General features: G+C 41.8%; 3 protein-coding genes across 6 annotated transcripts; 1 reads left to right on the forward strand and 2 right to left on the reverse strand.

Moving 5' to 3' along the window:
- Positions 1–2,859: 2,859 nt before the first annotated feature.
- On the reverse strand, positions 2,860–61,481 carry NOL10 (nucleolar protein 10). Of its 3 annotated transcripts, XR_012586346.1 has the most exons (23): positions 61,340–61,481; positions 60,818–60,863; positions 59,958–60,056; positions 59,061–59,138; positions 57,197–57,234; positions 52,726–52,862; positions 51,918–51,983; positions 50,391–50,451; positions 49,786–49,871; positions 49,349–49,427; positions 48,027–48,176; positions 45,619–45,685; positions 40,112–40,164; positions 22,494–22,620; positions 20,746–20,825; positions 20,469–20,567; positions 19,725–19,814; positions 17,781–17,954; positions 17,133–17,380; positions 11,695–11,797; positions 7,845–8,355; positions 3,955–4,039; positions 2,860–3,342 (listed from the first exon to the last, which is right to left on the reverse strand). XR_012586346.1 is itself a non-coding variant. In XM_074581846.1 (21 exons), exons 1-21 carry the CDS (start codon positions 61,403–61,405, stop codon positions 8,236–8,238), a joined length of 2,067 nt encoding a protein of 688 aa, XP_074437947.1. In that variant the 5' UTR covers positions 61,406–61,481; the 3' UTR covers positions 7,208–8,235. The 3 variants fall into 3 exon arrangements, 1 of the variants encoding a protein (XP_074437947.1); XR_012586347.1 differs by lacking the exon at positions 3,955–4,039; XM_074581846.1 differs by lacking the exons at positions 2,860–3,342; positions 3,955–4,039 and having other exon boundaries at positions 7,208–8,355.
- A 5,226-nt stretch (positions 61,482–66,707) lies between these two features.
- ATP6V1C2 (ATPase H+ transporting V1 subunit C2) lies at positions 66,708–89,710 on the forward strand. Of its 2 annotated transcripts, XM_074581848.1 has the most exons (14): positions 66,708–66,798; positions 67,530–67,688; positions 69,247–69,314; positions 76,143–76,228; positions 77,373–77,402; positions 80,831–80,925; positions 81,942–82,033; positions 84,382–84,480; positions 85,577–85,645; positions 86,575–86,667; positions 87,094–87,187; positions 87,488–87,585; positions 87,993–88,122; positions 89,306–89,710. In XM_074581848.1, the coding sequence occupies exons 2-14, from the start codon at positions 67,560–67,562 to the stop codon at positions 89,399–89,401; spliced, it is 1,179 nt and encodes a 392-aa protein (XP_074437949.1). In that variant the 5' UTR covers positions 66,708–66,798; positions 67,530–67,559; the 3' UTR covers positions 89,402–89,710. The 2 variants fall into 2 exon arrangements, with proteins under 2 accessions (XP_074437949.1, XP_074437950.1); XM_074581849.1 differs by lacking the exon at positions 77,373–77,402.
- Positions 89,711–90,737: 1,027 nt separating this feature from the next.
- On the reverse strand, positions 90,738–105,610 carry PDIA6 (protein disulfide isomerase family A member 6). The gene is made up of 13 exons (XM_074581847.1): positions 105,494–105,610; positions 102,522–102,663; positions 101,287–101,344; positions 100,360–100,486; positions 99,761–99,867; positions 98,186–98,319; positions 97,657–97,771; positions 96,576–96,716; positions 95,410–95,494; positions 95,244–95,316; positions 94,014–94,172; positions 91,962–92,058; positions 90,738–91,227 (listed from the first exon to the last, which is right to left on the reverse strand). Exons 1-13 carry the CDS (start codon positions 105,525–105,527, stop codon positions 91,159–91,161), a joined length of 1,341 nt encoding a protein of 446 aa, XP_074437948.1. The 5' UTR covers positions 105,528–105,610; the 3' UTR covers positions 90,738–91,158.
- Between the last annotated feature and the right edge of the window lie 38,569 nt (positions 105,611–144,179).

A 144,179-nucleotide genomic window follows, 5' to 3' on the forward strand; every position in this document is an offset into this window, starting at 1 on the left:
TACTAGTCCCCACCAACATGCACATGCGGGATATTACACACAATGTTCTTGCTTCTGTCCATACTCGTAAACTGAACAGCGTCAGGCCCCGTCCTAAACACCGGGGCGTGATCATCTGTGCTCTGCTTCTAGTAATATTTAAAATGCAGCAACGTAGTTACCATAGCATTGTGCAAAAGTGATTTGTTGTAACCTGTCTAAAATATCTCAGATAGAGGATATATATTTGCTGGGGAGATCTGTTTAAAATATTGCCCCATATTTTCAGTACAACAGTGTCATAGTCCCGTTGGGCAATCTCTCATTTACATCCAGGAAAGGAGAAAAACACAGTAGCTATGATGGGAGTGTTGCAAACTTCCTTTTGATTCAGTTTACAAGAATATCAGCAAAATCCTAATGGACAAGATAATTGCTTTTCACAACATTCTCATTTGCATAAGATGATTAAATCCTTACAGGTAACTCAACCACATCCTGGGCTGCATCGAAAGAAGCGTGGCCAGCAGGTTGAGGGAGGTGATTCTGCCCCTCTGCTCTGCTCTTGTGAGACCCCACCTGGAGTACCGGGTCCAGCTCTGGAGCCCTCAGCACAGAAAAGACATGGACCTGCTGGAGTGAGTCCAGAGGAGGGTCACAAAGATGATCAGAGGGCTGGAGCACCTCTGCTATGAGGACAGGCTGAGAGAGTTGGGGTTGTTCAGCCTGGAGAAGAGAAGGCTCCGGGAAGACCTTATAGCCCCTTCCAGTACTTAAAGAGGGCCTACAGCAAAAATGGGGACAAACTTTTCAGTAGGGCCCGTTGTGATAGGACAACAGGTGATGGTTTTAAACAGAGAGGGGAGATTTAGACTAGATATAAGGAAGAAATTTTTTTACAATGAAGGTGGTGAGACACTGGAAGAGGTTGCTCAGAGAGGTGGTAGGTGCCCCATCCCTTGTAACATTCAAGGTCAGGCTGGATGGGGCTCTGAGCAACCTGATCTAGCGGAAGATGTCCCTGCTCAGTGCAGGGGGGTTGGACTCGATGACCTTTAAAGTCCCCTTCCAACGCAACACATTCTATGATTCTAAACATGTGGTCTTTATGACCCCTACTGTATGCACTTCACTTGTGATATGAAGTTCCAATATTACAAAGGTTAAAATACATAAGAAAATCCATTTACAGAAGTAGTGCTGGTAAATGGAATGGACATAATATTAATTACTGAAGTCAGATGATAAATAATTTGAATGCTTTTGAATGTTGAACCTTTTGTGCTATTGTATACAATGTAATGTAATTGTGCATGTATGTAACTATACACTGGAATTGTACTAACACAGTAGTAAAAGTCTTGAAAAAATTATAAAACACAACAACTCCAGCCAAAACACCCAGACCCTTACTGAAGCAGAGCTAGTACAGGGGTACAGATGCACACAGAGCGGTAGGAATAGAATTTTGGGCGGTTAAAGCAACATTCCCCCCTGCCTATCACTAACGATATGCACAGGAACACGTGCCAGCTCTCCGAATCCCCCCCATGCACTTTGATGTCACAGCTCCCCACATCTCCAAGTTTATACAAATCCTTTCTGCTCAAGATGTGCCTAGACACGACCTGACTACTGTTACCATTAGTGCTCATTCTCAAATCTGTGCTATATCTGTACAAATTTGTACTATAGATCCTGATATTAATAGAAAAACTGGAGCATAAGGATAGGCACTCCACAAGAAATAGCCAGATGTTAAAACAAGAGATAATAAGGAGACAGAGCAGCTTTGGCAGAAACCGCTGTAGGGAAGGGAAGGGTGGTTCCAGGAATTGGGAGTATAAATTTTGATTAGGGCTGGGCTGGTATTTCCCACTTCAACTGCCTAGTTTTCTCTTTAATGAGGAAACGGGATTTTCACTTTTGCCCCACTCAATGAAGAATTAAATGGGAACAAGGGCTTGCCTTCATAGGTAAGCTGACCCAAACGTCACTTGTAAAGCATGACCACACTGGGAACGGTAGTGTTTTAAACTCATACCTGGTCTTGCTGTAAAATTATTGTACTTAAACTCTAATTGAATGTAGCTGTCAAAGGAAATGCAGTACTTATCTCTGCAATTATTTTTTTCAAACAGTAAGAGGAAAATTAGTACTTTCTGAACATGCCGAGGGTTGATCTTCACTCCTTGTACGTGCACCACCATCTGAAACACTGAGCAAACAAAGATCAGAGGATGAGATCCTGAAAAACACGGTCAGCAACTGACACGCATTTCTGAATTTATACTAGTATGGATGATTTACAGTCATCGCTGTTTTCAGAAATCAGTTTAATTTACCTTGGCTGATGTGTGAGCGTGCAAACTAGTCTGCAGCACAGGATGCCCAGAAGTATTTTGTACAGAAATGCCACTTACTGTAGAAACACAGGGTCACGTGTGATACTATCCATAGAAATTTGCCACTAGGCCCCATGTGGATCAAGGATGTGAGCCAAATTAAAAAACAAAGGAGGAAGGAAGTGATAGTAAAACACAGTTAACACAAGCAGAGCCATCAGAGAGAGGAAGGGGGCAGAGAGAAAATGCCTAAATTATAGGCGGGGGAATGGGTGTGGAAATTAGCAATACCCAGTTTTACAGACAGAATGATTTATAAACCGCGTCGCAAGGTTTACAGTTACCCATCGACAGAGCCTTTAAAATGCGGTAATTCTTTTTCCTCCAGTTGTGTAAACTACAAGCTCTGCTAAACCTGATTATTTTCTGCAGGCTGTGCTATAAATTGTTCATTTTGGTAACAGACTAAGACCACTTCTTCACGTTCATCACAAACAGTCAGTTGTTGAGTAAAATCAGCTTTGAAACACAGAGATAACGATCAAGAGCTGAAGTTTATTAATAGATTTATGTGCTTTCATTCAGCTTAAAAACCCCATACTTCCCAAGATCAGACAAAATATATTAGCTATGGAGACAAGCCAAAAAAAGTATTTAATCTTTATGAAAGAGATAAAAAGATAAAACTAGTGAGTGATTCAGTTGAAGGACGGGACAAAGAGGGAAAAATGACTCCAGTCAATTAATGCTGCATGCCTCTTCCTTATGCCCTACAACCATTCATGGAGTCATTGGGCTGGAGAGGTCCTCTAAAGTTCATTAATCCATTCCTCCTCCTCAAGGCAGGCTCCACTCTACCTGTGGGGTTCCTGCAGAGCTTTAATCTGACATTGCAAGTCTTTCGGCGGACACTGCACAACCTCCCCAGGTCAGCTGCTGTACTGCTTCGCTGTCCCTTCTGCATCTGGAAGTTGGTCCTTTCTTCCTGGAATTCAAGTCTATTTACTCGTTCTGCCGTCTGGAAGGAGAACACAAATATAAAAGGCAGCCGCAAAGCAAGATGGAGTAATTTGAAAACGTGTTACACCCTCCCTCACAACTCTTCCCGAAGCTGGTAATCTCAAGCTCCGTATATAAATGAACCCCATGAGTATAAAAATGTGTATATATATTTTTCACACACTTGCTATTTATGCAGACGAATGTTTTAAATCATATTTCACTGTTTTGTTCAGAGATTAAGAACCAGCAGTGTGGTAAATTCTTTCATTGTTTTGTATAAACTGATGGATGCTCTCTTTTTCAGACAATTATACCAGTCACAGGAACACAGCACGCTGCTTGGCTTGGTAACAGCATTTTGGAAAGAACATTACACAAATAGTTTTGGTCCAACGTTTGTTCAATGACTAATAGCCCATCTGAAGTAAACTATATTACTTGTGGAGTAAAAAAGTATTGACTCATCAGATCCAGGTCTTTTCTTTATCTCACTAGGATTTCACTCACATTTAACCACTACCTGTAAATTTTTTTATAAGGAGTTTTTAAACTAATTCTCACCACTAAATTCTCACACGTATGAAACAATCAGGGTTTCCACAAGGCTACAGCATCTGATCACTCTTACCGTAGGGTATGAACCTTAAATGTCAAAAAGGACCCCAGCAGCTGCTCAGCTTGTAGGAATGGCAATACTGGATCAATACTGGTTTCTGCAGTATGGAAAATAAGTACCGTTGAATGCAAAACGGTTGATGTAATCAGGCTGATACCCAAGAAATGCCTGCTTTTGTTGCATTAAGTTAATTGGTTGCAATGATGTTGCATTAACGCGTCAGCTTCTGATGAAACTCGCAAATCTTCCCCCAGATATCTGTTCAAGGACATTAACCTGCTTTATCAAACTCAAGAATCTAAACATGCTTCATGTCGGGTCCCTATGTAGGACTTTAGGGCTCCGCTACCCCTCCCCCACCTTGCCAAGGGTTTGGCTGTCTGTGCTGCAAGCCAGCTCTGGGAACAGTATGGGCAAACAACCGGGGACCAGACTGCTATGAGAAGAGATGTGGGAGAAAGACCCCTGAGCAGCCTTGCTTTGCTGGGGAGCCGCATCACCCTTAGTCCTCACCTGAGCTATGTGTGCCCATGCCTGCCCAAGCACCTCGCGGATCCCGACCTGCTCACTTGACCTTGGACATCTCTCTTTGGTCTGTTGGTTGAACCTCATTGCCGTCACCCTACTATCTTGCTTTTAGATAACGCAGGACCCCCAGCCTGCCTTCGCTCATAGGGCTGCCCTCCTGCTGCTCCCCAATACCTCAAAAACAAAGCTTGCAAGGAATCTTCATCCCTATTTCACCGAAAAGCTCTTGGGCTCAAATGCGTGCCAGGTGACTCGGCACAGCCTACCAACTATAGCTCCCCTGCGTTCCAGAGTTCCAGCACTGGACACCCTGAAGAGCCATGCCTCACTGTTAGCAAAATGCAAACATCCAACACTTCTGACCAACGTGAGCAATACCTACAGACCACCACCCTCTTTCAAACATTTAATAGTCAGATCAAGGTTAGGAAATTGACTTTTCTGGGTACTGCTGATTCTAACCACCTGCTGGTTCATGGGAAAAAGTAGCGGGAGAGTAAATATTAGTTCAATTAATTTATGAATTTTAAAATTATATGCTATCTTCCTGCTTTAGAGACATGCTGGGTTTCCCTCTGCCTGTGTTAGAATCATATGTCCTTCCTTTGGGAATACGGCTGCAACAGGAAAACACTTTTGGCACTACAGACCTGTTTTTTGGTTAATTCTCTCTGGTCTTTCAAATTCTACACGAGCCACTAGTTATCCAGTAGAGCACGAATTCAGTCATAGCTGCGACAGAGACTGCGCAGAGCTTTACTTCTTCTTCACCTTACACGAATGCCCTATTCCACCACGTTCTCAACCAAGCCCAGCGCACAAAGGAATAAACTGGCCAATGATGAAACATCGCCAGGGCAGGCGTTCCTGGGCAAAGACAAGCAGACGAATTTACGACGCAGTACAGTCTTCCTCCTTGGAAGGGCACCTCACAACCGGTTGTTACATCTGTCGTTCACAAGTATTAAGATTCTTGAGCCAACTCTAATATTCTCATTAACAAATGCTATCTGCGACCTCCAGTTTTCTAGGATTGTTCTCCAGAATAGCTGGTACCTATTACTCACACTTCTATCCTTAATTAGCCTTATTATAGCAAGATCATATACAGCATATACATACACATAGTAGCTAAAATACAGCATACTTACAGGCAAAGCCTGCAGTGCTTTGGGAACCCCAAACAGTAGGGACAATTGTAGAGCATTTGCTAAACAACATAAGCTACTATAAGTGCATCAAGCCCATCTTCCAGTTCCCACATTGGCTTTTTATAATATGCAAACCACAGTCACAGTCCTATCTTTCCAGGCATCTCACTGGTTATGCCTAGTATATTTAAACACCATTGAAAGTGTATCCCAAATATCCTTTATGTGAAATAAACGGTGTGCTAAGCAAAGTTTACGCGTGCTTTTTCTCTAACAGTATGAAGTATGTTCTTTTAATCATACAGGCTCCAACCTAAATACATGGCCAATATTATCATAACGAGGTACTCTAAGTGCATGACAAACAAAACATACACTGACCTAAACCGGTGCCAGTCAGGAGAATCTCAAAACAGAAGAAATACAGCTTTTTTTTTTTTGAAGCTGAAAGTTAACTGCTTCAAACTCAGTTCATTACTACCCTGCAGATCAACCATCTATTTTTTTTTACTGCTCTTGACAGCCAATAAAATCATTGCTGAAATACAGATGCCTGAAACCACAAATGCACCTCTAGCTCTTGATCAAACATCATGGGATTTAGGCCTACCATGAGAAGGAGCAAAGTCCTCCGAACCCCTGTTCTTACAGAGCCAGTTCTGTCCACCTAATCCCCAATTCTCCCTGTTTCAACCAGAATGGTGGCAAGTTTCCACTGTTAATCTTTCCACGTTCAGGACAGCCATGTACATGAAGCGAACACACCTGAATTGCACAAAGATAATTTCCAAGAGATAAAACAACACTCCAGGGGAAGATGCTGCACTAGTACAAACTTTAACTTGTCACTGCACTTGGATTTCAAAGGCTTGAATGTTATCAAAAGACAAGGCTCCAAAAAGGGGGACATACCCTGGAGCAACTGCAACTGCGTTACATTTTCTCAGTGGCTAAGGCAAAGTAATAATGGTACTTCTTGATATACAGCATGGGTGAGACTGACATTGGAATACCAGATAGTTCTGTGTTAAATAGAAAGCAGGAGAAGCTTGTGGGCAATGCAGAAATTTGACTGTTAAGAGGTAAAAAACAGGTATGGAGAGACTCATCCTTTAGTTGGAATGCAACGACAGAAAGGTGATGATTATAATGTATGTTTTAAACTGAAAATACCAGGTGCAAAAGGCATTTTTAAATTAAAGGAAACAATATAATTAAAAACAGAAGCACCAAGGAATTAAAGCAAGTAAAATTAAACCAGGGAGAAGAAAATAAATTTAACCATGTGACTGATTAGTCTACCATCCTAAAAAATAATAATAAAAAGCATCAGGCTGCGAGAAACCAAGGTTTTTACTGAAATAACTGCAAAAATTCTACGGTAAATACTGTCCAGGAGACCTGATCAGATTAATAACCTCTCTGGCTTATAAAGCAAAACACTTAAGAACCTCCAAGTCTCTTAATAAGATTTACAGTGATGGGGAGAATCACTGATTCTTGTTGGATTCAAAGTTCACAGTTTCTTGGCTTTAGCAAAAAGACAATTTCTAAAGTCCTTTGAAAAGCAATAAACAAAGCGCCTTTAGAATCAAAGGTAAAAATTAATTTATTTGCTTAAATAGTGAACTGCTTATGTAAATGATGGGTTTGCAAGATAAAAAAATCAAGAAGAGATGTTGTATCCTGGTTAGCAACAAGCATTCTGTTTGGAATCAAAAAGACAACATAGAAAAGAATCAATCGTTTCCTTAACATAGGTTCTAGTTTCTTAAGTTATTTAACTAAATTAACTTTTTGAATAATAGGACTCTGCTGTCATGGCCTTAATGTGCTTATTATGTGAACATGTACCACTTGATCTATGTAGAACCACGGCTGGCTTACCAAAACGTATTAAACCTGGTCCTAAGGATTCTGAGTAAGGGCCATACTTACCAAATTTAACTTAGTAAGACTATCCTTCCGAGATTCCCCTTTGTACATCGGTGTGGCAAGAGAAGTTTCCTTATGGAGTGATTTAGAGGAACCTACATCAGGCATTCTATTCTCAGTTGCCCTCAGGACAACCATTTGTAGCTCCTTCTGGCTACTAAGGCAACCCAAGAATACAAAGCCACAGTCAGTTTTTAAAAAAGACAATTGTGCATCATCCTTCAAGAACCATGAAAGGAAAATTTGTTGTGCCCTTGTAAAGTTAAATTTTTAGACAAAATAACTTACCCTTGATCTTCTATCTAAAGAGTCACAAAGCCTTCAGAAAGCAAAAACCCACAGCTCTTAAGTTAAATAAAAGACAGGCAGCCTTGTTGTATATATAAAATCTTATATAGAAAACATCCAGGGTTACACAAAAACCAGTTGCGCGTGATTTCTGCACGAATCAGTTCACACTGGAGTTTATAACACACCATATTTGTAGTGTCCTTTGGTCAATACTTTACTTTCATAAGCTTTTCAGTAATTAACACGGGGTTTAGCAAGTTCTGTTTTTTGTGTTCACCAATGAATCAAAATACAAACACATTGGTACTGTGTCCCAATTTGAAAAAGTCCCTTTTTCAAATGAAAAATGAGATAAAAGAAGTTTCTTAAAAAAATAATATAAAATAAATCAATGAAACGGTCGTCCTCTTCCACGTTTGCTCTTGAGATGACTAGCAGAACGCCGAAGAGTTTTCCTCTCTTGACGATGCTGTTTCTCAGCTTCCTGCTGTTTCTTTTGCTGCTCTGACTGGAATGTTAGAACAAAAACAGACTCAAGCTCTTGTAAACTTACACATCACCTCATTGTTCAAGCATCTATATATCAAGTCAGAATTCTACTAAGGAAATCTGGAAGCGTTACTTTAAATGGTCCCATGCTACCTTGTCTTATACCATACCTGTTGATTCTGGGTACTCCAGGCATTATCATTCTAAGTAATTCACAGCACACATTTAAGGCAAAGATATCGAAAAACATGAAAAAAGTGAAAAAAAATAATGTATTTCAGATGAAAACCAGTGTCTAACAATAGACTGTAAAATTACACTCCGGAAATTATGTTTTAATGCCCTTAAGGTAGAGCACAATTTGAGGATATTTAGTATCTCCTTTGGGTAACTAGTTACGCATACATTTAATATTTGCACAAATGCATTTTAAAAGACAGAAAAATTAGTTAAATTTGCTGAAACGTACAGGTTTTCTACAAAGTGTTCTTACAAGTTCTTGAAAGAGTTTGATATGCTGTATGCAATTCTACAAAGACTTTCCACATGAAAATAATTTAAAATCTCTGCTCCTGTGGCACATGCTCTCTTAATGTTTTTCCTCTTCATCAAGAACATGCTGAAAGGGTTTCATTTACATACCACATAGATGAAATGACTCTTACAGCCATAAACTACTATTTTCTTTGGAAGACTAAGGCTTGTCTTCGAACTAATCATAAATTTGAACTAGCAGACTTGAACTAGCCAAGCTCAGGCAACTGTCCATGCTATAAAAAACTCTAAATATGCTATAATATACTCTAAATAAAATTAGAACAATTTCAACAGCATCACAGGAACAGTGTGACAGAGTTACTGGTCATGCAACTGTATCCCCACTGCATCTAATCCGTAATCAGCAGCACTTATATGTCAGCCCACCTCTCCCTGAGTTTCCCATTAAAGTACCATTTAAACCTGAGTTAGAGATTTGCACGCATAGACAACATTTTGGCTGAGGTGAGATATGAACCAATCTACCAAATGTAGCAATAAGCCCATACCAGTATCACGGTAATAAAAGCTAGTGGGCTTTAGACGTCACCGAAATTTATTGACTCCTGTTTCCACTGCAAGTAGGGAAACAAGAAGCCCGCTATGTGAAAATGTAAGTAGTTTCTCTCTGTCTCCAGACTTTGTCTGAAACGGTCTGGAGAAATCTTACTTAATTTAATGTTGACTGTTACCTCTAGTGTACTGCATGATCTTGATTTGCATTTGAAGCTTTGTGGATTTTTTTTAAAAATGTCCTCTATACCTCCCTAGTAGTGTAAGTACTTAGGCATTTTAGAAACCCTGCTGTTTTGTCATAGCTATTTGCTATCATAAAGCACGCTGAAATTGAAAAACAGGATGCCACACTGTAGGAACCATACTAAAAATCCCCTGAAAACTAAAGTGTGAAATATCAATGCCAAACAATTTCCTCACTGGATCCGTCAGTACTTGCTGGTCATTTGGGAGGCTGCCAACATATCACAACTGTAGCAGCAAAGTTCAGTCTCAATTCCACCGATCTATAAGGTCGAGTGATACCAATCCCAGAGAAGCACAATTCTCTCCTCCACTAAATCTTTCTACCTACTCCCAAATACACTTGCACTTTAAGGAAAGGGCGTCACAAAGCAGAAGTCGATGATCAGAGTAACACTAAAATCCCTTTTTCGATTTGCCAACTTCATCTCTTCATCCTCTGAAAAGGAGCGTCAAGACACAGCATACTGCATAGCGTGAGCTCTTCCTAGCTCTCCCTGCTCCATTCCCTGTGACTTCAGAATATATACAGGGCGTCTGTTTATTTGAGAGAAGACTTGTAAGTCTTATTTTGCTATTCTGTTGACAGGAGGAAAGGTCTCTGTAGATGCATTATTTCTCTTTTAATTAGACTTCCAAAAATATTTTTAATGCAAACGAGCACAACGTACGTATTTCAATAAAGCAACATCAGTTAACAGTTAGCAGCAACATAATTAAGAAAAATAAATCAAAACTATAGCATATCTGATAGAATCAAGTAAAATAGCATTCTGAACCACTGCTGTATCTCTCTTCTTCCACCTTACTCCCAAATTTTCACAAAACTGTTAGCAAAAGGTGATCATTTATTGTTCAACACCAATTGCAAGAAACCTTCTGGCTCTGCGCTTTCTAATTTAAGGCTACTATAAAAAAGACCGTGCTTCCAAAGCCCTGCAAAGACCATTTAATTAGCTGCAAGACACTAAACATATCAGTTACAGCAGTTGGTAAAATCCCTGGAATGGTTATCCTACACAGCACTGCAGAGGAATCTGTGACTTATTCCACAGTCACCACATTTTAAATTCCAGCAATACAACAATCAAAAACAGATGAAAAAGAACATCTGCAAACAGACAATAAATGGGTAAAACAAGTAAGGCAGAAATAGTCCAATAAATTTGGTTATTTAGAATTTTTTAAGGCATACTTGATGTGACAATCTTGGCCATTCTTATGACAGCAGTTTACCAGCGAGAACAATATTTGACCACTGGTAAGGAGATATGTACTATAGCAAAGTGGCTTACTGAGGAAAACCAGTTTAACTGAAGTACGTTTTGTCAGCTCAAGTATGAATCAATATGGGTTTTCAGCTTTTATAACGTGTCCTTTCATCAGTTCTAAAGCCATTTTCTAGCAAAAAATCCTTAAGTGTTCTACAGCAGCAGTAGATGCACGCATGCATTTAACTCTGCCCACACTATGAAGTAATCCCGTCTGCAATCTACAAATTTCCTTAGGATGGGAAACCAAAACCCTTTGGGAAAGTTAGATAGGCAGCAGTTAACTACACGCTTCAAAAGGAATTTGGCAAGCAGAACAGGACCAGAGCTCATTCTTGCAATCTGTGTTACACAAGTTCAATGACAAGGTCGTTAGGAGCTCTGTTTTGATCATGCTGAGACCTAGCGATGTGACCAACCAAGAGCAAGCCAGTCACATACAGCATCCTGATTGCATTTGGACCTGCAGACCAAGATCTGACCAGTCCTGGCACTGAAGTCAGGTAAAGTCACAAGCTTCTGATGGTATGTCTGCAAATAAACTATCAAAAGATGGAAGGCAGTATTTTCCACCGGAATATAAGATTTTATGAGCGCTGTCTGAGTTATAAGGGTATAAACACACAGTGTACTACCGGAGGCTTTCATTCTCTTGGCAAGAAGCAGAAGAGTTGGCAGCTTATAAAGAAATGAAGAGGGACATTTGTTTGACGGTTTCAAAGTTCCTGTTCTTTCATGCAAAAACTAAAGTTACTTGTGTATTATCTTAAAAAATTATATATATAGCTCACCTTCTTTAATTTGAATGTTGCCTGTTTGCTGCCTACTGTGGTATCACACACATTGAGCGTGCCAAGTTTTTCTTCAAGCTTTAAACGATCTCCAAGAGTTTTCCTGTGGAGAATAATTAATGTTAGTCCATATTCTTGCCATCTTTTTACTACAATAAAGGCTGATAATGCAGTCAAAACTAATCTCAATTTCTCTGAAAGCCTGAAATGCCATGAGTCTAAAAAATAAACATTCAGTAAACAGAAAAGACAAGTTCAAATCATTCCCTCCAGATACTGCTTTCAGTAGAGAAACACTTTTAAAATTTATGTAAAGTTCATTGTTTTTTCTGCTAAAAAGCAACAGGACTCTAGTTGAGAAAGAAACCACACCCTTCTATTGCTATATTTTTCTACAAAATGTCAGAAAAAGTCAGGAATATTCAGTTGCAGTAATAGATACATTCACAAATAAAAAACCAATAAGGCTGGATATATACAGCCTTCTTGAAATCTTGTAATTTCTGAATTGGAAACACTTTTGAGGGAAAGGAAATAGTCTCGACTACACATCAGAATGAATTCGCCACCAAGCGAACCACTTCACTGACAGAGACAAGCTACTTAGTGCAAACACAAATGACTGCTCGGACACTGCGCCTGTAACAGTCTTAATGCAAACAGTTTTCTAAATTAAAGAACGATGCAAACAAGCGAATGTGTTAAGACAGACAGACCCTGACCCCAGAGAGGAGCTCCAACGTGAGCATTCGCCTTCAAGCGCACGGTACTCATCAGTTAGTTTCTGTGAGCAAGCTGGTGTCAAGCCTCTCCCCTTGGGCACTGAACTCCAGCATTTCTACGGAGCAGGTAGCTGTTGTGGTCAAAACTGACAGTGTTTTCAGCTCTCCCCCCACTGGAAGTTAGCGCCCCTACAAAAGCAAGACACGCCGATGTGCCCCGGCTGCTCCAGGTTGCGAGCTGATATTTAATATCCCCCTTGCTGACTTCAGTAAGCTGGGTTGTAAAGTGGAAGAGCCGAGGAGTGGAAATACACCTTGATCCTGCGTAGCCTCCAGCACAGGGATGCGGCAGGCAGGCAAGGACGCTGCTGGCTTCAGCCACCCCCCTACAGGCACCTGTGAGCCCTGGCACGGCTAGTCCTTCCTCTGTAATGTGGGCCCTACGAGTATAGATAGTGCCACCTGAGAATACGACATGTGTGATCAAACTCACTCTGTTTGGAAAACATTCGCCTAACTGTAAATGAAATTAGTTCTGCAATTTGAGATGCTGCTGTTAGTGTCTTATTAGATCTCTCTGAAGAAGGCTAAGAGACGTTTTTTTTGTACAGGTTTTAAAGTGGAAAATAAGTCATCATAAAAATACAGGTGATTACAGCCTGTAATCAGCCACCACAAAAAATACAGCCACCACCGTCAATGGCATTTCTATGGACGAAGGGCTCGTGGATTGTGGCCTACGTACCAAGTCTCTGAAGTCCGCTGAATTTTGGTTAATGAGCCATTTTATGTAACAAAGACTTTTCAGATTAGCAATTGAAAATTACTGTCAAGAATTACTTTATTTCTCATGACTAGGTACTTTGATTGTATTTTTTTTCTTCCCTGTAGTATATTTTTCAGTGAGTACATGTAAAAACTTGTTCCATCTGTGCGAATCGGGAAGACAAGCTAAGCCTTAGAGCTAACTATGGCAGAAGATCAGTCACCGACATTGTGGTGGGATTTCTACATTCAAGTGAAGTCCCATTTTTTCTCCCCTTTGAAAGCAAACTGGAGAAATATGGCTACTACCCAGCAATTATTTAGCATGACTGCCTAGATACTGCTTCAGTCAGGAGAAAAATTAAAATGAGGAGATACTAGCAAAATGCTGTGGGCTTGCCATTTTACTGAATAATTGCAGGTACGGCTGTTATTTATCTGAAAATGCACACACCTCAAATGATAGTGAATTGCACGCACTGATACACAAACACAACAGCTGGGTTGTTTGGGTTTGGTTTTGTTTTGTTTTTTTAAATCATCCTCAACAAATTGATTCAAGGGATATGCTAACAGTGTTATTAAAAGCAACTTCCCCTGCCTTACAGTAAAAAACAAACAAACAAAAAATTGCCTAGGCACTTCTTTTTTTGGGGTTATAAAGTTTTTCAGGACTTTTCCTGCTGTTTTACTTTAGCGATACCTAAGAATGTCAACGGTGCTTTTGTTGGCTTTTGTCAACTTTCTTGGCCATCTCTGAAGATATGACCACTGTACTTTTTAATTTTGCCATGCTCTAACTTCAATAACAAACCTTTTAAAGGGACATCAAGAAAATCGAAAGAGCTTTTAGCACACATCATGATAAAAACCCTTTCCCTTTATGGGTCCTTTTAATACTATGTAAGGAACTTATGCAGTAAGTAAACAAAGCAAAGTTCTGCATCTTTGCTAATACGTTCAGCAGGCTTTCACGTGTAAGCATAAGAGTGCAAAAGGGGAAAATCAAATGCAGACTGATTTGAGACAAGGTGGTTTTTTACAACCAGGAGTAAATTTTGCAGCTTTCCTGCACAAAGAAATGCGTAGACTGTTGGTCTATGAAGAAATGTACAGTACGCACCACTGCTTTAGAAGTTGGGCTTGGAGCCGAGCTGAGTCAGGAACATGTCAAAAGAAACACCCAGTTTTATATAAGCCGTAAACCGTTTCCTCAGGTAGAACATTATACGATTAGAGAAAAAAAAAGAACACCTAACCATTAAATGCATAGTGAAGGTATTAAGGTACTTAATTATATTGGTCACAGACCATCATTCCATAACTTGGATAAATCAAATCAAAGACAAACATGCCAGCCTCACCGGATTGTACATGCCACTACAGTCTTTCCAATTTTCAGTACACTACTTGAATTAATTATTTTCATGCTGACTACTTATCACTGAATAAAGCCAGCAGAAGACATATTTAGGTATTTTCTTCATTAAATTCTATTATGTAAAAATGCTTATTAACCAAACAACTTAGCTCACAACACAGACTAAGTCACTATGATTACAGAATCATATCAGCTATATGTTATAAGAAATGGATACCAGCTGTTAATTTTTAAATTTCCTTTAAGAATTAGAGGGATATCAAACTCCACACTCGGAACAATACCTGGATAAGCACAAATTGGATCACTGAGTATAGAGCTAATTGCTTGGCCAAAAATAAAAATGGAAAGACAAGTCAATGAAGCAATACAGAAAGTCACAAAGGATGTAATGCTGTCACATCCATTTTTTTGTCATCCTATTCTAGCCTCAATTTTTTCTCCTCTTCTTTTTGTTTTTTAAACATTTTACATTACGTCTCATCTGTGCATTTACCACATAGAGGGTAACTAACCCAAGCCAGCCTAATTATGCACCACACCTTGCAAAATATTCTGCAGCAGTGAATCTTAAAACAGATTCTCTCTGCCCTAAAAGTAGTCATTTAGAAGTCATTCCGTGGTTTATATCATCACTGATATTCCTCCATCCACTGGACAGATCTGTGGTATTTGGTTTCAGTTTTCCTGAACCGAAGCAATAATTTTTCTCCCTCTGTAAACCAGATGAAAGAATTTATTTTGTCCTGCGTCACACTATTTTAGTTTTTTCTAAATGTTTCTCTTCCTTACACCTGTCCGGCCTTATTTACTTAACTTTCAGTATCCCTGTTCACATTTAAGCCTTCAATGTTTTGAATGAAATAAAATCTTAATACTTCAAATTGAGTGTCCTTGAGAATTTCCTTTAGAAGTGCGCAGCTGAATTTGCGTAAAAGAACAGTACGTGAGTAGGCTGCAGCCGTGCTGCCTTTTAGGGAAGTATTTCAATGGCAATGAGAATACAGTGCCATTTGACCACTCTCTCAGGGCCCTTTTCAAATCACTTGCTAACATGACGATAAATCCAAGTACAATGTAAAAAATATCCTTAACCTACAATGCTCTGTCAGAGTGTCCAGAATGGATTTTCTCCTGGACAATGAAAAAAAAAAAAAACCTGACAGAAGTAAAAATTTGCTTCACCTTCTGGAAGAAAGAAAGAAAAATAATCAGAAGAAAGTTGATGGAGAAATCTAAGAATCTTAAGAGTCCAAAATGAGTGGGTATATTCAGTATAAAGAACAAAGAAGAATCCCTGTGTGTAAACACTTGCTGATAAAAAATAGCTAAGGAAAACATGGGAAGCGGTTCTGCGGAACTGCTGCAGAACAAATCCCGATTTATAAAACCCACTATGTCTATTTAAAGAGGTCTTGCAGGCACAGCATGGAAATCATAGACTACTAGACTACTGTAGAAACACTGGCTCAGTAGGAGTTGAAGACCATTTTACATGATAAATTCCAGTTAAAAACTTGCACATTAAAGGGACAGGCTGAATTTTTATCAAATGTTTCTTTCACATGCCTCCACCAAACTTTCATCGTGAAACAACTAGGTTGTAGAGTCAGTCATTAGTGACATAGAGAAACAGTCCCATTATATGTATTATTCACTTTCTTTTCTCTGACTGTATCATTTCATTCTAAGTAAAAACATAATGGCTATTACAAGATCCATCTAGCCCAGCAACTTGTTTCCAACATTAGTCAAAATTCTGCTCTGCAACCAGTGTGCTGCAAGAACTTTGAAGCTATTGTCTTTCAAGGTTTTAATATTAGTGTCTGCGCTCCAAATAATAAAAGAGTATTAAAGCTCATCTTCTGAAGAGCTCAACTCACCTCTGGAAAAAATAATATCAATGAGATTTGCAGGTATTAAGCACCTCAAAGCCAAAGCTTTGGTTTGACGTGCTCTTTACACAGTACCCAATTACCCGATCATCAATTTAAGGAAATCCACACTTTAAAAAAAGTCTGAATGTTTGTATTGCAAAAAGAAAAACAGAGATAGTGAGACCTGCCAAAGTAAGGATAGCATAGTTTTCTTAAAGTTTCTAGATGCCATAAAAATACCCAGATAGAACAATTTTTGTTTACCACCTTGATCCTACCTCCAAAATACTGACTATGCAGTATTCTATATCCTTTTAGAGGGTCAGATGAAAAACATCCAGACTGTAAACCTCAAACTGACGCCAGTGGAGAAATATAACCACTCTTATAGACACCAGTGTTGTTAATTGTGAGAGCAACAGTTCACCAACACTGAGTAATGGATCCCCAAATTGCACTCAGAATATTAATATCTCATTTGTGTTGTCTCTCTGCCATACTTTAAACATTGTATTTGTTCAACTACAAAACAAAGCCTTCAACAACTATGTCACTTTAAGTTATATTCCTGAGTCGCCAGATGTGGCTTTACTAGTAAGTGCTTCCAAGCCAAAATGCCACTGGCCTGCATTGTAAGAGAAATACTTGAGAATCGTCCACCCCCAGCTATTAAAATAGGAACATTAGTCTTACTTCATTAATTTTTGTTTTTTGGCAGAGTCTTTGAAGCTTCTGAATTCCTCTCCTTCTTTAATCTCAAAAAACTGAGGTTTCAGTGATGTTTGCTGATCCTCCTTGAACCTTTCCTGCCGCTTTACTTTTTCCTCTTGGCGTAGAAGCTTGCGCTGTTTCCTGACCTCTTCAACCCAGCCTTTTTCATCATCTGAACTCTCAGAACTTTCTGCATCGCTTGCTTTTCCTTCTGGTTCTTCCTCCTCTTCCTGAAGACGAAAATAGTATAAAAATAAGAAATCATCCACTAATTTGCTTTTCAAACTATTCCTGCAATTACAGTATGTGACAGCTTTTACACAATACAGTTGAAGAGAACTGAAATTTCAACAAAAGCAGTAGCAGCAAATGAAGCAGAAGATGTATTATAAAATTGTTTCCACCTACATATTTTATGTTTTTCAAAGCTATATTCATGTAGACGCAATATAGTTCATATATAAAAACTAGGATAACATCACGCATCAAACTTAATTACTCTAGTTAATAAGACGTTCTTGCATTGCCCCCATCTTTCCTTCTTTCTAGGGTGAAAATTCTGAATGCTTGAAACAAAGGAAAAAACCCAAACCTATGGGTTTTTCTTAATCCAAGTGCAAAATATTTTACCTGTTCTTGTGCTTCCAGTTCCTCTAAGAGCTTTAGTTTCCTCTTTCTTTTCTCACTTATTTTAGAAACAAGTGGGTTAAGTAGCCTAAATTCTTCACTCTGCTCATCCACCTGGAAATCTGGATTCTCAAACATGACCTTAAAACGATCATCTTTGAGAAGGCTAGGCAGATTCTGGAAAAGAAGCAAAGCATGAGCGAGTTATAAAATTCTGAAACAGACATGAGTAAAATAAGTAACAACTTTTTAATTAAACAAAACTCAAAACCGGTATGTGAAACGCCAGTTGCTTTATCCTTCCAGGTCATGTAAAATCAAGATTTATGCTTACTAAATTTTATTACTTTCACAAAGATCAAATAAATATCACTCTAAGGTACCTGTAAGCAAGACAGGACTTTTTATGCACGCTATGGGCACCTTAAATACACAGTTACTAGTATTTTTGAATTAATGCCTCTCATACATTCTGCCAGCTAGTCTGGAAACGTGTTGATATCTATTGGCTAATCAGCAGTACCTCCAAGGCAAATACCCTGTCTGACAGGGATGATTCTACAACATGTACAACAAGTTATCAGGGTAAACACGTCTTTATGCAATGCTACTACTGTTTTACTGTAAATACATAAGTGTTTCTATACATCTTATAACACTTTTTCTTCACTGCCCACACATACAGAATGGAAAAGACAGTTTCATTCATGTTAAAGTAAAACGATCTCAGTGTAAATTATGCTACTGTTGAATTAGGAACAGTTCAAGCTACAGTTTCAGCTTAGGTGAATACCTGTTGTCATACTTTTAAAATTCATGAATACATAGCTTTTTATTATAAAAAGCTGATCTTTCAACATTGCCAAACTTATACCAGCACATTCATCCCACCCCAGTATTAAATTTCCATTGTTACCTATGAAGTGGGGGGAAAAAAAAAAATACAGAAAACAATAAGTGTAAAATTCAAGCACAGAAACTGTTACAAATATGCGACTTGCAGTCACACACCAAAAAAATTAAATCCCAAAGCCAAAAATAAATTGCTTTTCATAAGACTCTAATGTCATTTCAGGAAAATAACCAGAACATGTATTTTTATGTATACTCTTTCTAGTCCACTTCATAACGCAACCTGTATGTACTCCTAGACAAATCAGCCCTCATTTATTGAGCTCATGTTTCCATCATAACACTGGCTTCGACAGGCTGCATTTAAGGTTTTGCCACCACCTACTTTTTCAGTAGTTCATTCATCCTTTTAACTGCAACACACGGGATTTCATTAGATGCCACACGAAGCTAATGCCTGCCTTCCATGAATTCTATAGTCCTCTTGAGAATGAGCACCTATGAAGTGCTACCTATAGAAAGACTCCCTCTCACCAGCTACTAAACATTAACTCATTTTTTCCCCTTAGACTCCGCTTAGGATAAAAATGGATTATTTTCGACATCCGGAAGAATTCCTGTTGCGTAAGAGCAAACCATTTTGGCCATTTTACAAAATGTAGTTAACTGTGTACACAAAGAAAGGCAATTCTGTCTTCAGTTTTACGGAAAACACCTATCTTGTGGTGGTCGCCACCAAAATACCAACAAATGCAAACAACAGGTCTCTCTAGAACAACTTTGGTATTGACTCTGCATTTAGCTAACTTCTGGAGTCCTAAAAAGTCCGTATCACTTTCACAGTGAGTATGTCATCATTTTAAGGTCTAAGTTACTACATGGCCTTTTTGGTGCTGCGGCTACAGCAAAGTTCACCTTAAAGCCACTTATTAGTTATTTATGAGAAACAGAAACAATGGAATTTTTAATCTGTTTGTCCAGATAACACACACAAATAAAAAAGAAAACAAAATCCAACAACAACAAAAAAATAATACTTCAAGCATTACTATTTCTGCATTCCCAGTTAGAAAAGTCTCCAAAACAAAAGCTCACCTTCTGTTTCCTTTTTCTAGTAACCTGTTGCTCTTCTCCTTCTTCTTCAATCAGTTTGAGTGCAAGCTCTTTATTGACTTTCGGAAGTTTCTAAAGAGAGGAAAGCAATTAATCAGTAAATTACGCTTTTGCACATGCAAAAATTGACATGCTTTACATTCATAGATGTGGTGAAGAGAGAACTCTTATTCATTCTTGTAACTTTTGCTGAAAAGCTCCTTGTATGGTTCCAAATATTTCTAGGTACTAGTAAAGCTAAAGCACTTGGAGAAAATTTAAGCAGAACTTTTGTATCGTTTCTTCCTTGCAATACATCAGCTTTAGTACTTTAAAAGCAATTATTTCTCCTTGTATGTTGAGAAAATTCAATCTAGAAAGCTACTTATTATAAACACAATACTATTTTTATACATCTCTCTCCAGAGTATTACGTTTTAATGGCTTAAGTCATTTAGTTTGATGACAAAAGTAGAAACTGCAAGTTTTACCGGTGGGTTACCCATTCAGGTGGCAAATGTAATGAGAGCTGCTCGTTTACAGTTTGGTATCAGTCCTTCTCATCTGTGGTAATCACACGCAGGGGAATTTTACGGTTCCATTCAAAAAGTTCTATAAATTACTTTGTGTCTCTGATGATAAACAGAATCAAATCCTAAATCATTACATCTCTGAGATACACTTAAGAATATATTACTCTCTATGAATAGTTTGCCCAGAAGTATACTCATTGTTTACAGCATTTACCTTTATTTGAACTCTCTGTGCACGTGTTTCTTCTATCTTCTGCCTTATTTTCTCTCTTCTGTATTCTTCGTAGGCAAAGGGGTTGGCCATCATTTTTGCCTTTGAACAAGCAGGAGGAAGTAAAAGGAAAACAACATCAATACAGGACGCAGTCCATATTTTGGAGGAAAAAAAAACAACCCCAAAACACAAAAAAAACAGAAAAAAAGCCAACAAAAGCCCAACACGCATAGTTTATTGTTAAGAATAAAAATTGACGAGGGTCGGTGTCATTTACCTTATGATAAAGTCTTATGTCCATGAAAAAGCCATGCATATATGCTCTGAGCAATGACGATCCAATGAGATGAGCAAGGCCTGGGAAAAAAGTTACAGAGGATTTCAAAGAGCTTTCATATATGAAGAACTCCTATTCCAAGCTAGCCACTTCACTTACCCGATTCAAGACAAACAAGCACTGCCAACGCATCAATCTAACAGTCACATCCATTACATCAAGACTAAGTAAAACCGCAAAAAAAAAAAAAAAAACAACAAACCAGTTTGGCCAGCAAGAAATTTGAGCTGCTTCAGAGCAACAAAATCCATTTTTCTTGTCATAATACATGTTACTGTGCACTTTTTAAAAGTGCCCACAAGCACTATGCTCCATAAAAGTTTACTAAGAAAAATTCAAGAGGATTTTTTTTTAAACTCCATAGATGTTTGACAGTCACTTTTTTAGTGTGGTATAGAGATGTTTTTAATTAAAGAGTTTTGCCTTGGGTCACTGTCTTTGAAGAATCAACATGTTGAAAAAAAATACAGTACCACATCAGGTCATAAAACTGTCACCCTAGGCCCTAACCTAAGTAAGAATGAAAATACTTAAGAGTTCTCCGATTTTCCTTCCATGTATCTTCACAAATTCCAAGACTGAGAAGATGAAAAGCTTTTTATAGAAAAATATCCTCTACAGACCCCAAATCTTTAGAAATTAAGAATTAACAAGCAACTTCTAGAACTAAATGGCAAAAAAAAGTGAGAAACCACCGTGCATCTCAGAAAGCAGAGTTGTGTCTCAAAATTTTTTTAACTGTTTCCAGGAAACAGTCTTCCTGTGTATTCCAAAATGAGAGTACTCCAGCTAGTAATACAAAGAAACCCTGACGAATGAAATACAAAATAACCCCTAAACTGGTTCTTCATTTGAAAACTTGCATTTATGGGGAAATTAAGTTGACTAAGTTCTAGTGAATTTAAAGTACAATAACTATTCCCAGTCAAATCTCTGTGTAGATAATACTACATTGGCTTACATCCCCTTACAACCAGGACAGGGCTCTGCAGGATACATTCAGACCGTCTAGAACTAGAACACTGAAGATGCAGGTGCTTTGGATGACCTCCTCCTTGTATGGCCTCCTGCCAGGCCAAACCCAACTCCCATATTCAGAAGTAAATTAATTAAATTAAACTGGAGCAAAACATTGCAATCAAAACACGTAACAGACAGAAAAAGGACTAACTACCTTGGGAGAAGCATGATTGCCTTCTCTGCTATATAATTTTCAGCATTCCAATTCCTTGAAACTGTGTTTCTATTAGCCCTAGAATGATTTGTATTCTCTGGAAATTACGACATTCAAACAGGGTAGCCTTTGGCAGATTTTGCTGTAAGTTCCAACATACTATTTGAGCACCTCAAAAATATTTTGAAAACTAAACCAACTTCTCTTCCTATGTCTTCCATTTAGCGTCTGAAAGCACACATGAGATTCCTAGACATATTAAATCAGCAAATATCAATCATCTTCTTGGGATAAAAATCCAAGAAACACAAATATCTCGTGTTGCACAGGTTGGGAACCAAAGAACATAAAGCCATCAGTCTGGTATATTAATAACCAAGACGACTGGAGTAAACTACTGCCAGTGAATTTCTATCAGTCCTCATATGTCACATGGGAATTACAAAACTCACACGTGTAAATGATCAAAAACTGAACAAAGAAGTTAGCTAAAGAGGATATTTAGCTGTTTTACCTAAATTTTCAAGGTCTTGTCTGGTAACGAATTTGTAATCATCATAAACTGTGGTCTCTGGATTCTCTTCCAGTTCTTCAGTCAAGTTGTCCAAGAAGGAACACCATTTTGGGGCAGGTCCTAAAACCTGTGGACATTATAGAAAGTTATAACATTATATATTCTTACAAAAAAACCCTACAGTTAGGCTCTCAGCTACTGTGCCATAATGGAATAACAAATTAATCCCTCTGAGATCAAACAGACTTTAAGAGCAACAGCAATTACAAAGCACAATTAAACCTGTTGCTTGCCTTACCAATAAGGAGTACTATAGATTTTGTAAGCGTTATTTTAATTTACGTCATTTATTTGAGACCAACAACCTAGAGCTTTCCAGTTTAACTGTTTCAAGTGGTCCCAGTCTGATTGATTTATTAAAAGCAGAGAGCCAAACATTATTGATGAAATTATGAACCAATGGCACCAGACAGCAACTAATCTCTACAGCACTGCTGCATCCTGAACTCATTGGGCTCACTATGCAATCATGTTAAGTCCTATTCTGCCCTATTTATTTTAATTAAAACACCACAGGTATATTTCATATATTTTTATTCAAGGATAAACCCAGACTGTCTAAACAGATAAAGGGGAATACTAAAAAACTTGCATATTTCCACCATGAGGCAAAGGATTTATTTGAACAATATTATGGTGCACTATCAATGTACTTTTCCATATAAACTTCCTCCAATTTCCCAAGTTAACAATTAGCTCTCTTCGCTTTTCCCTCCCGCTGTTCTGATTGAAATTCCTCTCTACCCTGATGCACGCAGCCATACTCAACTGTTCCAATGCTGTTAATTTAGTAGGTGAGCTAGCTGAATGGAAAAATCCAACGCTACATTTTTCTCTCCAGAGCAAATCAGCTGACATTTGAGAACGTAAAGTGGCCAGTTAACTCCTAGAGTGGGACTTCTGACGAGGCTTCTGATTTGTTTGCTAAAAATGTATGTTAAAACCTCCGACGTCAACATGACCGTAGGAATGTTTGTGATTCAACAACATTTAAGATCCTATTTGATTATGGAAACAAGTAGAAGTCATTTTATATACAGAAAATACACACAGTTTGTTTTAACATGATAGTGTGGTAATAGTATGAGATAATGCCGTTTATTTAAAAGAAGTGTGTTACTACTCATTCAGAAGTCCTCTTTTGCAGACAACTAGATACGAAACATTGTAGAATTGTATCCTAGACCATAATATTCTACTAATATTCTAGTCCCTAACACTCCAAACAATAATATTGTATTCTAGACCACAATTGTCTCTGTATCAAGTATGATCTACCTTTGTAAGACTCCAGCCCTAGCTGAGAACCGTAACATGCCAAATGAAAAATTTAACTTTTTTTACTGTGCTGCATATTTTATTCCATTTAGTAAGAGCTTCCAAGGAAAAGACCTAACATGTCATTAACAGGAAAGACTCTACCTACTTAATGAATTAACCAAACTCCTATGCCTGATCCAGTAAGACTCAGCTTAAACACTATATAACACTCAGACTGATTTCCTGCCAACATTTAAGAAGCTGTTGTGTCCATCTTGTCTTCATCCGGATTTTACTCTTTTCAGTTGCTTCCCCCAAACCCACTTCTTCAAATCTAAACACCAAACTTTAATATTAATAAGAAAGCGGTCTAGATATATTAAACTGGTTCTCATGCCATTCAAGCAATCAATTATCTCTGCTTCATTACCATCAAAGCATGACTGAGGTGGAGGAATATTCTCTAAAGTTTATCTATAGTTTTGTTTTGGATTAAACCGTCTGTCATTCTTACACAATCCAAGTTGCTTACTAACTAAAATTTCATTACAAGAGAAGTTTTGTTAAATTCAAGTTTCTCTGCTGAAGATTATTAGAAATGAGATTAGAGAATCCTTGACTCGCGTCCATTTCTATTAAATAAAAAGTTCCCCTTCGTTCCATCTTGCTGACTCATCATGTAAAGATCTCTATCACTTCAATAAACCTTTTTCACCACTTCCATGCCTGCGACACTACCTGCTCAAGCCTTACAAAGTGCACGTTACTCATTTTGAACTCAGGCCACTCCAGCCACTTACGGTAATCCCCCAATGGGATCTTGAACGAATAACCAATGCAGAAGTCTCACAAATGAGGAAAAACAGTTTATTTGCTCTTTAGCTGTGGCTCCGCTCACTGTTACAAGTATCCCTGTGCTCAAACCCTGATATTGAGAGTAAAACCTTTCATGGCACGTGATCTGTGACATGAAACACACAAAGCCAAAAGACCTGATTATTCATTATCATCTGTGAAGCGAGTTGGACGATCAGATCATAGAAAACAAGGGAGGGGAAATGAGATAATTAACGGAAAAAAGCAGTGGCAGAATACCAGGAAAAAATAGAAAGTCCAACCATTATTCAAATTTCACATGTAATCTGACAAAAAGGAAAACCCTACAGAGATGTCTGCGTATGTTTTATTGCCTATTTCCCCCTCTTCCACCCTCATGAAACCACTTGCCTACCTATTCTAGGTCACTTCAGGAGCTTTGCTTTGTATGCTAAAATGGAACATATTTTAAATCTTAGGAAGAAATTTAAAAATAGAGAAGGCAAACTATACCAGCCACAATCACAAAAACATAAACTGGAAGTGTCCTTCTCTTGCAATAGGGATTCTTCACAGAATTTAATTGCCACTGCAGACTTTAATGCTCTGTTATCCGCTATCAACCAACAGACTTGGCAGGATGGTGCCGAGAGCACTCTGAAACAGCCGGCTCTGCCACTCCTGTGCCCAAGTACAAATGCAATCGTTCAGAGGGCTGGTCTGCGCTGGGCCACCAAGGATGAAACCTGTCTGTCCTCCCCATTCACGGGTCTCCATACAGTGGGCATGCAGCAGAACAGTGGGAACACCTCAGAGCTCGTGCCACCACCGCAGCCTGGTGTCCAGTCCGTGCCAAACCCAGCAAAGCAGCCACGACGCTGTGGAGTTTGGGGAGGCTAATTAATACACTTGTCAATTAGATTGGGAACGTACAATTCTGCCATACTGAAGGGAGAAAAAAATGCACGGGAATTCACAGCAAGGTAATCGCACGCAACTAAACTGACAGATCTCATTTTTATGGTATTCATACAATACCACATTCATATATGTTGCTTCTCTGCAAGTTTTAGAAAAGCTGCACACAGCTAATGGGAAAACCATTACTAAATGAGTGCACATCTACACTCAGCTTTTACTCTAAGATAGGAAAACCAGGCATCATCACCAACAGTGATGGAACCAATATTTTTGCTATTTTCATTATTATTCCATTTTCAGGAGGATGACCACTTCTTGAGACAATTTCTGACAATTGCTGGTGAAAGAAGATTGCCTTTGAAAATACTTTTGCCCATCAACAGAGAAGCCTCCCCTGCAGGCTAGGGGAGCTGCTCCCTGCTCCCCTCCTTAACCAACTGGGAAAAGCACCCAGGAGGAGACCAAAACATGGTTATCCCACAGCGTGTCCCACCACCGCGCTGCAAGGCAGAGTGGCGGCTGGGTCACGCTGGGCAGGGGACAAGGAGAGCAGCCCTCTCCTCCCCACAGGTGAGCCACGCGGCCGGACTTACTATGGGGGGCTTCCCACTGCCATACACGGGTAACGCAGACATCTCACCACTGCCTTCCGTGTCATATACCAAGCCACAAGAAGCAAAGATGTGGACTTTATAATTATTAGCATCATGCCATCCAATGGAATTTTTTTTTCAGACACATTAGAATCTTCTTTTTAAAAAGTTTAGACACAGAAAAAACAAAACATCATGAGTAATCTGGCATGTAACTGAGTGGAGATGACAAGTGTAAAGCCAAACTGTTCAAGTAAAGGGAGAGAAAAATGTTGCCAGAAAAATATTTGTAAAAATTGTAAAATAACTTCAAGAAACACACTTCTTTGTATTCTATTTTACAAGATGTTTAACTTAGTAATTTTGTAGCACCACAAATCTTACGTGGGACAGCTCTGCAATGTCCCGTTCTTATGACCATGCCTAATTGTGTCGAAAATATCACCCTGTCATCAGTCTGTAATTCCCCTAAAATTAATGAACCCTAGAACAGAGCAGGTATTATTCCCAACCCACAACAGATGTTCCTTATCTCCAATCTGGAACACCAGACAGCACTTGTACACTTTTAAATGCCACTCAACAATCTGGCAGCCAGCTCCGCAGAGCCCTTAGAGCCCCAGAAAAACGGGGTCTAATCCTAACTAGTATTAAACATGCTCAACAACTTAAAAGAAGCAAGGATGAGCGGCAGCTTCCAGAGTCAGATGTCACGAGATTTAAGTTAGACGGCTTTGAATGCACATACAGACGAGTATTGTTAAGTATCTGTCTGAAGGTTTCAGGGACCAATTCTACACGAGTGAACTGAACAGTTGCTCTTTCCTTGTCAAGGAGTCAAAACAGGTTCCAAAATCTATTTTTCAAGATGTTAAATAGCAAGTCCCTGGAAGATTTCATACAAGGCAGTGATAAACTCTTTGGCTGTAAATAAGATGTCAAAATATATTAAGACTCAACCGCAGCAGAAACTCCTCCCAACCTTCACTGATGTATTTTAGCAATCAGAAATACGCAAAATGTTCACAGACAGCATAAATCAGACTTGAAAATAATTAACCAGAATTTGCAAAGTTTACACTGACTGAATTCCCTCTAGAAGACTAACTTAGTGTATGTGGATATCATTCAACAAAACACTTCCAGAGGCTTTGGAAAGCAGAAGTGTTAGCTGCCGTGGCTGTAAAAAACAGCAACGCACAGTTTCACCGAAACTTCAGAGTTTCATGAAAATTAACACTGTAATGCTGTATCATGTCATACCACAATAAGATAGTTAATAACAGACAAGTATGAAAATACATCATATCACTGCTCAAAAATCTTCAAATTATTTATTGTCATACCTTCTATGGATTTTAAATTAGGCTGTAAGACCTTTACCAGGTAGCAAAACCTGTACTAGTTTATTCAAATAGTATGGCAGTGAATAATTTATGTTAATTACAACAAAAATAGCATATTTTTAAGGCCTTTGACAGAGCCCTGGGTACAGTGTATTGTGTAAAATTACTAAGATAAGAATTTTAATAACTGCAAGGCAAGACAGGAACTTACTAACGAGAAACAGTTTATGCTGAAAGGGGTGCTACTGCCCAGAGAGCAGGTTACAAGTAAAGCTCCAGGGGCTATCCTATTAAATATTTTCAGTAATGACTGCCACATATAGTAGGAAAATGCCAATAAAATCTGCTGGTGGCAAAGTGTCACTCAAGAAGGGTCAAAACCTCTCGGGGGGGGGGGGGGGGAAGCTACCTTGAAAACTAAGATGCTGGAAATCGGATGAACTATGGAATCACAGAATCATTTAGGTTGGAAAAGACTTTTAAGATCATTGAGTCCAACCGTTAACCTAACACTGCCAAATCCACCACTAAACCATGTCCCTCCGCACCACGTCTACATGTCTTTTAAATGCCTCCAGGGATGGTGCCTCAAGCACTTCCCTGGGCAGCCTGTTCCAATGCTTGACAACCCTTTCAGTGAAGAAATTTTTCTTAATATCCAATCTAAACCTCCCCATACATAGCCAAATCACTATCAGCTGTAAAGAACAGAATAGGAAAAATGATACCAACTGATCACAAGACAGTAAAATAGTCATATAAAATCATTGTACTCGTATAGGATAGGAATAATGACTCAGCGGAGGCATCTCGTACAACTCCAGGCAATAATGTTCAGGATATGTGAATGCAAACTGTAGCAAGTACAGCGAAAGGCTGCTAGGATGATTTCTGAAACAATAATGCTTGCACAAGAACTAATGCATGCAAAGCTATCACAGCGACACTGTAAATCAGAAAAGTTAGCTAAGCATCAGAGGACTGTGACTCTTCAACAGCCTTTTAATGGAGATAACGAGGAAGAAACAAACAATTAATTTGCAGATTAAATCTGACGTTCATGGAAAAGATTATACAGTCTCATTGCCTGTGATAAGATGGGACTGGACTCCATGACCCAAGGAAGCTCCTCCATTTCTCTGTTCCCATTTGAAAAAAACCAACCCAAACTTAAAGCACTTTAACAAAGAGTGATAATCTTTTCTAGACTAGAATTTCTGTAAATTACATTTTACACATACGACTCAATGACTTCACATACATATTTACCTGTAGGAGACAAAAATAACTTTTGGGGGGAGACAAAGAATAGTAATAAAATCTTAATTTTGGTGTTCGGGGTTTTTAATAAAATGGTACAATAAAAAACATTTTAAACTTTTGACAGGAGACAGTTACTGGAGAAAGCAAATGCACATCTAAACGTGCATATTCTCAGCTTCAACAATGCCATTTAACAGGAGAAGGGAGATTACAGAAGGCCTAATGAGGGAGGAGAAAAAAATAGGTGATCCCCAGGGTGTGGGCAGTGATTGAAATGTGCAATTGCGTTTTAAACATAATTAGCTCTCTAATTGCATAGCCAAGTTTAATTAATGCAATTACATGAGTAATTAATTACTATCCATTTTAAGAGTACTGCTTTCAATGTTTTGTTCTCTAATTTTAAGAATTAGACAGATCTCAATATGTAATAACTTTGAAAAGTTTCCATCTATAAGCATTGAAAAGGCAAAAGAAGAAAGAACACCTGGTTGTACCTCGTTAACAGTCAAGGTTACATCAATTGCAATTGGTTACACTCAAAAATCAGATGGATTATTTGTAGCTTGTAGACATGAAAAGCTGTGGCTCTCCATCCTTGTTTCTCTGCTTTCGGGCCTCAGTCATACCCAGCCCAAGAGCTTCAGAGAGCCCAGGAGATTACCTCACGTTAGAAAGGACCCTTGCAAACACCTTGCCTTGTTACGTTTCTATCCACTATGTTTCCATATACAGTGTTTCCCTTAGTAACCAACAAGCTCTGAACAATTTGTGATTTTGAGTTTTATTCTGCCATTCCTTTCCAATCTTTCTCCCTATGAATGCTTTACAATCAACTCCAATTGCGCCCTGTTAATCTAACGAGTAATTCCATTTAATGTACTGACTAAAACTCTTTAATTCTCTAAATTAAATGGGTTTTGGCAATAAACTCAGAACAAATCTCCCATATATTTTCATTTTCCATAATTTCATGCTTTCATTCACCCTACATTATATGGCATAGATTTGATGCTTTTACAGCCATCAAGTAGCTCACTGGAGTACAGCTATGACCGAGAGAGACTGAATAGCACATTTTTCCTTTTCGGCATATTACTGACAACAGCACTGCGTTTGGTTTTAAGCCCACGCAATCATAAATTTCACTGAACTATACAACGAATTGGCTCTTTCTCTCATCCTAACTCCAGCACATCCAGACATTTTTGGCAGATTCACTAATCAGAGAGGTTGGTTTTCCTACCTTTCAGTACGCTATGGAAGCTGCCAAATCAACAATTTGGAGGTTTTACTCCTTAGAGAGCATGTTAAAGGAAATGTTGCTTTTAAGATCTTCCCAGTGTTAAACAAAAACTGCTGCAGGAACATGCACGCATCTTCTAGGAATGAGATACTAAATCTTTCTGCCCTGGTAGTTATCAGATAGTAAGTACTTCTTTTTCTAATCCTAAGTAGTCTCTCTTAATAGTGTCGGTGTTTTGTTTGTTGGGTTTTTTTTTAAATCTCACATTCTCTGATACGACAGGTATTACAGTCAGTTAACCAGTCACAGGTCTGCTCTCACTGTGAGTGCCTTCTTGGTGAAGCCACCATCTTTTGAAGGAGTCCTCTTGCTCATAATGTTGGGAAAAAAAATGCCCTCCAACATAGGAGCAGCAAATAATTTTTCAGCAAACAAAGTTACTCCATAAAATTGTAAATAACATCAGCAGAATAGTTCTTTTCCTCACAAAACAGGAAGAAAAAGGGATACTTCTCACAATTCACCTGTGACTTACCAGCCATGGGCATTAAGACTAAGGAGACGGACGCTTTCACCAACGTCCCTCTCATGTTCTGACATGCTGACATACATAAACACTCGACACTATTGCTATGGATCTTTGTATTTATCAGACTCCCTACACATTTTAGGTCTTTAGACAATTGGAGCTCAGACAATTTGAGGTCAGAAAAAGAGGTAGAAATTTGAAGTACAAGAACCTGCTACTTCCACATTAAGTCAACTCATCAAATGAGATAAGAGAGTCTGTTCTTATTCTAATGTAGCAACTTCTATAGCATTTCTCCTGTAATAATAGAGGCATAAGTTACTTAAATACTGAGCAGTAAGTTCAGCTGAGACTCACTTCACAAGATTTATTTACCTGTGAACATCCACTGATGGTCTGTTTCTTTATCCATAATAAAAAAAAGGTGCAGATCAGGTATGATCAGCTGTTCTAATGCCTTGCTGACAATAAAAGGCAGCAACCACGTTTTGTCTTTTATTTATATCCACACCTCCCATTCCCTACTGCATCTGGCTATGTGCTCTTACCGATTCCTTTGCAAAGGTTCTGGGATTCATTAGACCCTTCATGAAGCCAATTTACCGTTCAGTGACTCAACGTCAGTGAACCAGCACAACTCCCCTCACAAACACATCTCCACATTTTATAAGAAGTCTGAACAAAAAAAACACCCACCCTATCACAATTCTCCTTGAAGAATAAATCCCTCATAATGCTCTCCACCTGCATTTGCAATTTTGACTGCAGGGGAGGCAGACAAGGCAATTACAAGTGGGAGACTTCATAACTGCCTTGGCCTTTTTCTTACACAAGGAGAAAATTTCTACACAGGTTCTACCTGGTCCAACACAGTCAGAAGTATGTTTCTCAAAATTTAACAGCATTTCTTGCAATACTAAGGGCATGGGCCATCAATGGACAAAATTTCCACTACTAATCGAGATGAGAGTAACATGTGCATTGATTTTAGTATGCACGTAATAGCCTCTTATCGCCATCTAAATTAACAAGTTAAGAACCAAGAATAAGCCAGAAATGCAAAATCTCAGCAACTCTCCTTCTCCACTTCTCTGTTGGGACAGCAAAATCCCCGACTGTCATACAGTGTGTGGGGGGACTTGCCCCTCGTGCTTTTAAGTGGCTGGGGACAACAGGGCTCTCACAGTACAAGCCAGATGCCAAGGAACGGTACAGCACAAATACCTTTACAGCCATGAAAACAAAACTTACCGTACTGGCGTTGAAAGCATGACCTGCATTATAGGGAAATTTGAGGGATGCTACAGACATAAAGGTAACGGCAAATCCAGCTGTACGTCTACCTTACATAACCGACAAACTACTGGAAATCTAGGAACGCGTGAGCTTCTAATTACTCCCTACCATGGCAGCTTAATTGCTCTTTGCAAACCTGGGAAGACGACTGCTCTGTGAGTTCATACAACTACTGCCAGGCAACACAAAGGGAAGGAAAGGCAACTACCTGTTGGGAATATGCTACTCCTCCAGACAGATAATGAAGATAACCTCAGCATAAACCAACATGCTTTTTACAGAGCATAATGCTAGGAAGAAGAAATTTTATAAAACTTCTGCAATAATTTTCTTTGAGTAGGAAACATCTTTCAAATACATATTTGAAAGCTTTCATATATTTGATGGGTTTATTTATCTCTCAGGTTTGTGTGATAGAAATCTTAAATCCTCACAACTCTTGTTACTATTTTTCTATAAAACAGTCATAACTCACAACACATTTGGTTCACTGAATGCAGCACAAAAGATGACAATACAGATAAGCCACAAGAGTCACTTGCCTCTGCTTTCTAATACAATGAAATAAAGACTTAGTTGAAATTATCACATAGAGAAAATTCTCACGTGCTTTGCCTTCTCTGATCCAAAAGCTAAAAAAGACACTAATACTTATTACATGCTGACAGACCATAGTATAGTACAAACTTTGTTTTCAGCAATCACATTTTTTTATTATCTGTGACTGCTTCTCTCTTCACTGACTGAAGTTGAGCAGCAGCTGCATCTCTAAATTTTAAGAAACCAGGTGAAGAACAGATGGTCCAAAGGAAGGAATGAGTGCAACTTAATAAATAAAAAATATCTTTCAGATACTTACGGCTTACATTTTCTACCACTTAAAAAGGGGAGCACACTCCCCCCTCAAAACCCGTTTTCTTAAAACAGGAACTCAAGAACAGAGGGTCCCATACTACCAGTTGCTTAAGAAACAGTCACAACATGAAAACACGTGTGAGTCTATCAACTGGCAGAGCAATCACCTGGTATAATTTAGTATAACTTCTGCTTTTAAGAGTTTTCTCCTTTGCTCTAGGAAGGCTACGATGTAAACTATAAGGAAGTATGGACTGAACAGTCAGCATGCTACTACCTACTAAAAAAATAATAAAGAAGTGCTGCCTATCATACTATCATTCACAACTGCAGCATGCAGGGATCATACACCTTCATAATCCATACATGATGTTGAACTACTTCTTCATCACCACCAAAAAACATCCAAAACAAGTTTTACCGGAAGATCAGAAATTGTTTCCTGATTATCGCATGTTGGTGTTTTCCTTCTATATATGTGTGATAAGTGGTACAGTGTCTCTCAGCCAGCGCATGGGAAATGGAGGATATCCTTTGTTGGGAATAAGCCCAGCATGTTATTTTTCAGTTTGAACCTGTTTAGGTTAAAAGTAGGAAGCTCACATTTCTGTTTGTGAAGATAAACAACATTTTTCCTATGCTTGTAAATATTGCGAGATAGGTAATGTATCATTCACCAGACATTCTTTTTATATTGTTTGCACAATTTTCCGTGTAAAGGATTGTACTGTTCTGGATGGAAAACACAGTTCTAAAAGAATGATATACCAAAACTCAGAATTAACTTAAAGGCCAAAGATGCACTCAAGTGTCTATATTAATGGAAAGTTTTTTCTTTTAACACTTGGCAGCCCCAAAGCATGACTGTAATATGCTACTTCGTAACAACCCTGCCTCCCAGTCATTTCACAGTTCTCAAAATAAGCGAACTAAGGCTAAGACCAACACGTCCCATTCTATGTCATAACTACTGTATTTTTATTTTACAACATTTTTTCCAAGAGAATGAAATGTTTTTCTACACTATATATTGTTTCAGGATAAAAAAAGAAATCTCTTAGCACAATTCAGTTTCATGGCTGCTTTCTACTTTACCTAAAATTTCTTAGGTAAGGGTTGTATTGAAGGAGACGAACAACTGTCTTCTAAAAAGTACAGCCTCATCATACGATCTTCCAGAAGAGAACTGAGGCAGCGTTAATCCAGAACAACCTCATACTGCCAACCAGAAGACATGAAAACATCCTAAAAGAAATCAAAATCTCACACTCCAGCCCTAATCTGTTCTATTAGCGTCAAAATGCCAGTCATAAATATAAAAAGAATTGCATCATTTGCTTCATAGCTTTTACCATGCAGAAGCCAAAAATCAGTTCAGTTCTTGCTGTAACTCTAACAGCACCCATAAACCATTTTAATGACAGCTGACTATACAGAACATTGGTCTTAAGGGCATGAAGTACAAGGTGTGGATCAGTGTTTTTCTCTAATTGTATCCCCACCATATAAAGACCCAAGAGAGGAAAAAAAAGACAATAAGTAGATGAGAGAAAGGATGAGAACATTACGTCTTCTGAAAGGCTATGACCATAGAGGTAAGCGTGAAACGTGCTACACATGAGAAACCTCCCACATCTTTTAAAGTGAAAAATGGCAGACTGTAAGGATAGATAGCTGATGATTATAACCCCTCGCACACAACTAGTGAGACCAGACTGACAGAAAATACTACCCTATTTCAGATAAATGCTTCTTCTGTCGGTAAATGAACTGAACACAACTCTCTGGTCAATCCAGTCACAAGTAGGTTTAGAAGCAGCTGACCTGGAAGCCTACAATCAAAGCATGTTCATCCTTAATTCACAATCCAGAACTGTTCCAAACTAGTATCAAGGAAAAAAAAAAAAAAAGTGGTGAACTAAGGTATTAAAAAACTGCCTTCACTTGTATTTCCTTCAGTAAAAGGTCTTTGCAGATTTTTTTCATCAAATAGCCAGTGCATTAAATGAAAACATATAAGCTAGTAGAATCTGGTGCCTTAGTCTGTGATTATGCTATTTCAGGGTTAATTACTAAGGAAAACCTAGCTTTTTCTACAGTTTTGCTAAAACTATTTTTTCTAAATCTAAGTAAAAAGAACTTTTTCTTTTTTTTAAGAATAAGCATATTCGAGGTATATTCAAAACAAAAAGATGATGATAAAGAGTAATTAAACCAGGCAAAAAACCTAAAAAAAAGGAGAAATGAAATAATTTAAAATAGCATGTATGAAAAGAAAGAAGTACCAGCAATGGCTGGTTTAGCTGAAAAGCCACCCAATCTGAAGGGGATAAAATTCATAAATATTTCTAGCAATAAAGAGATCCACATATCCAAAGTGGGTATTGTGTTAGAAACCAGACCCATTATAAGATATTCTTGGAGAAACTGAATCATTGAATAGGCAAGAAATACTTGTCCTTGAAACATTTCCAGTTTATAACTCCAACAACTCTGAACTAGGGGAGTGCTAAGATATCAAATGATTTTCCAAAACCACCTGAAAAGAAGCCAGAGACGCTCCAGGATTTATTTTTTCTTAAAGAGCTTAATATCTTCTCTACACCAAAAGTACATTGCTTCTAGCCTCAACAGGGAGTTTTCTGCCAAGACTGCAGGAAAGTAAAAAAAATAATACCCAGAACACAGAATATTACACTCAATTAATTACATGCTTAATTGCTCTCTTCTTTTAACAGCCTAATGAACAGAGCAAGTTTCAGTTTCAGTATGTATATGTAGCCCAAAGTTTCAAGTCCAATAAAGGAGACAGGACTGATTTGAAACGTCTGTGCTAAGATCAGACATGTTCATGTAACCAGTAGTAAACACCTATGCCCCTTGCCTTCCACCCAGAGCATCCGGGAGCTAACACGCAGGGCTTTTTTCTGCACAACCTGAAAAGAGAACATTATGTATCGTGGAAGCTGACAGCCTCAATTAAACTTAAGAGAATCCAGCTCATCTCAGATCCCAGGCCAGTGGACCACCATGTGTTGGTGGAGTTTCTTCCTCCCTTTGCTTCGTTGGCCAGGACCTGGTTGCACTATTGACTCAACTTACGTTTCTGAGTCAGTAGTCTGAAAAGTATCCCAAGGCACACACATCTTTCATTTCAACCTTCCCGAGGCACACATCAAAGCGATATACCAGGAAGCCAGCTGGCAAGAAGTACGTTTCAAATGTTTGCATAAACTGCAAGTTAACTATTAAGCTATTGGCAAACAGCCCAATTCCAGTCAGAGGCACTTGCCCTCATTAAAGCCCAACAAAATAAAACAAAAACAAAGTCTCTAAGCTAGATGTTACCTATGTAAAACAAATATTTCATTTTAATGGCCAGTGAAGGTACAGAGTTACTTCTCGTTCTCGAACTGTATGAATTTAACCAGATTCGGTTTGGCTTTTACTCCCTCCCTGCAACTGTGTACCTGTATAAGGCATCTTCCTGCCATTTAAAAGCAAACCTGCCTGTCCTTTCTAGTAAACCAAAAATCATCATCTTTTCCCTCTACTAACAGCTTTGCACACAAAAGAAACAAGTGTGGCAATTATTTCTTTTTTTTTTTTTTTAAGAGAAGCATAGTTCTCTCAGACATTCCTAGTCTCAAATGTCATTGCTATATTGTTGAAAATTCTGCAGGAAAAGCTGATGCATGCTATTTCATTTACAGACAATATTATGATACCCGTTGTCAACTCTTTTATAATCCTGAAGTTCAAGAGACAGTCATTTTTTTGGTTCTGCAGTGGAAATTTAGCTTTGGCATTAACAATGGAGAGAATGGGCACATGTACACAGATAATTCAGTCAGACATGAGCTCAGTCAGACCATACTCCAAGCTGGCCGGACAGGAGCCAGCTCTGGTTCACAAGCGATGGAGCTGTGTTAGCTCAGCGCTGTGCCCACACTAATAAAACCTGCTGAGAGGCTGGGTATATTGGGCTGGGCACAGTCCTGCGCTGTCTGGCCAACTTCAATCAAGGACCGAGGACGCTGGGTCTGGCTGCACCCATCCGCGTACACATACACTCCTGCTCTGCAAGACTCCGACCCCTGCGCATCTCTTCTTCTTCTTCTTCTGCACTTTTTTATTTCTTATGTTGTAAACTAGAAGGCTAGAGCACAGCACCATCCATTCAACATGTTAAGTATCCTCCTTGACCATGACCATGGTAATTCCTTGTAGCTGTTCCAGTGAAGATTTAAAAAGAGAATAGTTACTAGCACTACAGGGCAATGAGCAGGCTAGGGCAATCGAATGGATTCTATTTGCACAAAAGTACTTCCAAGAGCTCTGAAACACAGCTGTCCTTTATAGTAGTAGCATTTCCCCCAGGCATTTATTCTGTTGTGGAATTCAAGAATTCTAACTCAGTTCTTGTCAACATCTCAAAAAACAGATGACGCATTTTAAGTAGTATTCATGTCTATCTCAAAGTAAACAAACAAACAGAAAATTAAGCTATTCACTGGAAAAACAGTGAACCCTAGCTCTTGGAAAAAACCAGAAAACTAGACTATGGAAAGAGATCAGGTAATACAGCAAATCACTACTTCTTTAAAGTTTTGCTCCAAACACACATGCAACCAAACTCTTCTTTGCCTGTGCAAGGAAACTACTCAGTGTTCCAAGGATGGAAAAAAAACCCATGTCTTAATAATTTACTGACATAGAAACCAAAGGACAGGTGTGCATCTCTGAGCTCAAATAACTAGCCCAAAAGATCAAGGAATAAAACTGTAACATGCACACGTTAATAACATTGAGCTTTCCTTAATAACAAATGCCCTGGAGCACCTTAAGGCTGACACGACTTCTCCATTTTTTATTTTCTTCATTTAAAAAGGAGATTAAAAAAGAAAAACCAAACCCAAAACAGCCAACCAAAACAGATTTACTGAGCTACATACTTGATTTTTAGGAAATGCAGTAAGAAATCCTTCAATTATACAACGCTATGCGCCAGTCCCTTCAGTCTTGCTTGTGAAAAGGCAGACAGGGTAAAAAAGCCAATTACTTAAGCGTGAGACCCCTGTCTCTATTTCAGAGGAACAACTTCTCATTACCTTTAACTTGTCTATTGTCTAAAATAAGCATTCTGTCTTTTGAAATGAACTACAGCTTGTTGACTAAAAAAAAAGTCATGCCAGTATTTAAGATACCTTCAGCAGCCTTCAAACTCAAAGCCATTGACGTGAACTGGAGAAGTTTACCTTATTCAAAAAGCGAATTTAATCTGGGCAGTAGCCTTTGAATAAAATTTTAAATTTTCTTATTAAAAAATAGAACTCATATTTATTTTTATGCATTAATGTTCATAATTTGGATCCATTTGTATACTCGTGTCACTGTGAATGTAAAACCCATAAAAAGGTATGATCCAAACAAGTTCAGGCAGATTCAGGTACCGCTAATCAGAGAATGGTGACAAAAGAAGATGGTTTAAGGAAAGATTTGTGTTAATTTTCATTGGAATAGCCTGCACGCTGCAAAAATACTAGATAGTATTAGTCAATATTTTGGTTTGCAATAATGTCTGCTAAGTATTACATTTCTTAGCTAAAAATTACTTATCTGACTTCAGAAACATGAATTCAGTATTCACAGAGGATTCTGCAAGAGTAAGATTTCTGAGAGAGTAAAAAATAAGTATTTTGCATTTTGATTTACAATACATGCAAGAATACTCAAAATAATACTGGCTAGAACAAGTTCTAACAAACATTCATTGCTGGTGACAATCAAGGCAATGAAATAGTTTTTTGGCTAAACGGCAATGTTGGATATACACCTCTAATATACTATAGCTGTGAAGTTCATACATCATGCACACCTGCATAAAAAAAAAAAATCTCAGTGCAGAATTTTCAGAGAGAAGCTGAACCTTGCCCTTAGTGACAGAAGGAATGCTTTTTCCATCTGAATTACTTAAATTGAGTAACCAGTCCATTCAAGTTTTAAGAACACATCAGACTGAAAATACAGGAGTTTGTCCTCCCCAATCCATTAATTAAAAAGATGATAGATAAAAAAATGCTTGGAGAGTTACTCTCTAAACCTTACAAAGGACAAGGTAAACAGAAACAATGCGTTCTGCTTCTACTACAGCTAATATTTGTCTTAAATACAAAAGTATTTGTTGCCCCCCCGCCCTTTGTTATCCAAAGCATGGAACAGCTCCAGTTCACAAAATATAAGTTGGTTAGAGCTGAATTAGAGAAACAGATAATTTATATCTAAAGAACAGCAATGACACACAAAATATAAAATTTTACTTTTCTGTAAATGCAAAAAATCTAATAATAAAAGCAAATATAACCAGACTACAGAATTGTTTAGAGGGGTATACTGTTGTGTTTAGACATGTCCATACAACAGCTATATTGTACCTATTCCACAAAGAAAAATGTCGACCGATGAACCTCCATCTTAAATGTAATCAAGATCATATGAGGAAGGAAGGAGACGACCCAGAAATAAACTAAAGAAATTTAAATTAAAATTAATTTAAAATTTATTATCTGAATTCAGACTTCTTGGCCGATTTAAAAAAAACAGTTAAAAATATATTTCAAACTTAAGAAATTTTACAGTTTGCCCAGAATGTGAATAAAATTAATGAAGATTTATAGTCTGGTCAGCTATTCTGCTTGTAACATTGGCGTATACATCCTACTATCTATCTGCAACGGCACCAAAAACGCCCTAGTGCATGCAGTGCAGAATCAGAACCAAAACAAGAGTGAACGGCAGGTGTAGCCTTCCGCACCATTCCCTAACAGCAGAAGGCTTGCTGTTGAGTCTCCCTAAAACCAACCTGCAGAGACGTAACGTACCGTTAACCTACAGTTAAGCCTTTCAAGTGAAGAGCTTCTCATGTGAAAAGCTGCAATTCAAGCAGGGCACTGAGCAGAAACTACAGCCACGAGCCATACTTGAAGGCACACAATAACATTTCTGGGTCAGAACAGAGAATAACATTTATTGCCATGACTACGTCACTATACACCACATATTAAAGATAATAATGAAACATTTCGCAACAAAGCAAAATTATTATCCTGAAAGTAAGGTATACAGTCCCTACTTAGGAATTATTTTCTGATTAGCTATCAAAAACTACTTTTTCTGGCAAAGCTCCACTTGAATTTCCTACTGCCACCAGCCAGTTTTGGAACTGGTAGCAAAAGACAAATTACAGGCTGTTTTTTTTAGTAATTCAATGAGTTACATTAATAAATTATAATTAGCTTAAATTTACATTATCATCAGAAGTCAGAGAACGTAGACATGAATTTGCAGAAGTAATTTTCCAACATGAATACCTGAATGGCACCAAACAACTGACTTTTAAAAGAGCAATATCAGCAAGAATTTGTATTACTTACTGGTATATAATAGATATTCATTTTAGGGGCTTCATTGGCAGTCATTAGCATTCCTAAAAAGAGATTTCCGCATTAAAAATATTGGTCACAAGAGGATAACACTACTTTTTTAAAAAAATATATATATATACTTGACGCATTTAATTCACATGAAGTAGATTTGTACAGAGAACTTAAAATATCTTTCCAGAGAAAAAAATGGAAAAAATGGAAAATTTGCTGGCACAAAAAAAATGTTAAATAATTAGAATGGCAACCTGAGTATTTGTAGGGAAATAATCCTTCCTGGGTTAGGGGAGGAGGGGTGAAATCACATTACCCGCAGCTCATACACTACATAGTCTGGGCCGGCAATGGAACAGCTAATCGGGACCCATAATAAATTGTTGTGTCAAACGCTAAGGAAAAAAAGTCTGATAGCAGCACAACTAATGAAGCTTTGTTTCCTACATATTCATCCCCTTTTGTTCTCTCTCTTAACAAGTGTTCAGCACCACTCCAAGCAACACCAAGTCCTGACAACTGCGGGCTGCCAATTCTCATAACAAATTTAAATAGTTCATGCCATAATAATATTTAGAACAAATCCAGTTAGTACTGCACTTAAAAACTACCTTGGCCATAAACTTGTATTATTAATACAAGGGGGGTTGTTTATTTGGTTTGCATTTAAACACATCTATAGTCTAAACGAAGTCATAAATCGTAACGTGGTTTACACCTTTATTCATATTTCATCTTGGGAAATCAACGCAACAGTAGCCTGTCAACAGAAAATGAGAGACACGATATTGTGGCTTCAAATGCAGTAATATTAGTGATATCAGCCAACTGGGGCAAATGTAAAATTTGAAATATCTACGAATATACCTAAGAAACACCACGAATAAGGGTTGCAAATACTCTGAATATAAAAAACTCCTGCGGAAATATTAAAATCCATGGAAAATCTCCAACTGCTACAAGACTTCATGAAGTTCAAAATGAGAAATGCTATCAATTTCCTTCTACAATAACAGACAAATAAGAAGGTTGGGCATATACTTTCACATTTATCTCAATTTTGTCTTCCAACGTAGCCGATCACCAGGTAATACAAGAGATGGAACATGAAGAAGAAAAGAACAATCACGTTAGATAACATTCAGATCTGAAAGTATTGTAAGATACGCCACTGAGACTATGAATAACTGGGTCAATTACTACACACCCAGAGGGTAGAAATATAATTTACACCCAACTAGAGGAACGCAATTAACATGGGTGGAGTAATCCTTCCTACCTAATCCTTTTATTAAAAACACACAATGCAGCTTATAATGTCAGCAAACAGGGGGCTTGCTTTCCTGGCAAAGCAAGAAATTTGTGAAAGCTTAGTCAGCAAACTGAGGCTAAAAACCATACCTGGAAAGGTTTGCAGGCAGTTTAAGGAAAAAGCAAGAATTTATAGCATATACACAAATATACAGACGCACACACACACTCTTGTGCTATATGCATATATTATAGAATAGTATATAGATGACACGGTCCTTTAACTTATCACCATGCTCACTACTGTTTCAGGAGACAAAACTTTTCTCCATTGACTGAATATGAATCAGTAGAGATAAAAGGATAGAAATTAATTCTGCAGGTGCTACCAAGATGACAGTAAAAGGAAAACCTCCTCTTTCAGATTCTTCCACCAATAACTAAAGGAGGGAAAAACGGTCTTTGGAACAGTACATGGGCATATATTACAAGGGAAATAAAAGAGTAAAAAAAAAAGGAGCAATTCTGTGAAAAGAGAAGTCTACTGCGCACATTTTCATTGTTTCAGCTTGTTAGTTTTAAGCAATTTTTATGAGAAGAGAGACCACACCCTAGCAAACTACCCAGCAGCCTAGTTTGATCACTTTAAAAGAGAAATAAATGAGAACTCTCTTTTTCAGAGAAGTTTTAATAAGACCATCTTTGGAAAGTGGTCTGCTATACAGTACCATCAATTTAAAGCAAAGAAAATATGAGTATGAAGCAACAGTAAATGGGAGAAACCGTTTCAGAAAATGCAAATTTGTAGCTTCAAAACTTTTTTTTACAATAATTGAAACAAATGAGGCACAGATTTCTATACGCTGAAGATGCTGTTACGTTTCATTTATATTTTACAACTTAACTGAAGCTGAGTCAAGGCTACTCAGTAAGTGGTAAACCTTTTTTCCCCAGCCCCACTCTGTGCATGTGTGATCAGAGAAAAAGAAATTCATAACTAGTTTAAGAGATCCAGTGGGTTTTTTTATCACCATGTAGTTTGGTCAAAGATACACAAGGGTTTGCTTCCCATGAAAGGCAGTAGTACTGAAGCTGCTGATAAAATAAATAAAACACCCAACTACAACAAAAAATACTGTTGAAAAAGAGTAATTCACATTATACTGAAAAGAGTAATTCACATTATACTGATCAACAGTTTACCATAAATATTTCAGAATGTTTTACGTTACAATGTAATTTCACTTTTCCAATTATTTTTTTAGGTTTTTTTTAAATAATTGTGACAATACACTGTTAAAACTATTTCATTACGGCACATGCAGCAGACATTTTGAGGTAAAAAAGGGCGGCAACTAATCCAAAGTAGCAGCTACCTTCTGTGGTTTTAAAACAAAATTTGATTATTACAACTACTGTAATAAAATCATAAATAAAAAATGGAAAAGTAGAATGTGTAGACATACTAGATATCAATTTTCCCTAAACAAAAGCATTCTAAATACAGATTCAATGACTTCTGGTTTGTGGCATTTCTGAAATTGTTCTCTTCAATTTGAAATAAAACATGAAAGTGTTTCTAATGAAACAAATTCTGAATTTTGATCCACATCAGTGAAATAAAACATGGAAGCGTTTTGTGCTTTGCAATGATGAACTGCAAAGCTGTTTTAAGTGAACGTAAGAGCACGAGGGTGAGATTAGGGCATGGTCTTTCTGAGCAGCAGTTTTGTAGAAGGTGTTAAAACACAAGCTAGGCAAATATCTCTTGAGCTTCCTGTGCCTCCACCAACACCCATCCAGCGGTGCTCTGAGAATGCTGGGGCACCAATGAGAGCACTCAGCCACAGCCATCCTGGTACCTAATTGATATTGTACGTCCATCTTTCTACAACTGCAAGTTCGTATCACTGAAAGTACTTCTTTCTTTTCAGATATTCAATCATTATTATTCTTTAAATTCTAAATGAGCATGAGGTCATGCTAAGCACCTTAAATTCTGGAGCAACAGTATTTATGACAAAGACGTAATGCACCACCTCTTACCTTAAGTCTCTTAATTTTCACTGCAACAAGTTCTAGTTTTCCCTCCTCTGCCTCCATATGATTATAAAATACAACCTAGTTTTCATCCCACGACAGTTCTTACCAAAAGACATCAACCTGCTCCGCTACAGACACTACAGACATGCTCGAAGCAAGAACAATAAGAAAAGCAGAACTGACTTAGGGAGGAGACATGGGACACAGGACTGGAATGCACAGTCTTGATCACTGACTTGGATCCAGATCAGACACATGAAAAAGTAATGTCCAATAAGCAACATTAGGGAGATATGTGCATTCAATTCTTTGTGCTACAAAATTCTTCCGGCAGAGCCTTATGAAAATCAGTTCTGCAGAAGCACCTGAGGCATGTCTACATACCACAGCGGCTACAGAGCGTCCATAGCTGAGTAACATCCATCCTTGTAGGCATTCAAACTTGACTGGTTATGACCTGAGCAACCTGATCAGATTTGAAGTTAGGTCTAACTTGAAGTTTTTCGTTGCTTTGAGCAGGAAATGTATGACCCCCAGAGGTCCCTTCCAACCTAAATTACACTAAGATTTTACACTGTCAAATAACTTGGTTTACTCCCTGTCTTGAGCCCTTCATTATGAACGCTGCATGGATGTTAATTCATTCCTGGGTTCTCTTTTGGATAAAATCAGTGAACTCAAAGGTGAAACCTGGATGAAATGCAAAAGATAATTCATTCCAATGACCTCTCTCCATAGTCACTACTGGATGAGAGACGACCAGGTTCTTCTACTTCCATGTTGCACGGTCCACACTTTTACCACACAGTTATTCTCAAATACACCCAAATGAACTCATACATACAACCAGGGCACACGAGATGTACCCTCAGCACCATGCCATAAAGTCCCTGTGTTGGCAGGCTTACATTACATTCTTTGCTTACATTATTTCTGGCACTTGGATCTGGGAAAAACGAATACATGGAACGCAAATAAAAATTATATTAATGCCTTTTTGAGGGCTCAGAAAAACCTAGCCCAATTCCTAAGTAGTGAAACACCACTCTGTTTCAGAGGGGTCTAAACCTGAGCACCATGGAAGCAAGTTAATATTTTCATCAGCAAGGTCCTGCAGACCATTACATTTCTGCCGCCGCATAAGGTCAAAAATGCCCACCCTCTCAGCATGGATCAGTACTTAAGTGCTCATCTTACAAAAAAAAAAAAAACCCAAACCACATTCTCAACTGAAGTTGGCAGAAAAGACAAGATAAGTTTTAACTCGCTAGAAATCTCAAACTCACTTATCTACAATCTTGAATTTGAGCTGCTAGTATGAATCAAAGTCCAAGTCGCTCTGTCTTTGCTGCTACCTCTCTCTAAAATTAAGGTAATAGCAGAGTTTGCAACACAGGCATTCTCTGGATCAAGAATTTTGTCCTCTGCCATCCTAGTGGCCCTAATTTTTATTTCATCTTTTTCAGTACTTTCTAAAAAGGAAGTAGGTGTCACATAGTAGATAAGAACTAAGCAACTCAGATCAAACAGGGAAAATTAAGGCCAGTTGCAATCTGAGGTACAACCAAGACACATGTGCACGTACAATCAGCATTTTGTAAAGTACTTTTACTCATAAGGTAGGATATGGATACTTTGGTTAAAAGGGACCCTCAGTCTTGACCTCTAACATAATGTTATGAGACACAGCAATTCTGAGAAGAGTCACAAAAAGCATGCAAATCTATGCACTAATGAATCTACACTTAAAACCAAAGAAATAATTTTCAGGGAGGGCACAATAAGCACAATATCTAAAATGAAGAAAGATCAAATAGTTGTAAACGCTTGTAAAAATTTGTAAACTTGCTGTAAAGAGATTTTTCCTAGCTCTAGAAAGCAAGCTCTGACTTATCTGTGACTTAGCCGAGACAAAAAGCCAAAATTCCTATTCTTATGAAACAAAACACTTCAGATATTTGAAAGGGCAAAAGAGGTCAATCACCCAATAGACAGCACAGCAGCTCCTAGCTGCAAATAGGCTCCGATTTAAATACAGAAGCAGAGGAAACAATGACACAAACTGACAAGTAACTATTTTTTCCTAACTGTGTCATAAGGAGGAAAAGTGGACCTAATTCATATCACCTCAACAGAAAAAAAGACCGCAGCTTGGGTTAACACAAGCTTTCCCTTTTGAACTTATGAAGACACTGATATATCTAACATACCTGAATTTGGATACAGGCAGACATCATTGATACCATATTCTGGCTCCATTGAAGTAAATATCTTCCCCTGGAATTGTATAAGAAAATAGATTATAAAGAATTCCAAACAATATAAATAAATTTAGTAAATCTAAATATGAAGAATAGGCATTACAGAAGCTAAGAAATGTGACAGAATAAAGATGGAACAGATTTTGCAAAAGAATAAAATGTTATTAAAGTATCTGAACATAACACAAGGAACTCAGTATTGTATTTTGTCTCTGATCCGATCTCCTACAAGGAAGCGTAGCCTACTGGTTATTGAAGACACAGCAACATACAGTGGCACCTTGAATTTCTCAGCTCACACTTCCGTGTTGAAAATATGTGTGTCAGATCTGCTTTATTTTACTTTATGCACAAGGGGGGCGGTGAGGTCCATAAGTTCCTGGCACATTGCCAGCGCAACCCTCCTTTTGTTCAAGTCTGAAAGGGGTTGTTTTAAATAATTTTATTTTAGTATCATGAGCTGAAATGATGGACTTGGAGTGGAATTCAATTCTGGAGCTTGGTTCCTCCACCCTGCTCATGCCTACGTAAATGAAATATAGTTCAGCACTTTATCTGTAATTTATAAACTCAGTATTAAAAAAAGGTCTAAATACAAAATAAAAGTAGTAAAAGCATCCTGTGACATCTAGCTTAGATCAGATTTGAAGTTATAAAGGTTATTTAAGAAAAAGGTAAAAGCAGGAAACAACATTCTCCAAAAAAAATAAGAATTGGAACAGAGTCTGAAAAACCCAGACAAAATACAGGTGCTCTTATAAGCCAACACACAAGACAGCCAGCAAAGGAAGAGTCTCTAAGAACTGGGCCGCAGAATCCGAAGCATGAGAGTACATGCCCACATGGTTCTAAATGAGGGACAGGAACAGAGCAAATTTTGATCCTATTCCTCTTTTTTCTTTCCCTGCAGCAATCCCACCTACCTTTCTGGGCCCTTCCTTTCCCTCCCAGTTACATGCTGTTACCCCACCCACCTCTGGTCTCTCCCCGATGATTAATAGGAGTCCTCCCCCACCCCGGCTCTTAGCAGACAAAAGCCTCACGCTCCCCACCCCAAGGCACGTCTCAGCATGGGGCTATTCTGGTATCAAAGCCATATGCTCTCCACCCCACAGTCTGCCTCTGCAGTTGGTTCCCAGCCAGAGATAGTCAGGAACCAACATCTGGGAGAGGTGGAGCCAGCTGGAACATACTCTAGGAAAGAGTCCAAAGCTATCTTTGCCTTCCAGCAGTAAGAAACCCTCCCTTTTCCCACTGCGGAGGCCACCTGACAAACCTCACAGTCTTTCATGCTCAATGAGGGAAATGTATATACCTAGAAAAAATGGAGAGAGGCCGCTGCAGATGTTTTAAATAATAACCAATAATTTATTTGCTCTTTTAAACAATAAAAAGTAACTGCAGAGGAGCTTCCCAAAAACTGTTTGCGATCACAGAAAAAAAAATGAAATGAGGCTGTTGAAAGTTCATGAAGAAGCACAACAATAGAGAAATGACTGCCTGAAATAGTCAGGAAAAAGAGCCTCTAAACTACTGTAACAGCTCTTGGTATGTTTCATTCTAAAGCTGGAAAAGCATAGATGGAGCGTGTTTTTTAGAAGGAATACAATGACTAAACATAGCCCCTCAAATCAAACCAAGTTACAGTAGTGTTCCTATGAATCTATGGAGTAACATACTTTGTGCAAGCTGCATTGACAGAAAGATAAGAAAAAGAACAGCACGATATAATGAAAGCAAGTCTTGTGAAAATTAGAGATTTCAACTTCACTTAGGGTGCAAAAGGCAGGGATAAAGATGCTGCCTATTGCAACGCAGTCCATTAACACAGCATAGTACACATTGGTATTTGGATCCACGCATTGTATCTGCTTCAGTATACAAATAGCTTTCTGTGAAAATAAGCCTTATCCGATTTTAATACATCATAAACTAACTGGTCTACCTCTGAAGTTAGCCCTTCTTTGAGCAAGGAGGTGGAATGACCATGTTTTCTCTCATGAAAAACCATAACTGGATGCGTTCAAGCACACTGTGAGAAATAGACAAAGCAAGGCCATGGCTAAGATACTATTTTTTATGTTTAAATCCTTCTACTGAAAGAAGCATCTACTGAAGAGGCATAGGCAGACATGTACAAACAGCTAAAAAAATACCTAAAACTGTATCTTTATACCTGACAGGCTGTTGAATACCTTCCCAGATGTTGGTTTATTTAGTCAGACAGGACAAAATGCTATGTAAATTAGGATACATTAAAAACACAACTTCCTACACTGAATTTCAGCCTTATTATTCAAGCTGCATGAAAAAAAAAAAATTAAACATTTTGAAGGCAGCAACATAAAAACACTTACCGTATCTTTGTTCCACATTTTTATGATTCGACAATCTGCAGAGATAATTAAATCCAACTGATGCTGAAACTGAATTGACTTAATAGGCAAGCCATAGTGGTGATCTTTGACTATTAATGGATTACTAGACCGGAGATCATATAATAAAACCTTGAAGAATAAGAGACACATTAAACTTACAATATTGAAAGATCACGAGGAAGTCACGCACACCAGATCTTCACTAAAGGTTAAACTAAACTTAAGATTTTTTTTTTTACTTAAATACATGGACAGGATTTATGTAAAATAAATCAGTTTAAATTCTGAAAACAGCTTATTAAATGAGCCCAGTTTATTCTGACAATATATTTTAACCTCAGAATGCTTCAGTCTAGAAAAATTAAGAGAAAATTTAAGAGCTCACCATCTTTCTAAAGTCTTTTTAATTTCCATTGAAAAAACGAACCATTTTCAAGGCTTTTAGTATTTCTTAATTACTAATATTTCACTTTCAGATTCTTGTGCTGTTCTCACAAGATTTAAATTTTCAGACTCCCTTCCACATTCAGTGAGTATCACTTTCACTCAGTGGAACATCAAGAGAATGTAATTTTTTATTCTAAGGAAAGTAGAGAGTACAGGCCCTGTCTCCAAAGTTTCCTATGGAACTTGAAAAAGACCTTAAATCTTTCATACGCAAAGTTATGAATAGTAATAATTTTGAGAAAAAAATATTATCGGTTTAATAAAAAATATAATCTCCAATAAAACTTGCTTGACATGTATACTGACATTATCATAAATACAACTCTAACATACCTATCTGCTCTTGAATAAGCTACAGTTTTCTAAATCCAACAAAAGAATGATGAAGGCAGAAAAAAATCCCCATACTCCACTTAACAAATATTATGGTAACAATGAAAAAATGAATCTAAATGATCCCTTATAGAAAGATAACGCAGTAAGAACAATAGTTGAGAGACAATCGCTTCTGCTTTGTTAGCCACCATCAAGATATGGGATACCATATATGTTGCATCGAGATAGTACTGATTCAGTCTCAAAAAACAACAACTTCCCCACATACTTGACTCTTTGAAGTTATACGTATGTAGGTTGTGATGATTTTCAGTGGTCCCTACAGTATTCTGAAGAGCATGACCATTTGAGAAAATTAATTTGTAGCTTAAATCTATACATGTAATTTATGCTCTTATAAATGCTTTTATTAATGTATATTGACATTACAATAAGCGCACTCAATGTATAATAGACCTGGACTGGCAACTGCAAGAACAGGATCTCCTAAGAACTGCTGTAGATGCAGTTAAGTCTACCTGCCCAGTAGATGTTCCAACAGCCATATTCAAAGCTCCATCAAATTTCAGTGCCGAAACGGATGGTAAACCATCTATCCTGCAAAGCACAATGCTTATAGTTAGACAGTCTTTCAATAAAGGCTGCAAATATTTTTTTCAATCTTAAAAATAGGTAAGATAATGAATGTAAATTAATTTACAGATATGACACAGAAATTCTACTTCAAAAAGCTGTATTGTTTACATTCACAACTTATGGTTGTATAGAAAATTAGCCACTACTACTCATATCAATAACTAAGAGACTCCATTTATGTCTAAGAGAACTCTTTATTCACACTAGCAATGAGAAGACCACGGGCAGCTCATTTTCATACAAAGTGGGATTTGTTTCGAAAAGCAAAACTTCTGAAAAAAACAGAACACCACACTTTGGAAAGGTAGCCTTTACTCACTCTGTGTCTGCTGTCACACTGCTTAAAGCACAGTCCAACAGCCCAACGCGATTTCTAGTTCTCGGATCCCAGCATTCCACTTTACCCTAAACAATTTAGAAAATACATTTCAAGCTTATGCAACATATGTCTGGTATTCTGAAAATGTTTAAATAAAATTATGAATTACTTAGTCTATGAATAATTAATCAAATTTCCTAGGTTGACATGAGTTGTTCTAATAATAGCATACAAGCGCCACACATCCGATTTATAGTTTTAAAAAACGTGATCTGAATCAAAACCATTAACACGAAATTTCTGAAGATTAATGGGGTTCACGTGCTAGTTAATCTCTACAGATGGCTATACTGTAAAGCAACATAACATTATGTTCTCTCCTATTTCCAAAATCTCAAGCATCTCAGCAACCAAGGTAGCTCAGAAATTATCTGCACTATGCTCTAAAAAGTCATTTTGTTTAACAGATCTATACTTAATATAGCAAATGAGATCAAATTAATTAATGAGGTTCCTGTCATGATTTCGTCTTATCCTCATGCAAACTTACATAAAAAAGAAACAAACACTGCTGCCCTTTTTATAAAAGGAATGCAAACATTTACCTCAGCCGTTCCCATAGCAAACAAGAAGTGTACAGGATTTATGTCACAGGCATTACTCTCTCTAAAACAGAAAAAGGAGCAAGTTTAATGACCTCAGAATAATTTAACACATGAAAAAGATTCACAAAAGATTTCTGTAATCATGTACACTATTGCTCAGCTGGGAAAAGCAAAAGCTGGAGGGAGGGAGGGATGGATGGCCAACTAACAACAGCTTCCCATACTTAAGAGGAGCTTACCAAGAATTTGGAGTCATCAGAGACAGTGCTGATTACTTGAAACAGGTAAGGTTCCAACTGTATGCAAGGATAATATTTTTACACTATGAGGATAATTAAGCACTAGAACGGGTTGCCCATAGAGGCTGTGGAATTTCCATCCTTGGAGTTTTCAAAACCCTCTGGGAAAATTCATCTGAATTCAGTGTGACCATGCCTTCAGCAGGAGGCTGGGCTCTGAGGTTCTTTCCAACCTGAATGATTCCGTGTTTCTCTGCCCATATCCGCCACCTACCACCACGCCCTGCCATATCGCTCTGCTCCACTATATTCTTAAGCCACTCAATTATGCAAAAATGTCTTCCCAATTACTTACGTTCTGAAGCTTACATCTCCAGCATATTCTGATGAATGGCCTGTCTTCCCTTCCCTCACCCAAGTACTTTATTTCTCAACAGGGCATCCAAGAGCCCTGTATTTCTCCAACAATTCTTCCAAAGTACAAATACTTCTCTTTACACCATTCATCCCAGCACTTTCCAACTTCTTCCATGCAAATCCCCCCATCTCTAACTCTGTAACTCATCCAACTCCCCCACTTCACAACCTTCCCACAACTTCAAGTCTCATCTCTCTAATTCAGATTTTACACTACACCCTTAGGTCTCCTACTCCAGGATTTTCCCACTTTTTTTTTTTTTTTAATGCTGCTCGGTTTCTGTATTGTGCCTTCCCAAATATTGCTTCGTCCATTAAGCTATCCTACCCACTGAACACCAGCTGTTGCCCACCAACTAGCCACTTTATCTAGCCAAGTCTGTTCTTCTCATCTGCCTCTCCCCACATGAAAGGAGCCCAGCTCCTGCTCTGGTAGGCTTTTCAAAAGAATCAGACACATGCTGGAGATACAAAAATTCTCTTTGGGCTACTCCAAGAGCAGAAGGACAAAGACATGTCTGGGAAAGTACATACCCTGTGGGTAGATCTCTATATGATGGCTAAATTGAGCAATAATGGCAAAGTTTTAATGAAATGCTCTTAAGATCAAGTTATATAATACCTATTACAAGTCTATATTAAGCAATTTTAGAATATCCACAAAAGAAAACTCAATTAAAGCACAAAAACTAGAACAAAGAATTACAGAACATAAAATAAAATGAGGCTCACACTCAGCATATGTTCCTTTTCAACTCTACAATGCGTTTGGGCAGTATTCAGATACAGTACTGATGGTGAGCATTCTAGTAGTTTGCTTCCACCTGGTGGAAAGAAGACAGATAGACACCATGCATTACAGATTACTTACGAAGCATCACTTTGCAGGGAGTTGAGAAACCTTCCTTGTTCCAGATTTAGCCTGTATACTTCAGAACTACAAAGGAAAAATCCAAAATTACTCTTCTTTTACGAATACTGAAAATACTGTCATAAGGTAGGAGGAGTTATAAAGATTCTTGCTGACAGCCTAATTTTACCAAATGCACAATTTTCAGACTTCACATTCTGAAATATAAGACACATCTATCCTTCAGTGTGAAAAATACAGAGAAAAATGTGCATGTTCACCAGAGATATTTATTACACTGCGATATCCCTTCTTTTCCCAGGGAAAAGATGCATTAATTCCTTTCTTAAAATCTTTTCATTTACTATGATTTACATTACATCTTGAATTGCTACTTATTTTATTTGAAACCCTAAAGACCTAATTTTATTTTCACTATGTCTTCTCACAAACTCAAATAATTATTTTATGTGATTTGACTCACGCTTTAACAGCAACAAAACACCAACCAGGATAGAAGTTAATTTTCCTTCCTTAGATGCTAATCGCTTTTAGGACAAGACACCAAACTGCAATTTTTATAACAAATTTGCAAATACATAATGTACCTGGTTTTAGAATCGAAGAAAAAAAGTCTTAAAACAGTACAGGAACTGAATTAATCTTAGTCTTCCCACATTTTCCACTGTTCACAAACAATCTACATTACTAACTTCTAAGGAACTGCCACTTCTTCCAACTTTTAACATTTCTGGTATTTTAATATTAATTTTATTTTTGGAAAACATTGCTAACAAAAGCGAAACAATATAATCCACTTAATCAGTACCTTGCTCCTACAAAATACAGGTCACACGATGGATAGTGATAAGAGAAATCTCTACCAAATTTTGGTATTCTTGTCTTGTAGTAATGGCCGTGTTGCGAATGAAACTCCACAAACCTACCACACTGCAAGAAGACAATCTGAAAATAAAACAGAAAGCACTGAAACAAAGAGAAGCAGATGACAATCTCCTCAACTTGTCTTACAGAATGAACTCCAGTGATTTATTTTTATTTCAAGCTCACACAGGTTTATCACAACTCATTTAAACCACTTTGATTAAAATGAGAGAATCAACTAGTGCTTCATCACTCTCACTAGCCGCAACAAAAAGCTTTATTAATAAAGATTAAATGTATATTCACGAAAGTATATGTGATACCCTGAAAGTGACTCTGCAACCAGAAGCAGCATCGTCACCTCAGTGTTATGCTGCACTAAAATTAGTATCTGTACTTCTTTCAGACACCAGAGTTAATAATTTCTTCCAGATACAATGCCATGCAGACACCAAGATGTTCACAGGTACTAAACACATCCTGACGCATGACAGTGTTCCAATAAACGACACCAACGACCTTAGTGTATTTTTTTTTGTTGTTTGCCAACTGAAGCAGCACATTGTTTCTTTCTGAAACTTGGACAAACATCTCACTCTTGGAAGAGCCCACAGGAAGGTGTTACTAGAAGGCTACATCTAGTCTAGTAAATAAAATAAGCCAGAACCTGCCCCTATAGCCCTGATGGCAAGTTAAAATGGCACAACTCACATCCATATGAAGGAATTCTCCCCATTTCAAACAGAGACAGCCTCATCCACACCATCCGTTATACTCATGCTGTACCTCAAGCCATAGCCGGGCACTGTCTGATGGAGGAACAGTTGGCCTGGCCCAAACTCGTGCCACGATTCATGCCAACAATTAAACGAGATGCACAATCACAGGCTGAGTCTTGACTCTGAGCCTCATCCCTATTTAGCTTAGATTAGAAAAGTGCTGGTTTATTTTAGAATATGTAGAGCCCATGCATCTTCTAAAAGTAGTAGATAATGACGATTTTAAATTTCCTACTGCTGGACTACATTAGCAACTCAAATAAGGATGAGAAACTGCGGAAAGGTGAGCTACAAAAGTTATTTTGAATCTGTCATCTTTACTTATATATCTGTATATTCTTCCCTTATGAGACATGGAGAAAGTACAGACCTGGGCTAGTACTTCATGCCTATTTATCATTAAGCCACCCCTTAATTATGCTTTTTCTGATATCAGAAACCCCAGTGTTTCAACTTTTATTCAGGGACTTGCTCATCTTGGTCCAAGACCGAGTAACATCTTTCAGAAGTGTAACTACAACTTTGAGATTACAGATGCAGCTGCACCGTGGTTATACAATTATGTTTTTCATATACATCCCAATCAATCCTGTGTGTGCCTAATGCCTTGATTCTTTCTACTGGAAGTTTACAACAAGCAAAGCTCTTTACTTGTCTGTTTGAAACAATGTCCGTATCAAATCTTTTCTCTGTCATCATTGCAAAAGAATAAACGTCTGCATCTTCATGCAGTACAGAAGCTACCTAAACTATGAGAAGAATACAAAATTAAACCACATTTAATTTAAAAATATCAGTATCACATTACTTTAGTTCACTACCAGCAAGCCACCAAGAACACGTTACTAGGAATAAAGAAGATGCAGTTTGCTTTCAGTGAGAAAAGTGAGTTTTCTTCTCACCAACTCTACCTCCAAAAAGATTTTAGAAAGTTTTTGATAGCTGCCAAAAGCAACCAAATATTCTGCTAATGAATGCCTTAGCTCTAATAATTTTCTATTTTAAGAAAAAAATTCTCCAAAACTGGACTGGAAGACAAGAAGTCTGGAGAGGGCCTTTTTACAAGGGCATGTAGCAACAGGACAAGGGGTAACGTCTTCAAACTAGAAGAGGGTGGATTTAGATTGACATCAGGAAGAAATTTTTCATTATGAGGGTGGTGAGACACTGGAACAGGTTGCCCAGAGAAGCTGTGGAGGCCTCTTCCCTAGAGGTGTTCGAGGCCAGGTTGGATGGCGCTTTGAATAACCTGGTCTAGAGGGAGGTGTCCCTGACCAGGGAAGGGCACTTGGAACTGGATGATCTTCCAACCTAAACCATTCTGTGATATTTGTGTTCTCTTTCATTAGCAGTGGATACAACTCCCTGTAAATCATGTTTGTCTTTCTTTTGAACTAAATTAATTTTGGTTACTACCAGAAAACTACAACTTCAGGGTAGCAAAAGCACAGCCACTGGTGTGTGGCAAAAATACTAAGCAGAAATATGTGTCTCTGCAAAAGGCCGTGGAAAAAAAGACATCACTCTCTCCTAAGCCTGAAACTTCTAAGTCTAAAATTTAGGAGAGCACCTAAGTGTAACTGGCCTTATGGATACGAATACCAATGAAAGCCAACAGCACGCTCTCATGGTAAAAATGCCAATAAGCCTCAAAAGGTGACAAGCTGAAACACAGGAAATTCCATCTCAACATGAGGAAAAAACTTCTTTACTTTAAGGGTGGCAGAGCACTGGAGCAGGCTGCCCAGAAGAGGTTATGGAATCTCCTTCTCTGGAGATATTCAAAACCCACCTGGATGTGCTCCTGTGCAGCCTGCTCTAGGTGACCCTGCTTTGGCAGGGGCGTTGGACTAGGTGATCTCCAAGGGTTCCTTCCCAGCCGTACCATTCTGCGATTCTGTGACCTTAAGAGGACAGCAGGAGCTGGGGAGAAGCTATTTTCGCTGTGCTACTAAAGCGTGCAGCAGTGTGTCTAGTGTCGGGCCCCCCAATTCAAGAGGGATGTTGAGAACATCAAGGGCTACCAAGACAGACAAGGGGCAGAACAACAAATGTACAAAGAAAGGTTGGATGAATCTCAGCTTGTTTTGTCAGGCAAACAGCACCCTGCAGGACAACCTAATAGCAGCCAGCAACTGAAGTGCAGTTACAAAAATGACAAGAGTCAAGCTCTCTGCAATAGCAACAGTGAAAACTTCAGATTTTCCTGGGCAGGTGGGACAGGAAGGAAAAATTCTTTACGATGAGGTAGTGCAGCATTGCAACAATTTATTCAGTGAATTTGTGGAACCTCCATGCTTGCAATTTTTGACAGTCCTGGTTCAAGCATTAAATGACATCTGGAGGTCCCCTTTCCAATCAACATTTTTATGCTTCTAAGCATTTCAAGTGTAATTTCTCAAATATTGTTCCCTCTTTCTAACATGTTCATAACATTATGGCAGCTACATGAAATTAATTTTCTTTCGCATGATTTGGTAAGTTTTAGGAAACTAAAACTGAAAATAAGGCTGTATTACATTGTGAAAGTAGGGCTCCATTCTGAAATTTCAGTTGAAAACACACACAAGCCTTACTGTTTGTAACCAGTCAGAAATTTATTTGTGAACACAATGTGTTTGTCAGTCTCCCAAATAACTGTTTGGTCTGTACAACCAGAAACATTCTCCCCCAGACAGACAAGTGGGAGGGTACTGTACTCCATCAGTCACCACCTTCTGCGATTTGAATTCACGCACATTCTCAGAAATTTCACAGGGGAAAAATTTTGAAAGGACTAAAGCTAGAAGGCTAGATGATAATGTCTCTGATCAAATAGAAATATTTATTCAAACAAACCTGTACCAGAAATGCTAACGTCTCTTCTCAGAAAAAAAAGTATTAAAATAAACGTTTAACTAAAAAAACCAACAACCAAGGTTTGTCCTAATGAAATGAGGAAAATTATATGCTTAAATTTCATATTTAACACCTTGATGAATCAGCAAAGCAAAGTTTACAGAAAGAGGTAACATCTATTATTACACCAACTGCTGCAGCTGAAGAAAACAGCCACGTGTTAATCAGAATTGGATGCAGTAACTGTACTGGGCCTGAAAAAGGGCTGATGGTCAGCCCAGCTGATGGAGGAAACTCAACTGTTTCCTCCATGTACAGCACTTCATAAGAAAAAATAAAATAATAAAAAAAAAAAATTACTTCTCTCCACAATTTTTGCCTCATTGATACGCTTAGAATCACCATGGCTACAACAATGCTGACAAATCAGGCTATAAAAAAAAAGGTGCATCTGTGTATCACTTAACACAAGGGACTGTGACTAAATGTTATCCTAGAAAGAATAACTAATTCCATTTTTCATATTATTTTGTTTGTAGAATAGATCATTATTTGAAGTTTTTCTGTACTACAGACAAAAGACTTTAAAAGTGGTAAGGCAAATTATAATACAAAGAGACAAAGAAAACAAACAACATTTTGAATGTACAAAAAATGTTTATCCAGTTTGCTTCTTTAAAAAAAACTTTTCTGTTCCAGAAGTTGTTTTGATTGACTGCCTGTACTATATATGAAAATGCATTTTAATATACATATTAAACGATTTTTTCATTTATACATTGAAAACATTAAACATACCTTTGAGTAATCATCTGATAAAATCTCAAACGTAACCACTAGAGGAGAGAGCAAGAGAATTTTAAGTCAACTAGGTAAGCAAACTTATTTGCAAACATTGGCATAAATCCTGAAAACATTTACATCCATGCTAACCTTTAGTCATGTAAGTATTCCCCACAGGTGTCAGTGCATAATGCAGGCATTGTGATAAAATCTTTAATTATGTAACTTTATTTGCAAAATAGTAAGTAGTTTTCTAAAACTTTAGAAACATATGAAGCATCTTGTAATCTTTTTATCATCTTGTATACTTGACACGTTCCTAAACACAACGTTCAACCATGTATTTATTGGCTCGGGGAAGGTCTAATCAAATAGTTTTCAGTGAGTGTGTGGTCCATGGATCTTTGGTAAACCGTCAAAGATGATAAAAAATGATGTGAGTTTGGACACACTACACACAAACCCGCACATGCGATCCTTATAAGGGGTCAGCACTTCCACAGAAGAAGTTTTAAGGTTCAAAAAAAAAAAAAATCACAAATTTGAAAGCTACTATCCATGATGAAAACTGCAATGTATTGAGATTTGCCTAGCTCTATATGAGATGGGTTGGGAGCATTAGGGAGTAGCTGCTTCAGCTAAATTGGTTCCATTTAAATGAGGTAGCTCATTTAAAGTTACCTGAAGCGACTCTACGATACATTTCAAATTAAACATACTTCTGCAGTCTAGCAAGATGCCAGGTCAAAAAAAACCAACCTCACTTTAAGCTCTAATTACCAGCAAGCATTTACTATTACAATGACTCCTACTCTTTTAAAGCGGGTCTCGCTCTTGCCATATCTTCCTCTCCCCAGCCTCTGAGCCCCTGCCCCTACCACCTCCCCTCCTACTATGTTGTAGCACTGTCCCTTCACCCTACATGACTCCTTGGAGTCCTGAGGCACAGAGTGAAGAAACACCACCACGTGCTACTCCCCTTCTCCTGACCTAATTCAGTAGTTGTCAATTTTTATTTTTCACATCACTTTCGCACACATCACAGACCAGTTTCATTCTTCCGTAATGATTTACGATTTCTGCCACTCTGTACTCATCCCCTCATTGCTTTGGTGACCCCTGTATCCCAGTTTTCAGCCATTGGTCTTCTAACATCCCACTCTTCTAACAAAAAACAAACCAAAAAAACCAAAGCACCATTCCCCAAATCCATGCACCCTAGAACTCAGAGCCACAGCAGCCCTGACCTCTTCCCCTAGTCTAACTGCCAGCAGATTTTCCCTTTCCCATTGTCTATGTGGCTCCTTGCTTTCCTCACCATAGTTGTTTTCCCTCCAAATTTGTAGCAAATAAGGTGTAATTAGGGCCTTGGCCATGCTACCATCCATTCCTAAGCATCTTGCTTCCAAAACAAACAAATTCACTCTTTACCCTGTAACTCACCTACTGAGCTTGGGCTCCAGAGGAGAAACTGTGGTAACACTTTTCAGTAACAATGGCAGAACCACTGTGCATTCGCCTACTGTACTGCTTCACAGAAGAAAGAAGGGAGAACTGACCACCGCCCAGCCATTGTACCCGCATCGCATTCCCCAAACAAAACACAGCCTTCAGCCACATTCACTCTCTGAGTCTCACGCTTACTGGATTCAAGGTAAATCTTACACCCTTCACACCGCTCCAAGAGAGGAAAGAACTTTGAAGAAGGAGGAGAATGTAAAACTACAGAGAGAAAGACAAGGTGATGTTTTACCCTAGATTCTCATGTTCCTCCAAAGTACATTCTGCCCCCCAGCATAGGGAGGGAAATTTCTACTTGAGTCCAACCTGAATTACGTAGGAAAGATATCTTGTACTAACAGCTACAGCTTATACTAACCTTCAGAATCTAAACATCTTTCAAATTTCTGGGATAACTGATAGGTATCAAAACAGCGGATCCTTGGCTTGTAAGTTCCTGAAAGAACAATTTAATATTTAATTAAAAAATTAAAAGATAAAAATAAAAATATTTTTAAAAGATAAAAAATATAATATTAAAGCTTGTTTTGGTTTGGTTTTTTAAATATAATGTCTTACATGCACAGGCTTTACTGTATTTCAACTATAAGCATTCTGATCTTACCAGAGTCTCTGTGACTGGAAAAACATGCCTCTTAGTAACACAACCTTATGGCCTGTTTATTGTCTTTGGTGCCTGAAAGCACCCTGCTCGTATGTAGGTTCTTCTGATTACCAGATACATTTAATAATGCCTTCCAGTAAGTCTGAAAGACCAAGTCTCCTTATGCTGTTAACACCTACTAAAGCATTCATGTTTGGATCCTGCTTTTACAGTTACAAAATGTAGCATTATCCTCCATCCTTTAAAACTATACTCAAACAACAATGTTCAGAAGTTATTTAAAGCAAATTTACATACATACAATAAAAATAATTAAGAACTTAGTTTTCAACTCCATTATAAACAGTTTAGTTTTCAATTGCATTATGAACCCTTGATGGCACGGGGGCTGGACTAGATGATCTTCAAAGGTCCCTTCCAACTCAAACCATTCTATGATTTTAAAAACACCTGAATTCTAAAAAAAAAAAAAGTGTTTCACAATACCACTACCACGACAGCCACTTCTATCTCATCTTAACAGTAAGCTTCCAAAACTCTGCTGATTTAAAAATGAACTCTTATCAATTCTACCTGAAATACTGTCATTCTGCAACCGAAATTTTCTACCACTTTCGGCCTCTTCTACAGAGAGACACTTTGTTAACTCACCAACTGCCATAATATACTGTCCATCTCTTGATACCTTAATCTTTGTGCTAACCGTGGGCATTTCAAAGTCTTGAATAAGTTCAATTCTTCTACGGATATCTATAAAGAAAAAAAAATTTTTTGTAAAGGTAGCACAATTTTATCAGTCCAAAGAACTGTAATGGTTTCTTATGCAAGCATGTTGAGTTGATTGAATATAGAGAATATCTTTTCAGACCTTTTGAAGTATAAATATCTTTTAAGTATAATTAACACTTTATAAGCAGATTAATACAACCTGTTAACCCTGAGCAGGTGACCTCCATGCACAATCAATGTCTATTCTGAGGCAACTCTGTAACAAATTATTATAAAATGTAGTAGCAAACATTTATCACACATTTTACACAACTAAGATGCATGATGTATTCTATCCTCCTTTTAACTTTGTGCATTTTTTAATTGGTTGAGTTTCTTCTACAACACTTCCTATGGTACGTAAATAGCCATTTTTATGTTGTATAACAAGTTTAGGCTAAAACAATGATGTTCCTGCACTCTTAAGACTAGCATAATACTATAGAGGAGTTTATAGTTGGACTTTATCATATGCTACACATGGTACTAATCCATCATGTTTCTGTACAATCTACAGCCCCGATGTTTAATGTCTGAAACTTCAAACAATATTGGTAATATTCTGTTCATATAGAGCTATAAAGGGTGTTGAAGTAACTATTTATAGCTTTAATTTTGCAGTTTTAAAGAGATAAACTAGGCATGACTTCCATCTATCAGATAGTAAAGTGTCTCCTTTGGGACTTGCATGTTGTATATGTGTGGCTGGGCATTACTGAGGACCCTGTGCCAGCAAAACTCACCCACATCTTTCTTCTGTAAAGCTCTTTTCTTCCTGTCTGAGAGCCACTGTAAGAAAACATATAAAACAGTCTTCAGCTCATTACCCATAAAGACAATTGCTTAAAGTTTATTCAGTTTGGGAGTGTAAGACATCCAGGCCGTTAATTCTTTTCTTCTTGATTATTTGAAAACTTCCACTGGCAAGTTTAACCATCCCACACCTAGAAAACTCACAAAGTCGCGGTTTTTAAGGGTCTGTAAAATGACACACCGGCAGTTAGAGATGGCCGCACTGAAACTGCATTTTTAGTTTAAGAAGTACCGGTAGCTGGTTTTAGTTAATGATCCCTGTCCTCGGCACCAGGAGGGGCAGGGGCAACCGGGCGAGTGGCCCTGGCCCGGGCTGGGGCTCAGGCCCGAACCCTACAGCACGTTTTTAAAGCCTCCTGCCAAGGAGCCGCCGGCGGCCCGAGGCCCGGCCACCGGAGAGGCCAGGCGAGGTCGGGCCAGCGGCGGCGCGTCCCCTCGCCCCGCTCCCTCACCTCCGGGAGGCTCCTGCCGGCGCTCAGGCTGTAGATCTTCACCTCGTTGAGGCTGGAGACCTGCATGGCCGCGGCCGTACCCGCCTCTTCCCGGGCAGAGGGGAAGCGGAAGACGGATCGCTGCTTCCGGCACGGCGCTGCTTCCACCCGGCGGCGGCCGGGCCCTGAGGGAGGCCGGGGCGCGGCGGGCCGGGCCGGGCCGAGCTCCTGCGCGGGGTCCAGGGGCAGCCCGGGTGAGGGCGGCTTTTGCACCCTCTCTCTCACAGGGAAGAATCATGGAATGGCGCGAGTTGGAAGGGACCTTAAAAATCACCTAGTTCCAACCCTCCTGCCATGGGCAGGGACACCTCCCACTAGATCAGGCTGCTCAGAGCCCCATCCAGCCTGGCCTTGAACACTTCCAGGGATGGGGCATCCACAGCTTCCCTGGGCAACATGTTCCAGTGTCTCACCACCCTCACAGTAAAGAATTTCTTTCTGATATCCAATCTAAGTCTACCCTCCTTCGGTTTAAAACCGTTACCCCTCATCCTATCACTCCACTCCCTGATAAAGAGCCCCTCCCCAGCTTTCCTGTAGGCCCCCTTCAGGTACTGGAAGGGGCTATAAGGTCTCCCTGGAGCCTTCTCTTCTCCAGGCTGAACAACCCCAACTCTCTCAGCCTGTCCTCATAGCAGCGATGCTCCAGCCCTCTGATCATCTTTGTGTCCCTCCTCTGGACCCGTTCCAACAGGTCCATGTCCTTCTTTGGGGAACCTACTTTGGCAGGGGAGTTGCACCAGATGATCTCTGAAGGTCCCTTGCAACCCCTACCATTCTGTGATTCTGTGATTCTTATGCTGGGGACCCAGAGCTTGACACACTACTCCAGGTGGGGTCTCACGAGAGCAGCGTAGAGGAGCAGAATCACCTCCCTTGACCTGCTGACCACGCTTCTCTTGATGCAGCCCAGGATGTGGTTGGCTTTCTGGGTTGCGAGTGCACATTGATGCATCATGTTGAACTTCTCATCCACCAACACTGCCAAGTCCTTCTCAGAGCTGCTCTCCATGCATTCTCTGCCCAGCCTGTATTGTGCTTGGGATTGCCCTGACCCACATCCAGGTCCTTGCACTTGGCCTTGTTGAACTTCACGAGGTTCACACAGACCCATCTCTCAAGTCTGCCCAGATCCTTCTGGATGGCATCCCCTCCCTCCAGCATGTCAACCATGCTACACAGCTTGGTAGAAGCAGCAAATCCTTCTCGTAGGGAAGGATGCAGATCTATGAGAAAGTGAGCTTTGCCAGCACCATCACTCATAGCAAAACAACTTGGCTGCTACCAGCTTCCCCAAGCGTTCATTTCTAACATTCAAAAAGCACCTGTGTAAGAAGCTGACAGGTGTCACAATTTGCGGAGATGGCAGGTAACAGGGGTGGCTGCTTGTGCCACACGGTCTGTGGCTCTCCTCCTTGGTAGGCAAAACCCCATCTTGAAACATCCAAAGACCGGCTATACGGTGGTGCCATTCTGTGTGGCCTGAAGGTTACATCAGGAAGGCAGGAGTTGCTTTTGGAGACTTCGTGTAGGAGGTTAATTTTCTCATGCTACAGTGAACCATGCCCATTACTTACAGAGAACAATCAATCCAGGATTTGGTTGATCAGAACCTTGTCAGCAAATGTAAAAAGACCCATTTTTATTGCTTTGTAGCATCACCATTTAAACAAGAACAGACATCCAAAATTCTTAGCTAATCTATTCTAATTTACAAGAGCAATGGCAAGGACTGAAATTAGGTATATCCGATCTATATGCATCTTTAAGAAACAATGAAAATCACAACTAAATTCTTACCACAACAATACATAACTCCAGTACAAGTTGCAAACTGAAGCTGTTTCAAATAAGCCTGAAGTATAATATTCCCTGGATGATGGTTCTCAGCAATGATGATACCAATATCATGACTAGAAAGGACTCTATTCTAGTTCACATTAGAGGGCATGATAGCTGAGATTCATGGGAGATCAACACACCTAAATATAGGTGGTTTTGTGGGTGCTAGACATCTAAACTCCCATTTCAGAGAGCTAAGGCTTCACTTGCTTAAATGTAGGTTCTCTAGCGGCATTTGAGATGCCGTATGGTATCCAGGACATCTAGATGGGGCTGACAGAAGACCTATGGAAAACCCATCTACGGCATGAGCTGGAGTCCAGGCAGGATGTGCAAGGCCATCTCAAGTGGCACTAGAAGCTCAGGCAGCTGAATCTCATGCCTAGTAAAAGCTATTAATGAAGCCTGAGGAGCAATGTGGCGCAGTAGCCACTAGATGTCTTCTTCGGGGTGAGCTCAATCATTTCTAGGTTCCACTGTCTAATTACTTAGACCACCATAAGCTATGAATAGACATTTAAAGCTGAATTCACTTGTCCACACCCAGAGGTCTTGTGCCATTCGGGATGCGCTAAGGAATCCCAGACATCCACAGCAGATTGGTTGGTGTGAAGCAAGATGTGCAGAAGACCAGTGCCATCCTGGAACAGCGGCCAGGCAAGGATGCTCCAGGGCTCCTCAAAAGGGGTCAGGAGGGGTCAGGAGGACTGAACCCACGAAGAATTCCTAGGGATATAAAATACTGGAGTTTCTTACAGACTGGAAAATGATGTGACTTTCTTTAGGTGGGACTGCTCAAGGATTCCTGACGTTTTTGTCCATTCTCCAGATGTATTTAGCTGGCCACAGCGCAAAAGAAGAGGGGTAGAACCCAGAGGTTCTGCCTCCGCAGCAGGAAACAGCGTTGTATTTCAAGTTATTTGAAATTAATTTTTTGTTCTTTTAGTCAAATTCAGTTCTCAGGCAAGGTTGATAAATCTGAGCCTCGTGAGTCGTACATTTAAGACTTCCTAGAAAATCGAAGAGGAAAAGATCAACTAGAATGTGGACTATTAAAATTTCAATCCAGGTAATTTAAGAGCAGACAAATCTGCCTGTTACTACGGAGTTAAAAAAATCAGGATCTGAATGATGAAGGAGCAACTATGACAAAGCATTTTGCTTCCTGTATGTAATGAATCTTTGTTGCGTGTAGTAATTATATACTTTCAGGTTTTCCATTCAGATGAACATAGATGAGCAGGTAGGTGTACTGACTGCAAATAGGTGTGATATAACATGCTTTCAAACAAGAGTGCATCATTTTCCTTGCTTTTTCTTTGTTTTTCTAGTGCCAGAATTTGCTGTGGGCATTACCTGGTGAGACATGATGCAGTATACTGAAACAACATGGTGATAAGCAAACTGAACGTAACCTTTGCTGATTTTAATGATAACTAGACAGTGCCCCTTCAGTACGTACAATACATATGCTTATGTTAAGTATGAGTTGTCAGATATATTCACATTGAAACAACATTTCATTGTACATTTCAGTGTACAAAAGCAATTAATCAGGAAGGTTCTGTTGCAATTCACAGTATGGAGAGAGTGAATAACCAATACTCCAGTATTCTTTAACATAATTAAGAAATAGATACACAGCTAAGGAATTACGGTAAGTGTTTGCACACTAATCTTAAAAATATACAGAAAAATGCTTTTATTTAAATAATATTTTAATACGTTAATATAAAGTTATTTAAGAGTTCCGTCATTGAAATAGTTTAGACTATAATTCAAATACATTGCTACAATAATAATAAAACACTCACAGATTTTTAAAGAAACTTTTTACACAGAGGGGACACCTTCCCCCCCCCGACCCCCCCCATTACTAGAAGACTAAACCGGTAATGCACATAATAGATGTATAAATTGTTTTATAGAGAACTACAGCTCCGTGTTTGCTGTTTTGCAAGCTTAAAACATAAGCTTTCCCGTTAGTATCAATGTTATAATTATCTAGGTAATTAATTTTGGTTATCTGTTAGAGAAATTTGCCTCGGGAGATACTTCGAGTAGGGTATTTCAGTGCTCTTAACGACTTTTTGGAGGCAGAGTTTTACTCCTTAGTGTGACATCTGAAGAAGTAGTCATAAAACACAGAGAGAGGCAAAGTCACGGAAAGGTTCACTGCATTAATGGGCCAAAGAAAGCAGAAAGACACATGATGATCACAAGGGAATTAGACAGCTTGGAGATCACACGGCACAACGCACAGTACCAGCCAGGGAAATGGCAGGGGAGACATGAGCTATCATAGCTGTGTTACCACCAGGGTGTGCAGCACGCAGAAGAGAAGCAAGAGAAGAAAAGAAGAGAAGCAAAGGAAGAAAAATCCTTTCTAATCTAAAGAGTCTATACATTTAGAGTCTAAGACCTTGTCGTGCGCGTTAGCTACCTAAAGTGTGATTTAGATGGAGCAGTCCGAGTCCAAGACTATGATGCAGGATATCTTCCATCAGCTGCTTCTACCTAGTGCTGGAGATACTTAAACCTGTTTGGGGTTTTCATTTAAGGTTCTTGGAGGTGTCAAGAGCTCTGCCCCCGAGCGTGACCAGACCTGCCTGGCCTGAGCAACTCAAACCCTCTCAGTTGAGGACAGATCATATGGAAAACCAAGACCATCCTTCTGTTTAATTTTCTGTGAGTGGTACACAGTGCTACACAGAAACATGAGCAAACAATGCACTCTTTTGAAGAAAATAAAGCACCAGTAATAGCAGAGATTGCCTAAGTGCTGTAGGATAGTATAGTGATTAGACTATGAAAATGAGAACTGGATGCACCATGTACCCTTCCTGAGGGGGTTGTATTCCCGCTTGCAGAGATGCCGCTCAAAGGCAGGTACTGGAAGCTTTAGACTCTTGTTTACATCAGAGCCCGTCTGGTTTAGGAGGGTCTGCAGAACATTACTCCATACAAGCTACAAAGCACTCCCAATATTTTAAGCGAGCTTAAGGCAACTCAGGCGAGCTTAAGGCGAACTGAAGGCAAACTCAAGACTTAGAAAGGACTAAAAGCCACAGCTACATTCTACCAAGGGAGAAGCATCGCCAAGGGAGGCAGCATCGCTACCTTGCAGAGTCCTGCGCCGCATGAGTATTTCTTAAATAAAGCATCCAGGGAAGTCCCACAAACAAAAGTGTCACAAAAGTTTCTTCATTTGTTCCAAAACCTTCAGACTTGCTAAAGCCAGTCAGCGTTTAACGAGAAGAAATGCCCTCTGCAGTCTTTTCGCGAGTTTAAAAGACAGCAAAAAGACGGAAAGCCGCAAGGATCAGAGCCGCCGCCGGCTTTTAAGGGATCGTCTCCCCGAGGGCAGCAGCCCTCCCTGCCCACCTCCTACCCTCTTCGGTCCGGCTCCGGGGGCTGCCCTCCCTCCCGCCTGCCCGGCCTCCCCCCGCCCCGGCCCTGCCCGCTCCTCCCCGGCCCTGCCCCGGCCGCTTCACCGAGCATGTCCGCGCCCGCCCCGCCGTCCGCCGCCGGGAGCCGCCGGGCTGGCAGCAGCGGGCAGGGAGCGGCAAGGAGCGCAGGTAAGGCAGCGGGCAGGGACACACACACACACACACACCCCCGCACACACCCCCGCCGGCAGCATCGCACCCCCCACATCGCCGCTCGCAGGGCTCGCTTCTGCTCCTCGCTCTCCTGCCCTGGTGAACACCCGTGAAGTTGTCCCCCGTGGGTTCTCGCGACTCTTCTAGCTGTGGTGTTTCTGCTGATATCGTCTCTGTATGTCGCGACGTGCCTTCCTCCAGCTCCTTCCCTTCCTATCCAGCCTGGGGAGAAAAACACAGGAGAAAGTAGTATTCCATCATGCCAGTGGCATCTTTTGCAGCCTATAGCTTGAGCAGAGGTCTTTGCTTTCAGCTTTGCCTGCAAGTGTCCAAAAATTTGCGAGACAATATTTGTCAATCAGAAATCCTTAATTACATTTGGGTGGTTCAGTGGAGTCCCCGAACTCCACAATGCAGACTGGACTGACAGTGCGGGGTGAATGGAACAGGCTGGGAGGGAAAAGGGGAGGAGGAAGCTTCATTTCTTCATTCAGAAACTGGGTGAAACAACCCTGAGAAAGGAGCAACAGCCGTGACATTTTGGAGAAGGTCATGTTCCATTTCAGCCAGAGACACAGGACTGACTCCCTCTCCTTGTGTTTCTGATAAAAAAAATCATTAATCTGTTCTAACTTTTTCTGTTCTTAGGGAATAGCCTGTTTTGTGCTGTTCTCTTTTAGCCACTTACCTGGTTTGTGTTTCTACAGTGTCCGGGAGCAAAGGGAAAATACTAGATCATGTCGGAGTTCTGGCTAATTTCTGCTCCGGGCGATAAAACAAATCTGCAGGCATGGGAGAGAATGAACATGGTGACATCTAAATCGAGCCTGTCCAGCAACAGCAAATTTCATATTCCAGACTTAAAGGTAAACAAGGAAAGGGTTTGGGTGTGGGTGATACAGCAGCATTAACCAGGACTACAGACGTTCGGGATAAATGTGGGATTTATCTTTTGGGATAATATGCAGGGAGTAGAAGAAGATTGGTGTCAGGGACTGAATTGTGTTCAGTCAACTGGAAATTGATCAGAGAGAAAAGAAGTCATTGTGCTTGAAGCTGACCTTCACGTTGGAAGGATGTATGTATAAGGAGGGAAGATGAGTGAGATGAGTTAAATAACTGATCTATTACATTCGATGTACCGTTTGCTCCCAGTCGTGAAAGTCATACAGCGTTGTACATCTTGGATCGCTAATGCAAAGGGAGTAGCTAAGCACGTAGAACCGTGCCAGTGAGACTGCTGACAGAGAAAACAGTGCTGTAATGTACATTATTCCTTGGGGAACAGATGTGTGTCTATATTCAGCTATATTACCCAACTTCAAATCATCATGTAAATAGGAACGGTATTAATCCATGGGGTTTTTTTATATATATTTGCATTATTTAATCCTTATTTTATAAGATCTGCACCTTATTTTTGTTTCAGTTGTGGCTATGAAAAATCCATATTAAAGTCAGGGGAGCTACTGTTGATGTAGAACTTGGTTCCTTGGGGAGTTGCCATAACCCATCACTTAATGAAGCTACTCTTAGTGCATCCAGGATCTGGCTTTAATCCAGAAAGACTGTTAACAGTTATAACTTGAGCTATCCCAGTTACATAAGGATGCAAGTAAAAGGGGAGCGTGGCCTGTTCTCAAGTAATAACCTACTGAATTGTCGCATGGATCTTTCAGACTGGGAATGTTGCTTTTTGTGCACCTGAGATTGATATGGTTTTTACCATCTATGGGTCTTACCCAGTAGATGTTGGTGTGTCTGCTGACATCATAGGAGATAAAGCATTCACAGTACCTGAAGGTGCAACTGGCCCATTAATATTCTGATCTATGTAAAATTTGTTTCTTCTTCTTCAGCTTGACCCTTCGTAATGTTGAGCTGGCAACATTATAAGAAAAGGTTTGGCAATATGTTGCAATACCATAAACATAAGATTGTGACTGTGACAGAGTCGTACAAAAAGCAGATGTAGGTCTTGGAGGAAATGGCTTTGTGAGAGCCTTAGTCGCTGGTAATAGCAAAGAATGCAGACAGGGACCCCCTTCTGAATAAGTGCTGCTTCCCTTCGTTCGCTCAATACATCATATTTGTTTCTATGTATATTGTGTGCATTTCTAGTCACTATTTTATCATGTAAAAGACCAGTCTGTGCTACTTGATGATACAGGAAGGAAAACAGGAAGGAAGACACTGACGTGTAGTCTTGAGACTACACATACGTTTTTTCCTTTATTGGAAAAGGCTTTTTATGCCCTAGGTCTTGGGTAAAGGAATTGCTACTATTTTCCACTAAGTAAATAAAGTTCCGCCAAACTACTGGATTCACAAGTGCTAAACACAAGTCGGTGTCCCTAAGACTCTGCCAACAGAAGCCTTAGACAGACTTGTGCATCTTTCACCTACTTCTCATCTTTTGCACAGGTGGGGACACTGGATGCTCTTGTTGGTCTGTCAGATGAGTTGGGAAAACTTGATACCTTTGCTGAAAGGTAAAATAGATCTTATTTACTGCCTACAAATGAGAAACAGACATTGTTTTTATGGGACGGTATGTCCTTGTGTTCACCTCGGTCTGACTCAGTTCAGCCTGGACTACAACCGGGCTAAAGTGGATAGGCTTTGTTTAACCCTTGTGTTGACTGCCATCACAGTCATCACAAAGAAAGGATCATTCCTTAAAATTTAACTGCCTTAAGTTCATGATAGTTTTGTCTGCACAGCAATCCATTTGAGTGGCAGTGCTAGGGAATCTCAGAAGGAAACTGCTTTAAAAAGTTCTTTTTTTAAAAGAAAGAACATCCTCCCACCCCATCCAGAAATTTAAATTAATAAAACAGCATTTAGAGAATATGAAGCCCTCCCTGACCTTATCATAGAATCACAGAATGGTTCGGGTTGGAAGGCACCTTAAAAATCATCTAGTCCCAGCCCCCCTGCCATGGGCAGGGACACCTCCCACTGGACCAGGCTGCTCAAAGCCCCATCCAATCTGGCCTTGAACACCTCCAGGGATGGGGCATCCACAACTTCTCTGGGCAACCTGTGCCAGTGTCTCACCACCTTCACAGCAAATAATTTCTTCCTGATATCTAAATCTACCCTCTTTCCGTTTAAAACTGTTACCCCTGGTCCTGTCGCTACACTCCCTGATAAAGAGACCTCAATTCTCTCAGCCTGTCTTCATAGGAGAGGTGCTACAGCCCTCTGATTATCTTCATGGCCCTCCTCTGGACCCGCTTCAACAGGTCCATGTCCTTTTTATGTTGGGGGCCACAGAGCTGGACACAGTACACCAGGTGGGGTCTCACGAGAGCAGCGTAGAGGAGCAGAATCACCTCCCTTGACCTGCTGACCACGCTTCTCTTGATGCAGCCCCGGATGTGGTTGGCTTTCTGGGCTGCGAGTGCACATTGATGCATCATGTTGAACTTCTCATCCACCAAGTCTTTCTCCTCAGGGGTGTTCTCAATCCATTCTCTGCCCAGCCTGTATTTGTGCTTGGGATTGCCCTGACCCACGTCCAGGACCTTGCTTTTGGCCTTGTTGAACTTCATGAGGTTTACACGGGCCCACCTCTTAAGTCTGTCCAGTTCCTTCTGGATGGCATCCTTTGCCTCCAGCATGTCAACCACGCCACATAGCTTGGTGTCATCAGCAACCTTGCCAAGGGTGCACTCAGTCCCACTGTCCATGTCACCCAGAAGGATGTTAAACAGCACCCCTGAGGAACACCACTCGTCACTGGTTGCCGCTTGGATATTGAGCCATTGACCGCAACTCTTAGGGTGCAACCATGATTTTCCCAGAATATTTCTCTTTAGCCTTCTGCCCCTTTTCAACCAGATACAGGAGTTCTAATGAATAAGTTCTTATGAATGAAGTCTGGAGCTCTCCTCTCTCCAGGCTTTTAAACTCCTTGAAAACCACAATATTGACTCACATTGTATCTTAGAATGTGTTGGTTTGGAAGGGACCTTTAAAGGTCATCGAGTCCAGCCCCCCTGCAGTAAGCAGGGCCATCTTTAACTAGATCAGAGTATCAAACCTACTTATGCAAAAACTCACATGATCTCCTTGCTGATCATTGCCCAGATTGCCTTTTGGGCCAAACTGACCTGGGTGCACAAAGAATAATATAGTACAGCAAGCTGAGAAAATGCCAGGTTGTAAGATACTTCATGGCACAAAGTAGACTTTGTTGTTGAGGCAATTAAAGTACAAGCTGTTGGGGGTTTTTGGGGGGGAGGGGGTTCTTTTTTGCTTTGGAAGTATACCTCACTTATAGTTGTGGTTTTGGTCACAGAGGCACGTGTTAGCTCTGGGGCTTTTTATCTTTTTTTCCCCCAGCCAGGACTGATAAGGATTTGCTTGTCTAAATATGCTTGATAGTTTCATAAATTTTGCCTGGCAATTGCAAACACATACAGAAGCACCGATATAAACTGTTTACATCTGTGTGAGGCAGTTTAGGTGAAAATAAGTCTTCTAGAATACATTTCTCGGTAGTTTTTTTTTTTTTTTTTTTTTTACTATTTTACTGGTGCTACAGCAGGGCTGTATTAGGATGATTACATTTGATCACTCTGGGTTGCACACAACGCTGAGCTTTTTAGAATCATAGAATCATAGCATATCTCGAATTGGAAGGGACCCATAAGGATCATCGAGCCCGGCTCCCTGCTCCTCATAGAACTACCTAAAATAGACCCCTATTGCTTTTTTCAGGATTTTTAGCAGGACAGAACAACTTAATACTCAAGTCATGAAGAAAACCATCTCCATTGTGACCCTGCCAAAAAAACCTGTCCCAAATTCTTTGTAAACATGTTCAGGCCTGTGGTTCATACTGCAGAGATTCTTCCTGAAGTGGTGAAGGGGGCAAATTTGGGGAGAGAGAGTGGCAATACCTGCTGTCTGTTCTACTGGAAGGTGTTGCTAGTCAGGGCAGCAGATCGGCAAGCAACTGTGCAATCTGCGTTTGAGGGCTGCCAAAAATCATGCAGAACTGATTTTCAGAAAGGCTTAGCTAATTCCCAGCTTTGTGAAGAATTAGGACTTCTGAAAAGCCGTCTGTTAGATCTGTGTAAGGTCACGGAAGCTAATTTTAAGTGAATTGTCAGTATGAGCTTCCTAGGCTCACCGTCTCTTTCTGTTACCTTTGTCCTAACTTGACAACGTGGTACAGCTCCTTCTTCAAGCCAAATGCCACTTTGCTCCACTAGTTGTCCCTTTAATGCCAGTAATGACACTTGCCATATGACGTGCTACAGGTACCGAGCAAAGGAGTCAGCAAGGCCCTTCCACCATAAGCTTCTGCGGTAAGGACTCTTCCTATGTGTCCTGTTTTTCCATCCAGCTAGGTCAATCAAGAATGATCAACAAGATTTAAAAATAAGAAAAATGCGTTTAAAAAATAAGAAAAATGCATTAGAGTAGACTAACAGCAGAGAATAGTCAACACAGATCAAGTCCCACACGGACGTACAAAAGCATTTTGCGTTAAATAAATGCCCAAGGTTTTGAGTCTAAGTTGTGATTCAAGGGTTAAAATGCCAAGCAGTCGCACCTTGTTGAAGTAAATGGCATCCAGAGGGTTACAAGACTCTTCAAATGACCTGAACATTTGTGTTCCTGCTCCTCTGAAACAGCTACTTGCTGAACTGTTGCTAGATAAACAAAACTGCCAGTAAAGCCGGGCAGCACAAACCTGTCAGCGCTGCCTCCTGCCAGGACAGCAGAGAAGGGGCAAGAGTTTGCAGGATCTATTGTTTCCACATACTTTTATTATTTATTTACGCAGGGAGGCGGAGTGTTTTTCCATGTCACACTGTGGTAGCAGGGAGCGCTCTCAAGCTGATGATCCCCTCGGTCACTCTTACCCGAGGGTTCTCCTGAGCCCTCGGTCGGCAGAGCGTTCTGCAGTGGCCTCAGATTGCAGGGCTTCTGCTCCCCACAGTATTTTGGAGTCCTAGCTGGTAGCACCCTTTAATACACAGTGTCATTTAAGGAGTGTTAGACTTTTTTTTTTTTTTTTTTTTTTAAATTAATGACATAGCAGCAATTTCAGAAGCAAAATGTGAGAGTCTTCCAAGCCATTGAAGGCTCAACAGAGGGACTGAAAGCTCTACAGAGGGACCTGGACAGGCTGGATCGATGGGCCAAGGCCAACTGTATGAGGTTTAATAAGGCCAAGTGCAGGGTCCTGCATTTCGGTCACAACAACCCCAAGCAACGCTACAGGCTTGGGGAAGAGTGGCTGGAAAGCTGCCCAGCAGAAAAGGACCTGGGGGTGCTGGTGGACGGCCAGCACTACATGAGCCAGCAGTGTGCCCAGGTGGCCAAGAGGGCCAACAGCATTCTGGCTTGTATCAGGAATAGCGTGGCCAGCAGGAGCAGGGAAGTGATGGTGCCTCTGTAGTCAGCACTGGTGAGGCCTCACCTCGAGTGCTGTGTTCAGTTCTGGGCCTCGCTGTACAAGAGGGACATTGAAGTGCTGGAGCGTGTCCAGAGGAGAGCTACCAGGCTGGTGAGGGGTCTGGAGACCAGGTCACCTGAGGAGAGGCTGAGGGAGCTGGGCATGTTTAGCTTGGGGAAGAGGAGGCTGAGGGGAGACCTCATTGCCCTCTACAACTGCCTGAAAGGAGGTTGTAGAGAGGTGGGTGTTGGCCTCTTCTCCCAGGTGAATAATGACAGGACCAGAGGAAATGGTCTCAAGTTGCGGCAGGAGAGGTTTAGATAAGATATTAGGAAGAATTCCTTTACTGAAAGAGTGGTCAGGCACTGGAACAGCCTGCCCAGGGAGGTGGTTGAGTCACCATCCCTAGAGGTGTTTAAGAAACGTCTAGATGTGGCACTTCAGGGCATGCTCTAGTGGCAGAGATTGTAGGGTTTTTTGTTTGGGTTTTTTTTTTTGTGTATGTGTGTATGGTTGGACTCGACGATCTCAAAGGTCCTTTCTAACCATGACGATTCTATGATAATAATAGGCTAAATGGAGTTGTTATCCGTACAGGTTTTTATTACTACTTCTTGAGGCAGTTTAGCTGAAACCCTCTCCTTTTATAACACATAATTTGAGCATGATATTTGCTCAAGGTGGGATTCATCTCATCTAAAGGCAGAGCTTAAAGGCTTGTTTGTGAATGCTGCTCACTGTTGGATGTCACTATAGTTGATGGGGCTCCTCCGGGGGTCTGATTGCTCTCACTTGCCTCAGACATCAGTGGTACACAGGGTGTGTGTTCTGTCATTGCATGGGGAATGTATTGGATGAGTGAATCCCGCTTGCATTTCACAGGATGCAAGGCAAGGCACAAGACTAAGCTGGGACTGGAGAACATTTCTCTGGCCCAGCATGTACACGCATTCCGGCTGGATCCTGCTGCAGGAACATTGGGGCGTGTGGGCTGGAAGGTAGTTGGATTGCCGGGTACACGAAAGCACCTACATGTCCCACCATCTGTACCTAAGGAGACCAGAGCTAACTGTCTCCCAGATATCAGATTAGCCCCCAGCTGCACTCAACAGTAATGAAAGCAGCTCAGCTGGCACCGGGTCCCTAAGTGGCTGCAGCCAGAAAACTGTGGCAGTCCTGAGAGGGCTGTGAACTAGAGTACAATGGTACTCTGAACTGTACCTGTCCAGGACTGTGAGAAGAATGGTTTGGGTTGGAAGAGACCTTTAGAGATCATCCAGTCCAACCCCCCTGCCATGGGCAGGGACACCTCCCACTAGACCAGGCTGCTCATCCAGCCTGGCCTTGAACACTTCCAGCGATGGGGCATCCACAGTTTCTCTGGGAAACATGTTTCAGTGCCTCACCATGCTAAGAGTAAAGAATTTATTCCTTATGTCCAATCTAAATCACTTTCAGTTTAGAACTGTTGCCTCTTGTTCTGTCACTACAGGCGCTGATAAAAAGTCTCTCTCCATCTTTCTTATAAGCCCCTTTTAAATATTGAAAGGCTGCAATAAGGTCTTCTCTTCCCCAGGCTGAAGGACCCCAAACTGCAGGAATTCTGACTACTGCATTCTTGGCAGCATCAGCAATCTCAGATTTTTCCTCCCTATCACAGGACTGGAAAACCTTTCCAAAGACTGCACAGTCCAAAGACTGTGAGTTTCTTCACAGGAATGGAGATAGAGAGAATCTTTACCTCTATGAATTACTACTTTTAAATAGCCCATAAATCTGCTTTGCAGCACATCAAAACAAATCCTTTTCCCTGATGCTCTTATGATATCTATAGCTGGTCTGAAGACCCTTTCCTGAACTCTTGAAAGCCACAGGATGTCACAAGACACATTGTCCAAACACTGCAGGTGCTCTTTCAGTCTCCAGCTCATCTGCAGCTGTAGTACTCTCCCCTCCGTAAGAAAAGAAAGGGAGAAGAAGCCTGTCATTATGCTCTACTCCATGTCACCATGCCAAGGATTATGTCCACTTCATGCCTCTGACAATTTCATGATCAGGCAGTTACTTTTTCACTGTTGCTTTTTTTTACAAGGAGTAGTCAACCTGGAACTGCTAGGGAACTGAAGGCCAAATTCTGTGAATATTTCTGAGTACAGAAGGATACTAGAAAAAACAGAAAGGCTCTTGGCCTGTATGAGATAGGTACTTTGTCTGGAGCCAGGGGGATCTACTGCTGTAGGGACTTGAATCCATTTTTTAAATAAGCAAAGAATAAGTAACCGTGTGGAGACAATGTTCTCCAGGCGGGGCTTTGTTCAAATCACTGCTCTGAATCGGGCAGAAAGAGGATTTGAATCTAGTTTTCCCACACCTTAAAGGAGTGGCTTGTCCCCCACGCTAAAGAGTCCCCTAAAGAAGAGGAATAAGAAGGAAATTTTCTCTGTCAAACCAGAGAACATTGTCATTTTCCCCTGCGAACTTTGTAAGAACCTTATCTCAGTAAGCCCTTAGGGTTTATTTAGCATCCTATGGAACAGAGTCTCAGCCAGAGTTAGTCTGTATGTAGCCTCTTCTTCCTCCATCACCTTCAGAGTTTAAACATGGGTGTCTTGCCTTCCGGTTTCTGCTATGAGTATCACAAGCGTACAGAAGACTGAATCGTGATCTTCTGAAAGTCTAGAGCACTGGGGAGATGATATTACCTGTATGTTTGCAGAGATCGGTGCATTTAGAAATAAGGCAATATGCCATAGGTTGTTTATCATAATTTGAGTTGCAAAGTAACCTGCCTTGCTTCAGAAATGTTTTGTGTGGGCATCTCCGTGTTTATCAGATTGTTGTGGCAACTGTTTTATATTCATTTTGTTTCTTCACTAACAAAGCCTCTCTTGTTACACCTAAGCGTGATAAAGAAAATAGCCCAGTACATAGGAGAAGTTATGGAGGATTCAAAAGATAAAGTCCAGGAAAATCTTCTGGCCAATGGAGGTAGGTGCTGTGAATGTGGTTTTTTTTTTTAAATGCATTGATGCTGCTTGTGTTTGCTTCAGAATATGAACATGTGGAATTGAAACACTGACACATTAGAAAGGACAAACATCAGCAACATTTTTTAGTAACACATCTGGCCTGCTCCCATTTTTCTCAAAGTTAGCAGAAGCTTTATCCAGCACCGGCTTTGCTTACAGGAGTGTTCAGTGTCTAGTACTAATGTCTGCCTGAACTAGTTTCTAACACCGGAGCTGAGGATTGAAGAGAAAAGCAGGAGACAGCCTTTTTCCCTCCTAAAATGATGTAGCACCTTTCTCTGCCCTGTATGGGCTTGATCTCTTACAGGCAGCTAAATCTCATTCTGTATGGCTGCATGAGATCTGTCAGCGATCTGGTAGCGATCTGCCTTCCCTCCTACAGTGCTGGGATAGATCATGTTGTTAACTGTGGATCACGGGTGGACGTGTGAGGCAACAGCTCTAAACCACGGAGCCGGGGCTGCACTCACAAGGTTGTGCCAGGGGCTGGCAGGACATGCAGCTCCTACTCCTGTTAGGAGAAAACGTCCTTCAGTGGTGTCCTGCCCTGGCTGCCAGCACCTGTGTAGCGGAGGAGAGCAGGCAGTGAAGGCAGGGACACTTGGGACATGGGAGGGGGCCATGGGAGCCCACTACCTTACTGTATGCTCCCCTACATCATCACTAAGTACTCAATATGGTGTTTTTATAACCTCCATGAACTAATTTTCCACCTTTGTTATTTAGTATGGTACTCGAGGTCCTAAAGGGAGCCTACGTCAAGGACAAAATTAACACTTAGAAACTGATGGCTCCTAAATCTCCGCATGTTTCAGTAAACCCTGATTGTGTTCCAAAGCAGATTCCCATCTATCCTAGAAAAGTACAACGAAATCGGATGTGTTACACATGGTAATTACAGGCTTGTAGAATGACGCTTGTAAATAAACTAAGAATGCACGCTCCATCACCCTTTGATGCCTGCAGTGTTGCGCTTAAGATCTGTATGAGTAAAGGGTGGGGAGGATGTTCTTTTAGAAATGTTCTCCTCGCATGATGTAAGACTGGCATTTGATGAGTGCAACTGCTTGACGAGTACGATAATCCCACTTATTGTGTTCCAGGGCTAAAGGATAAAATGAAATGTCTCAAAAGTATGTTGAGGATTGATGATTGCAGTGATGTTACAAGCATGCATTTGTGTGTATTAGTGCTAGAGACAAGTCTTGGTCTGGTTGTAGAGATACAGTGATCAGGTTACGATGGATTTCTCAAGTAACAACCTCGTAGCTTGATCACGATATCTCTATGACTTGAGAAACAACAGGTTTCACCTATTTCCTTTGTTTCCTCTTTTTATACTATTTTCCTTCCCTGTCAGCTCTGCATGTATTGTAATAGAAGGATGTGGAAATTACTTGGCTGTGTTACTGATTTCTGTCCTCTGTTTGGATTTGATCATCCAAACAAATCATATTAAACTAAGACATTAACCTTTCCAAGATTATTGACTGCATCTTAAAAAACTGAGTCAGCTTCAGTATATGAGGATTCCCCTAATACATTCCAGTGTCATTCTTCATAAGCAGCAGCAACTTCACTGTATGAATTCTTCCTCCTCCCCCTTCTGGTTAGCAAAAGGTCCCTAAAGTTGAAGACTTCCTCGAGGTCATGAAATCAGAAACAAAATTATAATTTTATATTTATGTTATATTCGTGCTGCATGGTCCTGTTTCAGACTATTAGACCATCCCAACTCAGATTTTGTTTTAAGTGACAGTGTATAAGTTTTCTGATCTTAGCTCAGTTGTATATAATCCTGACAGCAGTTTGGTCGGATTTGTGTGCAGAAAAATGCAAAGTACTAGAAAATACAGCACTCTTAGTTAAGTGGCCACACACTACTTTCCAGTGGGCAACAGTCGAAAGCAGCCATGTGGAGATCTCTCTTATAGAAGGAAAACGTGTGTTTGTGTAATAAAGGGATTCTTAGCATATCACAACAGCAGGAAATGCTTTCTCGCTTATGACAAAATAAACAATGTGAAAGGTAAGGAAAAGCTTTTCTTCAAAGATTCAGTCCAAATTCTCTTTGTTTATAGTAATATTGAACTCAAATGAATTTTAAAATTTAGTAAGTGGTGGAGTAACTCCGTTCTTTATAATGAGCTCAAAACAAAGCATAATGGGAAGCATAACAATTTTGAAGAAGTGTTTTGGAGGGAAAGTATTTAACATTGCCTCTTAGAGCTGGGTGAATAAATCAGAGTTACGAGAGATTCAGGCTGTGGGGTTCCTGGGCAGCTGTGGGTACGTTGGGGTAGGTAGGAAGCATGTCTCCTGGATGCGAAGTCTTTTAGAAGTGACTTGACAGGTTCCATAAATGAAAGGTGCCATTCCAGGAGCATCAGGGTGCTTGGACTGCTTGGCATTTTAAGCTCAGTTCTGCTGATGCATTCACAGTAGTTTGTGCCATCCCCGAGATCAGGCTGCTTAACTAAATTGCACTCATGCCACAGCACTGCTCAAGAGGGAACTTGTAAAATGGGCTGAGAACTCATGCTGTGCTTAACTGCCTAACATTTGAATGCTGCTGAGATTCAAGGAATGCGAGGATAGAAAGGGCACGTGTAGGTCTACAAGGAACTTTCGTATCTTCTCAGCTATATATAGGTCAGAGCCCGTGATTACACTGTTCCTCCGCACAGCCCAGTAATACCATGCTCTTTGCAGGTCTCACTCCTGTTGAATTTAGCAAAGCCTAAGCAAGAAAGCTTGGAAGACAGGCAGCAGGATGAAACCCTTGTGTCGGGTACCCTGTGCTGAAAATGCTCCATGAATTTTATTGCTCAAGTATTTTCGATCTCCCTGCCTTTCCCCCAGGGACCACGAGCAAGCGCTGCTGGAGCTGTGTGATAGCTCGCTCTGCCTTCTGCGGTTTTGCCCCCTTCCCACACACTTCCCGTGCAGGAGAATTCGCTGATTCCCGATCAGACCTTAGCAGGAAGGGTTGGATCTTCGCCTCGTGATTCCTGCCCATGGGATGTGGGGGAGGTTTACACAGCTGTAGTTTTAGAAAGAGGGGGAGAACACCTTCATGCCAGTGCTCTCTGCCTCCCAGGCAGTTTATCCCTTGCTCAGAAGCCTGTTTCCTCCTAACATAAGAGTTTCCATGCTTTAGAAATCTAATAGGGTAAACTGACTCTGTTGTGGGGCGAGAGAAGCCCATGGAAAGGACAGCCCTGTCCTGCCAAGGGTATTCGGTATCACGCGAGACAGGGTAGTACCCTCAGCCTGGTAGTGCGGCAGTTGCACAACTCTTCACATTCCTTCCCGTGCATCTCGGTTCATAAAATTTTCCCCACACCCTGGAAGTCCAGCCCATAAGGAATTGTGCTCAAACCTCGCTATGGGACTGAATTAATTCTTTGGAGAAGGCGGTGAAGAGCACTGAATGGCCCCGGCATGCTCCTCCTTTTACCTGGCACCTGGAACTTGTTTTGGTCCCCATCTCCCCAAGGCGACTTCCCAGATATTCTCCTGGTCTGGAAGAAAGCCTACCCTGCAGGTGACACTGCCTCTGGCTTCCTTGCCTAGACATCGAGACCCTGCCTGCTGCCTTTCTCTAGCCTCCCTAACCTGCAGGGGGACAGTCCCAGCCCCTCTGCTTGCTGTGAGTTTATCCCATCCGATTAAGTTGCTCAAGAACACTATGTAGGAGTGTGTTTGGCACCCTAAGGACTCTCAGGAGTCAGCTTAGGCACAGAGCTGTCTGATTTCATGAGCTGCTGGAGGAGAATTCTTTATTTGGTACCATAATGTACCAAATCTTAATGTTTTCTGATGTTAAGGAGCCCTGATCCTGAGATCCACAGCATGATCCTGTTCTAGACCGGCTTATGTGTCATCTCCCCTCAATTCTGGGAAGAAGCTATGGCTCCGCTCCCCATGGCCCAGGGCTGCCTTGTTTTGGGGGCTGCATGCACACAAGGCCTTGCTGTGAATTTCTATCGCTGGGTGCTGTGACTGGATTTATCCATTCAGAGAAACACCGTATGGCTTTGTGTGAGCTGGGGAGCTCCGTGTACAAAAGTCAATGAGGAATTCCTCATCCCACCTGAATTGGTTTGATTTCTAGTGAGTGCTTGGCTGAATCACAGAGAAGTAACATCAGTTACACTCTTAATGTCTTTGATCAAACCCTCAATGACCCTGAGCATTACTGCTGGTCCTGGGCACAAAGTATTTTTCTGATAGCTCTTGCTGGGATTAAATTCAGGCAAATTGCAATAATCAAGACTGAGGTATGTTACATGAAGCTGTTTCTGCTGTGAAGATGATGATTAATTATAACTAAAAATATTTATAATTCTAATTATAAAGATGATTAGACTGGGCATATGTTCTGTGTGGAGTTGATCTATATCAAATTTCTGTAAGGATTCAAAGGTGGGCTTCTGGTTCCCTCCCATCTCTAATGTTAATCAAAGATGTGCCTAGGCCGTAGCTGGGGACTGCTACCGAAACTTTCACCTGCCATCTGGTAAGCTGTCTGCTTTAATGCATCTCTTTGCATTTTCAGTTGATCTAATTAGCTACCTGACACGCTTTGAGTGGGACATGGCCAAATATCCCGTAAAGCAGCCGCTGAAGAATATATCAGAAGCATTAGCAAAGGTAAATTGTACTCAAAATTTTAAGAAGATATCAGCAGGGGGAAACTTGTCTTTTGGCAGTTTTTGGTCCCTCCTCTCATGGTAGTCAGTGACAGCTTTGCCTTTGGTTTAGGCTGTCAGACTCAGAAGCACACACTCTGTACTGAAGCAGTTGATATTTTCAGATTCATAGAACCATAGAATGGTTCGGGTTGGAAGGGACCTTAAAGACCATCCAGTGCCAACCCCCTGCCATGGGCAGGGACACCTCCCACTAGACCAGGCTGCTCAGAGCCCCATCCAGCCTGGCCTTGAACACTTCCAGGGATGGGGCATCCACAGCTTCCCTGGGCAACCTGTTCCAGTGTCTCACCACCCTCACAGGAAAGGATTTCTTCCTAATATCTAATCTAAATCTGTCCTATTTCCGTTTGAAGCCGTTACCCCTCGTCCTATCACTACATACCCTTGTAAAAAGTCCCTCTCCATCTTTCTTGTAGGCTCCCTTCAGATACTGGAAGGCCGCGATATATATATTTAAATCTATCCAGTCTATAAGTGTATGGCACTTTATCAGACTTAGTAGAGTACATTGATATGCTTTCTGCAATAGAATCCCCTTCATTGTAACATTTTATTGTTTTTATATACTGCCATATCATTCTCCATTTTGGAGTTCTTTTGTGAAATCGTTGGCCTGACATTAAATCAAACGCATTGCAGGCTGGATGAATTATATACATGGTCGGTCCATTTGGGAAGGCGTGATGTGTTGTTCAGTATGGATAACAAATAAAGCTGTGACCTTGCCCTTAGAGACAGCTGTAAGGCACAGAACAGGAGCTCACTGCATCCCACTTTCTGCAGAGGCCTTTGCCACAGGGGAGCTCCGACACCGGCTCCCCCTTGGCCGTACTCAGGGGGTTTTACGAGGGGCTGATAACCGTGTCCTTGCCCTGTGGCGCAGAGGGAGCGGGAAGGGGGGTGAGGACGCCACCTCAACCACCGGGTTGACTCACTTTTTTTACTTTGTTTTAGCAAGTGACTCAAATAGAGACAGACCTCAAGACCCGATCAGCTGCATACAACAACATTAAAGGAAATTTGCAAAGCCTGGAGAAAAAAACTGTGTAAGTATAACACATGCTCATTCGCATCTGGACCGCTGCACGGCTGAACTGAGGGCAGTGCATGCTCACACCCATTGCTGTGCTGTGGACCATGTGTGTTCTGGTGGGAACACATTTTTCTGGCTTTTGGGCACACTGAGCATCTGATGGTTGGACTCGATGATCCCAAGGGTCTTTTCCAACCTATTCTATGACCCAGCGAAAGCTGGAGCGGGGGGAGCTGGTGTGATCAGCATGTCTCAAAATCAGCTCTGGGAGACTGTAGTTCCTAATAGGATTTTATTGGCAGCGTGGGCAGACAGTCTTGGGAAAGAGTCAAAACTAAATGTACTGTATTGTTCTGATGAGATTTCTGGGAGTCAGAAATTAGATCAGCTGGGTCAACCAGTGGATTCCTTTGCAAGACAGAGCTTTTTCCTTCGGGAGCTCTGCAAATGCTGTTTAGAAAGTCGGTTTTACAATATTCCAGCCAAAGGCATCTGTTCTCCATCCCTGCTGTGTCTACCTCACCAGCATATCCCACTTGCATTTTTCTTTTCTTTGTTTCATTCTGTTAGTTTAGGTGATGATCTGTCAAGGCCTTCCCAAATGTTCTGTCTCCTCTCTTCAACTGCTTATTGTCTTTACCTGTTCCAGGGCTGATAAGCTGGATTTTTCTCTGGGGTATCACTGGGGAGAATAGTAAATTCCAGTGCGTAGGAAATTTAGAGCAACTTAGACCATGCTGTGCAAGCTCTTGTCCAACACATGCTCCTGTGTGTCACGCTTTCCTGCTGAGGCCCCTTGCTCTGGGCACGGGACACAGGTCCTCACCTTCCTGGCGCATCAGCCACCCAGGCTGGCAGCCTGCCTAGAAACCAGCCTTTACCCAAGGAAGATACTTGCAGGGACTCAAACCAAACCCCAGGGTGGCTGGAATTTTGTTCGGAATGTGGAGCTAAAATGAGCATTCCTGGCACCAGCGCCACTGAACCCAACCGGAAACCACAGAAAAAATACTTCCAGGTGGTGGTTTAGAATGAGTTTGTCAAAAAAATGCTATCTCTCACGGAGACCTGCTCAACATGGGGACTGCAGTGCCCGTGAGGGTCAGCAGAATCATATGCACAGTTACATCTCCCCCTCTCTTGCTGAGTTCCTGTGTCCATACCTCACCACCGCCAGCCAGCACCACTGGCCAGTGCTTCCAGCTTGGTATAGACAGTGTTAGATACATTTGTCTTAGGCTGCGTCCATGTGGATAATCATGGATGGGAGGGACAAGGGGACAACAGCTCCCATTTCCCTTTTCTTAGCCCCATTTGAATTCCCAGCCGCTTCCCGCAGCATCTTTCCGGCTTCCACATCAGCTTTAAACAACTGGAGAGAGGCAGAAGCTCTGTGTGGGGAACATAAGCAGCGCCAGGCCTCCAGCAAGGTGATGAGGGAGAAGAACAGAGACCTCATGGTCCAGGCCTGTCTTCCTCTCACCATCCCGTCCACTTTTAAATAGGGGCGTATCTGGTGTCTACCAGTGCCAGCTAGCTTGGTTTGAACAAACATCTAATAAGATGTTACTGGCCAGTTAATGTTTAGACCGGCACAGTGAACCTCAAACCAAAACCTACTGGTTTAGGTCCTTCTTCACTCCTGCCCAGTTACAGAGAGGGCAGCTCCTCTCTTCCCATACACACCTAGTGCCCACCAGCCATGCCCAGCCAGCCCCAGCCATCTACACCTCTGAGGTGCGCAGCACTAGTGGGTCTTAATGTGATCAAGTGGGCTTAGACCATGAAGAGACTCACTCCCGCAGATCCCACCTGCCTGCAAGACTGCTGCTCCCACTGTCCTTCAGCTGGAGGCATCTCTGTGTCCATGGAGTTTCAGGGTTGCTTTGGTGGCTTGTGTCCATACTAACATTGCTTACCCTGACTGAAGCGTGGTCAGACAGGCAGCTCGACAGGCAGCTCAACAGGCAGCCTTCCGAAGGCAAGTGCCTCCCGCAGGATGCAGCAATGACTGGGAGTGGGGTGGTAACTTCAGGCGCGCGCTTGCCAAGCATCTACACCCTTCCCGTAGAAACAACAGCAGCAGAATGGTGTCATTTCACATAAAGGGCATAAACTACCCTAGTCCTAGTCACCAATATTCTGCCATTAGTATTAGTTGCTTTTTTATTCTTTTTAGTAGCAATAAAAATAACTGAATGGCCATTTTAGAAGTGTAGACGTGTCCTTTAGTCACCTCCTTCCTGGCCACCTCCTACCCCAGTGTACACTATTAGCGATTATACCTGCAGCACAATACCTCCAGTGTGCTGCTGCTGGTTCCCTCCTAATGTTATTTTTTCTTTGTCTTCTTCACCATAGGGGAAATCTGCTGACCCGGACCCTAGCAGACATCGTGCATAAAGAAGACTTTGTTCTGAATTCCGAGTACCTTATCACGCTGCTCGTCGTGGTGCCAAAGTAAGGCAATAGCGTGTGCACACGCGCTCCGTGTGGCATTGAGTTTCAGGCAGAAGCTCTGGATCCAGGCGATACTGGGTCAGGTTGGGGCAGCTCATCAGTGCCGCGGCTGGGGCACAGGTGGAGTTGGTAGCAAAGAGAAAGAACAGTTTCTGCCACGCATGGTGCCGGCACAAAAGAAAGAGACAAAGACTGCTCCGAACTGGGAGCAGGACAGAATCGGGATGTAGGTTTTTAATGGTTGCAGAGTGGGCTCTCAAACAGCCTTCTGCTAGGAATAGTACGAGTTAAAAAAAAAACAGAAAAGCTGATTCTTACTGGAGTTCAGCCACTTTATAAAAGGAATTAGACCTGTCAAACTCACAAGGCCTCTGCTGGCCGTGATTCATAAGTGCCTGCACGTAGGATGACTGCCATCACCATCAGCTGTGAAGTTACGCGATGTCCTTCTTGGAAGCCTACACAAAACCCTTCCTCTCCAGATAGCCCTGTCCCAACACACACACACACAGTACCGGCACTTTTCTGTCTGTGAAAACCGTGTTACAAAAAGCTGTCTGAGGTAAGTTTGCTGAGTTTATTTGCACATTCTTTCAGATTCTCCCTATAAACAGACTTCTTGCTTTGCGAACTCTTACCATCCCCTTGACCCCTTTCTCCCAGTGCTGGCGCTCGCCAGGTTTGCGGTGTAGCACCAGATCAGCCCTGGGATTGCACACAGCAGATGTACCGCACCTACCCATGGATCAGGGGCAGCTTGTACGGGGTCCTGGAGCACGGGACACGGTGTGGCAGCCTGGAAGTATGTGCCAAAAGCCACCTTCTTCCCATCATCACCTGCCTGCTCTGGGCCCTTCCTCATGCCAAAACCCAAAGTGAGAATTAGGGGTGCAGTATTGAGGGAGATACCTCCGTAGCTGGTGACTAGGAGAGGAAAGGATAGGAGAAGCCTGATGTATCTTAATCACATAACCCAGCACAAAGAGCTCCAACCCTTCTATCCTAAGCCGTTAGCTTAATTAACTGCATTTATCAACACATCTGCTTTCTAGTGTATAGTATTTATTTACTGTGCTTTGTTTTGTGTTGCTCAAAGGTCAAGCTACGTACAGTGGCAGAAGACCTATGAATCCCTCTCTGATATGGTAGTGCCTCGTTCCACCAAGTAAGTGAAATTCCAAATTAAGGTCTCTGTTTCAGAGATCCCTGCCATACTTCAGGCCCTCAAATTGCTGGATCCTGGAAGGAATCACTTGTCTAATGCATGGGCTCCATGTTAACATACAGATTTGCCCAGTCTCATTCTCAATTGAAATTAGAAATTATTCTGTTGAAGGGAAGTGCAGATGAAAGAAAAAAAAGTCATCACTTTTTTTTTTTTTTTACAATTAGCTGCTTGTTCCCTTTTCCAGTAATCTAGTTCTTTCTACTTTCAACCAGAGCCTTTGTTTTTTGTGTAAAACAGGCAAACAATTTGTTACTGTAATCCAGGCATAATTCAGACACATGCAATCACATACAACTTTATGGAAACTACTTTTTACAAAGATCAAACACTGTCTTTGCATCTTTAAATGCTTTCTGCTGTAGAATAGGATAATTCAGTGTAGTCATTTCCACTAGCAAATCCAATATGAACTTATCCTTTCACCTGGAGTAAAAAATCCTTCCTAGGAATTAAATATTCCGCTGTTTAGCTCCCACAGACCATCAGGTCCAATCCAGGGCGCAAGAGGTGACAGCGCGATTATCTGAAACGGAGGAAGTGGAAAGCACAAAGAAGCAAGCTGTGTGCTACTGCCTGTCTCAAAAACACAAGTGCACGGAAAGTAGGGGAAAATTATCAGGAAACATAGAAAAAGCAGGCAGGCAGAATGCGCACGTACTACGGTGGGTTCAGGAACTGAACTTGTGGGAGTTTTACATTGGAGATGGCGTAGCCAGTGGCTAGTTCCCTATTTCAGTCACAGCAGTTCTTGAAAAGCAGGGTGTTGTTCAGTATCATAAATGAAAAAAGAACTGCAGAAGAGGAAGGTAAAGAAGGCATGAGGGATTTGCCATGTCAAATCACAGCAGTGGATTTCCCTCCCGCAGAATGATTGCTGAGGATGCAGAGGGGGGACTCTTCACCGTGACGCTATTTAGAAAAGTGATGGATGACTTCAAGGCTAAAGCCAGGGAGAACAGGTAAGGAGCACTGATTGCTCGGCAGGGCAGGCTAGCAGGCAGGTGGTGAGGGTGTGAGGTTTGTTCTGTGTGCAGTACAGCTGAATCCATCACTGGTTTTTAGGACTTCCTTACTGTTTGGGATGCTGCTGGCCCTAAGGCCACTGAGAAGGCAGGGTGGGAGGAGCTGTGGCAGCAGATACGGTGATTTCTATGATTTAAGCACCAAACTTCAGATCCTGGAATTGTCCTTCCTGCTCTTGTGCTACTGACAGCAGGAAGCTTGCTTTCTGGGGGTGACTTCAACTCTCACCCTCCACATACTTTAACCAGCTAAATGGCTAGCGACTTTGAAACATCCTGTACCAGCTTGCCCAGAGGCAAAAGAAACGAGCACACACATTGCTTAGACTATGGCTTGTGAGAGCAAATGTCATTCAATTGTAGGTTCATGGTTCGAGAATTTTATTTTGATGAGAAGGAACTGAAATGCGAAAAGGAAGAGCTGATGAAATTAGCTTCTGATAAGAAACAACAATACGTAAGTAGCACATCAAGTCAACGGCCCATGTAACTGCTACAGGCGTGCCTAAGCACCTCTCACTCAGAAATGGCTTTATGGTTCCAACAGAATCCTGTGAGCTCCGTTTAGCCCAGAAACCCAAGGCACAGGATAGATAACACAATTTGCCCAAGGTCACTTGAGTTTTCGATAAACTGGGAGCCACGAACAGGCTGCCTGAGAATTCTCTCAGCAGCCCGTGATGGCCTCAGTGGTGTGAGCTGTGGAGCCGCTTCACCCACCGAAGGTGTCGCAATACTGTTATGTCTGTTCTCACAGGGCCCGTTACTGCGCTGGCTGAAAGTGAACTTCAGTGAAGCGTTTGTGGCTTGGATTCACGTGAAAGCCTTGAGAGTTTTTGTTGAATCTGTCCTGAGGTAAGCGGGTAAACATGCAGTGCGGGCAGAGATTCCTGGAGAAGTCAAAATGTACAGCTCTCTTCCTGGGGCAGTTCCTTCATGGGAGGGAACATCCCTGACGCACCATGCTCCAGAAGCTCACAGGAGACAATACAGATGACCACAAAAAAAGGTGAAATACGAAGCTGATGAAAAATAGTTCTCTGGGGGCACTTAGAAGGCAGCAGAAAACAGAAAGACACTATTTAGTTGACTCTTGTCTTAAAAAAGAAAATGCTTTCAACTAGAGGCAGCACACCACCATGGAGATTGTTTCTGCAGTGCACCATCAGCTAGTGTGCCTGGAGACTGACGAGGGAGAAGGGCAGGAGTGGAAAAGTGTGCCCCTTGGCAGCAGATGATCGTGTATGTTGATGTGTTTCAAGGTATGGTCTCCCAGTGAATTTCCAAGCAATGCTGCTGCAGCCCAATCGGAAGTCTGTCAAACGCCTGAGAGATGTCCTAAACGTGGTCTTCAAACACCTGGATGAAGTTGCAGCAGCAAGTATAATGGATGTATGTATTTGGTCTACAACTGCACATAGAATCACAGAATGGTTCGGGCTGGAAGGGACCTTAAAGACCATCTAGTTCCAACCCCCCTGCCATGGGCAGGGACACCTCCCACTAGACCAGGCTGCTCAAAGCCCTGGGCAGCCTGTTCCAGTGCCTCACCACCCTCACAGGAAAGAATTTCGTCCTAATATCTAATCTAAATCCACCCTCCTTCAGTTTGAAACTGTTACCCCTCGTCCTATCATTACACTCCCTGATAAAGAGCCCCTCCCCATCTCTCCCATAGGCCCCCTTTAGGTACTGGAAGGGGCTATAAGGTCTCCCTGGAGCCTTCTCTTCTCCAGGCTGAACAACCCTGGCCCTCTCAGCCCGTCCTCATGGCATGCTGCAGCTTGTCTCAGTTTAGCCAATGAACAGGTTCACAGTCCAGGGGTTAGGGCAAGGCACTCCTCACACCTTGCACTGCCAGGGTCCCTGGATGCAGCTCTAATACCTGGTGGTTACAGATCGCGTTAAGGTAACAGGCAGGCTCAGATTATAATGGAGAAGCATAGAGATTGCTTACATTTTCTGCTGAAGCATCTGATGTTTACAGCTACTGGCCTGAAATAGGTCTGCTCAATTATGTCAGTTCCTCTAGGTAAAAATTTTCTATAAGCATTCAGATCAATACAAGCAAGAAAAATGAATTCAGAACTAAACGCTATGAGCGTGATGGCTCCTTCCCCTCTAAGAGGCTGTCGTTGACTAAATACCTCAATCTAAAACTTCAGCAAGCAGCAGTACTTGCTTTCTCCCCACCCACCCACCCCCCACCCCCATCTTGAGCGCACAAATGATTTAGAATAAACCAGTAGGTGTTGAAACAGCCTAAAAACAGCAAGCATAAGATTCGCAGTGCATAGAGGAGAAAGAAATGAGCTGCTCTAGAGCTGAAGCACACAAAAATACGTGTTCATAAACTTGCACTAAGCAAGCATGAATTCTCAGTGCTAACTGCCTTAGGCAGCCTGAAAACACACAGCAAACGCCAGATTCTCAGTGGTGAATTCCCCATCTTGAGCACAGCAAATACAAAACTCCATTCCACCTGTGGAAGAGGAGCACAAAAGCAATCCGGTGTAGCTTCAAACTGTGAACAGTTTGTTTACTGATACTAAAGTCATCCTGTTTCCTTTTGCAGCCTGGCATGGACATCCCTGGTTTACAACTGAGTAATCAAGAATACTATCCTTACGTCTATTTCAAGATTGACCTCAGTCTTCTTGACAGCAGTTAAAAAAATATTGCTCAAGCTTCATCTATTGTTTTACTGTGACTTCAGGGTCTCGAAAATTAATCTTTAGCTACTGAAAGTAAAATCAAAATGCAGATGCTGTAGCAGGATAATTGCTTAAGGTCTTCCTACCACTTCCAGTAATTTTTACAGTGACTTCATATAAATATCTCTTGTTCATAGTTTTACAAAGACATATTTCAGAGGCAGGAGGTACTATGGTAGTATTTATTTTTTTGGTAAGTTACAAAGATGGAATATCTATTGGACTTGAAATAAAACAATTTAAAGTGTGGTGGCTAATGGATCTACTAGATGTGTACAGTCCTGTTCTTCTAACAAAGCAAACTTAAAAAAAGAGAAAGAGTAGAAAGTATCAGGAGCAAAACCCAATATTTTTTTTAATTTAAAAAAAGATAAAGCTTAAGAAGAAAGATCCTCAAAATTGCTGTGGAACTTAGTGTAGCATGACTTGTAGTCCCAAGTACTTGTAAGTTTAGTTTTTGCCGAGATATTTCAGTTGGAACAGTTCCATTTGATTTCAGCTGCTGGGATAACTGAGAGCTGGAGCACAGTTCCTGCCCCAAATCAGCAGTCAATCTGCTGTTGGCTACCTGTGGTTCTTACACTGCCTCTCGTAGGGACAAGGTATGGGCAATCTCTTACAGACACTAAATGACAAATATCCATTTTAAGTTATTTCCTTGAAAGGAGGGGAAACTTTCATTCTTTCCTTATAAACCATCTGATCCCAAGAGGGTCACTTCACTAGACCCTGATACACAAGACATTCAGAGCAACAAAATAGAATAGTATTTTTATTAAAAAAGCAGCAGTATCCGTCCCCATTCCCAGTGCTGATTCCCCTTCCAAGGAAATAGCAACTTCAAATCAAGACAATGCCAGATGGGAAGTGAAGAAATATTATCCAATTTGCTGGAGACAGCACCATGGTGGTTTTCTGTTAGCACCTGGAAATCCTCATGCCCTATAATGGGGAGTAGCTTCACTGTAATCCTGGGGAAGAGACCAACAGCTCCCAGCATCTCCCACTGCAGCAACAACTCCACTTCCATTGTATTAATGGTCTTACAAAGTCTGGCACAAAGAAAGAGAAAGCCCCTGAGAAGGAACAGGAAGACTGAAGAGCATTTAAACTAAGATTGTCCATCTAATCAGGCTTTAGGCCAAACAGTCAGTATCATTCACAGCGAGGGAGTGGTTTAGGACTCCCCTCTGCACCAGCTTCTCTATTCTACAGTTCATTTTTTCCAAGAGTCATCCAAAATGGGATAGCTTTTATCATGTGCACCTTTGTTATTCTATACAAGACTAACACTGTGTGTCAAAAATATTTTGTTTTATTCTTTCATTGAAACAGAAGCTGACCAGGTTCCACCTCCATGAAAAAAAAATGCCACATTTAAAATTGATTACACTAACAGCCTCCAGTACACTCAAACAGCACACTATCCACAAAATAAAAACCAAGATGTTCCAAAGAAATATCCATGATGTCCTCAAAATATTTGTTACACAGAATACAATCAAGTTTACTGGTTATGACAATTCATAGAATTTCTGCAATGTTTTCTTGAGATGCGTACAGTTCACTGCTGCAGTGCATCAAATAGCACAGTGTGTCACATGCTATTTCTCCATAAAAAGGCCACTGGAATATCCATCTGATTGTGAACCAGGTTGGAAACTGCTGCGCAAACTCTCCCAAGAAAAAAAAAAAAAAAAGTTTCCTGAAGGTCTCACAGCTCATCTTTATCCCAGTCATCCAGATCCACATCACTGAGATCAATATCATCTTCAACTGGAAGCTGTGAAAGAGGGAAGGTTTTGAGCACACATTTAGAAGCACTTTAACACCAGGACATCACTGACTTTGAAAGACGCTTATTTCATCCTGAGTAAAGCTCCTGCCTGTCATCTCTTTCATTCATAAAAAAACAACCTCCAAAGCACAGGAGAAGTAATCAAGAGTTCAGACTAGAAAGTTGTTTTCTAATAAAAATAATCCAGATGAAGGCACATACAGATAAATGCTGTAACAAAGCTACTACCATATTCTATATTTTAATTCCATTTGAAGGAGATCAAAAGATTGTAGTAACTTTGTTTTTCACAGCAATGTTGAACCTTAAGAACATACTCAATCGCTGTGTAATTACACAGGCTTTACCTTACAAACTTTCTGACATTAAGACTTTGATGGTAAGGTCAGCATATTGCAGAACCAAAGCCTCCACAAACATTCAGGTCTTGAATGCATCCACTACCACCTCCCTTACTCCACGTGGGTAGTAACAGGTTTCCGCCTCAAGGGATTCAACTTCCAGATTACATCCTAACAGCCAGGCGGGAGTATCTGTCCAGTGTCAGACAATGAATCTGGTGTTTGGTGTAGTGGCAGAATTTACGTAATGGGAAGCCATCAACACAACTTGCCACAGTCTTTGAAGAACAAGAATTTTCACATCGCCAGTTCTTAGTTACATTATCCTACCTGAACCTAGCAAATCATCAGCTCTTTTAGAGATGGAACACCTCTTACCTCACCATCTTTGCCATCCCAAGGTTCAACTGAATGAATTTTAGGGAAAGCTCCACCACCCACTGGTGCTGTAGAGCCACGACCAACAGAGAGTTCCCTGAGGAAAAAAAAAAAAGTAAACATTAAGAAATTTCTCCAGTCTCCATCCACCTGGAACAATGCCTACTTCAGATAAAAGGAAGTTAACTTTGAAGACTGCTCGCATCTCTTGAAGCAAATCTAAACTGTCTGGAAGTTTTTCTTTTCCAGAACTTTCTGGACGTTCTCATCTTTTCAAATTGAGAAGCAGAAAATGAAGCAGCATTGTGAATTTACCATTGGATCCAAAGAGACAAACTATGTGAGCTACACTGTTTCATATTTCAGCAGTGCCCCTTGTAACGCTCATGAACAAACATGGCCCCTTTAACAGTATATTGTGTACCATCTGAGACAACTCCAAGAGGAGGCTATAATTCTAGTTTTGGAAGTCACCTGCAGCTGTTACTTGAAATCGCTAGTGATCCTTTTTAGTCAGTTCTAAGCTTCCATGCGTATGAGGCAACAGTTTCTGCTTTGAGACACTCTGTCTTGCACTTGCTAGTTACACTTGCTCAAAAAGCCCAAATTAAAATCCTGAAGAGCTAATCCCTTTTCCTTCTTTCAGAGGCAAGTAGGACTGAAGCATTTCTCCCTAGGTGGAGTATACAGTTTTTATGCTCTTCTCAGTGCTTGTTTCCTTACTTTTGGTCAATGCTATTGAGCCTGCACGCAGCAAGCTGAGTTAACAGCCAGCTACAGCAGCTGGGATTGTACTGCTTTCTCTAGGCAGCACAGCTGAGCTGAAGCGTCAAGTAAGAGATTATTCCAGCACGTATTGCTTTGTAGCAAGACAATACCAAACCAATTATCTAATGCAACATAAGCTGTTTACATTGGCTGTTGTGTTCTGGAAGCACCATCCACCCTCATGAGAAAAGGCTTCATTAATATAGACTAAGAGAATTTGCTATGTCTGAGAAAAGCAGACATTTCTCATGTGCATTATTAGTGCAGACTGACTGGTATTACTCTTCTTGCATATGAATCCTGTATTTTCACTTGATGCTCTGAGAGCCTTCCCTTTTTGGCACTAAGAAGAAAGTCTGATCCCTTACACAGGTAAGAGAATATAGCACTGTTTCCATTAATCCAGCAGGAACAGGGTTCAATTTATGGTGAGGTGGGGAGGGACTTGTATTTGCTTTTTCAGTTCTGACTGTCCTTTGCCATTCTCCAAGCAAGGACATGGAAATAACACTGCTAATGTAAGCTCTCAGAGGCTCTTATACACCTTATAGCAGGTGGCATTTGCAAAAGCAGAGTTCTCACTTCACTTCGACCACGCTTAAGTTAACAGCTTAAGTTTAGCTGCTCTGTTTCAGTGCTGCTGCTGCCACCTTCTGTCCTCTTCCCCTTTTCCTTTCCCCATTCGATTCTTCTCAGCACTGGCTCCTGCCAAACTACGCAAGAGGCAGTTTCAGGGAACTTGAGCTGAGCAGAGAGCTCTTTTTGGATGGACTGCTTCAGCTCCCCCAGTTAGTTTACCAGATGCCAGGGGAATGGGAAACGGGAAGACAGGACCCAACCAAACCAGAAAGATGAACAGCAACATACAGAATCTCAAGAACCTCAGCAGCACCAGTTTAGACTCCCAAACTGGGAACTTCCCAATTACTAATCAGAATACACCATTTGAATTTAATAGTATTGATTACTAAATCCCACTAATTTCTTGGGTTACCAGAGAACCAGAATTTTCCCAAGATCAAACCTCGCTTTATTTTCAAACTGTTTTCAAAAGTTGTCCTAAAACTACCACTTAAGTGTAAGTGTCCAGCTTCTTCATTTTGTCAACCACAAAGAGGACTGCTTTATTAGCTGCAATCCTCACCGAAACCATTCCCTTACTCCAATGAATGCTCATCATCTTATTTCTCTTAACTGTGCAAGTCTTGTCTGATCCAGGAGAGTTTTGGGCTGGAGTTGCAGCCCCAGTTACAGAAAGACTTAAGTCACATAAAGATTTCATACCTGAGAAACTCATTAATCCCTTGCTCACTGAATGATCCTTTCAGAAGGGCAAATTTCATCTTCCGAGCATTAACAGCTGCCATTGCTGGATACCCAAAGCCTCCAATCCCCAAAGAGCTCTCAAGATCTGACTGAGCACCTGCTTCTGTCCACAGCCACCTTGAGGAAAAGATAAAATATAAAACAAATAATTATGATAGGCACTACAATTGTTCAGAAGTCACACATACCCTGCAGCCCTGCAGAGTGCAAGCTGGGCTCTCAACTGCCCTTGAGAATGTCAGCCCATCCCAGTTTGTTATTGAAGGCAGCAGGAAACAGCAGGATCCCAATCTTGAGCCATGTTAACAGAGGAAACCCCTCCCGAACGGCACCTCTAGGCCAGCACCATGCTCACAGCCACTGAAAGCTGGATCAAAAAAAGACAGTCCAGGGAAAGAACTATGTTCCCAATCCAACGAAACTGATGCACTTTAGCCTGTATTAAGCAATGTTTGAAATGGCTCAAGTTACAGATCTAAACACAACAAAGTACTGCCAAAATCCCATTGTAGAGGATTTCTGGCCAAAGATTGCAAGACCAGTATTTGTTCCTCACTGGTCAGGTCTCAGTTCCTCTTATGCTTAAGAAGTCCCCTGAGGAACCTCTGGAATCAGCCAATCTCAGCATTTTCTCCCAGGCTTTCAGGCCATTTTGCCCCCTTTTCACAGCAGTCACAGTGTGTCAGAAGAACTCTCACTTCCCAGAGACGCCTCAGAGATCCTAACCTCCATTTGAGAGGAGGAGGAGAAGAGGCAAAGCCTGCTGGCCTGCTTCTTTGTGAGAATGAAATTTGTTAAACTGCAATTTACTTTTTTTTTTTTTTTTGAGAATTCAGTCATACTGTCAGATTGACCCACCAGCAAAAGACTCTAAAAGAGATTGGATAATTACTGCCTTAAAATATTTTATCATTCAGGACAAGAGTAAAATGTGGTTAATCTGATCTCATTAATGCTTAGATATCCCTTGTAAACACAGGATTTGAGGTAGATAAAAAAAAATCAGCAGTTTATTCTAAAGCCACAGCATCCACTCCCACTGTACATTTAATGAAATACCAAGATATACTATCCTGAACAAGGAACAACTCATATCTGCAGATAAATCACTATCATACAAATTCTATCCTGTTACCTCTAAAAATGTTCACATCTTTTCCAAGATGACCAGTCTATAGTGACACTTACCCCCACATTTTCTTTTTGTATTTTTCAGCCATTTTTAACATGACATCCAGGTAAGAATTCCTCCCTGAAGCTCCTGTTTGTTAGATAGCATCGGACAAGTTAAAATATACAACTACATGCTTTAAGTGACAAATTCATACAGAACTCTGCCAGCTTTTATGTCTACCTGTGTCAAGAATATGAGGCAGGACAGAAATGATGCAGAGCTGATGAGCATCACAGGTACTCTTCAGAACATCTTCACTAATTATCTAGAAGAAAGCGGCAGAAAGTCAGTAAGAGTAAGACTGGGTTACCCAGCTGTGACTGTACTACCCTCCAACAACTCCATCCTACAAGGTAATAAGCACTGAAACAACTTCATGCAAAAGCTTACAAGACTCCCCTCCTTCACTGGCCCCAACACAAGGCTAATTACAAAGAGTTCAAAGTCTTCTGTTGAAACTTGCAGCAACAGGAAAGTAAGCAGTATCAAATAAGGCTTACACAGAGCACAGCAAGATGTCACTTCTTGCTCAAAGTCACTGTCCTTGGACCAGGGCTGGAAACAGCACACCTGGACCTATGCATGTGCCCGTAGGTTTTATTCATGGTATTGCTACCATAAGGACAGCCAGCAGGGTGTAGCATTTGCTGAAGATGAGGATATTTAATTGACATTAACAGAGCAATACCAGTTTTGTGTGATATACCTTAAAAAATAATCATATGTACGTAAGGCATACAGAAAATAGACATTTTAAAAGGATGACAAAGATTAAATACAAACCATTTTCAAATTTTTTTTTTTTTAATTAATGGTACAATTTTTTCTGCACCCCAATGGATTGTCTTGCATGCACTCCACTTTGGAGATAACTGATCCCCATTTCCAATCTACCAACATCAAGCTGAAACTAGGAGTCACCATACAGAGAGTGGAGTTTTTCTGGACAACGAGCAAAGTAAGTTATCATACAACTTCTAATGGATCGCTTACAATTGATAAAACCCTGCCCTCTTGTAAAAAAAAAAAAAAAAAAAAAAAAAAAAAGAGATAGGGCACAGAACCCAAGGTGTTCACTTGTTCCTCAAAGAGGATTCAGACACCCTGGCACCATCATGTCAGTGTCTTCGTTGTATCAATTCTGCTATTCTTTCAGTCAACAACAAATTTGCAGTCAAAATTAAATAACAGAAAGCTAAACAATCAGACTTGTCATCTTTGACATTCTGATGCAAAACAGTATGGAAGCAGCACCTTAGGCTGTTTTCTTTAGTTAATATAGTTCTGTAAAAACTGCTGCAAAGGATATGATGGAAAAGGAATTTACGAAAATGATGTAGAGGTACCTCCAGGAGCTCAGGTGGTGGCGCGTTATCAGAAAACAGATCCAGAGCACGAGCAATGATATCAGATCTAGTTCTGCCACCATCATAATCAACAGGGTCTTCTCCTTTCTGGAAGATTTTAATTGTAGGAAATCCACGAATCTGCAAGACAAGTTTAAGCCATCAGCTCAAAAAAATCTGAATATTTATGGTGGAAGTTACCTACTACTCAGATGTCTTCCAGATTAAGAGAAAGGGAAGAGATTTAATGTCTAGATGAATCAAGGCTCACAGCATGTTATGACTGAACTGGAACAATTTTCTAACTTCCTACATGTGCAACAATTCAAAAAAAGGGTAACGTACACTGAAACACTGATTCAAGTTTTAGGCCTGATGAATCAGCAACAGTTTCATCTCAGTTTAGATGCACCAAGCAGGCTTAAGTACCAGGAGGACTATCTTAATTCTTTGTATTTCTTGGACATTAGTTTCCCTGATTTGTCTGTGGGGAGACAACACTGTGCCTACACGGCAATAAATGGACCTTAAGCTCCCTCTGCTACACTTCCAGAAAAACTTGTTTAGTCTTCCTGCTGACCGCCAGCCATGTGCACTTACAGTGTGCTGCTTTGCTTCCCTGTAAGCTCCCTGTACTGTGTTAAAAATTAACGAATATCAGTTCACTTTGGGCCCACAGCATAGCTGATCTGGGCAGCTAATAGTGTCTGAGTGATCCCTGACAACTGGCTCCAAGATGTACAGGCACATGTGTGCGTTCTGGCGGTATCCAGCCAGCATACAAACAGTCTGAAAGGAGAGACCTCTCACTTCAGATAAAGCTATACAAGACATGGTAATAAACAGCCTTTTTCATCAGCAACATCCAGATTTATTCCTTTCCTCTCACTCCATTTATTTATACTGTTACTGACATTCAGGAATGAATTATTTCTGCAAAAGTGGTATGTGTCACTTAACATTATTTTTAGCGCAAAACATTTAAGTGTTACCAGATAAGGAACAGTTCAGCAAGCATTAAAGGGACATCTGACTTACTAGAGATGGAAAGGAAACTGCAACCACTGCAGAGCACACTCACCCCATATCGGCTTGCCAGCATCTGATTGACTGTTGCATCTACTGCAGCCAATTTTACTTTTCCCTTTGTTTGTTCCTTCACCTCAGTGGCAGCAGCTGCCCATTCTGGCTCCAGGCTGAAAAACAAAGAGTAAGAGTGCTCTAAGCTCTCTTCGAGCTAGCAGAAGTATACCACATTCCAATATTACCTAGCATATTCCACTCAGGAAAAAAATTAAAGTCTTTGTAGAGAATGACAGCTAGGAGGGTTATTCTAAATGAGACTGAAGTCCTGCTTCTCAGGGAATGAAAGTGTCAATATAACTCCTGGATCTTACTTCCACTTCTAACCAGGAATTTAGCTAAGGAGCACTGCAGCCAGAGCAGCACCAAAGTGCCCTGAGCAGAAGCCCACAGTTTTGTCAAAACACCTTAGAGAAAAACCCACTTCCAATACACCAGAGATGCAGGGACTCTTTTAGAGGATTAAGGTTATTGCACAAAACCAAGCACTAATGGGAAATGAACTATCAAAGAAAAACCTCATTTACTTTTTGCAGTGCCCACACCATGGGGCATAAAACTCCACCATCCACACATCGTCACTGTTTATGACGTTCTTATCAAAGCTGTCATCAGTCAGCTCAATCACATCCTTCTTATCTCCACCTCCACTCTCTCGGCTCTGTAAGAAACAGACAGACCCGCACATAAGTAACCAAAATTAGTTTCCCACACAAGCCATCTCTTGTGTGTCATGTTATACCAAATGGTCTTCATTTGAATGAGATACAAAACAGGCAGTGTTAGGTCATACAACTTTCCCATTTTAGAACTGACAATACACACAGCCTACTCCCACAGCACTTTCAAGAAACAGCAAGTAACCTTGTCTTAAAAACAAACAAAAAAACACCCAGAAAAAGAAATCAGGTCAGACTGACTAACAAGAAGCTGCAGGAACATCTCCCATCTGTCCGAGAACAAAGTCCTCTCCAACTCCCCCACCCCACTGTGCTCTGTTTTCTAAGCAACAGCAACATGCGAGTGCAGTACACACTACAGGGTACAGTCCACCCAGGTCTTTTATCTGGCCAACTTGAGAATGTTGGAGTGCACTTGCTCCATGATTTAGAAACCGCAGTAGCAGCTAGAAGCTTTTCAATTTACCTTCAGAGAAATCCAGCAAGCCAGCTTCAGAAGAACACTACCAAATTAAAAAAGCCCCATCCATCTAGCTTAGACTAGGCCTAGGCAAATAGTACCTCAACTAGTTGGAGAACAGTGCTAACATGGACCTCAAAGTTCAAAGGGAGATGTAAAGTCTTGCACCTGGGGAAGAGTAACGCCATGTACAAGAACATGCTGGGGGACTGACTAGCTGAAAAACAGCTTTTCAGAGAGGGACCTGGGGGTCCTGGTGGACAAGCTGAACGTGAGCCAGCAACACACTCCTGTGGCAAAGGGAGCCAACAGCCTCCTGAGCTGCTTTAGGCAGAGAGTTGCCAGCAGGTCTGGGGAGGTGGTCTTTCCCTCTGCTCAGCACTGTGTGAAACATCTGCAGTGCTGGGTCCAGTTCCGGGCTCCCCAGTATAAGGCATGCACACACTAGAGCAAGTCCAGCCAAGGGTCAAAGCTGCTTACAGGCTTTGAGCATCTGATATATGATGAGAGGCTGAGAAAGCTTGGATTGCTCAGCTGGAAAGAAAGAAGGCTCAGCGTGGATCCTACCCATGTATATAAATATCCAGGTGGAGGGGACTGAAGAAAACAAAGGCAGACTCTTCTGTGCAATGCCCAATGTCAAGACAAAAAGGGCGTAAGTTAAAATACAAGAATTTAATTTAAACATAAGAGGAAACTCTTCTACTGTGAGGGTGGTCAAACACTGGAACAGGTTGCCCAAAGAGCAGAGTCTGTGTGGAGTCTTGGTCCTTGGAGATGCTCAGAACTTGATGGGACACAGCCCTGAGCAATCTGCTGTAGTTGACCCTGCACTGGGCAGAAGGCTGGACTAGGCAGCCTCCAGAGATCCCTTCCAACTTCAATAGTCAGGAGCAAAAGCTCTGATCTCCTGTACAAGACAGCCTCCAGCTGAAAAAAAAACCACACGGTCCCTCAAATACCTGTTTCCCAGAAGTATATCCTCCACTTCTGCCACTAAGACGGTCTTTCACAAGGGACCTAAGAGCACTTAGAGCAGCATCAACAATGGCATCACTTGTCCTGCCACCTGCAATGCAGCAAAATGAGTGTTTAAAGCATCAAAAAGACAGTTTAAGGTAGGGCCCTGACTTCAATACAAACTTAATACTCCCTCACCCTAATGATTTTTCAGGAAAAGCAAAACCGGGCTATATTCATAGATAGGGTACTAGTGGTGGGAGATCACTGACTTAACAGAAGCAGCAGGACTGACTTCAAAAACTTAAACACCTTATCTGATGGGGGGGTGACTGTGGCAAGCTCCCAGTAAACAGGAAAAAAGGAATAATTCTTTAGAACTGCCTATCAACATCCACCAATTACAAACTGCAAGTGGAACTGTGAGCCCACGCTAAGACATGCCCAATTTGTTCAAACAAGTCCCACCCATCTGTCTCTCAGTTACTACAAGCACTTGACAGGAAGGAAGCACCATGCAAGACAGTATTAACAGCTACCATAATTACTGTATTCCGGTAAGTTTTTATATGTGCAACACATCAAAGAGCATCACATTTACCCTGATAATCCTCTGCTTTGTTTTTGTTGGCTCCAAATATCTTGATAGTTGGAAACCCTCTGACTCCATACTGTCCACCCAAGGACTGATGCTTATCTGCATCTACTGCACCGACTTTCACTACGCCCTGTGGAAATAAAAACAAGAAGTAAGACAAGATTTCTACAGTGATTTAATACATTTTATACTCTGTGCATACCGGAGAGAGAGAAAGTTATTAGCAGGGTAAGAGAAGAGTCATCGGAAGAGAGGTATTAACCCCCCTAAAGCATTTAACTGCAGAACACCATATACGTCCATTTTTCTTCGTCCTGACAAACTAAATTTACAATTGGGGTTTTTTGTTTGGCTGGTTTCAGGTTCTTTTGTTTGGTTTTTGTTGGTTTGGGTTTTTTGTGGGTGTTTTTTTTTTTGTTTTGTTTTTTAGGAGGAGGAATATATTTTACATAGGCAAGAGCTCAGCAAATCACTACATGACCAAGCTTTCTGTAATGAAAGAAATACTCATCACCAACAGCTTACAAAGCTGTTGTTGAACGTTCAGTTCATGTTGTTCCTGTAGTTCAGAGGCAGGTGACATGATAGCGAGGAATAAAAGAGAAACACGCTATTTTAGGGGATGGCTGGATTCTAATGTCTCCTGGTACTGTTAAAAAAGTCATCCCTGGAAAGTTGTAATGTGAACTCACAGGGTCTGAATTTACTTGCTTCCTACACAATTTGATGGCTTCTTTTTTAAAAGAAAAAAATCCACAAAAATCCTGACTTTAAGTGCCTCTGACTAGCCACTTCTCTGGCTGGACAAGCATGATTAAAGTGATACGGTTTTGGGGACGAAACCCCACCTCCATGTTCCCAAGCCAGATGACAAACAGCCAAACTTCCCTCAATCCACTGCCACAAGCACATCTGAAACATTAAACTTACTTTTAATGCTGTTGCTGCTTTCTTCCACTCAGGGGTTAGTCTTTGACAATGGCCACACCTTTTAGAAAGAAAAACAAACAGCAATTGTAATTCAGATCTGACAACTATTTCACAAAGTACAGAGTGGCCTTGTTAGGTTTGCAATTACAGAACAGCTGCTCGCAGCAAACTGTGCAAGATTCAAGATCTACTCATGAAGAGGGGAAGAGGCTGTGCCACAACATCACATCATCACTCAGACTTCTGAAGAAAAACCTCCATATGTATTAGATAGTGCACACACACCCCCACACAGATATATACACACACATCTCAAAAGCTACCTAGCTTTCCTAACACAGAGGAAAACATGAGCATCAAAATCCAGATTTGTACGCTAGTCTGCTTGTTGGAAGCCAAAATGGACCCATAACGAGGCCTGAAAAAAATTATTCTAGAGGTAACTTCTTAACTAGCAAGAATTTGTGGCACAAAATCTCCTGGATGCATCTGTGGAAGACCAACAGCTGACTGGCAACTAGTGTATAATCACAGTACCACAAGTCTGGAGGGAAAGAGGAGCTGCCAATTTACTTTATTGCCATTGTTCAATAAGGCTTCTTGCCGCCTGTAAAGCTGCAACACACTTGAAGAGCTTCCCCATAAACCTCATGGTCAGGCTATGGCTTTGAAAGGCCCTTTCCTCCAGAATGTGGAGCTTTGCGTGGCAGTAACAGAGGATTTGTGCAAAGATGGAATATACATCACTAGAATTTACATGGAAGATGAAGACAGTACATGCTCTGGACACGATCAGGATGGGAGACAGAGATGCGAAATTAAGATGCACAAAGCAAGAATTTCCAATTTCCATAGAAAAATACTAAGTGTGAATTCAGATCTATGCTTTCACATCCACAGCAGATTCTGAAAGACAGAAGTGAGGGGCCTTCTCACTTACTTATTGCACTTTGATCAGTCATTTTTAATACTAATTTCAGTAGAAAAATTGAAGCAGTAAAATGGCATATAAGGCTTTGTTGTCAGACTCTATATGCCAACTTGAAATCAATTCCTGCCTTTTTCTCTGGTGAGGCTATTTAAAATAGGAATCCCAACTACAGCAATTTTGCTAGTCATGAGGCCATCAAACCAACAGCTGTACTGCCAGCAACCGAATGAAACCCTGGACTGATCAGATTCCTATGCTGCTCCTCCAAGATATGAGCAAGCAAGTATGCAGGTGTATTTCTTACCATGGGGCATAGAACTCCACAAGCCACAGATTCTCACTCTGAATGACCTCCTTGTTGAAGTTAGTTGGTGTTAGCTCTATCACATCATCACTGGCTGAATACAAACCGTTAACTGCCAGGAATAACGTGCAGCTCACTGTTCCTAGAACAAAAAAGCAAAGTAATCAGCACTCCTGCAGAACATTTATGGCTCTCCTGTTGCCATGGCTAAATCATGTCCCTTCCCAGCAAAAATCAGCAAGAAAAAAAGGGAAAGGGATTGATGATATAAAAAGGAAGTTAAGGCCACATTATGTATTCCCTCCCCGCTTAAATCATGGTTCTACAGGATCATGTAATACATTTTCTGTGCCTAAAGCTAGCTGGAGTTATGTCACTCCCATTATTACTCTCCAGAGAGCATTTTTATCAAGCTGCAACCCTAACTACTACTGGTACCAAACCAGCAGAACTTCCACAGGGATCCCCACAGCCAGCTACATTTTCTATCAGTTCTTTCTCACGGGAACTCCTAAGCCTATCGCCCACACCTCTTGCACAGCAGGCACTTAAACGCACCTTTCACAGGATCACATAATGCGGGACTGTCCCAAGTAGTCTTAGTACAGTTACAGTGATTTTAGGACCAGCACTTGATGCACTAGTAGCGTTGGGAGCTCCTTCATTATTGCTCATGAGGATCTTAATCTACCATTGATTTGTCTGGAGGCAAATCATCAGACTGGAGAACAACAGCTAAATCTTTCTGGTCAACAACTCAAGCAGTCTTAAGAGTGATAAAAAAATAATCCTTAAAAGGTACAAGGAAATTGCTTTCTCTTCAGAAAGACTTTATATTTCTGGTCACTTCTGGATCTTATTATCTCTTGAGACTAACAAATAAAACCTCATAATCCTTCCTTCTACCTAGTCAAAGAGATTAAGAGTGACTTGATGAAAGATGACAAGCACCTCTGACAAAATCCACGTAGCAAAAGACTTTTCTTAATCCAAAGAGTAAGGGGAGTAAGAGCTCAAACACAAAAGTTAGACCTAGGCAAAAAAAAAAAAGTGAACTTTGCTGTGAGTGGTTAATAACTTGAATAGGAAGCTGCACATTCTCTCTCAAGACTGAAAATGAGATGAAGATAGAGTTCAGTGATGCAGAAACTACAGCACATGGTACACAGACTGCACAGCATCACCTACGCTTTATCAGTCCCGCTCAAGAAAAGCCAGTTTCATTACACCTATTCCACAGGGGAGAAGCTGACAGAAATAACATCTTCCAGGTTACTCAACCAGAGATGGGACTGAATTGCCACAACCAGCAACCCAGCACCCCATTCATTGCACCACTCCCCTTCCTAACGGCTTCTTCTAGCCCTAGGACCCAACCCCTTTCTTTTGGGGTGATCCTAGTTGGTTTCCACCTCCAGATTTACACATTAGATGAGCTCTCTCCCTTCAGCATGCCCACACACAAGACACACTTTAGCAGCACTGATCAACTGACTTCCAGGGCGATCCGTGGTTGTCACAGCATGTTACGGTGACCTACAGTAGCAGCTGCCACTGGGGTAGAGTAAGAAAACAAGGATGAAAAAAGCTACTTGAATGTTACAGCCACTCTCAAGAGAGAAACCCTTCTCTAGATGGAATGAGACCATTCAGTTGAAATCAGCATATTTTGGTTTCATGTAAAAAGGTATCTCTGGCAGAACACATTCAGAAGCTGAACAGAATTCATTCAGCTATTTCTGCCACTTCAAATAGAGAAGTTCTAGCTTATGCAAAAACACCTGCTAAAGAGAACTCACAAAAGAAAGCACATGGTGAAATTAATCTAGTCACGTATCACTGCATTTTTTTAATTATGACTCATTAACTGCTGGCATAATTTTCCCTTCTATAGTGTAATATTTAAGGTTTATTTCATCTTTAGCAAGTAAAACCATCATTTTCCTACAAGCATCTAAGCCAGGAAAATACACATCTGTCCTTGATATTAAAGCCAAAAAAAATCTCAGATAATCTGACTTCAAAAGCTGTTTTCTAATGTAAGTGAATTACATAGACAGGAGCGTTGTTAAACCAACTAAGGCAGCTCCATGCTAGTATTACTAGTCCTCAGCAAAAAAACAAGTTGCAACACTGAAGGACCGTGAGGATAACTTTTTGCTACAGGATAACGATGATGATTTTGTGAACTTCCTCCTTAAAATACTCGCACCTTCTGCCACAGAGCTGGGTGTGCTGAAGATCACACATTTTCACAGATGTGCCCTCAGTGAGTGAGAGCCTTTCCCTTCGGCCCTGAGCAGCGTTACCTGCACCTCCAGCACTACTATCACGGGGTCCGAAGGGGTCCACTTCACAGGGTTACCCATTTATTGGGCACAGGAGACCCAGCAGCAGGGGGAGGGGAAGAGGAAGCACAATTCCCCACAGACTCCTCCCTTTGTCCTCAGTCATCACTTTCTTACAGCCCCAGATCCCAGGTCAGGGCAGCCAGGCAAGTAACGGATCGCCGCTGACTGTAAATCAAAGCTTTTTTCTTTTTTTTTTTTCAATTAGGGAGACAAGCACCATTTTTTTGTTGCTGGGATCTTTAGGCCGCCTGTCTGCGCTCCGGTAACCCACTGAGCATTCGGGATGGGGGGCGTCCCCCACCTCCCCCTCCCGCCTCCACTCCCGTCCCCCGGCGGGGCAGCGGCTCGGGCCGGCGATGGCCGAAACGCAGCTGTAGGCGCTGCCCCCGACGCCACGGGTTACCCACCCCGACGCCACGGGTCACCCACCCTGGAGATCGGCCCGCACGGCCTAGAGCCCTCACCCCTCCACGACGGCTCCCAGCCCATTTCCAGCGGCCGCTCAGCTCCCTCCCACCGCCACGGCCCCACACCCCCGACGTGGCCCAGAAAGGGGAAAGGGAGAAGCGGCGGCCCGCCGCCCCCTCAGGCCGCGCCCTCCATCCCCTCAGTGGCTCCTACCCCACCACAGACGACCAGCTGCACGCGCCCCCATGGCTGCCCTCCACTCCCTCCGCCGCCGCCGCTACTAGAGACGGCCCGGCCCAGCCCGCCCCGCCCACGCGCCGCGCGTTCCCCGCCGTGGCCGCCGCCCATTGGCGGCACCGGCGCTCGCGCACTGGCAAGAGCCAATGGGGGGCGGCCGCGTCAGTCGCTGCGGGGCGCGGGTGTGCGGAGGAGGCTGCGAGGGGCGGAGGAGGAAGAGGGCGGCGGGGCCGGGCCGGGCCGGGCCTGCTGGGCCGGGGACGGAGTGGGGTCCCCGGGGTTGGCCGAAGGCTGACGAGGGCAGGAGGGTGGCGGAGGTGTGCCTGGGCAGGGTGGTCACCAGGCTGCCCGTCCCGGAAAACGCGCTCTCAGCCTGCCTCTGGCAGCTTGTCGGGGTCCTGCCACCGCCGGAGCGCCCTCAGCAGTTCCCCTCCTCGCAGCGCTGAGGGCTTTCTGTGCCTGGGCTGAAACCCACGCAGGCCTTCGAGGAGAAGGAAGGCACGCCGGTGCGTGCACTGTTTGCTGCCCGAGCTTCTTTTGTGCTGCCTCTAAGTGCACGCTAAGTCTAAGGATTTGACAGGCTAAATCATGTCACTGCGCAAGGTGGGGCTGGCATCTAGATTCAAAAGAGATTTGCAAGCCACAAGCTTGCGTGTAAAAGCAGAAGTTCACCTAGCTGTGCCTGCTGTAGGCCAAGGAAATGAAAGTAGGGTGAAGGGAGGGCTGGTGCAGGCTTCTACAAGTGCTGTTAAAACCTGGATAACCTGCTTGCCTCCAGCAAAGACTTGGAAAGTTTGGGCTGAGCAGCACAATGTGTATAGCTATGAAAAATCAGCATCCCAGTTCAAAAGCTGTAGAAACAACTGATAGTAAAAGCTGATTGTTCCCCACAACCATGATTGCAGGAGGGTACTAGAGCTTGGGGCTGTGTTGTCAGTAGGCATAGATCCAGAGAAAGGCTTTTGCAGAGCTAGGATTCAATGATTAAGTGAGCTGTGAAGGTTTTAGTGTAGTACTAGCAGCTGGACTTAATGTAGCATTGAAATAAGAAGTTTCAGCAGTTGGATCTGAAGTAATCTAAATTGTCCCCCCATCATACACCCATTACTTCATGCTCACAAGTAGCACTTTTCAGGGCTATTAAGTCCTGCTTTTTAAGAGCATGAAATTGTTAGCATGGTAGTGAGAACAGGCAGCCGTTTTCACACACAAGTTGTTTCAAAAATAGAGGAACAGGGATGCATGAAATAAAAGGTTTAATGAGATGCAAGATACCGGCATCTTGGCATTTCCATCTGTAAAAGAGCAGCCTGATGAGCAGGCAGTTTCAAGTTTGTGATGATTCCTAGTTCTTAAGATAAAACATACCTCACCTCTTATTTTTACTGACTCCTAAAGCAAACAGGAGTTGCTTTGCCGACGACCCTTCCCAAGGGAATGAGCATCTCTTAAGTTTCTCTTACATTCTACCAGTATGATGAAAAAAGTAGACATGACACCTTGGGCCAGTCCTGAGCAGTTAGCATGACACGAGCTCTAGGTAAAATCCTCAAAACCAGAAACAACTAGAGGATAGTTTTATGGCATGTAAATTCGCAGAGAAAATTGATAATTTGGAGGGGGAGGGTATGTGGCTAATAGAAGGAACTGCATAGAGGTAGTGTATTTTATTTTTCATCAGTGTCATGCAATAGTAAGTTGAATGGATGTGTTTAACATTTCTATGCACCAAGAAGCGTGTGTTGAAGTACTTATTGCCGAATAAGAAGCTTTTAACACAGATCTTTACTGACTCAGTAAATTCCTAGTGAGTTTCTACAGGAAACAATTCTGCACCAGGAGCTATTCAACATTTTTATATGTGTTCTGGAAATACATGTAAGATAGTGCTGATAAAACCTGCACCAACACAAATATTAGCAGAGTGATAAATAAAAACAGGGCAGTGATACGGGGTATTTGATAAATGAGCTGCCTTCAGACAAAATGCATTAAGGGTTTTAATGAGTGTGCATGGGGCTTTACTATCTCAGTGAAGACAGTACTTGAATGGAGTCTCTGAAAGAGATTTAGATGCTTTTTCTCCACTGCAGCATGAACTTCTGTGATACTACTGGCAAAAAACCTGACATGACTCATGGCTACATAAAAAGGGAATAATGGGAAGATACTTTGCCTGCAGATTTTCATGAGAAGTTATTGAGCCTGTATTTAAAAATGCATAGGGAATTGCAGGAACAGGATTAGAAGGGACTTTGCAGATTTCTGAGGTCAGCACACTGATATGGCAGACATCGCTCCATATAGGACATGGAGGTGTGCAGGGGAGCTGGCTGATACAAAACCTGAAATCAGTTACCAGAGAAAGGAAATACAGTGCTTGAAGAACACTTGTACAGACAGCAAGAGTACTGATGTTATAAATGTGAGAAATATTCTTGTATTCCAGGGATCTTGCCTAGTTCCTGCCCTGGCAGATGAGTAGGAGGAATATAACGCACAGGGATTCTGGCTTTACAAGTTCTGGGTACTTCCTAACTCAAAAACTGAGACGTGTTTGAGCGTTCCTGGAATGCAGTTCACTGTAAAGCAAGCTTCGCCTGAAGGAGCATTTTTCATTTGTGTTATTAACATGCGCTTAATCTTAGTGGTCTGTAATTACCAGAAGGCAGCGGACAGAAGCTTTTACTGGAGACAGAAAAAACGGGGGAAATCTTAGAGCTAGTAAAAAGAAGTGGGGATAAGGATTGCTCCCTGGAACAACTGGCTTTGTTTCCAGCAGAGAAGAGCCAGCGGCTGTATAGCTTCAGAAGGAACGATGGATGGAGCTTAAGAAAAGCTATTCTCTGCTTAATGAGGCTTATTATCTGTTTAGGATGAGACTGGGGTGAAGGTTTGGAAGCTGTAAAAAGGCCTTTTGCTGGCTCATTTGATACACGTGACCAGAGCTGACTTGGAAGGCAGCAAAAACTTTGAGGGGCCTTCACTACCTGGAGGGTGTAACCCTACAAATATTCCAGGCTCCAGCATCTGCTGTTCAGAGATGCAACAGACATCGTCAGCTTTGGAGCCCGTTTGCCTTCATCAGGGTGGGGCCATCACAGGGAATGGACTCAGTTATTAGGCATCAAGGTTAACCTAAACCAGATACGATTGTTTTAGCCTTATCCCCACCGCAGCTGGAATCAGCCACTTCCGTTACTTAAGTGGAGCATTCACCTCTTCAGATCCAGGACTTTCTCTCCCAAGTCTGTTCTGTCATGGACATTCAGATCCCCCACAGGACCTGTCATTCCCCTTTTCTGTATCATAATTTATTTTGGGATTAGCCTGTTACGCAGCCATTTTATATTCACTTCTGGACTCTCAAAATGGCATTGAAAAACCAGTAGTTTCAGATGCACCGAGTCTGACCCAATCATGTAGGTTCCTATCACCACATCACCTGGTGCAACAATATAAGGTTTATTCTTTATGCATAACAGCAGAAGGCATTGTGTTTTCCAGTGCCAGATGTTTCCTTTTTTTAGGTTATATCCTGGTAATAACCACCACCACCAGTGGTCCTAACTAACTCTAAGAAGGCCCATCCCTGCCATCGGCCCAGTGCAGTGAGCACAGCATTACTAGCGTAGTTAAAGCTTTTTTTGGTATGACAAACTGTATTTCTGTGCAAGGCTTTCTGATGAGCTAGGCTTTTACCACGCAAGGGCTTTTGTTTAATAGCCGTGCGTAGTTTTACACATCTGATCACTGTGACTGCTAGCCAAGCAGTGCATGTGTATGCACAGCATCTCTGTGACCACTTAACATCTCCGCTCAATAAAGTCAAAGCATCAACGCATTGAAAAGCTAAGAGCCAGCACCGCAGACCTGAGTTGAAACTCCTGTCAGATGGCATTAAAGGGAATGTAAATAAGTTAAAAAACATCAAGTGATTTCTAGTTGTCCTTTAAGGGCTGAAGCCACTTAAATCTTACTGCAAACGTGTATTTCAGCAGAAATCTGCGTTTTCAGACATCTCACATACAGCGCATGAGTCCACCTCAGCTCCCCCTCTCGGTGTCTTGCCTAATAAGTCATTGAATATAGAAACCCTCTTCCTTTAGCTTTTCTGGGCTATACCGGTTCTCCTCTACTCCTCAACAGGAGAGTTCACCTTAAACTTTGATAAACACGTCTGAAGGCCAGCCTGGCTTTGGCTGTGGTATAGTGGGGCTTTCGGAAGTCTTGATTTTAAAGGTTGAGAAGAGTAAAGAATTGGCTGGAACAAGACTAAGAGAAAGCAGATATTGAGGACACCAAGGGGAACTGTAAAAAGAAAGGAAAAATACCAAAGGCGGCAGTGAGGGGGAGCATTTCAGAGGTTTTATAGATGTAGATCTCTACTAGCTTGCTTGTGTCAGGCAGGTGGAAGCCCAGTCTGGCTGGCAGGGGGACCCTGCATACCCCCCCAGCTCCAGCGGTACCTGTCACCCTGGGGCTGCTGGCTGACAGGGCAGGGTGCTACAGCCCTGTCCTGCTCCTCTCCTTTCACCTTGGTCAGTCCAGGCTGGCAGTACACTCCACCAGAGTATTTCTGCGCAGTAGCAGGCTGTATTTTTGGCTGACCAGCAGACTACTTGTTTACTGTGATTGACTGCTCTGCCTTATCTTGTCCTGAAGGCACAGGGTTTTCCACGTGGCTGAACTGGCAGGAACGCATATAGGACACTATAAAAAATGATGAAAGACAGTGAAGGGAAACTCAGACTCAAAAAAATGTTATCAAGACTGAACTGTGCAAGACATAATTTTGAAAGCATAGCCTGAATATTGGCTGTCAGACTGTAGATAGTATAGGCAAGGTCGCAATAAAATAGAAACATCTCTGGTTAGGACCAGAATCAGGAACTGTGGGAAAAAGGGAAAAAGTGCATCAATGAGATCCACAGGCAGTGTTATTCTGGAAGTTGCTAAATACAAAGAAGATCAAAGACTTAAGGGAACCATTGGCGAGATCAGTGAGACTGGGTCTGGGGAGCTGCAGGCCAATCTGCCTGGGAGACTGGCTTGAACCTCTGGCATCTGAGCTGTCAAAGTCTAGAAATACCTGGAGGTATACTACTGGTCCTGACCCCGCTACAAACCATGGCAAGTTTCTCCTGGCTGCAATAAAGGAAGGATTTTGTTCAGTTAGTTCTGGTGAGCAGGAAAAATAAAGGCACTGTGTGGAGTGGAAAAGCTGAGCTAGTTTCTGCCACGTGACTCCAGAAGGAGAGGTGACTCAGATGAAGAATAATGGATTAAAAGTTGTAATTTACTGCCTCACTAGCAACACATATGGTACATTACAGATTAACGCGGTGGTAACAAGCTGTTCTGTGTAACCTTGTGAAGTTTTATTTTAACTTACAGTAAAAGCAACGGAGTTAATTTTGAGTGGCATGGAGACAGTGGATGGGGAGCAGCTGCTTATTGCCTAATACAAGAACTAGAGTTACTCATTAAGAAACAACAAATGAAAGTAATAGGTGTTTGGTTCAAAACCAAAAATGCAGATACGTTTTCCTATGGGTAGTTAAATTATTGAACTCCTTGCTGCAGGGTATTTTGAACGGTAAAAGTTTAAATGGATTAGAAAAGTGACTGGACAAAGTCATGGAAAGAAAAGCCACTTATGGTTGGTTAGCCATGAACCCTGTCTTCGAAAGTCTCTTAACCACAAAATTATGAGGGTTGAGACTGTGCTGGGAAAACGTATCTATTTTTTATTGTTAATACCTTCTTCCAAGCTACAGAGCTGGATGGCTCGTTGGCCTGCTTTCGTATTGCTGTTTTATGTTGTCAAATGCTTATCTGCCATTCATTAACAAGTTAATTATTTTGGGGATGGGTGTGGAAAAAGCTTGGGTAGGACAGTTACCGCCAAGCTTGTTTTGCCCTTTTGTAATTTCTTAGCTGGAGGTGCTAATGGGCGACAGAAACTCCCTCATTAGCTGAACTGCATTTATTTGCACCATGACAAAAAAAATGAAACTGTTTTGCTAAAAAAACCCAAACAATAAATTGAAGTTATTTTAGAGAAGGGCATTAAGGTGACAGAAGTTTAGACAGGTGAACTGGAATGACCTGTTTGCTAAGTAGTGAGTAAATGCTGAGTAGCTAGATGGAAAGAGATGACAAATATCTGTATAGTACAAATATCTGGGTGTTAAAGGACTTTTTTACTAGGGTATGTGGAAGCAGAAGAGGGAAAGGTGGGAAGAAATTAAGGACAGGTTCATTTAAGCTGTTTGTTGGGCGAGGTACTGCGAATGGCACAGCCCAGGGGGCAGCCCCTGATGCCAGGGGTTTTCTCTGCGCTGGAGTTGGAGGCGGAAGGGCAGACCTCCGTATTTCCCTTTCCCTGACACCCTCTTTATATTCCTCTCTCTCAGCACTAATGAATCAAGAATTATTGCTGGTTATCAGCTAATGCAACGAATGCCCACTAGATGCCACTGCGCCGTTTCTCAATCTGTGTAAGACTACATGCCCTTCGCAGACAGGAGCAGAATATGTTCCTTTCAGTCACAGCCCTGATGCTTTTGAAGGTGTGTGTGCGCGGTTTTGTGTGCATGTAACCCAACAGAGACTAATGACAACACTGTCGTAGAAAACAGCAGGGTGGGTTGTTCATTGGTGAGGCAATGCTGAAGAGGTTAGTTGTTATACAATAGAAAGCAGCAGTGGCCATTACTTTATGTGGCGTTTGTAACATTTCCCTGCAAGCCCTTCTTTGTGCCCAGCCTGAGTTGCTGCATGTTCGTGGCTGTGAGCTAGGCGGCAGCCAGTGAAATCCTCACTCAGGGCTACCAAGTAGGGTTACAATTGCATAAGAGCTCTGTAATGCACCTAAGCATTTGTAAAAAAAAAAAATTACATATGGCACCTTCTTCTGTGTTGCACCAAATGGTCACCTTTTTAACATTGCTTCACGTTGCCTCTGTTGTGGCATGTTCCCTCCTTGTGACGTTACCTGTGCTGTCATATGCAACCTCTTTAATCACCGTTAAATCAGAAGATTTTAGTGAGGTTTAGAAAGTTCTGGTGGGGATAAACCACACTATCCCCAAGCTAAGAGCTTCCCCTGGGCTAAATATCCCTTAGAGAAGATTTAGGGCATTAGCCTTTCATTTGCTTTGGAATATACTTTCTTGTCCCACTTCAGTTGTAATTTTGTTCTGACTTTTTCTCTCAACCTGACCCTAAGCCTAATCCTAGAGTGCCCCTTGGACAGAGGACCCCAAACCTTCTCCCAGTTATGCCGTGTCCAAGGGAAGATACTTTTTGCAGCCTTCTCTGTCTTCCTCCAGCCCTGCTCCAACTGTGGTCTTGCTATTGCTATCAGACCTAATCCTGACCCTAGCAATAATCTAAGCCATAGACCAGAGGCCCTGCTCAATCCAGGGACTAATTATTCCTCAGATAAGAGCTCCAGTAAAGCCAATGCTTTATTTCAGTGTGGGGTTGAGAGAAAGAGAAAGCCCAGAGTTTCAGGAGCAGAGCTGACGGCACTCTTCTGAAGTGACTTCTGGCATCAGCCCCTAGTTTACTTGGAAAGACACTTTCCAGCCCCTACAGCTGGAGCTTTGAGTTTATTTCTTGGCTCTGAACTGCACTGTAATCCTTGGCTGGACCTTAGGCAAGGTACCTAAGCCTTTCCTCCGGCTAAACGGTCCCCATGGGAGAGATCTTTCTGCAGCCCCAACCTTTCTTTGGCAGCCCCTTTCCAGCTCCACCCCGGCTGCAGCTCTGATCTGTCTCTGTCTCAGCACCCAACACTAGGCTGAGCCATTGGCCAAAGACCACTTAGTTATGGGGATGAAATCAGCGCCTCTAATTCACTTTAGCTGATGGACCTCTGACAAGAAAACTTTGTAATAGACTTGTGTGGGTGTGCACATGTTTGTTGAGTTCCAGAGAATTTGCAAAACGTAGCAAACTTGTAAAAAAAAAAACCAAAACCAAACAGCACGGGTGCTTTCATCATCAAGCTCATACTAAGAAGATGAGAGTATGTAAATGTTATACATTTGAAAACAGAAAAAAACGGCTTTTATCCTGCAAAGGATCTTGTGACCTTCTCCTGTGCACTCTGTTTTGCTCTTAGCCTTGTTTGCCACATGCACATCTTTGTGAGCGTATGGATAGTGAGGGCTACAGTGCAGGAACTTGTCTGTATGGCAGCTCCGTGTATGTTTGATGCTGTGACAAAGACAAGATGTGACGGATACAGAATTTCTCAGGAAAGATGCTAAAATGAAACAGCAGCCAGTTTCACTAGAGTCCTTCCAGTACAAAAGCTTTTATATGTGGTCAGTTGGGTGTTAATAACATTACAATTTGCAGAAGACCTGTGGAAAGAGAGGCTGAGCATGAGCAAGGTGTCAACAGAACGTAGAACCACCATGAAAACTGCAGCGGTCCCTTTTGTCTTGCAGCTGGCCAAGGTGGCCAGGCTGGTCATGTGACGAGCCAGAAGTTGGTCATCCCAGATGCATATGTGCGTTTTTTGGTACTCTGTTTTATTTAGTATTCCAATAACTTGATGCGTGCTATATGACTTAGAACCAGATAGGTTCCCAACTCAGTGCTGCTCCACTGCCTACACGTGTTGGTTTAACTGGTGGAATCCAGGCTTTCCCTGGAGTGATGCCCTTTATTTTTCAAATATTGGTTCACTTGTCTTGTGAGTTCTGCAGTTTTTCATTTGAGTGACAAATGAGTGACAAGCAAGAAATCAAAGCACCTTATCTCCAGACACCAGCTGGTTCTCTGTCTGGCCTCAACTGGTGACATTTAGAAGTATGTGAAATCTGTATTAAGCATCCGAAAAGGCATGTGTTTTCCTCATGTTAATGTTTGGATCCTGCTGGATTCTAGTTCTTGCTGTGCCACATGTTTTCTGTGCCAGAAGTAAGTCTGGAGACTAACATATCTTCTTTTCCTCTCACTCAGACTGCCATTGTCACTAATTAAAACATGTCATCCATGAGAAAGCTAATTATCACTACTGTACAGAGGAGCAGGCTGAGGAAAGGGTATTGCTGGCAGATCAGAGCTGTGACGTGTTTATTCTTTGGAAGCTAGAGGTCTAGAGGACTATCTCATTTTTACCTTTTTTATTTCCCCCCCCCCCCCTTTATTTTTTTTTTTAAATCAGGGAGGATGACTTGGATCAAGTCCTCAGAGAAGTCCTGGGGGCTGTTCTCCTAACTAACCTGCTTGTGTACTACCAGAAAATCCATGGCTTCCCAAAAGTTTTAAAAAAAGAATATTTGGAAAGTCTCTGTCCAGCTGTGCCTGTGCAGGGAGGAATGTTCATTCAGATACCCACACATCTGGAAGGGGGTGTGTCTGGGCAAACGGAGGGAGGGAAGCGTGGAGACCCTCCTTGCTCTATTTCAGAGGTTCTCTGGGACACAAATTAGAGGCTCATTTGGGACAAAAGATTATTGATTATCTATGAATGCCTGTGGTCAGGTGGAGGCAGGGTCTCTCTTACCAGATATCCATCTTGGACCTTAGAAAACATTTCCCCCAAAATCTTTAAATTAAACTAACGTATGACTTTGAATACTTTTTTTTATTGCAACAAATCAAAATGTTTTGAAAAATATGTTGTAGTTTGGTGCATTTCAAAAATCCTTGATTACTTTGAGTCATGAACTGAATCGATGGTGCATGAACAGCTATCTTTACTGTAGGACAGGGTGTTGGGGAATGTGATCTTTCCTTTTCTCACCCACGGCTACCGCAGGATTGCCCAAGTTCAGTCTGAGCCTGCTGCTCCTTGCAGTGCTCTGGAAGAGCTGGCAGATGGTGCTGCTTACCTTTGATATACAGCATATTTTATCATTGTGCTGTTTTACTGTCAAAACAGTTTGTTCACACAGGTGCTGTACACTGGAGAGTGGAGATCAAGGGAGGAGGAGAAGACAAAAAAGGGGTGAACAGGGGTGAGTCTCACAATCCTTAAGATTTTGATCAAAGATAACGTTAGAGCAGTTGGAGCTTGTGCATTAACGTGACGAGTTGCATTGTTTGCTAGCATTAAAATTGAAACTCATATGTTTGTCAGCCTGGAGAAGAGAAGGCTCCGCGGAGACCTTATAGCCCCTTCCAGTAGGTGAAGGGGGCCTACAGGAAGGATGGGGAGGGACTCTTCATCAGGGAGTATAATGATAGGATGAGGGGTAACAGTTTCAAGCTGAAAGAGGGTAGATTTAGATTGGATATCAGGAAAAAATTCTTTCCTGTGAGGGTGGTGAGACACTGGAACAGGTTGCTTTGGGAAGTTGTGGATGCCCCATCCCTGGAAGTGTTCAAGGCCAGGCTGGATGGGGCTTTAAGCAGCCTGGTCTAGTGGGAGGTGTCCCTCTAGTTTGATGACACCAAACTAGGTGGGAGTGTTGATCTGCTTGAGGGTAGGAAGGCTCTACAGAGGGACCTGGACAGGCTGGATCAATGGGCCAAGGCCAACTGTATAAGGTTTAATAAGGCCAAGTGCCGGGTCCTGCATTTCGGTCACAACAACCCTAAGCAACGCTACAGGCTTGGGGAAGAGTGGCTGGAAAGCTGCCCAGCAGAAAAGGACCTGGGGGTGCTGGTGGACAGCCAGCACTACATGAGCCAGCAGTGTGCCCAGGTGGCCAAGAAGGCCAACAGCATCCTGGCTTGTATCAGGAATAGCGTGGCCAGCAGGAGCAGGGAAGTGATGGTGCCTCTGTAGTCGGCACTGGTGAGGCCTCACCTCGAGTGCTGTGTTCAGTTCTGGGCCCCTCTGTACAAGAGGGACATTGAAGTGCTGGAGCGTGTCCAGAGGAGAGCTACCAGGCTGGTGAGGGGTCTGGAGACCAGGTCACCTGAGGAGAGGCTGAGGGAGCTGGGCATGTTTAGCTTGGGGAAGAGGAGGCTGAGGGGAGACCTCATTGCCCTCTACAACTGCCTGAAAGGAGGTTGGAGAGAGGTGGGTGTTGGCCTCTTCTCCCAGGTGAATGATGACAGGACCAGAGGAAATGGTCTGAAGTTGTGGCAGGGGAGGTTTAGCTTAGATATTAGGAAGAATTCCTTTACTGGAAGAGTGGTCAGGCACTGGAACAGCCTGCCCAGGGAGGTGGTTGAGTCACCATCCCTAGAGGTATTTAAGAAACGTCTAGATGTGGCACTTCAGGGCATGCTCTAGTGGCAGAGATTGTAGGTTGTTTGGTTGGACTCGACAATCTCAAAGGTCCTTTCCAACCATGAAGATTCTGTGATTCTATGATTCTATGATTAGATCAGTATTAATTTATCCCAGCTGAGGAAATGATACATTACATTTTGTGCACTGAATTTTGCAGTGCTTCTGTAGAAGGAAAAGCTCACGTTTCCTCATACTGCATCACAGTATTGTAGGAAATAATGCTACACTGTTGTAGAAACAATATTATATAGCTCAAAGCCAGGTGTTTCATGCAGAGAAAGGTTATTTTATTTACAAAAAAAGCCTGTTTCTCCCATCCTCATACCTGCATGATCTCAAGCACTAAGACACACGTGTCCAAGTATCCTGCCCAGCATTTAGGCTTCTAGAAGGTGATCTGGTGGATCAGGCGGACAAAGTGGTCTGGTCCAGATTACTTGTGGTGAAAAGATGTACAAAGGACTCTGATTACTCAGTACACATCATGTCTCCTGGGTTCTCCTTAGGTTGATGACCATTTGATAGTTTTAGATAAGCTTTTTTGCACCCATAGAAGCTGATGGTGATTTTGATCTTTTATCTCACCATTCCATTGCATCTCACTCATTAGAATTTACTCATGGTCCTTTGCCATGATGGGATTTTAAGGATCCAGCGCTGTTAGAATCACAGAATGGTTAAGGTTGGAAGTGACTTCTGAAGATTGTCTGGTCCAGTGTCCCTGCTCAAAGCAGGGTTCACCAAATTAGGTTGCTTAAGACCTTGTCAAGTTGGGTTTTGAGTATTTCCAAGGGTGGAAACTCCACGACTACCATTTTTAACCACCCCTTCAGGTAAATATTTTTTTTCATATGTTTAAATGGAATTTCCTGTTCCTCATCTTCTGATGATCATCTTGCAATGTCTTGAGTCTTTGTCTTAGTCTTGATGTAGGCTGTCCTTTGTTTTAGGCTGTCCTTTGTTTTAGGCTCTCCTTTTTTTCTCCAACCTGGGTATGAAGCATGCAGAAGCCGTTGGCAGATATGCTATGATCTTGATGACATGCTAATCTAGGTGCCATCAACACGTGTCTTTCTTACGTCTCCACATCTTCCATGCATTCTGCTGCATCTGCATTGGGATGTTTCCCTTCTTTCTCCACTAGGAACCATCCTAAAGTTTCTGTTACAAATCTTAACATCACCGCTGTCCTATAGGGACACTCCATTTAAATCAGGCAAATGTTAGCGTGGAGTAACCAGGTGTAAGGGAAATAGACATAGCAGAGTAAGGCATTTTCCTTCTCACTCAACTTAGAGAAATAAACTTAATTGCAGAGAACAGGGCAATGTTTCAAATTAAAAACCACGAGTTGACCTGTCAGCTCAATCTATGACAGTGGAATAAAATCTTGAATGTTAATTTAGGAGGCTGACAACGTGGTAATGAAGGGGAATGCAAAAACATGTCCTTGCAACATTGCTAAAAATTGGAACAAGTGATTTCTGGAATGCTGAAGGACATTTGTTTAATGAGCATGGTCCTGTATGGATGCTAAGAGATTCAAAAGGAGGACTCATGAAACTGAGGAGTGTTTTTGTCAGAGACTGCTTCAGAAAATCTTTGCTTTATTCAAAGGGAATTCTGCCTGTTTAGGAAGGTTCACGTACATGTAATTACCAAAATTGATCTGTATTCCCATTGTGAAATGTGAAGTTTTAGGAGCTCACCATTCTTCGTCACTTATGTGAGTTACTTGGATGAGATGTGAAGACAATATTTGTGTACGTAGCTGATTTTTCCCAATACTGATTGAAGCGTGGTCTTGACGGAAATTTGCAGGACGTTTCACTACTTGAGACCTGAGTGCCACAGTTGTTCACAAAGTGCTGATTTTGTGTATATTGGCATGTATTCACCTTCAGGCTTCACAGAGCCTTGCAGCTACTCCATCTGAGCTCTCAGGTGAGCAGCCACTAATGTTCTGCCCTTCAACAGGGCAGAGGATAAAGGGCTGGCTATGATTTTAGATGCCACCAGATCTACTGTGCTCAGGTTGGGGTGGCTGAGGTGCTAAGGCTTCAGCACATAAAGGAGAGGCCTGGTTTTGCATAGCTAAAGCTGCTTCTGAAATCTCACTGACAGGGCAGCAATACAGGAGACAGATGATGGATTTAAATGTCTGCTTTTTATCGTCTAAGTTTCAAATTGATGTCCTTAGCCTCTGGAGGTGCCTCGTAAGAAATAAATATGATCATACCAGCTGGCCACACATGGTGGTGTGATTAGGGAAAGGTCAGTTTGCAAGTACGCATTATTAGGAGGCGAGGTATAATTCATGCGAGTATCATTATTGTTTGAACCTCTGTGCCTGTGCAGCTCTGGTGTTACACCCTGGCTCTGTGCTCTTGCAGTAACCGGCTCAGGATATTTCTGTTAAACCCCTCAAAAACCCCAGGTGCTTTCCTTACACTGCTGTATATGAAAACAGTAACACCAACAGTGAATGCAAAATCCAGAGCCTATATTTCACAAAGGGAAATAATTTATGGTTAGTTTTATGTTATATTTTTAGCCTTAAACACATAAGGCAAATTTATTACCACCGAATTGATCAAGTTCAATGTAATTACAGATCTGCTGAGGGGAGAATATGACTCTTTTGGCTTCATTGCTTTGGATTGTTGATATACTGCAGTTATACTGCCACTGGTAAGCTAAGAAAAATCTGTTTCCCTTTTTGGCCTTGAGGTCAGTTGGCCTGGTCTGGCCATTATCATGCCATGGAGCTCTTTAGCTTCTAAAAAATTTTGTGTGCATCTGGATTGATTCCTGGCTTGCATTAACTCCAAAACTGTACCCAAGGATTTTGTAGGAAAGTGTTGGTTGGCCTGGGACAAAATTGTACCGTGGATTATTCTAACAATGTCACCACTCTAGAAAATCAAGTGTCCAAGCCTATGCCTCTAGCTCAGTTTATTCGTACAAATATAGTCTTAGAGTTTTCAGCGTAGCTTGTTTTTTCACAGCAGGCATAGTTCCTACGTGACTTCTAGAGCCAGGAGACAAGATGCAAAGCAAAATTTGCACGTGACTCTTCCTTCCACAAAACGCAATCGCTTTTTACTAAAAACGCTTAACCTGTATTTTTAAAACTATTTGTTAAAGTGAGTTTCTTTCTGATTAGAAAAGCCCAGGGGACAAATGCAGAAAAAGAAGCATCTAGCATGGGAGTCGTCTGCTTGACTTCCACATCAAAGAGTTACATAGACGATGAAGGCATCTTAGGCCGCCTTTGTAGTTAAGAAAGAGAGATGACTACTAATTTCATACGAAAACAAGTCTCTAGATAGGTCACATGAGTTGCATATTTCTATCCAGGGACTGTACCAAGAACCTGGGTGAACACAATATCTAACCTTCAGGTAAGATGAAACTTGAGCAAGTGGATTCCTGCCCATTATGGCCCATATTAGCTCCTCCAGATACTATCCCCATATATAACAAAGCCCTCAGTTGTTTTGGAAACCTTCTGTTGCGGAAAACTCAAATGATTTTGGTGGCCATGAAACATGCTTATGGAAACACCCACCCCTGCTTCCTCAGGGGTGTTACAGGCACCACCAGAGCTGTGTGAGACTGCCGCTTTCCCCTTTGTTTTACATAAGCTGTGCAAAAAGAGACCTTAAACTTGCTTTAATCATCAGTGATTCATCTCCCCTGGTTTGTGTCAAAAAATAATTAACTTCGGTTTGCTAATTTGCATATCTCGTTAATGCAGACTCTAAAGACAAGGAAATGAAGAGCTGTCATTCAGAGCCAGTTCATCCCATTCGTGCCGTGAGGAGCTGAGGACGAGAGCTCTCCAGCTGGGACAGGTGGGCAAAGGGAGGTGGAGGTGGGCGTGGGAGTCAGCATGGCAGCTTGGCCCCAACCACTGTCTCCATCCCCCTGCCCTAGTTCTATCTTCCGTTCCTTGCTCATACCTCCTAAGACAGGTCAGTGCAAGTCTTGTATGCAGGTACAGGCTGAGGCTTCACCCGGAATAAGCCACAGAAGCGGGAGAGGGAGTTGTTTCCAGTGAGGCAGAGGATAAATTCTGACTCTTCCCTCCTTAATCCGCTGAGCTAAGCAGGAGGGCAGCTCCTGTGAAAGGAGAGGTCTCCAAATAGCAAAGGCTGTGCGTGGCAGGCTCTGCTCTGTCAGAAAGGGAATGATTCTCCAATCTGAGCTTTTCCTTACAGAGAAAAATTTGTCTAGGATTCATGTCAGGTAAACATACAGAGGTCATTCTTCTGTGTGAGTTTTAAGCTGATCTCTGTTTGAAGAAGTGGTCTAAGAATGCACGTAAGTTGGGCTGCAGATGATGAGAAGAAATCTTTAGAGCTGAGAGTAAAATCCAGGATGGAGAAATGTAAATTGTTCCCTAGCAATAGTTGGAGGGATGTTTTTCTAAAAATATACAGACAATTTAATAGTCCCCTGAAGAGTTACTGCAGGAGTTATGGAGAAAAAATTTAATCATAAAAATATGAAATAAAGGAATTTTAGCTCTGTTTTAATTACAAATTTCAGTGAAATCTCTGCTGTGACATTGCTACCAGCTCCTTCAACCTCAGCCATGACACTGTTCATTCTTCCAGTGCCAAGGCACCTCTATTAATTTAACTGAGGACTTCACATAATTTGGAGAGGAAAATTACTATTTCCTAGAAGAGATAGCCTTGGTTTGTCATAGTAACAGCAATAAATACCAAATAATGCAATAAATAATTATCAGCTGCTCTTGGCCCAAGATGAGCTTACCTTTCTATGAGTCATGTACTTTGTTAGGACTGCAGGTCACCGACCAAACACTGGCCTGAGGTGAAGCTTCCTGAGTGAGATGTGGAAAACGGTGGGACGTGACATGAAAAATTGCTGCACGTGGCCGCAGTGTGAGAGACTGACAAAAGTTACAGCTCGCACTGCAAGGGAAGGCTGGATTGCACAGGTCCTTACGGGGGAGCTGCGTGAGAAACGGCTGAGCTTCACAGCTAATTGGAGGGATGTTTTGGGGAGTATGTGGGACCTCCTGGGGAGAAGAATCTTGCAAGTCCAGCGGTGCCTAGTGCATGTCAATATCCCTATGTAAGTCCAAGGTGAGCTTGAGCTAAGCAATAGTATCAAAATAGCAAATTTGAGTGCAGATGCACCAAAACGGGGACAATGAGAGGAGAGCATTTAGGCATGGCTTTGTTTAGAGAAGACTGAGGTGCAGAAAGGCAAGTAAAAGGGTGGTGAAAGGGAGTGTCAAGGAGTGGGGAAAGGAATAACAGGATACACAAATCTTGTGAGCGGAGCTGTCTAGGAGTGCCCCATGGGCAGCTCAGTGTGTCGTCACCACAGCTGGAGCAGGACAATAAACCAGGCGTGTTGCTCTGATCATGTCACACCAGCCAGTCCTGCCTCCGTGATCAGGGGGACCAGGGTGGGAGAAAGGAGGGATACTCTCCTGGCCAGCAAGCCAAACACCTGGGTAAATGGATCGAGCATCCTGGTATCACCATGTCAGTGTCTGTTCCAGACCTGATGGCTTTGGCAGGTGTCCGCTGCTTCGTAACACAGTACTGTGTTATCTGGAAGATAATATAGCTATAATACAGTCCCAACCATACCAGAGTAAAAACTGAGTACCCTTCCCATTGGAACACAGGATTTACACACTCTGAGCAAGAATGGAACATCTTTCGAAATATTTAGTACAAGTCCATCATTTCTAGACTAAGCAAGGCAGTAAAACAAAAGAGAAATACAGCTTTTCCAGCCCTACGTCACATCCTGACTGTGATCTGGAGGATATGTCTTTTAGGTCAGTTAGTTCTGTTCTTAAATGCATAGTGAAACTGCAGAAACTGTATGCAAAGGTGATGGTGAATTCGATGTCTCTGGCACCATTCCCATATTTCACTGCCCTGACTGAGCATCCCCATTAGGAGAAAAATGCATCTGGATTCCTGTCAAAAGGGTCTACAAATTTTTTGAACGCATGGGAGATATCTCTCATTTTTTTTCAACTGCGACCAGATTGTGGTACACGGTTACATGACTGGGTTTAGTGAATGTTCTGGTTGGATCAGTGTCACTCTAGAACACATATGCAACAGTGACTTTTCCTTGAGCCCCTGGCACCCAGGACTTACAGCAGTGAATTAACTTTACTGACCGTCTCTGAACTCAGGATTTAGCATCATTTGAGGGAAAGTATGTCTGCACTGCACATGGCAAATATACACCATAAGTAGAAATTTCTTTGTTTAAAGGAAAACAGGAAAGCCTTTTTGTAGTGTATAGAGTGCTACTTGCACTAACCATCAAGTAAAGACAAAGACATTATCCATACGGAGCTCAGAGGGTGCCAGGACACGTGCTGGTGACTGATACTCCACAACTGAGCCAAGAACCAGAGGTATCAGTGTGGCTAGGAAGGTTTGAAAATTGAATGGTTTTGAATTAAGAGCATTGATTTCTTTTTCGACCTTAAATGAAACATTTCTTTGCACCAAGATATTTGATATGTTCAAATTACCTTGCTTGCAAACGTCAAACTATACAAATTGAAAAATCATTGTAAAGACTATTCTATCATGGGGCTTTCTAACCAGTGGCCCAAGATGACCTCCACTCTCGAGGCACAGCCAGGTAACTTGCCGACAGGCAGAGACCCCACAGTTATGAATATATCTTTAAGGTTCAGGGTGTCCCTGTGGGCTTTGCATGCCACCGTGAGGAAATCACACTTTCTGTGTTGGGCAAATAACCTCAACCCTTGAGCATGAAAACAACTTCAACTATATCTTGGGAACCAAAGACCTAAATCCTCAAAACTCCCATGTGGTGCTACCAGAGATGCTTGAGCTTCACAGGCAGCTCAGCTCTCTATAATAGTATAACCAAATGCTGGGACTTCTCCTTCTGTGCATGCCAGGATAACCTTGATTTCTACAGGGCTGTGCAGTTGTTTATCTCATACCCATGGCCTGCCAAGACCCAGTAATTCTGCAGATTTGATGAATTCCCTACAGAGCTCAGCCCAACCAAGCTGCAATAAAACAGGGTATGGGGTGATTATTTATTCTGTTATATTCTTCGCTTGAGGAGCTTCAAACCTACATCTTATGTAGGGAAACTAAACATTGAGCTATGTGGTTTTGGATGAAAAAGAGAGGATATTGAACTCCTTCTATCACTGTACACTTGTACACTAGTGTACACTAGGCTGGAAGGATTCGCTGTTAAGCAGGCAGGGTAAGCAGGCAGCAAGTTAGTGCAGGCAGGGAAGGTCTGGTTCGAGTTCTGGAGAACAGGTAGTATCTGCTGTGGATGGGAGCTCTGTAAATGATTTGGTCTTGCATGGAAACAGCGTCACAGAATAATGCCTTTTGGCTATGTGTGTTTGTGTGCACCTCATTCCCTTCAGGCATAAATAAACATTTAATAACAGGTAGACATATGTGCCATCCTTTAAGTTACTGGGTGATGGCATGTGATGTTAAACTGTGATTTGTCTAACAGTAGAGCAGTTCCAGAAAGCAATACAGTCTGTGAGAAGGTATTGATTCTGGAAGTTTCGAGATGTCCTGAGAAAAGAGAGAAATAATACATTTACCAAAATTTCCTGATCATAAGTCTGTTGTAGCACTTAAAGCTGAGGGAGAAACACAATATTAGGATTCCGTTAAAAGAGTAGCTATGACACTCTGGGTACAGACACGAAGAAAAATAAAGAGTGCCAAGATGTGGACCAAGGACTTGGGAACTTGACTGTCCACGCCGTTAACTTGCTAGAAAAGTCTTCAACGTGGTTTTGGTCTCGTTCAAGTAGCACTGCCCCAAATCACTTCTGTGAAGAACTGAGGAGCAATCCCAGGCTAGGGAATTTTCCCAGTGGGCAGGTCTCACATCGTCACCCTTCCCTGGAGGCTGAGAGGCCATTTCTCTGTCCTGCTCCTGCCAGCTGGCTTCAGGCCCAGAGAGGGGCCCTGACACCGCTTACAGCCTTAGTATAGGTGTTACCTCTGCAGGGGTTTTGTTTGCTCGAGTGTGGATGCTGACAATACACATTTAAATCACTGTCACTCTCAGCTCTGTGGTGATAAACAAGAAGTTTTGAGATGTGATTCATGTCATCTTAATGTAGACATCTAAAATAAATCAGATTAATCCCAGCCTAAAACTTCTACGTGTCTCTCCATTGACGATGGCAGCACGGGCAACTGATCCAGGTGGAGGGCCACCTCCATCAGTCCAGACAAATTCCTGCCTTGATGAGCAGAAACCCGGTGGCTGTAGTGTTAAACTGTAAGTAGGGCCACCGAGGCCAAGGAGAAAGACAGGACCATGGTGTGAGTATAAATGCAGCTGGAATCTTGTCCCTGCTGCAGAGAGAGGCACTGACAGCCAGGGAGACACTCTTGCTTGCTTCAAAAGGTAAAGGTCCTACTTTTTAATACCCACATTTTTTTCTGTAATCCAGCTGTCCAGTCTTCTTACCACTGACATCTTTTATTAATGTTTTTTTCCAGATCTAATACATGAATGCTGCTATTTGCAAATGTGGTCAGGCTAGAACCGAATAGGGTGTTATTCCAAAGTTATTAAGAGCTGAAAAACTGTGGTAGGCTTTCAGGGTAAGTGAAAAACACAATCAACTATCCCATTATGTATTGGACATTGGAGACAATAATCTACTTCCCGAGGCTGCAGCCAGCATGGTAAAGTCAATCACAAGCTAACGAGACCGGGCCGTGATGAGGACAGCAGTAACAATACTGGTTGTGGCGTAAACTGTGCCAAATGAAGATGGCAGGCAGCAAGGGGAGCAAACGGGAGCGCTCGGCAGGGGGACACGGAGGATGAAACCTGCAGGAAAGGCTCTGGTGGGCCCTGGGTTGCATTCTTTCCAGCGTGTTCCAGAAAACATTACAACAGACTGGGAAGACTAGGATGGCCTTTCATACTGCCTAACCGCTTAGAGCAAAGGAGTAGGAATATCTTAATTTGGGAATGCAGCATCCACAGCTGATCTTTTCTTAATAGGTAACTGCAGACAAATTCTTTCATTTTTAGTCCTTTAACTGTGTGGAACTGTCCTGGCAAGATGAATGTAAGCCTTTTGGATAGCTTTGTACTAAATTGCTAATGCTAATTAGACAGTCACAAAATCTAGTACAAATTACGGTGTTGCACTAATAATAAACCCTTGAAGTTCACTGATAGTAAAGGAGAGGGGCAGTAACAAGGGAGAATGCTGACAGTTCGCAGAAGCTTTCACAATCTTCCTTGTAGCCAAGTCTGGGAGGGGGATATGAAGGACTAAAGGATCAGCCCTTTGTCCCATCTGCAAGCCAAAGAAAGATGAAGGTTTGGATCTGAAGGCCAAGGGCACAGGCTTAAATGACAGGTTAAGAGAAGAGGAATTAGCAAAAAGAGCAATGGAGGTTTTAGCAAGCACAGAGAAGGGGAAGGTTAATTAACAATCTGTTTCAGAAAAGAGCATCTACAAGTGCTCTTTTAGCCATTTTTGGATCTGTCTTAAAATGAACCTCTGGAGCAAAGTAAAATGATAACCCTTAATTAGCTCCAGGAAGTGTTGAATTGCGGTGTGCTTAGAACTGCAAAACAAGGCAGTGCAGGATAGGGGTTTTTTAAAGCTACCTGTTAAAACCCCCAAATATTGTGAAACCCAGGTTAAAATATTGGTGCATTTCAGTGGTGCTGAAAAGTAAAGGAGAATCGAGTGAAGTTCGTTCCTGTCAAGTGCCGAGGTCCTGATCAAAGAGGGAGCCTGGAAAATATTTACACAGGCTTGAAACCCAAACCTGCGATTTCTTACATACTGCGAATTATATCAACGCGTAATACTGTCTTTATGTCATGAATGATAGATGTAAGGTGGCATTCATCTCCGCTTAACTATCTGTCTAAAAGGTGGCTAAGTCAAAGCTAATTAACTGAGACACTCTTTGTAGTGATTGGACACGACCAGGCTTTTCCAGGAGGCAGTTTCTCTCAGGCTGAGATAGCTGCCTACGTGGGTCAAATTCATTGCCCTCTGCAATTGTCTCTTGACTCTGAAGTGACCATGGCCGAGCAGTTGACACATGGGCACCCAACTTTCCAACATCTACAATTACATCAGTTAAATCCTACCATTTTTACTCTTCCACGGTCTGTCACACAGTAGGAGACAAGGGAATGGATTTGAGAGGAAGGCACTTGTCATTAGTGTATTTTTAGATGCAAGCTCAAATTTGAATATCACAGAATCACAGAATGGCAGGGGTTGGAAGGGACCTCTGGAGATCATCCAGTCCAACCCCCTGCCAGAGCAGGGTCACCTACAGCAGGTTGCACAGGAACACGTCCAGGCGGGTTTTCAATGTCTCCAGAGACGGAGACTCCACCACCTCTCTGGGCAGCCTGTGCCAGTGCTCTGCCACCCTCAAAGGAAAGACGTTCCTCCTCATGTTTAGGTGGAACTTCCTATGCTCAAGTTTGTGCCCATTACCTCTTGTTCTGTCACTGGGCACCACCGAAAAAATTCCTTTCCTAGGAATCCTTTGAGTTAAGCCGAGGCGATGGCAGGATTTCACAGAGATCACAAAGCGTAACTTTTCGTTAGTACCCACTTCAGGTTTGCAAAGCCAGGTAGAAAAACAGAGAAAAGCCACAGAAAAAAATTGGTTCATTGGATTCAAGTTGATCCAAGTCTTACAGAAAAAAAAAGGGCCATTATAATCCACATTTTCTTGTGAAGGATGACAACTGCAAACATTGCCTTCAGCTATCGTCCTGAGGTTCACAAAGGCAGCATTTACCTTAACAATTTCATCATTCACCAGGAGAAACCAGTGGCCTCAGCAAAACTGTGATGGGTGATTTTGGAACAACTAACTCGCTACCTGGACAGAGCAATTGCATATCGATCTGCCTTTTGTGTTTGATGAGTATGGCAGAGAAGAGTTTCTCAAATTTGCTTTTGAACCCAGCCGATAGAGTGGTAAATCATGTAACATCTACACAAAGCAACTCCCTTGGCCGTGAGAAGAGTCAAACCTGAGTCACGTGGGGAGATTCTGTCCTGTGAAGATAATTATCCCTTATCATTTAAGGGAGTACAAAGATAGCAAATGGAGTTACATCGCGCAGCAGTGCTTCTTGTTCGAGTGCTGAGTACTCTTCCGTCCTTATTTGAGACAGCAAGGAATGTGATATGGAAATAATCCGCGTTATTTTCGAGCCCCAGTTAATTAGCAAGAGCAAGATAAAGCCACTAGTTGATCTTTTGAGAAAATGACCACATACTTGTTTGACTGGATATCGTTAGATTACAATTTGATTAGTAGATTATATTTTATCCTCTTTTGTTCATATTGTTCATTAGAATGACAGGCAACGGCTTAATGAGAGACTGTGGTTAATAATTAGCAGTAGCATCTCTGCTAAATTTAAAGCTTCGTTTCTACTTCCTACTGTTTAATGAATTAGGCAATGAGCAATTTTTTAATTGGAGCAAGCTTGACGTATATACGTAAGTTTCCTTTCAGCAGGTCCTTTGACAGTGCTTGCTTTGATTAGCAAGATAATGACAGGCCCTGCTGCGTGGAAGGGGGTTGTAGTTTCTTGGATTTTTTTTCTTCCAGAGGCAGAAGCAACAGGGTGCCAGTACCTAGAGTTTGAATTTCCGCAGAAATTCATGGAAATCCAGGAAGGTATGAGCATAGCAAACACCAGAGACAGTTCCCAAACTAAGAGGAAAATGGATTTTGGAGCTGCAAATGTCCCATAAACCAGTGCCCCTTGAGGAATGTCAGTGTAGGATTATGTGCGGACCATATTCCTACTAGTAAATCAAAAAATGCTATGGCACAAATCCAACCAACTGCAACCCAGATGACCGCAACCCAGTCACCTATGCAGTTAAATTGTTAGCGTGTCCCCTGATCCAGTTTAACACTGGGAACATTACAGTGCCGTTCCAGTTGGTTTTGGGGCCAGAGGCTGGTGTCTGGCATTATTTAATTTATTAATGCAGCCACGGCCACAGAGCCCCCTCACCCTCCTTTCAGCGCGCAGGTGACAACTATTTCTCACCAGCTTTCCATCACAGTGGAGAGCAGGAGAGGGAACTGGTCCATGCCACTTATAAGGCTCATTCCCATTCTGGACTTTTTGCTTGTTCTGAGGAATTCTGCTTTTGAAAACCTCCTCTTAGCCATATCTCTGAAGTCTGGTAGCTGTTGCATCCCTGCCTGCTCACGCTCCAGGTGCATTTACTGCCTGTGTTCACAGCAACGGGGCAATGACTCTTTCAGCCATCCTGGCTAAATCCACCTGCAGATATGAGTCAGAGCTTCATGCTCTGCTCATGCCTTACTGCTGAGAGCTCTCAGTGCTCTCACTGGGGCAAAACTCCTACACGGTGGAAAAAAAGCCCAAACATCCTTGGTCAGTTCTATCTCGCCGCACCCTTTAAGGGGGAAGAGTCTATTTTGGTAGTGGTCAGAAATTTTAGGGTCAGCCCAACACAAATGGGTTTCTGGCATTTGAAGTTATGTTAATGTCACACCATCACTTCCAGTGTTTGGCTGGCAGCTCATCACAAGAATGGGTTCTCACGTCTAGCAGTACTTTGAAAGGTGGATCAGCTATTTTTTTCAATACTGGAAAAATAATCATGTTAAATTGAATGTCTGAAAAGCAAGTTCTGGGCCAAACCTGTCCTTAGTAGAGTCGTGGGGCCAGTTTTTAACAAGCATTTAAGTGCTTAACACGGCAATTGGGTGCCATGAAGGTTGTGTAGGAGCTGTTGGGTACCAAGAAGAACTCCTGACAATTCAAGCACTGAAATGTTTTTGTAAGTCCCAATGAACACCTAAATACCTTTGCATGTACACAATCCACACTCTTAAAATATGAAAACTGACTCTTATACTACAGGATAATTGAACCATACCCTGGGTGCGAAGCCCATAGTCTAAGGTGTGGCTGAAACCCGCTTATTCAGAGACTGCAGTGATCCTCTTCTCATAGCACCAGGGAGGAGACACAGGTAATTCGCAAGGGCTTATTGCTGCTGCGCTGATGCAACAAGTTCTGGGTATAAATGAGAGGAAAAATAGGTGAATATTATTCATCTAAATTTTCTGATGCATTTCTATATAAGCATCTCGAATAACTACTGCCCAATTACTTTCCTGTTATTAAGACTGGGGCTCTTTAGTATTGTGTGCTCTGAGTGTCCTGCATAATCTGGTTATTTCAATTGCACCTACAACACAGAAGTCTAGTGAAGTCACTCCAGAAAGTACGTAGTGGAGAGGAGGATGTCTCTGAAGACCTCCAGAGGAAGCCTGTCTTTATAATTAAATTCAGGGAAACAATCTCCTTAGATCTCTGGTCTTTTAGTTTATTCAGGTTATTTAGATCTACTCAAATGAGTATGTGTATTAAAAGATTTAATAAAAAATAGATAGAATGGGCTAAAACTACAGGTTTTTTTAATTTCAAAGTCTGAAATAAGTAATACGTAAACAAAAAGGGAAAATGAAAAATTTTATTTATTTTGCTAGGAAGAAGCCAAATTAAACTCTGAACAAAAGCAGACTTTTTGCTTATTCTCATTTTGAACTTTTCCGTATAAATATTTGTATAATGTTATTTAGAATTACAGTAATATAATTAATCATCATAAGATTAAAAATTTTAGAATGTTTAAGTTCAGAGGGATAGAACAGTACTGTGGAAAGGCAGAAAGAAATGCATTGCAGCACTTCACCTCTGACCAAAATGAAACCTACTCCTTCCTTGTCAACCTCAAAAAGTAAAACACAAACTCATACAGTACAGATAAATCATTCTGCAAATGGAATCCTATATATTAAGTATAGTTTTAGTCTTTTTATATCTAACTAAATTTCCCTCTAAAGGTATAACACAGATCAATTACCTAGCATTATTCTGAGATCTAATTAATATTCCTAATACTTTTACAAACTATATAGAAAAAAACATTTACCAGTGATCATCGAGATACAAATGTAGTTAAATTCCTGTGGCCCAGACTAAGTACATTTTTCTGTAACGAATGTTTCCTTATATATGGAAAGCAGAAGGCTTATTTACGTGCCTGGGTATGGTCTGTGATCTGTTCACTATTAATTTCCTTGCCCAGAAGTGCCCGAGTGACCAACACTAACGATCGGGAAGTACGTTGCCAGCACAAGCTATAAAGGGAAATGCTTTGTTTGTAGGATGTGAACGTACGCTGCTTATAGGCTTGCTAATGCATGTGAGCATACATGTAAGTGCGTGCACGCACACAGAGGGTTAAATTTATTTTATTGCATATGTTTTATGTCCCAGGGCCTACGCACTGTTAAATATCTGGTTGATCTCTCCATTTTCTTATTACTCCACAGAGACCTTAATAATTAAATAGAACCTGACTTCCACATGTGGAGACTCTACCTTCTAAAGCCATCTTAAAAATTTGTTGCCATTACAGCTGCCAGAGCCTGTAGTTCCTGAGATTTATACTTGCTCGCAGAAACGTTTTCTTTTTCTTCTTTCTGGTTCTGCTACGTATAACAGTATATCTTCCAGTATCATTTAAAAAAATAATTTAACTAGCGTGCGTAACAAAATTCAGCTGGCTGTTGTTCATTCTAGGGTGGCTCAGAAATGTGTCTGCTTTTGTATTTATTTCACGTTTTTGAAAGCACAGGGTTATGCTCATCTTCTAGAGCTCCTGCGGTGACAGCCTTGGCAGGACGTCACTTCCACGAGCCATTTGCCGGGTGGGAGGTGTGGAGATGGCTTACAGCAATGGGGGACCCTCTGTGGTGTCAGCCAGGGCCTCTGTGGAGCTGGTGTCCTCTGTCTTGAACAGCAAAGGGATTTCTTCCAGAAGTCTCTGGTTTCTTGAGCAAATATGGCCTTACTGAATGCCCCCTCTCTTGAGAGCAGTATAAAATTTAAGCACTACTTAAGCCCCTCTTAAGGCCTGTGTTAAGAACCTGAGAAGTATATGAACATTGATCCATTGCAGGGTGGAAAATTTCATCTCTGGTAAGAAAAAGGGCTTTGAAAATTATGCTACCAAGCAGGCAGATGAACAGCAGCTTCTTCGGAGGTGAGGTAAAGCAGTGTGCAATCATCCTACTGTTTCTCTCGTTTTCACCACCTCAGCGGACAAATTGCGTTTGTTTTCAACTTTAATGTTTTATTTGGTGTCTAGAGCTCTTCTTGCAGTGATACTGACTGACCTGGTCGGAAACTGGCAGGTGAAATTCTGTGTCTGTGACTGCAAGGAATGCACAGGAGAGGAAATAGCCCTCGCCGAAGATATGCACAGCGAAGGACCCTGGCTTAGCTATTAGCGCTCAGGAAAAAGCTAGTATTCAGGTAGAAGGGCAACGGGAAGATTTGAAATTACTAAGAAAAAAACCTGAGAACTAAACAGAGATAATGATTTAGGTGGTGTAGGAGTCGGTGGTGTCCCCACACCTCAAACGCTGGCTGCACCCAGTGTCACCCAGCTGATTCAAATTTCCCTTAATCTCACAAGACGTAGCAGAAGTAGAGAATGGAAAGATATAAGTGAAGGGAGGTGAGAGGTATGTTACAAGAATTCGTGGTCACTCCTGTGATGTGGAACCCCTTGCTGCAGGACACCGTGGGCACAGCAAGTAGAAATGGGTTCAGAAAGGGATTATATGTATTAGTGAAGGACGACTCCATCAGGAACTATTAAACATAGACATCTGAATGTAGCCTCTGGCTCAGGAAGTCCATAAACACTTACCTGTCAGATTCTGCAAGAAAATCAGATGTATACACACATCAATCCTGTCCACCCGTCTTCTATCATCTGGAGACAAGTTGCTGGATGACAGGGACATTTCACCCAGGTAGTCCTCTCATTTTTAAGGATTTAAATGCAGTTGTGTTTCCTCCTTTCTAAATAAGCTCCTGGTCAGGGAATCCCACTTAATTCCCTGAGTTTTTGCAGCTGGTAGGTGCAGGGCAATGCTTTGCGAGCTTTGCACAAGCTTTCTGTGTCTGCAGGCAAATGACAGCCTAAGTGGTTTTAGCTGTCACCGAGCCATCTCTTTTTCCAAACACACAATACCAACGTATATTTAAAAATCCATGGGGCAGAAAAGAGTCTTCAGAAATGGAGCATTAAAAATCAGGTGTTGGCTGGACGCATTTTATACGCTGAGTTTCTTTGGAGTTTTACTTAGAGATAGCAAGTATTAGAAAAACACAACCTCAAAGGAATGCACAGCCTACACAGGGGTTATTAGATAACTCAAGCTGTCCCACTTCCCAATAGAGGGCCAAGGGGGAGACAGCTGTGTCTAAAAGGTTTAAAGGAAAATAAATAACTTTTATTTCTGCAGCATTTTTTTCCTGGCGATTAATGTTGCTGCCGTAGAAGGGAACCTATATATACAGGGATAAGACATAAGAGGGGACAAATTAAGAGATACAAGTGCTGTTCTCTCTGGGGTTTTAAGTTTCTACTAGGAGCAAAATCGCACAAAGCCTGATAATTATGTCTCACCTGCAAGGTCCAAATTTTGAATTTTCCCAGGCACAAGGTGCCCGTGGGCAGACTCTATGAAATACTCGGGGTCCCCAAAGTAAGAAGAACCCCCAAAAACCTCCTTTTCCCCTATCAAACACAAAAAGCCCTGCTTCCCCCCATCACATCTAGATTGTTGGATGCATTGGCTGCTGTCATCGCTTTTGGTGGCTTTCGTTGCCTTACCATTGCTATCGGGAAAAAAATAGCTGTAAGATGGTGGTGCTGGAAGGGACATGGCACATGGCAGGAGACAGGAGGGAAAAGGATATCAAGTGAAGCAGGGGGACTGACTGGGTTATGAGTAAAGGGTAAAGGTTTATTTCAGGTTTGGAAGGCGGTATACTTAAGGGAATCGTAGAATCATAGAATGTGTTGGGTTGGAAGGGACCTTTAAAGGACATCTAGTCCAACCCCCCTGCAGTAAGCAGGGACATCTTTAAGTAGATCAGATTGCTCAGAGCCCTGTCCAACCTGACCTTGAATGTCTCCAGGGATGGGGCCTCCACCACCTCTCTGGGCAACCTGTGCCAGTGTTTCATCACCCTCATTGTATGTTGTTTTCGTCCTTGGAGAAATGAGGGGGTTCTTGTAAATAATTAGGGGAGAGATTTCTGTACTTATTGGAACCCGTGCCAACCTCATGAAGTTCAACAAGACAAAGTGGAAGGTCCTCCATCTGGGTCGGGGCAATCCCAAGCGCTGATATAGGCTGGGCATTGACTGGCTTGAGAGCAGCGCTGAAGAAAAGGACTTGGGGGTGCTGGTGGATGAGAGGCTCAACATGAGCCGTCAGTGTGCACTAGCAGCCCAGAAAGCAAATTGTATCCTGGGCTGCATCAGGAGAAGCGTGACCAGCAGGTTGAGGGACGTGATTCTCCCCCTCTACTCCAGTCTCGTGAGACCCCACCTGGAGTACTGCATCCAGTTCTGGAGCCCCTACTACAAGAAAGATATGGATGTGCTGGAACGTGTCCAGAGAAGGGCCACGAGGATGATCAGAGGGCTGGAGCACCTCTCCTATGAAGACAGACTGAGGGATTTGGGGTTGTTCAGTCTGGAGAAAAGAAGGCTCCGAGGAGACCTTATAGTGGCTTACCAGTATCTTAAGGGGACTACAAGAAAGCTGGTGAGGGACTTTTTAGGATGTCGGGTAATGGTAGGACTAGAGGGAATGGATCAAAACTTGAGATGGGACGATTCAGACTGGATGTTAGGAAGAAGTTCTTCACCATGATGGTGGTGAGACACTGGAACAGGTTGCCCAGAGAGGTGGTGGAAGCCCCATCCCTGGAAGTTTTTAAGGCCAGGCTGGATGGGGCTCTGAGCAACCTGATCTAGTGGGAGGTGTCCCTGCCCATGGCAGGAGGGTTGGACTAGATGATCTTTAAGGTCCCTTCCAACCCAAACAATTCTGTGATTCTGTCATTCTATGAACTGCAGTATGTTCACTGCATTTAGAAAAATAAAGAATTTTTGGTAATTCCAGACAGAAACATTCCAGTGTCATTTAGTTTTGTTCTCCATACCTTGTGCAAACCTAGTTGCTAGGTAGGAAGGACTCTCCTCACTGACCCTCCCCAACCAGAGCCTGCACATCAACTCTAAAACGTGTTTCTAATTTTCGCCCAGCCCCCTGTGCTGTGCCGGAGGGCTTTGACCGGCATTTGGAGGTGTGATCCCCACAGCCCCCCTCAGCTGGAGGAGCGCCGAGCTGTGTTTCAGCATATTGCTTTCACAGAAATGCTGCTTTCCTTGCAAGAGCACGCAAAGAAGCATAACACTGGCATTTCTCAAATGTCAGGTAAGGTAGCTCGTTATCTGGCACATAATTATATACTTTAAACATTAGTGGAAAAGGAAGAACTGCTGGGGCATAAGAGAGCCCATCTTTTCTGGACTTTCTGTGGAGCTCTGCTCGAGGCAGCAGTACTACGCTGCAATAACATGGCTTTGTTTAGCTCACTGACTATTAGACAAATGCTTTGGAGAATAGTGCAATTAGAGATCTGAACAATAACATCAGAGTAAATAATGCAGGGTAGGAGTAGGGAGAGAAAATGCTATTATGTCGGCAGACACCGGTGACACTGGGTTTGTGCAGTGGCGTTTGTCTGTCCCTTCCTTTGCCCTCCGTGTTTGCCTGCGGTATCCTGCCCAAATGCAGCTGTGTGGGGTATGCCCCTGCTTTACATTTTAGCTTGTCAAGGTGTGTCCATGGGCTCTTGATCCTTGGAGAGAGGAGGTGGCGGGGAGATGCGGGGTTGCTGCCCCAAGTGACGGGAGATGCTGCAGAGGAGAGCTGGTCCCGGCACGACAGGCGATGCGGAGAGGCCCTTTCCATGGATGGACCTCCAGTTGTGCTCCTTCTTGACTGCCATCTCATGTCTCTTTCCTCCCAGACCCCTCCAGCCACCTTGGGGTCCCGCCTCTCGCCTGTGCTCCTGGTGAGCTCCTCACCGCTGGGAAAATGCCCTCTGGGAGAGAGTGACTCATGACAGACCATGGTAATTTAAAGCATCTCTACTCAAATAACTATGCCACTTTTTTTTTTTCTAAAAGATACATAGCAAGAAGAGAAAAGAGGTTAGATGTCTAAAAGGCTGCCCATTTAAGTCTTCATTAAGGTTTACAGTTTTTCTCATAAACGTGGATGTATCTAACCACCTCAGACCGACCTCACAAGCTCAAGATCTCTCAGGCTTGGTTGTGAGAGCAGCTCCTTGGCAACTTAATTAAAAACCAAAACCTTTTTCTGTACAGGAAGCTTGTGATCTGCCTTAGGAAAATGAGTTGTTTAATTATAGCTGGCAGCTGAAAATAGTATCTTTCTAACCAATGGTCGGGTTGCTCTTCCCTGCCTCAGGGTGACTTATTTAGAGATGTCTTATACCTGTCTGGTTTTTTCCACTTCTATTTCTGACCAGGTCTTTGAGCCAGCCATGTGGTAGGATGACATATGAGGCAGGCAAACCGTACAGTGTATAGGTCTCCTCTGTTATTCCCACATACGTAGAAATATAAGACCAAATATTTTTCTTTCATTTGAGTAAATGGTTTCCGTGCAAGGCATACGAGACGGCAAGTTTGCTCCAAGACATTAGGACAGATGTACAAGCAGAGAAAGGTTGGAAATGCTTCTCCTCCATCCCAGGGTAAGATCCCTCTGGCATTGCTCGTAGCCTTCCAGGGCTTCTCCTGGCCACCCTTCCAGTTACGCTGCGCTCCTTCAGGAGCTGCAATGGCTAAGTTGGAACTGATCACAAACACTCCTTTGAGAGCTGTCAGTGATGGTTTCTGTGAGGGTTTTTCAGCATATTGCTGAGTTTTATCAGATTGTCCCATGAATGGGATGTCTCCAAAATGCGTGTAAGAACCTTAAGTGTGTCCCAAGTGATTTAGGAACACATGTCCCTCTAGTCACTTGGATCAAACATCACAAGGCACATAGAAAAGTGGCTTTCCTATCTTGTGAGTCAACGTGTCATTCTGGATATGGTGACCCTCAGGGACAACTTCTGCACCTTCAAAGAACATTGGAGAAGGGACGAACCAGCCCAACCTTCTTCTCCTCACTTAGTTCCTGCTGTGCAGGACTTTACGCAGCTGCCAGCACTTGTGTGCTGTTTTCAACAGCAGTTTGGCTGTCAGGATCACACACAGATCACAGAATCATAGGGTTGTAAGGGACCTCTGGAGATCATCCAGTCCAACCCCCTGTCAGAGCAGGGTCACCTACAGCAGGTTGCACAGGAACGCATCCAGGCGGGTTTTGAATGTCTCCAGAGACGGAGACTCCACCACCTCTCTGGGCAGCCTGTGCCAGGGCTCTGCCACCCTCAAAGGAAAGAAGTTCCTCCTCATGTTGAACTTCCTATGCTCAAGTTTGTGCCCATTACCTCTTGTCCTGTCCCTGGGCGCCACTGAAAAGAGCCTGGCCCCATCCTCCTGACACCCACCCTTTATGTATTCATAAGTGTTGATAAGGTCCCCCCTCAGTCGTCTTTTATCCAGACTAAAAAGACCCAAATCCCTCAGTCTTTCTTCATAAGAGAGGTGTTCCAGTCCCCTAATCATTTTGGTAGCTCTCTGCTGCACCCTCTCCAGCAGTTCCCTGTCCTTCTTGAACCGGGGAGCCCAGAACTGGACACAGTACTCCAGGTGCGGCCTCACCAAGGCAGAGTAGAGGGGGAGGATGACCTCCCTCCACCTGCTGGCCACACTCTTCTTGATGCACCCCAGGATGCCATTGGCCTTCTTGGCCGCAAGGGCACATTGCTGGCTCATGGTCATCCCATTGTCCACCAGGACTCCCAGGTCTCTTTCCACACGTTGTACAGCCTGCATGGTTATCAGAATAGACAGTGCAATTTACTCTGAACCTACAAGTGTTTGGTTTTTTTACATCCTAGCAGGTTTTAGCACCCTTAGTTAAGCTCATGTGCAGTGAGCTCTTGTAGTCCCTCAGGAGCAAATGCCTTTGATGGTAGCTCCTCGCTGGACAGCCAAGACGCTTGCAGCAGCTTACAGGAGAAGTTCTTTAAAGCTGATGTGATTGAGCTGCTGAGATACCTGGGCTTTCAGGCCAGCAGAAAGGCATTACAAGGCACAGACAATAAAATGATTTTAATGACTCAGTGCAGCCATTGCTGGTTTTCAGCTCTCCTGGGGATTTGCACAATACAGTTACTTACCTGCATTAAAAAGACACCTGTTATGGGCAGTGCTAAAGACTTTTAAATAAAACTGATATCGCAAAACTGTGTTTTAAGAGGTGATCTAGTCTAAATAAAGTGCAACATCAAACATTTGTATGTGGTATTTTCTTTGTTTTATACCAAATTTTACTGTCTCCTTTCCTGCTTTACCATTCCCGCCAGAATATCTGCCAAAGCATTCCCTGCATGCTCACCGTGCACTTTCCCGTTTCTCTGAGTTGCAGAAGATGAATGTCTGTAAGTTCTTTGTTTTAACCACTCCCATCAGGCTGCTTTTCATTGATTAAACCGTCCTGTTTGATTTTGCTTTGGCACAGAAATGCTAAGGGAAGGTTTTATTTAATAGACTGAGATCTTTGTCCTCGGTTTCCACTGTGAAGCAAAGTTATTAAGACACTAAATTAAATACAGACTTTGAAGCCTCAGTTTTGCTTATTACATTGCTCTCTGTAACGGCTGCATTGAAGTTAGCGGAAACATTCCTATGAAATAAGAGGGACTTGGGTTAGGACATAAGTTGTGGAGGTCATCAAACAAGTCAAGAAGAGCATCATAGAAGTCATAGTATTTCATGGTGGAAAAAAAAAGGATGACAGCAGAATCCAATCCTTGCAGGTTAATGCTTCTACTTAAAAGTAACATGAACATTGTGGTAGGATTTTTTTTCCCTGTACTCCGTTGCAAAATATTTTTCACTTGCGGATGAAATCAGAGGCTTGAGAGAACATTTCGATTCAAAACTTTTACAGACTTGGGGTCCCAGGCTGCCACTCTCATACCTGCCCAATAGCCCCTCACTCACACCCCAGGGAAATGTTTTTGAATATTCAGACCTCTTGCTCGGCACAATAAGTGTAGCTTTCCTAAGGACAAACAGAGTCTGTAAATTGAGCCTGGCTGGATCTGAAGCAACGATCATGTGGCAAATGTAAACGCTCCTAACAAAACCGCATCCATCGTTAACTGGTACTAATGTAACAGGGTTAAGAGTCAAGCCCCTTTTAAAATCGGGTTAAAATCAGCTGGCTCTAATACCACCTGCATGGGTAAACCTGAAACCTCATTTGGTATCTAATCAAATTAAGCATACATCTTTTGGGGGAGTCCAATTCAGCATAAAGCGAAGGAGAAGTGAGCTGCTCAAAATAAAAAAATTCCATTGGTCTGTCTGGTAATAGCAACGGCAAAGCTGACTCATGAAGTTAGAGACAAGAAACCTGAATCACAAATATGATTGCCCTTTATTACATAGTCTGAGTAAGAGCCTTTTCCTGCTGTTTAGTCCCAGTGTCTACGCTCACTTTTTAAATACGGATAATTGCATGAGGCAGATTCTCCCCTACCCCGTGACTGGTAGTCTAGACTCAATTCATCAGGAACACAGAGATGAATGAGATGATGCATTCAAGTTGCTGCAGTTTAGAGAAATGTCTCCTATGCTTGTAAATGAGGATGTCTGCTTTTGGGGAGATTGTTCTGAGATAATACAAATGCAGTTGTGACACTGATTAGGTATTTTGTTGAGAGTTCACCTGTAACTATTCAGTTATTACACACAAACACTCCAAAAGCTGGAGCTGAACAGAGAAGTGTGTCTGCCCCGAAGGTTTTTTGCTATCCTACAGGCTTATGGAAGGATGGATAATGTTTTCCCTGTAGCAAGGATGTCATAGTTATGATACTTATTATAGCAAGGATATAATTTTCCTGCAGATTAACAGACCTTTCAGTCTGCCACAGCCTCAGATTAATTTTCCTTATCTTGGCTCCTATGCCACAGCCATCACCACGGCACTTTGGAACTTTTGCAGAGAATATTATGCATTAACCAATAACTATTATAAATCCAGCGAAAGACTAAACCAAGAAAAATCAAGAGTATGCCTCCCTTGAATTTTCCGTATTTTAAAATTTCCTTGAGAATGTACAGTAATATTTGAGGTTTCCTCTTGCTCTTTCTCTTTCCCAATCTTTGGGGAGACCCAAAGCTGAGAGAAGAAGCCAGGCTGCCATATGAGACTGTTGTCCCTAAACTGCATAGGGGCAACTCATTAGCTAGTTTTGAGCTTTTGGGAGTAGTGGTCCTCATGTTCAGTTGCTTCTCATCATTTCAGAGTAAAGGGTAGGGTAACTGCTACAGATTTGACGAGGCTCACACTGAAAACATGAGGTGTAAAGGAGGGCTTTACATCCTATATTTTGGATTTATCTCAACTTTCTAAAACACTAAATGATCCCTTAGCAGAGTAGTTCTTAGTACTTTTGTACCAAAACTCCCACTGAGCATGAAGATTTCACGGTTGCACCCTAGTTATTGACTTACAGATGACAACCTCTAGACTATTAGATTAAATAGGTGCCGGTGCTGAAGCTTAATCATTTACCGGTTTATGCTGAAAAACATGGTATGATTTAATCCTAGGCCAACAGCAACTCTTACAAAGGATTCCTAGGTATGATCTGAGCAGTAGCTTAAACCAGGGAATTCTCCCAGCAGGCAACCGGGATGGGGGTCATAGAATGCTTTTTTAACAATAAGGATGCCAACCAGCTGTGTCTGTTGACCTTAGGGGTAGAAGAGGGGCTCTAGCCTTTAGTTCATCAATATAGATGAAGTCAAAGAAATCAGACTCCATTTTGCAAAGGAATTTTACATCTTTGTTAGGAAGGGAGGTTTAGAGAAGAAAGCCATGAAACAGCTTAGCACTGTTTGACATATATGACATACTATATGACAGCTGGCAGGCTGTCTTGGTTAAAAGTATCTTTATGCTTTCAGCCTAACATCTGAGGGCATCTCGCTTAGGAGATCTGACTCTAAGGTTTGGCCTAGAGGGTCAGCAACATTTGTGACCTATGCTAGATACCAAGTGACTTTTCACACTAATACAACTCAAGTTTCTTCGTGTGCAGAAAGCCATGATGAGGGTGGTCCCTTAATTCAGATGTCCCCTTGGAATGAAGGAGCACTGGGAAATACGTTCTCTATGACCCTGAGGCTCAGGGACTGGCAGTGGTGGTGGCTGGGCAATGCTGCACAGCGCTGTCTCAACCCACATCCCCTGGGATAAACAAGAACAGCAGAAAACCCGCCTGTAAATCACTCACAACAGAACCAGTTCCCTTGGTCCCTCTGAAGTCAATCTCTTCTCATCTTAACAGCTCCCAGCTGCCCTTTTTCGCAGGGTTTCAACCTGCAGTTCTTCTGCACGTCTATGAAGGTTATTAAGAAAGTGTTAAATACTTCTCTGCTTGCCTCTGAGTTACCACATACTCTTAGCTGGATCTTTGCAAACCCCGGGGGGACGCGGGCTGACAATGTTCACGCTTGTCTTCAGGCTGGTGAGATCGCAGCAAGCAATCCTGGAGCTGGTGCGGCGGGCAGGCTCCTGTTTTTATCCTGTCACTGTAACAGCCAGCGCTGGCTGTGGTTGATTGATCGTAAGAGCAGCAAATTACTGTGCATTTTTAACTATGCTGCGTTTCTTTCTGAGACAGTAATAAATCAGCTTTTGAAACTGGTAGAATAGCTGGCTTTCCGATACCGCCGAGATTCAGAAAACTGAGGTACTGCAAATGTACGAGGGGAAATTGCTTCTTGTCCACCTGTGCTGCTGGTGTCCTTAAACTGTATGGTTTAAGGAGCAGCTGAAGGTTTATAATAAATATGAGTGCGCTTCCTATTTTAAGACACAATAATGAGAAAGAAGAATAGTAATGACTAGAGTCCCTGGTCTCATTAATTAGTGTCTGTGTTAACTTGTGTGGAATTAAAGAGAAAGAACCCAAAATCCTAGGTCCATTTTTTTTTTTCCCTACAGTACCAGATTCCCTCCTGAAAAAAATCATAGACCAAGGTGGCTTAGAAATGGGAGCTTGAGTTTGGAAGACCAGTGTCCAAAGAGTCTGGATATCAGGGAGTTTAGAGGAAAGAGAAACTGCATCCTCATACAGCTTCTTTAGCGTTACCTGCCTTTCCTTGGTTCTCCTGCATCCTGGCATTACAGCCACCCTGGCTAGCTGTTGCCCTTGGTTTCTCTGCCTGCACATTGCTCGCTTCTTTCATGCAAACCAGGGCCAAGGAGAAGAGACAGGAGTGCTTGAAGCTGCTTGCTCATTTCCTGCGCTTCCTACTTGGCTCAGAGGAGATCTTGGTCCATTGAGGACCACCGCCTTGGGCTTACCGCAGCAGCAGAACATGGTTTTCACTGTCAGATCACTGACACTGGATGAGTGATGACTCATGAGGGCTGAGGGGGAGAGGAAGGTAACAGGGTAATAAGGAAAAATAATTCTTTTCTGCTTCGTTGTGAGAAGTTCGGTTCTTTTATGTTCTCCTTCCTAAGTGAGGAAACCAAAGATCCTTTTTTCCAACCCACTTGAACCCCGTGCTATACAAGATTATGTTTTTTCTTAACCATGTCTCCGTAGTCCATGTTTTTACATATCCCTGGTTTTGGCAGCTGCCTGCGCCACTCATTGCTCTGTGGTTTTTCTCTTCCACCACCTCTCCCCACACAGGTGCTTCCTGAAGGCCATGTCTCTTGAGAGGCTCATTGGAAGTTTGCCTGTAGACCATTTCATGCCCAGGAGAGGAGCAGAGCACACGTGCTGTGGGATGGCAGCAGTGTGGCTCCCCTTTCTCCGGCGCACGGCCTGTTCAGACAGCAGCCATCACAACGGGGGCCCTCCCCAGGACAGGGATGCTGCGGCTTTCGTCTGTGTTTGAAGAGCCTCTGGCTCAGCTCCCCAGGGTGTGAAATGGGGTGGTGGGCAACTTTCTGAGGAAGAAATAACACTGTGGGAACTCAGGAGGAGCCCCTGCCTCATGTGTCAGTGGATTGCCTGCATCTTTTACATCTAGGAGGCAGCAGCCCCTCCTGATTTTGACATCCTCACATTTTTTCCCTGCCTTGTTCTGGGATACTGGTCATCATGTGGTCATTCACCAGCCCATCCTGCAGACAATGCGTTTAGTTCTCAGCTTAAAGGTTTTCATATCTAGACTGTCTGCACCCTGGAGCTTAAAAGGGGCCTCATGACGCAATCAACATCGCATGGTGAGCAATGACAAAAGCTGCCAGGAGGTCTCTGCAGCAGAAACTGATGAAGCTTAGGAAGAGAAGGGACAAAGGAGACTCACTTCTCTGAGGAGGCTTAAAATGACATCCCTCATCTGTATGCATTAAGAGGGAACGATTTTCAGCAGTGAAAGAGTGGCTTGCCTTGGAGATGATGACCTTCTCTCTTTGTCCAAAACAACTGAATTGGGAATTGTCAGCAGCTGTTTATCTTGAGTATCTGTTTCTTTGAAGAACTGTTGTGGCTTTACATTGGAGTCCTAAAACCTAAGAAAGTTGTAAGCTTTGGGGCAAACTTAAAATTTAAAACTTAAAATTCTGGGTGTCTAAAGTTGGGTGAGGGCGACTCCATCCCACCAGCTGCCTCAGCATGATGGAGAGTCACCAACCTCACCTGCTGCAAGGGCCCAGTTCTGCCATTATCTACACCAGAGTGCACTTGAGATAACCCCACTGAAATAAACACAGTCATCCTCCGGTGTAGCCAAGAGCAGACCTTGACCCTGAAACACCCTGTGTCCAAAGGAGACGGGGCAAAGAGACCCCAAACCTCCTCAATGGGAGGGCTGAGGGTCTCTGTTCCTCTCACTGTTAAGTAATCCTTCAGATTTTGCCTCTTAATGAAGTAATCTCAATATCTCATCAATAAATTACCAAACCATGTCCCAAGAATAGCGATGCCAGCAGTTCGGAGTGAATTACTAATGCATTTTACCATTTCTTTAACAATTATAGATCTATTTAGAATGGAGAGAATTATATTGCTACTCGGTTTTAGAATGATAAATTGCAGGATATTAAAAGATTCTTCACTGAATGCAAACAATAGAGAACTTAATTATTGCTCAGAGTGTCACTGTAGCATTATGGAACAATTTGAAATTCAACTTGCCTGGCTAGATTTATTTTAAGCCTGACATTTTCAGCCCTAGCTTTCACTCTCTGGGTCTCTTTTTCACTCTGACAACACATCAATCTATTTTCTAACAGTTCTAACATTAAAATCATCTCTCTTAATCTGATTTTTTTTACTCACTTGTTT

Source organism: Larus michahellis, chromosome 3 (assembly GCF_964199755.1).
Source record: "Larus michahellis chromosome 3, bLarMic1.1, whole genome shotgun sequence".
NCBI classification, from domain to species: Eukaryota; Metazoa; Chordata; class Aves; order Charadriiformes; family Laridae; genus Larus; species Larus michahellis.

Bases quoted from the DNA above. Each gene is read 5' to 3' on its own strand.
- PDIA6 (XM_074581847.1), bottom strand. From the start codon at position 105,527: ATGGGGGCGCGTGCAGCTGGTCGTCTGTGGTGGG. The intron at 100,487-101,286 runs GTAAGTTTAATG...TTATTTCCACAG, and splicing joins AAGCAGCAACAGCATTAAAA to GGCGTAGTGAAAGTCGGTGC. The intron at 92,059-94,013 runs GTATGAAATCTT...TTTTTTCCTCAG, and splicing joins GGGATTAATGAGTTTCTCAG to GGAACTCTCTGTTGGTCGTG.
- ATP6V1C2 (XM_074581848.1), top strand. From the start codon at position 67,560: ATGTCGGAGTTCTGGCTAATTTCTGCTCCGGGCGATAAAACAAATCTG. The intron at 84,481-85,576 runs GTAAGGCAATAG...TGTTGCTCAAAG, and splicing joins CTGCTCGTCGTGGTGCCAAA to GTCAAGCTACGTACAGTGGC. The intron at 85,646-86,574 runs GTAAGTGAAATT...TCCCTCCCGCAG, and splicing joins GTAGTGCCTCGTTCCACCAA to AATGATTGCTGAGGATGCAG.
- NOL10 (XM_074581846.1), bottom strand. From the start codon at position 61,405: ATGCAGGTCTCCAGCCTCAACGAGGTGAAGATCTACAGCCTGAGCGCC. The intron at 45,686-48,026 runs GTAAGTGTTTTT...ATACAATTCCAG, and splicing joins AAATGTGGAACAAAGATACG to GGGAAGATATTTACTTCAAT. The intron at 20,568-20,745 runs GTAAATGACACC...GCTTGTTCAAAG, and splicing joins ACATAAGACTTTATCATAAG to GCAAAAATGATGGCCAACCC.